We start from the raw sequence: 141,623 nt of genomic DNA, 5'->3' as shown, positions 1-141,623 counted from the left end.
TAAGTTCTAGTACATTTTCACACTGTTGTCAGACTGGGTTTTGCGTAGCAACTGACAAATTTCTTTTATTTATTTTTTTTTTTATTACATCCCAATTTTTTTTATTACATCTGTCGATGGACACTTAGTAATTTTTATAGCTTAGGTGGGAGATTGGAGGATGGTTCCATGTGTAGAAGTCCACGCAAGTGGGGAAAGTTACTGATCGCCATTCACTTGGGAATGGCCAGGACGATTCTTCTGCATATGGTTCAAGCAGCTCACAACGGCTGGGATTAGCCCACGTATCCTCTGGGTAGCTTCCGAACACCCGTTCGGGAGTGAGCTAAAGTGAGAAAGCGAAACATTCCAGGATAGCTGGTTGCGCGTTGGGTTTGGGACCCGCCACTTAAAAATCCACCCCAATGAAAAGTTTAAAAAAGCCTCGGATGAGACCTCCCTATACTGATGACGACTCCTGCAAATGAACTAAGGACTATGATTTGAGGGCATGCACCTGGAATGTCCGGTCCCTTAATGGGGAAGGTGCCTCTGCCCGGCTGGTTGATGCCCTCGTGAGAGTAAAGGCTGATATCACTGCCATCCAAGAGATGCGATGGACGGGGCAAGGAAAGAAAACCATAGGACCTTGTGCCGTCTACTACAGCTGCCAGCGTAAATTCGGTGTTGGATTTGTTGTGGGAGAGAGACTTCGTCGCCAAGTATTGTCGTTCACTCCGGTGGACGAACGTCTCGCAACAATCCGCATCAAATCCCGTTTTTTTAACATATCGCTAATTTGCGCCCACGCCCCGACGGAAGAGAAGGACGATGCTACCAAAGATTCCTTCTATGAGCGCTTGGAACGTTCCTATGAGCGCTGCCCCCGCCACGACATAAAACTCGTGCTTGGCGACTTCAACGCCAGGGTGGGCAAGAAGGGAATTTTTGGTCCCACAGTCGGAAAATTCAGCCAGCACAACGAAACATCCGGTAACGGACAGCGGCTGATCGACTTCGCCGGGGCCCGAAACATGGTAGTCTGTAGCACCAGATTCCAGCATAAAAAGATACACCAAGCCACTTGGCTGTCTCCTGATCGAAAAACGCGAAATCCAATCGATCATGTTGTGATAGATGGAAGACACGCTTCTAGTGCATTAGATCCGAGGACCCAACATCGACTCGGATCACTACCTTGTTGCAGCCAAACTGCGCACACGCCTCTGTGCAGCAAAAAACGTGCATCTACCTACGCAAAGAATGTTCGACATCGAAAAGCTGCAATCACAACAGACAGCCAGAAGATTCGCCACTCGACTCTCACTCCTGCTCTCAGAGAGTACTGCCCAACAAACCGGCATCCACGAACAATCGAGCAACATTTCTCGTTCTCTACGTACCGCCGCCGAAGAAGAAATCGGATTCCGGCGAGCCCGAAAAAACAATTGGTACGACGAGGAATGTCATGCTGCCGCAGAAAGAAAGGATGCCGCCTATAGAGCCACGCTGCGATCGGGCGCAACGCTAGCCATGTGTGATCGCTACAGAGAGCTTAGAAAGGAAGAGAGACGTATTATCCGAAAGAAGAAACGAGAGGCCGAAATACGTGAGTGCGAAGAGCTTGAGATGCTGGCCAACAGGAACAACGCCCGAAAATTCTACCAGAAAGTTCGGCGGCTTACAGAAGGTTCTAAGACCGGGGCGTTTTCCTGTAAGAACAAAGACGGCGAACTGGTGACTGACGTACAGAGCAATCTTAAATTATGGAGGGAACACTTCTCGAACCTATTAAACAGTGACAGCTGCGCATGTCATAGAGAATGTGAAGATCCCGATACCCCAATCGTTGACGACGGAATTGTCGTTCCGCTACCCGACCATGACGAGGTGAGAATAGCAATATCACGGCTAAAGAACAACAAAGCCGCGGGCGCCGACGGACTGCCGGCTGAGCTATTCAAACATGGCGGCGAGGAGCTGGTAAGGTGCATGCATCAGCTCCTATGCAAAATATGGTCGGATGAAAGCATGCCTGCCGATTGGAATTTAAGTGTGCTCTGCCCAATCCATAAGAAGGGCGATCCTTCAATTTGTGCCAATTACCGCGGGATTAGTCTTCTAAATATCGCCTATAAGGTTCTAGCGAGCGTATTGTGTGAAAGGCTGAAGCCCACCGTCAACCAACTGATTGGACCTTATCAGTGTGGCTTCAGACCTGGAAAGTCTACCATCGACCAAATATTCTCAATACGCCAAATCTTGGAAAAGACCCATGAAAGGAGAATCGACACACACCATCTCTTCGTCGACTTCAAAGCTGCATTCGACAGTACGGAAAGGAGTTACCTGTATGCCGCGATGTCTGAATTTGGTATCCCCGCAAAACTAATACGGCTATGTAAGATGACGTTGCTCAACACCAGCAGCGCCGTCAGAATTGGGAAGGACCTCTCGAGCCGTTTGATACCAAACGAGGTTTCAGACAGGGTGACTCGCTGTCGTGTGACTTCTTTAACCTGATGTTGGAGAGCATCGTACGAGCCGCAGAACTTAATCGCTCAGGCACAATTTTTTATAAGAGCGTACAATTGCTGGCGTATGCCGATGATATTGACATCATCGGCCTTAACAACCGCGCTGTCAGTTCTGCCTTCTCCAAACTGGATAAAGAGGCAAAGCGAATGGGTTTGGTGGTGAACGAGGAAAAAACGAAGTACCTCCTGTCTTCAAACAAACAGTCGGCGCACTCGCGTATCGGCACCCACGTCACTGTTGACAGTTATAATTTTGAGGTTGTAAAAGACTTCGTGTATTTAGGAACCAGCATTAACACCGATAACAATGTCAGCCTTGAAATCCAACGTAGAATCTCTCTTGCCAACAAGTGCTACTTTGGACTAAGTAGGCAATTGAGTAGTAAAGTCCTCTCTCGACGAACAAAACTAACACTCTACAAGACTGTCATCATGCCCGTCCTAACGTATGGCGCAGAAGCTTGGACGATGACAACATCCGATGAAGCGACGCTTGGAGTGTTCGAGAGAAAGATTCTGCTTAAGATTTTTGGACCTTTGCACGTTGGCAACAGCGAATATCGTAGACGATGGAACGATGAGCTGTATGAGCTTTACGACGACATAGACATAGCGCAGCGAATAAAGATCCAGCGGCTTCGTTGGCTGGGTCATGTCGTCCGAATGGATACAAACGCTCCGGCTCTGAAAGTATTCGATGCGGTACCAGCTGGTGGTAGCAGAGGAAGAGGGCGGCCTCCTCTGCGTTGGAAAGATCAGGTGGAGAAGGACTTGGCTTCACTTGGTGTGTCCAACTGGCGCCGGTTAGCACGAGAAAGAAACGACTGGCGCGCTTTGTTAAACTCGGCCAAAATCGCGTAAGCGGTTATAGCGCCAATTAAGAAGAAGAAGAAGGTGGGAGATTAATTGTTACTTGAAATCAGCTTTTAAATAACATGATTCAATTAATAGTTACATAGCTTACATTTAATATATTAGTAATAGTAATATACTTAGTTTTAGTTTATCGAAATATGTAGTATCTGCTAATGCTGTTGGTGTGATTCGCTTTAGTCTTAATTTCTGCGTTAGCTCCATGTGCGGTATTTCTTGTACCTCTTTGTTCGAATGTGTTAGTTTTTGTGTGTTTCGCGCTGTATTGTGAATTACGTCTTTTATGGGATCAATTTTTAGGTCGCGGCGTAAGTCTTCATTTGTTATATACCAGGGTGCATATACGATAGTCCCTAAAATTTTTGATTGAAATCGTTGAATATTTCTATTGTTGATTTGCATGCTGTCCCTCATAGTTCTATGCCGTACCTCCAGATGGGTATTATCATTGACTTATATATTAGCAGGTTGTTGTATACTGACTGTTGTGAGTCCTTGTTGAGTAGCCAATACAGTTGTCTGAATCTGTTTTTCACTGCGTTCCTTTTTTGGATTATGTGGTCCTTCCATTCCAGTTTTGCGTCAATGATCATGCCCAGGTATTTAGCTTTTGTGTTTTGAGTGTTTGCGGTTTGAGCACATGTTTGCGGTTGGTATATATTACTTGGACCGTTTTGTCTGTGTTTACTTGGATTGCCCATTTTGCAAACCAAATCAACATTGTGTCAATTAGATTTTGTAGCTTCGATGAAGCGACATTTATATTCCTATCAGACGAAATTAATACTGTGTCGTCGGCGAAAATTGCAATCATGCTGTCGTCATTTGGATAGGGAATGTCGTATGTGTAAATTATATACAACAATGGTCCCAGTACTCTGCCTTGTGGTACTCCGGCATCCATTTTTAATGCCTCCGAGCATACGTCCTGATGTTTAACATAGAAGTACCGTTCGCCTAGGTAACTTCGCAGTAATAGTAATAGTAATGGTCAAGTGGGAATATTTGTTTAAACTTATATAGTAGTCCTTCGCTACGTCGAGATAAGTTACGACACAGTAGTTTTTCTTGTCAATTTCATTAATGATTTTGTTAGTTACTTGGTGCACTTGTTGAATGGTCGAGTGCTTATGTCGGAATTCAAACTGGTGGGAGGGAATTATGTTCTTCACTTATATGATGTGGTCAAGACGATCATGGATCGAGTTTTCAAACAGTTTTGAAAGAATAGGTAAGAGGCTTTACTGGCGTCTTTATTTGGTTTCGGCAATGTTATTATTTTTGAAACTTTCCATGGAAGGGGGAAATACTTTAGCCTAATGGATGGGCTAAAGATGTTTCTTAAGTATATTATTCCATCGACATGTAGTTCTTTTAATATTTGTCCATTGATTTTGTCATACCCAGGTTGTTTATGGTCTTGATTTTGCGTCGAATTTCGTCCGGAGTTACTCTCTTGATTCGTTTGTTGGCTATGTCAGATGTAGCAGGCAGATTATAATTTTGAGTGTCCTTTTGGTTTTTGAATGTCTTTTTGAATTGTCTGGCGAGCACACTAGTCTTTTCTAATGGCGTTTTGGCGCATGTGTTGTTTTCGTTTAAAATTGCATGTTGGTGAGGTGTTGTTTTCTTGATCTTTCGTGTTGTGGTTAACAGCGTGTCGTAGTATGTCGCGGAAAGCATTCCAGTCGGTGTTTTTATTATATGGTTTTCTGTGGTGTATTTCGATGTCAGGTGTGGTTAGAAATGGCAGGAGTTTTGGTGAGTGGTCGGATGATAGATCATAGTGTGATTCTATTGTCAAGTTGTATCGGTTTACGTTTTTATAGATATAGAAGTCAATCAGGTCTGGCTTTCATGTCAGTGGGCCAGTAGGTGGGCTCACCAGTGCTTATATGGTCGCTTTTGTTTGTTTTAATGGCGTCGAGTAATTCGTAACCTTTTTTATTTGTCAGTCTTGATCCCCATGCTATGTTTTTGCATTGTAGTCGCCTCCGGCAATAAACTGGCTACCAAGAGTTCTCAGGTAGTCAAGATATTGGGTACACGTGTTGTTGTACTTCGGCGGGCAATAGGTGCTGGATATTGATTGATCTTCAATTTGAATCGTCGTAGCTTGAATGTTGTCTCTTTTGTAGGCGTCCATTTGGATGCATTTCATGGTTTGTCGTATTATTACGGCTGTGCCACCATGCGCTTTGTTGCCTGGATGATTGGTGTGAAATAATTTATAGTCAGGAATTTTAACGTAGCTTTTACTTGTCAAGGGAGTTTCGGCCACTAGTAGGATATCTATTTCGTTGTCAAATAGAAAAGATTTGAGTTCGTGAATATGCTGGCATAGGCCGTTTACGTTCCATAGTGAAATTTTTAATTTATTTTGTCTGTTCATTTATATTAGTTTTGTAACAACGAGTGTGATTATGGATATGATGTTCGACATTTGTGCTATTAGTTGTTTCCCCATATTTTTAATTTCGTGGATTTCGTTATTTGTTGTTGTGAGTTCAGGTGGTATCTGGTGTGGTGTGGCGTTTAAAGCTGCTGCTTGGGAGAATGTTAAGTTAGGTGTCAGGGTTAATGGTTGCGCTGACTGGCCTTTTGTGGATTGTATGTATGGTTACATGTTGTCCTCTATATTGCTTGTGGTCAACGTTTTTTGTCGTAGCGCTGGAAAGCGTTGAATTCTAAGTGTTTTGTACACCATACAGTCTTTGTAGTTTGCAGTGTGATTTCCTCCACATAGGGCACATTTAATGTTTTTGATATCCATACTTAGTTTGCAGTCACTTGTTTTGTGTTCTCCCGCGCATTTAACACAGACTGGCATCTTAGTTAAAAAATTTTGTGTATGGCCATATTTTTGGCAATTTGTGCATTGTGGTATCGTCCTTTTTTGATGAAGGTGCTCAAAATTTATTTTACAATAAAGCAAAGATGTTACGGAATATATATCTTTATTATTTTGGTTTAGTTTTAGCTAAATTGTAAACAATGATAGTGGTTTTTTGGTACCTGACTGTAAAATGTTGTGTAGATGTGTCACTTCGTGGCCGAGTTCCTTAAGTTCTTGTATGATTTCGTTGGTGTTTGTTGAGTGATGCATGTTTCGTAAAATAACTTTGAATCCTCTTTGTTCCTTTGGTGTGAAGGTATAGTACTGCGTATTTTTGTCCTTTAGTAACTTTATGATTGAGGAATAGTTAGTCGGTTCTTTTGCTTGTATTTTTATTTCGTTATTGCTCAAAACTTTAAGCACATATTTGTTATTTGGGAGTGCAGTAATCAGCTGATTTATATTTTCGACGTTTTGAACATATAATGGTGGTGGTTTCGATATATTCTTTGAATTTATTTTTGATTGTGCTGCCTCCCTATTTGTCCCACTGTCGCAAACTGATACAGTTTTTTCGCTATGTTCGATATCAGCGAGTGGTGCATACCTGTTAGCATCGCTTAACCTGTATGATTTAAGTGACGTCTGCTTCGTTGTTTATGTTTTATGCTTTTTGTTTGTTTTCGCTCCTTCTTCTAATTTACTAGGAGAGTTGCGAGTGCTCTTTTTTGTGTTGTTCTCGTTTAGTGATTGTTGCTGTTGTTTGTTGGTTAATGCAGAGAACGTAAATTCATAGAGAAGGCGCCGTCCCGGCCCGTTCCTCATTTTGGGCTCTAACAAAATACGGGTAGGAAAATGAAATCAGCACAAGTTAACAGTAGGAAATTAATTAATATGGCTGCCGGAGAGAAATGAGAGGGAGAGAGTGATACGCAAGTGTGAAAAAATGTAGTTTACATTAGCTTACATTTGCTTGCGTACAGAACAGATTTGTTCATTTGATATGTCCATATGATTTGTACGCATGTTTACAGATTTGTTCTTTTTGGTTTTTTTATGAAAATTGCGCGTAATTGTATGTATGCATGTTTATATACATATATTAGCAAAGGACATATGTATATTATTAGGTTTACATACACATATGAAAATTGCGCCAAATATTGGAAAAAATGTATGATTGCATTAGATTTGATTTTGATATGCATGCATGAAATAGAAAGCAGAGAAGGGATTTATTTATTTAGAATGCGCACTTCCTCATTATTTTATTTACATATTTATAAACAACTTTTGAATTTAAAAGATCGGGTTTAGGACAATGCCGTATGGGCAATTTTAGGCCAAGTATAATGATTTATTTAATGAAACTTGGTTGAGATGTTAGGGAGTGGCTCATGAACAACTTTTATAACTTTCAATATTTACACGCATTATAATACAATACACTTATAAATTGGTACAATATAATACATACATATGTATATGTATTTTGTTCTAAATTTCACTTCAATTCATAAAATATATGGTCACAAACGTATTTTTACTGGTTTTTATACTTGTATTCAAAACAACAATATCCTTTCGCTAAACTACACAATTTTAACAATAAATTACTTGAAAACTATAAATCCCCGGAGGGTGCGGGTTCTAGTTTTATATATGTTTATGATTATACTGAATAAAATAAAAATGTAAAAATAAAAATAAAAATTTTAATTAGGCAATGATGATGTTCCACCGAACAAGTGGACCGAAAAAAAGAAAAAACAGAAGCTGCTGTATGGATAGCTGCGTGCCTAAGGATAAAGCTATACTTTTTGCGTTTCCTAGGGACGAAGAGACACGTAAGAATTGGGCCTTGGCTTGCAACGTGCAAGTGTCAAGCACTGACAGGATTTTTATTTGCCAACGCCATTTTGAACCCACATTGGTTACAAAATATAAACTTTTGAAAGGGGCTTTTCCTTGCTTCAATTTAGAGCCAGTAAATAGAAGTCGCAATGACTTAATCGATGTCAATATCGAAGTCGTGTGAGAAATTGTTATAGTATGAGAACAATTTCGTAATTCGTGCTTTCACAATTTTATATATTATATATTTTTTTTTCATTTCAGGAAATGTAAATACCTATTATTTATAGTATTGTAATATATTAATTTTATTAAATTTAATTTATTTTAATATTAAAATTAAAAAAAACTAGTATTTCATTTTCTTAAGGATAATAATATTTATTTGGTAAGAAGAACTTAAATGAACATATACCAATAATTTAAATCGACAGGATTTCCTTACAAAATCAATATATTCGTACAGCTAAATCAAATGAATATCTGCATATGAAAAATCGTTCATATGGACGTGCAAATGCAAACACGCATATACATAAATACATGCCTACAAACTTCCATAGACATACATACATATGAGGCTGCGAGCACTTGCGACAGAAAAAATATTTCGATTTGCTATTGCTGTCGAGAATTGAGAACACATATTTACATACATATATTGATGCATACATATGTACGGAGCCGCGGCCACTCGACTTGACAAAAATTCAAGATTTACCAAATATTGGCCAATAACACTGTGCAACAAATTCAGGTTAGCAAAAATTAGGTCCATTCTGAGAGTGGCGGGTGAAAATAGAGGCGAAATTAGAAGACCCGTATCACGCCGTTTTTTTATGTTAGATCGAATTTTTTTTTAATCGGCCTTCGAAGTTCGAAATCGGAGCAAAATTGTTTATATGGTTTTTTGGTTATAACTCGTCGACTAATTGATATTTTTTCAATCTGTAAAAGCCAAATTATTGCTAGAGACCTGTGCAACAATTACAATTTTTGAAAAAATTGATTTCGAAAATTTGTGTGATACTTATGATACAATATACTGAAAATCGGCATTTGACTGCAAACTTCGAAGGCCGATTAAAAAAAAATTCGAACTAACATAAAAAAACGGCGCGATACGGGTCTTCTAATTTCGCCTCTATTTTCACCCGCCACTCTCAGAATGGACCTAATTTTTGCTAACCTGAATTTGTTCCACAGTGTAATTCAACGCGAAATATTCCAATATTGACTATTTTCGAATGGTCGAGAAAATTGGCATATGGGCTGCTCGTTTTATGAATGAAAGTACTTTGCTCGTAGAAATATGAGCTCGAACTTATCAATGAATTTGTTTTTGTTGTGCTTTTTAATATTTGAAACTGTTCAGCGCCGTCGCGGGTAAATAATCATGGCCGCAACAGCTACGCATAAGAATGCATTTTGTTCTTGTAGTCGCTAGGCTTAGAATTTTAGTTTTGGAAGCATACACATGTAGAGTCATAAAGTAATTATGTGCGGTTATATGTATGTATATACGAATATTCATTGTTTTGCTTAGAAAAGAAACATTTACGTACATATGTACATTGTCCCAACATATGTATTCATATATGCATATATACATACATATGTATATGTACGCGAATATCGTTTAGATGAATTTTTTTTGCATATGTTAGGAATATGTTTGCATACGTTTGTCTATTTGCTTTTGAATTTTTTATATGTAGATACATTTGAGCTGTGTTTTGCGGCAGGTCAAGATTTTTTTCTGCCCACATGAATATGGATGGTAGATGTTATATCTATTTAGTATATGAATATACATACATATGGATATAAAAATTTAAAAAGGACACATATTGTTGAATAATAACCGTTGATGCAAATGAATGGTTTATGTGGAGACCTGGCAGCCCGGATGCGAGAAAATGATATGGCAACACGGAAAGTGACTGACAGCGCGAGGGGACTAAAAATGGCGCCTTTGCGGTTAGATAGAAGAGATTCGTTTGTGTGTATCGACTGGTTTAATAAAAATAAAATCTATTAATAAAATCCAAAATATTGTGATCTAATTTATTCGTATTTGATATTGGACACCACGGGTCATTACATTGGCGACGAGGTAAATATATGCGGAAAACAATAAAAAGAATAGGCATGCAGTCACACATGTGCATATCCATATAAATGTTCATACATACATACATGTGTGTGCATGTTTGAGTGCAAGAATGTACATATGTACATTCTGTGATCTAAAATATGATTAAAAGTGCTAATGGAGTTTCGTTTTCAGAAAACGCATTAGCAAGTCATTTGGAATCAGATGCAGATCCCTTGGAAAGGGACGAATGCGAATTTAACGAAAGTGTCGTAAGTGAAATGTAAGTTTATGTTGTTAATGGAAAAGAAACGCAAAGTGTTAGTGTTGTTTTGTTTCAGAAGCACACTGACAAGTCAATGCCAAGCATGCGTGAGAAAGACTTCCATGTAAAAACAAGAACATAAACAGGAAGAGTCAAAGGAAAAAAATCATTATATTTTGAAGCACCGAGTTGCTGTTTGCAAATACAATTTTAAATTCACTGCGGCGAGAAGATATTGATTGCAGTGTAGCTATGAGTTCAACAGGCATAGTACCATTTATATGTGAGACAATTGATAAATCTTTAATTCGAATTGAGTGGGAAAAATGGTATCGGGCTTTTAGATTATATCTTGAAGCAGAAGAAATTAAAGATTCGGTAAAGAAACGCAATAAGTTATTGCACCTAGGTGGCATACAACTCCAAGAAGTAATATATAACATTCCTGGTGCGGTGATAGAACCGACCTCAAATGAAGATGCGTTTGAAATTCTGGTTAAAAAGCTAAACGAATATTTTTCGCCCAAAAGAAACTCAACGTTTGAGCGCCATTTATTTCGATCACTACTACCAGAAAATGATGAAAATTTAAGTCATTTTATTTTGCGGTTAAGAAATCAGATCAACAAATGTCAGTTTGGTCAAACTAAAGAAGAGGTTATAAATTATAATTTGAAAGACAAATTGATAGATGTTTGGGCCCCGAAAGATCTTAAAAAACGATTACTGGAGAAAGAATATTCACTTAATGAGGTAATAGAAATGTGCCACGTATATGAGCAAATCAACAGTCAATCTGGTGAGATGACAACGGCTCCGACTTGCTCTGGCATTTGCAAAATTTCGTCTTCTGAAACCAGTAAACAAACTGGCCAAGAGTGTAGCAGATGCGGACAACTGGGACATCTCGCTAGCAATGTAAGATGCCCAGCGAAAAGCGCGAAGTGTAATAAATGCAGTTTTGTTGGACATTTCGCTCGCATGAGTCGCACAAGAAGTAATAAACGTAAACCAGATTCCTTCAACAAAAATGCTAAAAGAGCGAAGCCCGGTACATCGAACGTAAAATATGTTTCAGTTGCAGATAATTTCGAGCAAGAAACAAAAGATAGCGATGTACAAGCTTTTGATTGTTTCAAAATTATGTTAGAGGATGGCTCAATTTCTAACATGGATGAGAAAATAGAGTGTTACATTGGGGGTCATAAAATATCGATGCTCATTGATTCTGGATCTCAGTTTAATTTACTGAGTGATGATGACTGGGAAGTTTTAAACAGGCGGCAAGCAACTATGTGGAATACGAGAACGGATTCAGAAAAGAAATTTCGTGCATACGCTGGGAACGACTTGCTAAAAGTTAAAGTTGTTTTTGAGTCAGTTATTGGAGTACAGATGACATCAGACTTGATTTCTACGTTTTACGTGATTGAAAATGGTAGACAATCTTTGTTAGGGAGGGATACTGCGATTAAACTAAATGTGTTGAAACTAGGTCTTGGGGTGAACCAGATACGTGAAATTCAGCCGTTTCCAAAAATCAAAGATATCAAAATTTGTTTAACAATTGATAACTCTATTAAGCCGGTTCAGCAACCGCTTAGAAGAATTCCAGCAGCATTGGAAGGAAAAGTTGAAGCGAAGTTAAGTGAAGCTTTAACGCAAGACATTATCGAGCCGGTAGTGGGACCGAGTGCATGGGTGTCTCCTGTGGTTATTATACATAAAGAAAATGGAGATTTGCGCATATGCATTGACATGAGGAGACCAAACAAAGCCATTTTGAGGGAAAATTACCCCCTTCCCACATTTGATTCATTTATGACCAGACTGAAAGATGCCAAATATTTTACAAGGCTAGATCTAAAAAGCGCTTATCACCAGCTGGAACTAGATGAGAACAGTCGTGAGATAACGGCTTTTATTACCCATAAAGGTATTTTTAGGTACAAACGTCTTCTGTTTGGAGTGAACTCGGCTCCTGAGATTTTTCAGAAAATCATGGAAAATTTACTCGCAGGTTGTGAGAATGCTTTGAACTATCTTGACGACATAATTGTATACGGAAAAACAGAAATAGAACACGATAAGAACTTAGCAAAAGTTTTAAAAACTTTCAAGGAATACAATGTGCAACTAAACGACGAGAAATGTTTTTGGAAGGTAAGAAAACTAAAATTCTTGGGTCATATCTTATCAAGTGGAGGTATAGATCCTGATCCTGGAAAAGTAGATACTATTTTGCAATTTCGAGCACCATCAAACAAGGAAGAAATTCCGAGTTTTTTGGGATTAGTAACTTATCTTGGCAAGTTCATTCCAGACTTAGGTAATGTCACAGAACCTCTTAGAAAGTTGACTAAAAAAGACGCGAAATTTGTGTGGGGCACACTTCAAAATGATTCATTTCACCAATTGAAACAAAGGCTTGCTATGTTGCCAACATTGTCGTATTTCAACCCGAAGAGTCGTACCCAACTCATTGCAGATGCTAGTCCAGTAGCTTTGGGAGCAGTGCTTCTGCAATTCGAGAATGAAAGCCCACAGGTAATATCGTTTGCTAGTAAAATATTATCTGAAACCGAACGGCGGTATTCACAAACCGAAAAGGAAAGTCTAGCTTTAGTATGGGCCGTCGAAAGGTTTTATTATTACTTAGCGGGAATTGAATTTGAGCTGGTTACAGACCACAAGCCGTTAGAAACGATTTTTATACCTACATCAAAGCCTCCTGCACGTATCGAGAGATGGGCCCTACGGCTCCAATCATTTAAGTTTAAAGTTGTGTACCGCTCAGGTAAAACAAATATTGCTGATTCGTTTTCCAGACTTTGTACGGGTAAGTCCGAAAGATTTGATAAGGGCAGCGAACACCATATAAGCACAATTATTGAGAAATCCATACCGCCTGCATTGACAATTTTGGAAATAGCGCGCGGAAATAATTCGGATCCGGATCTTATGGATGCAATAAGCAGAGTAAAGAACGATAGCTGGAGTATTGATCACAAAAGCAAATATTTTCCATACAGGTTCGAACTATGTACGTTAGGAAATATTCTATTGAGAGGAACCAAAATAGTGATACCATCTAATTTGAGGCCCAGGGTATTAGAATTAGCACGTGAAGGACACCCAGGAGAAACTGTAATGAAGCGACGAGTCCGATCTAAGTTATGGTGGCCCTTAGTTGATCGAGATGTCGAGAAGTTTGTGAAACGCTGTCATGAATGTTTATTAGTATCACGACCAAATCCACCTGCCCCAATGAACAGACGCGCTCTACCGGAAGGGCCTTGGCTATGCTTAGCCATGGATCTGCTGGGACCGTTGCCGAGCCATGAATATGTATTTGTTGTAATCGATTATTATTCGAGATATCATGAGTTGAGATTTGTGAAGAAAACTACATCCGCAGTAATAATTGATATTTTAGAAGAGATGTTTTCGAGACTGGGCTATCCTACATCCATTACTGCTGATAATGGACGGCAATTTGTCAGCGATGAATTTAAAAGATTCTGTGGAGATAATGCTATTGACCAGATGACGTCTTCACCTTATTGGCCACAAGCTAATGGCGAAGTGGAAAATATAAACCGTTCAATTCTTAAGCGATTACAGATTGCTCACTCAAGGGGAGTAGATTATAAAAAGGAGATACAAAAGTTCATTCTGATGTATAATGTCACTCCTCATGGTACGACTGGCAGATCACCATCGGAATTATTATTCAATAGACGGCTGCGAGATACAATAAAATACCATCAATTCACGACATTAAGGATAACATTTTAGATGAAGAAGCTAAAGACATGGACATGCTAAACAAAGAAAAGGGAAAGCAAAAAGGGGACACGAATCGAGGAGCGAAAGAAAATGAAATTCGGGTCGGCGATAAGGTTCTTCTTCGAAATGTACTATTCCCAAACAAGCTGACGACTAATTTTGATACTGTGGAATATGAGGTTATAGACCGTAGTGGAAACGATATTGTAATTCGTGGTAATGGCAAAGTCTTCCGTCGAAACATAATAGGACTATGAATAAGTTCGTGCGGTTTTTTTTCGAAATTTGAAACTTTATTGACGTAAAATGGTTACAAATTTAATATTCAAAATATTGTCCATCGCTTACTACTACTTTTTCCCATCTTTCTGGCAATTCACGGATTCCCTTTGTGAAAAATTCGGTCGGTTTTGCCGCAATCCACGAATCGATCCATTTTTTGACTTCATCGTAATTACGGAAGTGCTGGTCAGCCAGGCCATGTTGCATCGATCGGAAGAGATAGTAATCGGATGGCGCAAGGTCTGGACTATACAGCGGGTGGGGTAGGACATCCCATTTGAGCGTTTCTAAGTATGTTTTGACCACTTGTGCAACATGTGGCCGAGCATTGTCATGTTGCAAAATAACTTTGTCGTGTCTATCGGCGTATTGCGGCCGTTTTTCTCGCAGTGCTCGGCTCAAACGCATCAATTGTCGTCGGTAGACATCCCCCGTAATCGTTTCATTCGGTTTCAGTAGCTCATAATACACAACACCCAGCTGGTCCCACCAGATACACAGCATAACCTTCAGGCCATGAATATTCTGCGCCGACGTCGATGTTGAAGCATGGCCAGGGTATCCATACGTTGCCCGACGTTTTGGATTGTCGTAATGGACCCACTTTTCATCGCCAGTCACAATTCGACGCAAAAAACCCTTTCTTTTGTGCCGTTGAAGCAGTTGTTCGCATGCCATAAAACGGCGTTCAACGTCTCTTGGCTTCAATTCATACGGCACCCAATGGCCTACCTTTCGGATCATTCCCATGGCTTTTAAACGTTTGGAAATGGTTGATTGATCAACTCCCAAAGTTTTTGCAACCTCTTCTTGCGTTTGAGCCGGATCTTGATCGAGCAATTCCTCCAATTCGGTATCCATGAACTTTGGCGGCGCACCCTCGCGTTCTTCGTCTTCCAAGCCAAAATCACCACTTTTAAAGCGTGCAAACCACTTCTGGCACGTTCGCTCAGATAGAGCATGCTCACCATAAACTTCCACCAAGATACGATGACTTTCGGCTGCTTTTTTCTTCATATTAAAATAATGAAGAAGAATTCCCCGCAAAAACACATTATTTGGCACGAAATTCGACATTTTCAAGTGTGGTAAAAATATTGTTGTTTACGCTTCAAATAAAAAACTTATACTGACGTTTGTGCCTTACGACAGTAGCTCTCCAATGAATGTTTGGAAATGTGGATCGATGGAATAATAATCAAGTTACGCCATCTGTTGTAAAACCGCACGAACTTATAAATAGACCTATTAAGTCACGTGAAAAGAATACCTGTCCTTGATTCGTTAACTACAGAGCTTCCGGAACCAGGAGCCCTAGCCTCATCTTCTACAGCAACGAATGATGAACCAGGAAACAGTAATCCAAAACTGATTTTGAAATTGAAAAACAAGGGAGGGGTGTGGAGACCTGGCAGCCCGGATGCGAGAAAATGATATGGCAACACGGAAAGTGACTGACAGCGCGAGGGGACTAAAAATGGCGCCTTTGCGGTTAGATAGAAGAGATTCGTTTGTGTGTATCGACTGGTTTAATAAAAATAAAATCTATTATTGTAATAAAATCCAAAATATTGTGATCTAATTTATTCGTATTTGATATTGGACACCACGGGTCATTACAGTTTACAAAGCCAATTTTTGATGTGAATATTTTGAAATTATTTTGATAATGCACTTAATATCAATACAATTTAGTTAATTAGATACTTAAAATTTCACATTCATGCATGCATATACTTAGAATTAATTTATTCATCTCACAAGAAATAATCCATTTGCGCATGCGAAATGCCTACGAGAAAGAGAAATGTGATTTTTGCATACATACATGCATATGTATATTAGAAATATGTTTGCATACGTTTGTCTATTTGCTTTGAATTCTTTATATGTATGTATATGTATGAGAGGTGTATGAGCTGGGTTTTGAGGCAAGTCATTTTTTTTTCTGCCCACATGAATATGGATGGTAGATGTTATATTAATTCAACACTTTGCTGAATAATAAACCTTGATGTAAATGAATGGTTTACAAAGTTATTTTTTGTGTTATGATATTTGATAATAGACCTTCAATACAATTTAGTCAATTAGATACTTAAAATTTCATATTCATGCATGCATATACTTAGAATTATTATTATTATTATTTATTAGAGAAATATGAAATATAACACTAATTGATAGAGCACACTAGCTACTTAGGCCTACGGTGCTATTGCGTTACTTAGAATTAATTTATTCATCTCACAAGAAATAATCCATTTGCGCATGCAAAATGCCGACGGCAAATAAGCATGAAAGAAAAATGTACAAGTCTTCTGTTATTTTCTTTTCCCTAACACCAAATCATGGCATTTTACATTTCAATGCAAACGCTATATTTATTTCTGTTGACTACGCTCCGCTATGTTAACTCTCTTCTGTTAACTTCCTACCCTCGTTTTGATGTGTTTTGACATTTAACCTGCCCATTCGTTCCTGAGCCTTCTGTATGAATTTACGTTCTCTGGTTAATGTTTTCTGGCTAGCTAATATGCTTGTTGACATTATCGGAGCTGAAATGAAAATTGTTGAAGTTTTTGTTGTGATTGTGCTATTAATGGCAAGTGTCGTAACAGGTACGTTGGTTATGTGAGTGAGAATAGCAGAGGTTGTTTGAGTGAGAGTTTTACATTGCTTGCTCCAGCTGGCAGCGGGGATTAAAACACTTAATTCCAGGGTTTTAGTTGTTGAAGAACCTCGCACGGAAGTTTTCGCATTTAATGCCGGTGTAGTTTTTGCGCAATTTGTGTCGTTGTTGCTTTGATTTGTTTTTATAGCAGTCTGCAGTGGAGAGCAAGATCGCGCTCGCGTTTCTGCTGAGATTCGCATTGTCCGCTTCTATTGTAAAATATGCCTTATTTTTGTCAGCACTTTGGATTGATTGTCTGCGTTTGCCCTGGCGAACAACAGCCATGTTGGTTGTTTTTATTTTCTTTTTTGTGTTTAATTGGTTTTTCGTTTAAACATAAACAAAATATTGATTTTTAATTCTTTGTAAAAGTACACTGCTGGCACTATTTATCACTTAAAAAATGAGTAAACACATTGATTCGAAAGTAGGCTAAAACACGTTTTTGATATAACTTGCCTACGTTAATATAATCTGATTTGTTTTTGTTGTTTGCGAGGTAGTTAGCGTTATACTCCGTTCGCGGGGTGGAGTACGCTCTACTTGCACTCTAATTTTGTTTGTTTAGATTTTGTTTATTTGGTATTGTTTGTTTACTTTTTTGTTTTGAAAAACAATAATGCTGAGTTGGGTTCAGCACGTTTAAGCGTCTATTTCGCTAAGTAAATATATTTTTACGTTATTGATTACCACTTTATGGAGGTTGAACTCGAGAGCGAGATGTTAACACGTCCGAACGACGGTTTAAATATTTTCTCCAACTATGATGTGACAGCTGAGAGTGGCACACTGACAATCAAATTGATTTCATTTATTTTGGATCGCACGCACGGGGTTAAGATTTATCCGAACAATTCCCGTTTGCTTTTATTTACCAGAGCTCTCCTGAATGCTGGGCACCTGTAGCTCCAGGTAATATGGTTGATGTTCTCTTTTCTGTCGGTGTCGCGAAGCACAGATTTCAACAATCCTTAGCGAAATGACCGTCAACACCACATTTCCTGCACTCTTTAGATCTATCGAATGCATTAGCACAGTTACGCGATATGTGGTCGTACTCTAAATAGTTACAGCATTATCGTAAAAATTTTGATTTTGGGTAAGTGTGCTGATAAGAAGGATGATGGGTAAGTAATTCTGACTGGGGGGACGTTTGTTTGCTCCTCTCGCTGCAGGTTATCAAGTTTGAGTTACACTTACACGATTCTGTGGCAGGTTGGTCGTAGAGGGATTTTATATTGAAAGTATATAATATCCCTCATTAGCGAATGAATCGAACGACGCTTTTCTTCGTTCTCCACTAACATATTTATGAGTAACTTGATTTCCTCCTTTTTATAAAAGGATTGTTTGCTTCGCCAGATCGGTTAGCAGGCGAGTCAGTATGTTTTACGCCACGAGGCTCCCCAATTTGGGTAGTTATACCAATGGGTCTATGTCTTCCAAGGCAAACTTACTTTGTATTTCCTTATCTTCGTTTGTTTCATTTAGTGTTTTATTAATGATTTACAATGGCGTGCGTAGTTATCTATTTGATCCCATGGTTATCTATGTAAACAAGGAGGCCATGGGAGGGTTGACACAATCTCTTATGAAGAATTGTGTTCCGAGCCAGTTCGGTATTAAAATAAAAAAATATAAATAATTGGCGCGTACACTTCTGTTAGGTGCTTAGCCGAGCTCCTCCTCCTATTTGTAGTGTGTGTGTTGATGTTGTTCCACAAAATGGAGGGACCTACAGTTTCAAGCCGACTCCGAATGGCAGATATTTTTATGGGAATCTTTTTCATGGCAGAAATACACTCGGAGGTTTGCCATTGCCTGCCGAGGGGCGACTGCTATTAGAAAAATGTTTTTTATTAATTTTGCTTTCACCGAGATTCGAACCAACGATCTCTCTGTGAATTCCGAAAGGTAATCACGCACCAACCCATTCGGCTACATCGGCCGCCAGATCGGTATTAGTCAGGATTAAATCAACTTAAGCTACTTGGATAACTTAATGGCGACTGCTCAAGAGCGTTTTTTGAATCCTGCCAGGATTTTAACGGGACGGAGGCGAACTTGGCATTACCCCGCAAGCCGTTTCCTTAGAATATCACTCCTGCATACTAAGGTAACAGAATACCAGTCTCAGCAGCTTCTGTATACATATGTATACATATACATATATATATAATTGGAGCGTACACCCTTTTTGGGTGTTTGGCCGAACTCCTCCTCCTATTTGTGGTGTGCGTCTTGATGTTGTTCCACAAATGGAGGGACCTACAGTTTCAAGCCGACTCCCAACGACAATATTTTTATGAGGAGATTTTTCATGGCAGAAATACACTCGGAGGTTTGCCATTGCCTGCCGAGGGCCGACCGCTATTAGAAAAAACTGTTTCTTAATTTCACACACACAATCATAGCTGACTTAAATAATCAAGGGTTGAGTGCTTTAAATGTTGTCAACAAGCTTAAATAGAAAATTAAGGAACCTTTACATTTGTTACGATGATTAGATTCTCGCCCAAATACTTCCAAATTGAATAACCAAGAGTATTTCAACAAACATCTCTAAAAACGAATAAATGATCTTGAAAAACATATCCGGTCCAAAGGTAACAATTACAAGAACAGATACATATGCATATGTTATGGGATGCGAGCGGCATGCAAAATCACCTAAATGAATTACAGATTTTATTATATTAGAATTGGAAGATATTGACGTCTGTGTTATTTTGGAAACGCATTTAACCAAACAATCGCGCTTTTAATGCAATCACTTCCTGTCTAGCCCACTACACACCCAAGCAACTGTCCAGGGAAAATGTAGAGCAATACGAAGATTTCAATTTAAGTACAGAAATATTCTAAGCCACAACTGTAGCGAATAAAACAAAAATACCACCCACTTTCTATCACTGCTACAGGTATATATTGCCCACCAATATATAATACAACATATCTTCAGACGATTACAAGAAACTCATCAACATGTACAAATTTCAGGTCGTAATTGGTGGCGATTTTAACGCAAAAAATGTATATTGGGGGTCATGTTTAACGACAGCAAAAGGACTTAAGTTGTACAAAGCAGCGTGGTAAACCCGATGTGACTTCAGTTCAACGGCCATTCTAATATATTGGCCAACAGATGTCAATAAAACTCCAGACTTGATTGAGTTTTTCATTGTAACTTTCAACGAATTTTTTTCAAGTAGCTGAAGCTTAGCAAACCCATGGCGGAACATCAATTCTTTCATATGGTTAAGATATAGGCTACAGCACTACTCTCTTGAACCTTACTGTACCAAATTTATGCAAGAAAGTTCTTCTTCTTTTATTTAGGACATGCCTGTTTTTCTTTACATAGTTTCTTAGATACAAAATTTTATAATTTGTCATATTAATAATACTGAATTATATATGTAATATTTATATACATAACTGATATTAATTTTCTATTGAAGATGATATCCAGCTTTGCGCCCATCTTTTCGGTGGTCTTCCAGGACGTCGCCCTCCCACTGGATTTCCGTCACGTGCAATTAATCGGTTGTTGGAGGCTCTTGAAACATGCTCGTCGCATGCGCGTCTTCTTGATATAAATTTGACAATGTCATCGGTGTTCGTCTGGATTCTAATATCATGGTTTCTACCGCAATCCCACCTCGTTTTTCCTGCTATCGTCCTTAATGTGTGCATTTCTGTAGAGCGCAATAATTGTTTCGTTTTTGTGTTCTCCGCACGAGCTTCTGCACCGTATGTTAATATCGGTCTTACATTTATATATAATATTTGTTCTTTCATATAATATCTCGCAGAAAACCTGATAATTTTGCACCATTTGTACATCTTTCTCTCACTTCTGTGACGATGCTCCGATCGTTCGATACATCTATTTCCAAATATTTGAATTGCATTACTTGTTCTATAATGTTCTGGTTAATTTCTAGCTTACACCTTATTGGTTCCTTAGATATTACTATTGATTTTGTTTTTGCAGTTGAAACTTCCATATTAAATTTCAAACCAGTAGTAACGAAACGGTGCGAGAGCCTTTGAAGATTATCTTCACTATCCGCAATTAAAACTGCATCACTTGCATAGCAAATAATTTTTATGTTTTGATTGTTTAGTTTGTAGCCTTGAAGTTGGTTAACTTCAGAAATAATTTTATCTATGATTAGATTAAAAAGTTTCGGACTTAATGAATCCCCTTGTCGTATTCCTGTGGTGCACTCTATACTGTTGGTAAATTTCTCATTTACCATAACTTTTGTTGTGCAATTGGTATTGAGATTCCTAATGACTTCAACAATTTGTCGAGGAACTTTTCCCTCTTTTAAAATTTCCAAGACGTCCTTGAGCCTGACTCGGTCGAAAGCTTTTTTAAGGTCTACAAAACACATGAAGGCTGGACAATCGAACTCAATTGATTTTTCCATTATTTGTTGTGGGATAAAAATGCAATCTGTTGTTGATCGGTTCTTACGAAATCCTTGCTGTTCTTCTTGTCCGTGTAGGTATGGCATGGCTGTAATTTTGATGAGAGGAGTTTTGTGAAAAGCTTTTGGGTGGAATGCAGGAGCGGATTTTTCCCCTTCTTAAAAATTGGGATTGTTATACTTGTTTTCCATTCTGATGGAGCTTCTTCGTGATTCAAGATGATATTGAAAAGTTTTATAAGCTCTAGTTAAAGCTGTATTCCGTCATATTTCAGTATTTCATTTCTGATATTGTCATGGCCGGGTGCTTTTCTGTTCTTCAAAGTTTTTATCGCATATTCAATTTCGTTAAGGCAGTAGTCTGCTTTACAGGCTTCAAAAAATCGATTTTTTTGTTTTGTTTTAAATCTCTTCCAAAACTATCCAAGAATATGTCTTTAAAATTCCAGAGGCCAATTCGACATATTTTCGAAGCTAGAGCAGTTTTGGTGGCCGAGCGTCGAGCAGGTGCGAATGCTCAGGCAGACTTTAAAGCGCGTTTTCTCGAGTTTTCATTTTCACAAGTGTTAGAAAACGGTGCCGGCGATAGCAAAAAGAATATATGTCCGATCGAAAAAAACCAAAGTGATCTAGCTTCAGTATTAAATTATCTTCTATTTGAACTAAAAAAGTTGGACAAAAGTATTATTTAAACTACTTGTTTTGCAACTTAAAGTCAATTTTTTTTCTTAAAAAAGTGAATTTTTTTTTCAAACTTCGAAAAAATTTGGAATTTTATAACTTCTTCGGTATTTTTTTAGTTCATAAAGAAAAGAAACTTATAAAAACTAAAAAAAAATTTGGTTCGACTGTTTCAGATGCATCGCACGACCTCCATCACCGGCACCGATTTACAAGTGCAGACTCCAGGCGCTCCAGAAAAATACTTACAACTTTAAAAAATTTCAATATTTTTTAAAAATAAATATTGTTTTTTAAACCTTAAATATAGTACACTATCGTCTTAAAATTCCGTTTACCGCAATCATTTCCTTCCCTTTCAAAAAAAATTGCTAAAATTGCGCTTTTTTTCGGCTTCTAAAGCAGACTACTGCCTTAAGCGTTACCACTTCGCTTTCATATTTCATATTCATAGCAAGAATCAGATGTTGTCGTGGTATTGTTTTTGTTTTTGTATAGCTCTTTAAAATATGATTCCCATTTGTTAATATTTATTGGATGTAATTTGACAGTTTCATTTACTTCTAACCTCCTATTTCTTAGCATCTTCCACACTTTCCTTTGCGCACCATACATATCTCGTTCCATCGTTCCTACCTTCCCAGTAGGATTCCTTAATTTCTCTTATTCTTTTATTTAAAGCGTTCTTTTGGCCTTTGTAGCATCGTTCATTTTCTTCAGTTTTCAACGACCTATACTTCAAGCAAGCTTTCTTTTTCTCATTGGTTATTCGTTTAATTTCTTTCGTGTACCAAGGCGTTTTACTTTTCCCTGTTTTATTGCTTGTTATTGACCTTTTACCTAAGGCTTCTGTTGCTGCTTCCAAAATATTTGTTTTTATTTTTTCCCAAGCTGTGTTTGGACTATCTTCTTCATCCAGACTTCTTTCCTCAATTTTGTTAGTTAACCTTCTTGATAGTAAATCTTTTATACTATCGTGATCAAGTGATTCTACATTATACTTTTCTTTTTTGCTACTTTCATCGTGTTTGAGATATTTGTAGCCCATTCTCAATTTACATAAAAGAAGAGAGTGATCACTTCCTTTATTGGCTGAGTTTAGTGTTCGCACATCCAATATGTTTTGTGGCATGAAATGCCTGCTTGTAATGATATAATCGATCACTGAATTTTGTCCTTGGGAATTTTCAAATGTATATTAGTATTTTACAGCTGACCATGCTGTTATTAGTTCTTAAGTTATTTTGAGCGCAGAAGTTTATTAGTGACTCACCGTTCTCATTTATGGCATCATATGACATTATGTATTCTATTCCTTTTATACTGGGTTTCAGATTTTTGTGTAGCAGCAGTCCTACTCCTACTCCTGCCTTTTTTCTTAGTTTGTGAGAGCGCACAAATATTTATCTTCTTTTTTTTAACTCCTCTATTATTTCTTGATCTTTATTTATCCATGTCTTTATGTTCCATGAACCGATTCTTATGATGTTTTTATGTTTTAATCTCTTAGTCTTTTGACGTTGCCGGGTCGTTACCGTTGAGTTATTGTTATTGTATCCAAGGCTTTGTGTAATTCTTTGCTAACCTGGCTACTTAGGATTTTTACGGGCTTACTGCCATTGGTTCGCAAGAAGTATTATATTTGATTTTTGTTTCCCTCCTGAGAAGTGTTAACAGCCGCTTCTAACATAAAGTACAGACGCTGGCCGAATAGCCGCTCACTCTGAGACAGTCGCTACCGGGTTTAATTTTCCAGTTTTGGTCCGCGGGTGGTATTTTATTTCCCACGTATATCTACAGAGCTTTCCTCTATCCGCCACCTGAGGACGCGTCCGATTGGAGACTGGAAAAACTCCACGGAGGAAGTTCAACATTAAAAAACAAAACGCGAATTACCGAACGATACTGTGAAACACGTCATACTCGAAAACATGTCAGTCTGAAATTTGTTTTGCCGTCGTTTGATAGATGGCAGCACACGGGATCCAGAAGAACAGAACAAACAACTACATATATATGCAGAAGCGTATAAAAAAGGAAAAAGGCATCTAAAGGGGCTATGCATGGAATCATAGTTCTAACTTAGTATTAATAGTTTTGCTTATGCTCGTGGAAATATTATTCCTAAAAAAATTGGTGTTTTATTAACAAAACAAACATTATTCAACTTAAAGTTCATTAAAAAAAAATTGAAAAATATTTAAGTGCCAAAGAAGAATGAAGGATGTATACATCTAAACAGCAAAAAAAAATCGACGCACGTATCAATGCCTAACGAATGATTAAATGATCGACCTAAATGCCTACGAAAAATTATAGAGACCGAACGATGACTATTTACGGTTGTGTTAATCTCTTCGTACTACTGATGAAACTAATCAGGTGGGTAATATCATGCTTTATACGTAGGCATAAAAAAACAGTAGGAGCCAAGATGCATAATCAATCCGAGTCATGCTAAATCAAGTCTCTTAGACTAGCAGAACAGAACAGCCTGGGAAAAGGTGCTGAGGGGACTCCACCTCATTATCCCGACAGCTGCTGCAAGGATACCTGCCTGGAAATGAGATCCACAAAGGTACTGCCATCACTACGGCTTTGTTAGCCTTAGATTTCTCTCGAGCGCATATGATCCACGCGTAGCCAGAAGGATCTTACGACCTCGCTGAGTTGACGCTAGACTTTACTTTACAAGAGCAGATAGGTACTCAAAAGTACTTCGGACTCCTCATTTCTCTGGGACACTTCCTGACGGGTCACCTGTCTAGCTAGAACACAGTCCAGCAGTGTTCAGCAATATCCCTGAGACCAAGTATCCATATAATGTTAATTTGAAAGCATTTGGGTACGTTCAAAGGCAGGTCAAGCATTTCCCGACTATTTTCGAGCGCACCATCAGTCATGGTCTTAATTGCCACTTGGCTTATTTCACTGATAATGTTACGCAATTGACAAGCCAAACTACTACTTCGTTGATTACAGCAAGCTCCCCTTGGAACCCACTGCACTGGTTCCTGAATTTGAACTTGATGAACTCCTTGCAAAATACTTCTCCACCAACCTATCTGTCCAACAACGAGTAATCCATCAACAGGTTTACTAAACCCTGCCTCCAAATGCTGCAATCCACAGGCGCTTATCTTGAGGGGATATGAATGGAGAAAGTTTCACTTGGACACAGCCGCTACGAAGATGAACGTAATGAATGAGGATGAAAGTGTTTGATGGCACTAAATTGCCCGTAGATTAAGCCAATTTTGTAGTACGAGCTTCTCAATTTGATTATCTTAAGTACAGTGGCTGTTTTGCGTGCGATGTTCACCGCTACCTCATTTAGCATTGCATTAAGCACTGGAGTAGGAGTGATCCGAGTCACCGTATTGATTCCAGCCTTTGGCCTCTCTCCACCTTCTTTAAGGACGTCGTCCTCTTCAGCGAGTTCCACCAGTGGAAGTGAAGCATTTACAAGAAACGTATAATTACACAATCTAGATAGATTAATATTACTTTGGTTATTAAAAATATTGCTTACCAGCTTCTCACCGCCATACTTGAATAATTCAAACACAGTCCGCAACTGTGTTACGCCTTATCAATCCTTTCTGTTCATGACTCGTCATGTCCGGATAAAGAAGAGATGTTAGGTCCTCAGATCATGCATTCATATAAATCGCTGGAAGCTTGCCTTCCATCTAAGATGGCATAGGAGACGCCAAGCCCGATTTTTATATTTTATGAGAACAGCCATCATAAGTGAAATCCAGGTGCTCATAGAAGTCGTATTTGGTTGCGTCGTCCTTTTTTTCGTTGGGGTACGGACGCAAAAGAGCAATGTTGAAGAATCCAGATGTGGAGCTAGATAATCGTCCTGCGAAGCGAATGAAAATACTTCGTGTTGAAGTTTCTCTACCATCATAAAGTCGATACAAGGTAATTTAACAAGCTTCTTCCAAGGACATCAACCAAAATAGTAACAGCCGTAGCTCCTATATATATAGATTCTGTATAATTTATATAGATATATATGTATATCTGCAATTCGAGCATAGTAGTGCTGTTTTCCATTGCATGTGCATTTCACTTGTATAATCTTTTGTCCGGTGTGATCTGTCCAAGCATTTTTTTATTATCCATTTATTTATTCCGATCTGTTTAATAACATTCAACAATATTTATACTTAAAACTAGAGACAGGCAGGGTGTACCCATTCCGCAATCTTTGCTTTTTAGCAATTGAGATCTATTGTTGAAGGAAATGGGATTGGTGGTAGTTTTTGTAATTAGTGTACAGGGTTTGATTGAAAAGTAATGAGCCTTATTTTTTTAAACTGTTTTATTAAACCTTTTGGCTTATACCACTAATATTCTTCAAGATAGGACCCTTGAACGTCAATACACCGCTGGTAGCGGTTCTTCCACTGCAGGAAACATTTTTTAAACTCATCCGCCGGAATCGCGTTCAATTCGGCTGTCACAGTTTTTTGGATCGCCTCGATGGAGTCGAAACGCCTCCCCTTCAGGTTTCTTTTCAGGTGCGAGAACAAGAAGGAGTCCGAAGGGGACAGTAGGGAGGGTGGGGAAACACCGGAACCCTCATCTTGGCCAATGCAGAGGTGCAGAGGAAGGCGGTGTGCGCCGGCGCATTGTCGTGCTGAAGGGTCCAAGCACATTGTAGTAAGTTAAATTTAACTCTTCACTGATCTCACGTAGACTAGCACGAAAGAGATTGGTCCCCGTAAGCCTCCTTGAGTAGCCCAATGGTCTTGGTACTAGGTTTGTTTAGCTTTACGCAAAATTTGATCGAGTAAAGTTGCTCCAACGATCGCTGCATTTTCGCCACTGCAAAATCCTAACACACTTTTAAAACAGCTTTCACGCGCGGAGCGATGTTAAATGCACCGCTGTTGCCAGCGAGCTGGGACCGGTTTGTAGTGGAAGGGGAAGGGAGGCATGCTCTTTGATTTCTTCAGCTATTGTGGGAACTTTGAGATCACGGTGAATTTGGGCATTTGTGACATAGTATGGTGCATTTGGGATCATTCTGAGAGTTTTTGATTGGAATCTTTGGAGTATTTCGATGTTTGAATTAGCTACGGTGCCCCAGAGTTGTATGCCATATGTCTATACTGGTTTTAGGATAGCTGAGTACAAGGAGAGCTTATTTTCGAGGAATACATGAGAATTGCGATTTAAAAGCCAATAAAGACTTTCAAGTTTGATTGTTAGGGCCCGCATTTAGTAAAAATATGGATCTACCATGTGAGCTTGCAGTCAAGATGTATTGCGAGAAATTTTGTAATATTTCTTTGGGGTATTTTTGTGTTATTGAGTTTATCGGGTGGACGAGTATTTCCCTTGAGTGTAAAGGTAACTTGAGCAGGTTTTGTCTCATTTGATTTTATTTTCCAGTCTTTAAGCCATTGAACTATTTCATCCAGCCCTTTTTGGAGTTTAAGAGAAGCCACATAAGGGAGTCAATTGAGAGTAAGGAGGTGTCATCTGCAAAATTTCCGACGGTAGTTTCCTCAGTAACTGGTAGATCGTGAGTGTAAAAAAAGTATAAGATGGAACCCATGATATTGCTTTGGGGTACACCAGCCAAACTTTCGCTAATGAGATTGTTCTTCATTTGGTTTTCCAAAAAAATGCCGATTTTTTATGTAGGATTTGATAAAGGTAGGTAGGTAGGTAGGTTTGGCAGCCGCATCGCACATAGAGACAACGATGCCACTTAGACCACGGAATGGGTCCGTTGTGAGCCGCGGGGGCTGGGCTACATTTCCCTTTCCATATTGAACCATCCTGAGCTTTTGACAAAGCGTAAAAGGTTGTTGATACCTAAAGTGTATAGATTATCTATATTCGTTAAGAGTAGGATTTTAAAAATCGGTTTCTGCTTCTGGCTAGAGCCGGGCATGCGCAAAAAAGGTGTTGAATTGTTTCCAATTCCTCCTCATTTCTGCAGCTAGGACAGAAATCATGCGTGTATACGCCTAATCTCCTTGCATGATTTCCTATGAGACAATGTTGTGTGAGGGCCCCTACTAAGGTCCTGATTTGAAGTCTACTCAGTTTTATAATACTCTTGGACAGACGTAAATTTAGCCTTGACCATGTTTGCCTAGCAATTTCGCAGGTGTTAGCGCTAATCCATTTCTGATTTGCAGAATTGATTAGTGCGTCCTTAATGAGAAGCTTACAAGTTGCGAGAGGTATCTCCATAAAATTACTTATGTCTGGCATACAGGTACCTTCCCTTGCAAGTTGGTCTGCCCTACAGTTCCCTGGTATATCTCTGTGGCCTGGGACCCAGCATAATATTATACGATATTGTTTGGCCATCTCATTTAGAGATTGGCGACAACGTAAGACACTCCTTGATGTTGTTTGGAATGCATCCAGGGCTCGTAGGGCAGCTTGGCTGTCTGATAGAATGCAGATATCCGTTGATGATATTCTGTTTATCTTTAACCATTTTAAGGCTTCATGAATAGCGTTTATTTCCGCTTGAAAAACGCTACAGTGATCCGGTAATTTAAAGGATTCACTAATAGAAAGCTCTTCGCAAAATAACCCTCATCCTACACCGGTGCCCATTTTGGATCCGTCCGTGTAGATCTTAACGGGTGTGTTGGGTGTTGGATCTTCTTCAAGCCATTCCAGTCTAGAAGGGATTTTCATTAGGAAATTCCTTTCGAAGCAAAGAATGGGAGGGTGATAATCACAGTCACTGGGTATATCCGTGTAGGAGTCTAAAATGGTTGAATGTCCATGTGTGACAGTTCTCCATTGTGAGCTCGCTTTGAGCCTTAAAGCGGCGCAGACCGCGGAGTATTTGCAGAAGAGATCTAGGGGTGGCAGATGTAGCATGATGTCCAAAGCTATGGATGGCGTGGTTTTCATGGCGCCACATATTGCTAGTTCCGCTGATCTCTGCACCTTATTCAATAAATTAGAATAGGTTTTTTTCTGCATAGCACACCACCAGACAACATTTCCATATAGAAGAATGGGTCTGACGACAGCAGTGTAGAGCCAATGAGCAACCTTAGGTTTAATTCCCCAGGTCTTCCTTAAAGCTCTCTTACAGGCATAAAAAGCTAGGTTCGCTTTCCTGACTCTTTCTAAGGTGTTTGACTTCCAAGTCAGTTTCCTATCTATGTTTAGTCCCAAGTACTTGGTTTCTTCCGAAATCACAAGAGCTTCCCCTTTGAGCGTAATTGGACTTAGCTGAGGGATTCTGTGTTTCCTAGTGAACAATATGAGTTGTGTTTTGTCTGGGTTGACTCCTAGACCACACTTTCCTGCCCACCTAGAAAGTATATCTAGAGCATTTTGTATTAGGTCTCTTAATGTAGATACAAATTTACCAGAGACAGCAATAACAACATCGTCGGCGTAAGCTATCACCTTACAGCCACCGATTCCAGTATTAACAGAAGTTTATTTACAACTGCGTTCCATAAAAACGGTGAGAGGACTCCACCTTGCGGTGTACCTCTACTTACCAATCTCCTGAGCACCGATTCTCCTAGTTCCGCTTCAATGATTCTGCTATTTAGCATTTTGCCAATGAAGCCTACCAAGCCCGGTTCTACCCTAAGATCAGTGAGTGCTGCAGTAATTGCCCCCCCTTCAACATTGTTGAAGGCCCCTTCAATATCAAGGAAAGCGGCTAAAGTAAATTCCTGTTTGTGCAGTGAACTCTCTGTCGTGTAAATAAGGTTATGTAGAGCTGTCTCTACCGATTTCCCTTTCGTGTAGGCATGTTGTGACGTAGAGATAAGATTTCTATCTATAGTTAGGCTTAAGTGAAATTCTATCAACCTCTCCAAAGTTTTCAATAGGAAGGAGGAGAGAGATATCGATCTTAAGTCTTTTGGATGGGTATGTGAGTTTCTACCAGCTTTTGGAATGAAAACAATTTTGACTTGTCTCCACTTAAGAGGTATATGACCGTAGAGAAAGCAACCTTTGAAGATTGCTAGTAGCCCGTGTGCTAGATATCCGGCGGCCTTTTGCAGTTCCACCGGGTAAATGTCATCTGGGCCCGGTGATTTAAAAGGTTTGAAACTTCCAATCGCCCATAAGAGCCGATCCTCAGATATAGCATCTATTCTTACTTCACGACAGTGTGCTGTATCTTCCATGTCATGCCCCGTAATGTCTGAGCAGCCTGGAAAATGAGTGTCGAGTAAAAGTTCTAGAGACTCTTTACTGGTTGTAGTGAAAGTATCATCACTTTTCTGTAGCAGTTCAAAATTTTGAGGGCTTCCCGCTAAAATCTTACGAAGTCTGGTGGCCTCAGTTGCCCCCTCAACCTCTTCAAAAAAGAATTTCCAAGATTGCCTTTGGGCATTTCTGATTTCCTTCTTGTAGAATCTCAGAGCATCTTTATAGCCTTTCCAATCTTCATCGAGACGTGTTTTCTTTGCCTCATTAAAAGCGCTTCTGCTTGTTTTTGGGTTTACCCCTCAGTCTTCTTATGGGGCATGTTGTAGGTAATCTTGTCAACCAAATTTTCTAGTCCTTCTATGCTTTGTGGTACCGCTGATGGACATGTTCCTAGGGTAGCCCCGATACAATCTATATACCTTCCCCAGTCTGTTTTCCTGATATTTCTACTAGGCTTAGGTTTCGGTAGATTTTTGCTAACCTCAAACGAGATATATCTATGATCAGAAAAGGAAAGTAGCGTCTAACACTTCCTGTCTATTACTAATGACAAAAGTAGATTTATTACCTTTATTGCAAATCTGTAGTTTAGTACCTATCAGATAATCAAAGAGACACTCACCTCTAGCGTTAGTATCAGTGCTGTCCCATATCTCGTGATGCGCATTTACATCCGCACCAATAATTAGCTTTGCGCCAAGCTTCTGCGCCTGCGCTACCAGATCTTTGAATATTGATCTCGGTAGCTCCTCGTGGTCATGTGCGAGGTAACAGGAAGATAGCCACATCCGTTCATTTCCCGACTCCAGGCTAATGGTCAATTGATCGGTGTCGCTGTAATTAGAGAGCATGAAAGCATTTATCCCTTTTCTTATTAGCACGCACGCTCTAGGATTACCTTTGTTGCGAGCATACATCAGTTTATATTTTTGAGTCCTTAGTCCGCACACAAGTCCATGTGATACCCATGGTTCTTGAATCAGGACAATATGATGTCCACCTTTGGCCAGGTGGATTATGAGGTTGGCGGACGCAACCTTTGAGTGGTGAAGGTTAATCTGAAGAACCCGTAACATCATGGTTACTGGGCTTCCTCTCCACCACCGTTTTGTTGGGCTCATCTGAATCTGACGCCAGTAGCTCTTCCTCATCAGTGAGAGTAGTATCAAGTACTCTATCTAACAAAGAAGAGATACTGCCGTCAGCAGATGCCTTCCGTAGCGCTGTAGCAGTGTTAGGACCGGAGCCAGATTCCGCCGTGGGGCCTATCTCAGCTCCAACCGGGTCCTTTAAGTTAGGCGCCTTGTCCTTATTGTAGACCCTCAGAGTTATGGACGAAAACCCATAGCTTACTACACCGTCAGATCGCGCCAGTGCGTCCACCGAGTCCTTGCAGACTACGAAAGTAGCGCTTCGGTACTCGCCCTTGGGATCGTCCAGCTTTGTGACCTTCCAAGACGATGTAGGAAGCTCTGGATTGCATACCCGAAGCATTTCAAGGATTCGTTGAGGGTCTGATGGCTCCGCTGGTAACCAGGCCCTAGCTCTTGGTAAACTAGGGATGTCATCCCTTGAAATTACCTCGAGTTTAGACCCAGGCCATACTTCGCCAATCCTTGAGATGGCTATTTTGTAAAGATCAGTGGATCTCTGATCGGCACAGGCAATTAGCTTCACATGGCTCTGATGCCATCCACTATCGCGACAGAAAGGAGCTGGACCAGGATTCTCCTTCAGAATTTGGAAGAAGACGCTTGAGAGCCTGGCTTCCACTTTCTTCCAATTGTCAGGCGAAATAGTGCCGTCAGGGTTGCTTTTATCAACCACCGCCCATAGCTGTTGGCCTTTGACAGCTTCGCTGTACGTAGCTGGAGAAGTCTTGTTGATTCGGGGCTTCTTCAACGTGCTGGGGTTGCTGGGTGGGTCGTCCGACAACTGACGTTTTGGGTTCGGTTCAGAACCCCGAGGGAACTCCTCCGTTACCCTTGTCGCCCAGCTAAATGAGTGCTTCTGTTTAACAGACCACTCCCCCTCTGGAATCGTTTTCAGGCGCTCCAGTAGCCTGAAGGCAGCACGTCTCTCCTTGTAGCCATGCCGTGCAGGCTCTGCTACTGCGGAGGTATCAGTCTTTTCAGACTCAGCTTTGCCACCTTTACCAGGGCTAGTCCCGGGGCTAGCCGTGAAGGGCTTCGATGTACTGACACTTCCACTAGGTTTAGTTATCCCAGCTTCCGTCGTACTAAAAGAAATCTGGTTTGATCCAGATTTGGGGGTGGAAACTATAGCTTCCTTTGCATTTAGGGACTGATTGTCCATTGAGGTTTTTTGATTGAAAGACTCCATCTGTTTCTTACGATAAGGTATAATAATTTTTGGGTTGAGTAGCCTTTATTTTACAAAGTAAACCGTCATGCCAGACACAGTCGAAGGCCTGAGATATATCGAGAAATGCAGCCGCGCAATACTTCTTCATTTAATGCAGTACTTGTGAGTTGCTACTGCGTCATACTTTTGCCTGATGTTCATGGCTATTGTATATATTTAGAGCATGTCACCATCCGATGATCTTTCTTCCAAATCCCACATGCAACGTGTCGGTGAACATGATATTCCTGTCGGATAGTTTTGGAAATTTTGGGACATGCTATACGGTGGATGCGACTATCTCTCTTCTTGGATAATAGAAAGAGTCGCACGGGAACGTCTGTTAAGCTCGGCCAAAATCGCGTAAGCGGTTATCGCGCCAGTTAAGAAGAAGAAGAATGTCCAGGGAAATCAATTCCTGTGGCGGCAAATGGACGGGCTGGGGTTGTTTTCTCAGCTGAAAGTGCCGCCATTATTTGTGTGTGTTGTGTCTTCTTGTATAATATACAAGTTTTGAAGTTATTGATCACCGATTTTATAAGGGCCCTTAATTTTGGTATCCTAAACTTGGTTCGTATGAGTCGCAGCACCAGTTGTTTGTCGTCGTGTAGGCTTATTGAGTGGGTAAAGTCAATAGCTTTGGCATTTCGCTGCTATAGGGTAGTAAGATTGGATGTCGCTTGTTATATGATAGCGCGGTGGAATTGCTTAATCGTCGATTTAACTCGCATTATTCTGTTCAAGTCCATTAATGAGTAGAGTGTGAACTTTTCTTGGGGTTCTGGTTCTTTCGGGTCAAATCAACATATTCTTCTGGAAAATGATTTTTCTGTCGATACATTGTATGAATATTCACGTTAAATAAATCGGAAGAGCCCCCATTTTGAAATTAGAAGGACTAAGTCCTTTTGAAGAGTGGGTCCAATATGTTAAATGTCATTGAGGCTCTTCCGATTGGATGCGGGGCTTGATGCATTAAATACCACTCGAACTTTTGATGTTATGTCGGGTTTAAGGACCGCGCGGTGTGGTAAATAGTATGAGGTTACTTTATCCGCGGGTTTATATTCAAGTCTCTTCGTTTGACCAAGTTCCAGTTATCTTCGAGAATGCATTCAAAGACTTTTAAGGGTTCTTAGGCAGTTTTAAACAAGAGTCGTCTTATTGTGCCTATCCCGAGATTTGTTAGGTTTGTCAAAGAACTGTTCACCGTTCTTTGTAGTGTTTTAATGTAGTTATTTGTCTCTTGGGTTACTTAAAGCAGGTAAAAAGGGACTTTAGTTGAGTATTCACCTACATTCGTTTGTTTTCACACAGGTCAACTAAATTTTCCCATGCTTGTATGAAACCAGCGTTCGTTAGGGGTACGCTTATAATTGCGCCTGTTCTTTAGGATGTCCACATCCTTATTTATTAGCTAAACAGTTTAGATACATGTGATAGCATTTTTAATATTTATCCTTTGTTTTGTTTAAGTCGATGGGCTCGTTGGTACTATTAAGTGCTCTGCAAAAAGCATCATATGTTTTCTTCCACTTATCGTAAAGAGAATCGAGTCTTAATGTGTAAACTGACTTGTCTTCGGGTAGGATCTGGATATAATCACCTACGAATTCGATGAAATCAGAAATTGTTAATTTAAAGTATTGAAAGAGCGGTGTTTACAACCGAATGTACTGCACTGAATTTGTACTTTTATTATTTAGAAGCTTGAGTTAAGGGAACTTTCGATTTTTTTAATTTCGCAACTTTTTTCAAATATTCGCAGAAATATATTGCCTCTTTTAGGGTCAAGGGTTAAAAATTTATGGAAAATTGACTAATTTTATATTTGTATGTAGATCATGCACTAAAAGCAACTGATTATAAGTTTCGGAATTTCCTGGCAGGGTTTTTTTTTAAAGAAGTCACACGACAGCGAGTCACCCTGTCTGAAACCTCGTTTGGTATCAAACGGCTCGGAAAGGTCCTTCCCAATTCTGACGGCGCTGCTGGTGTTCTTACATAGTGTCATCTTACATATAGCCGTATTAGTTTTGCGGGGATACCAAATTCAGACATCGCGGCATACAGGTAACTCCTTTCCGTACTGTCGAATGCAGCTTTGAAGTCGACGAAAAGATGGTGTGTGTCGATTCTCCTTTCATGGGTCTTTTCCAAGATTTGGCGTATTGAGAATATTTGGTCGATGGTAGACTTTCCAGGTCTGAAGCCACACTGATAAGGTCCAATCAGTTGGTTGACGGTGGACTTCAGCCTTTCACACAATACGCTCGCTAGAACCTTATAGGCGATATTTAGAAGACTAATCCCGCGGTAATTGGCACAAATTGAAGGATCGCCCTTCTTATGGATTGGGCAGAGCACACTTAAATTCCAATCGGCAGGCATGCTTTCATCCGACCATATTTTGCATAAGAGCTGATGCATGCACCTTGCCAGCTCCTCGCCGCCATGTTTGAATAGCTCAGCCGGCAGTCCGTCGGCGCCCGCCGCTTTGTTGTTCTTTAGCCGCGTTATCGCTATTCTCACCTCGTCATGATCGGGTAGCGGAACGACAATTCCGTCGTCAACGATTGGGGTATTGGGATCTTCACTTTCTCGGTGACATGCGCAGCTGTCACTGTTTAATAGGTTCGAGAAGTGTTCCCTCCATAATTTAAGATTGTTCTGTACGTCAGTCACCAGTTCGCCGTCTTTGTTCTTACAGGAAAACGCCCCGGTCTTAGAACCTTCTGTAAGCCGCCGAACTTTCTGGTAGAATTTTCGGGCGTTGTTCCTGTTGGCCAGCATCTCAAGCTCTTCGCACTCACGTATTTCGGCCTCTCGTTTCTTCTTTCGGATAATACGTCTCTCTTCCTTTTTCAGCTCTCTGTAGCGATCCCACATGGCTCGTGTTGCGCCCGATTGCAGCGTGGCTCTATAGGCGGCATCCTTTCTTTCTGCGGCAGCATGACATTCCTCGTCGTACCAATTGGTTTTTCGGGCTCGCCGGAATCCGATTTCTTCTTCGGCGGCGGTACCTAGAGACCGAGAAATGTTGCTCTATTGATCATGCATGCCGGTTTGATGGGCAGTGCTCTCTGAGAGCAGGAGTGAGAGTCGAGTGGCGAATCTTCTGGCTGTCTGTTGTGATTGCAGCTTTTCGATGTCGAACATTCTTTGCGTAGGTAGATGCACGTTTTTTGCTGCACAGAGGCGTGTGCGCAGTTTGGCTGCAACAAGGTAGTGATCCGAGTCGATGTTGGGTCCTCGGATCGTACGTACATCTAATGCACTAGAAGCGTGTCTTCCATCTATCATAACATGATCAATCTGGTTTCGAGTTTTTCGATCAGGAGACAGCCAAGTGGCTTGGTGTATCTTTTTATGCTGGAATCTGGTGCTACAGACTGCCATGTTTCGGGCCCCGGCGAAGTCGATCAGCCGCTGTCCGTTACCGGATGTTTCGTTGTGCTGGCTGAATTTTCCGACTGTGGGACCAAAAATTCCCTTCTTGCCCACCCTGGCGTTGAAGTCGCCAAGCACGAGTTTTATGTCGTGGCGGGGGCAGCGCTCATAGGAACGTTCCAAGCGCTCATAGAAGGAATCTTTGGTAGCATCGTCCTTCTCTTCCGTCGGGGCGTGGGCGCAAATTAGCGATATGTTAAAAAAACGGGATTTGATGCGGATTGTTGCGAGACGTTCGTCCACCGGAGTGAACGACAATACTTGGCGACGAAGTCTCTCTCCCACAACAAATCCAACACCGAATTTACGCTGGCAGCTGTAGTAGACGGCACAAGGTCCTATGGTTTTCTTTCCTTGCCCCGTCCATCGCATCTCTTGGATGGCAGTGATATCAGCCTTTACTCTCACGAGGACATCAACCAGCCGGGTAGAGGTACCTTCCCCATTAAGGGACCGGACATTCCAGGTGCATGCCCTCAAATCGTAATCCTTATTTCGTTTGCAGTGGTCGTCATCAGTATAGGGAGGTCTCATCCGAGGCTTTTTTAAACTTTTCATTGGGGGGGATTTTAAAGTGGCGGGTCCCAAACCCAACGCACAACCAGCATCCTGGAATGTTTCGCCTTCTCACGTTAGCTCACTCCCGAACGGGTGTTCGGAAGCTACCCAGAGGATACGTGGGCTAATCCCGGCCGTTGTGGGCTGCTTGAACCATATGCATGACGTGTATATATCTAGTCTTGCCTTAAATTCTGTGACAAATTTTCTATGCATACGGCAAGAACAAAATCGAAGATAAAAGTTCCGTTACTTTTGCTTTTGTTCGTATGAATTGTCTACTCATAAATTATACTCAGTTTCGTGGCAAATTTCGCTTGTTAACAATGGAGTGGGAAGCTTAGAAAAATCGCATTCCAGAGATTGCATTACATACATAACTGAGCTGAAGGGTTCGAACCAGTGCAGCCATAAAAGCCGCTCGAGAAAGAACTCGGCAACATTTGAAAGAGATAATCTTAAAAAAAAAAACAAATGTCATGAATGATTTTACACACAAATAATAAATATTGCCCAATAAATTTGAATTTTTGTATGTAAGCAGAATATATGTAATAGTAACTAGCGATTCAAGCTAGCTTAATCACATTTTTTTCAATTTCTATTTGGAAAATTGTAATTTACACTTATGATAAAAATTCGAAACCATTGCGTCGTACCTATAGCTTTCCGTGTGGTTTCTAGTTAATACTGTAGATGTGGTGTTTATTGTAAGGTGCCGGCGGCTTTTGCTGCCTGTAGGCACAAATGTTTCTGCTATTGAATATTTTGTGGTTTTTTGTAATGTGTCGGGTGAATACTCCAAATGTATTTTTCACTTTCTGGGTTAAAATTTACCAATCCGGCTCGAAGGACTAAAATGACAGAGTATGTAGACGATATTAGGGCGTATAGTATACTATACATATATACATATGTGTGTGTGTGTACTATTTATATTAATTATTTATACAAATATGAATTTTCAGTTTTATTTCCGATTTATTTGTAGGTCGCGGTATTGAATTTATTGAGATGAAACCCACCCGTGTGTCTTTTTGGATTGTACATACATATGTGGTTATTAAAAACTAAAATTTGATAGAGAAATTGGGGCGGCAATTCATTCCTGCATTGTCCTTCTTTCGCTTTTCAGAATTTAAGAGGACAATACAGGGATGTGTTTGTTTTGAATAAACAGAAACAATTTTATTTATTTTTAAGCTTACTTATGTTGCCATATGAAACAAACTACAAATTATATATTAAAAAAAGGGTTTCTTTTTCGAAAACTCAATAGTTGTGATGGTATATTGTTCATTATGTTTTGTTGTTCACAGTGTAAGAATATTGTCGCAATATGGAGAGAGGTCCAGATCTCCAGTTTTTGGTAGAGTGATTAACAGAGAACCACTTATTCCACAAGGTGTAACTATTGGATATCATCAACGGCATTATGATGTCGACAGTGTTGGCAGTGTGCATGGAGCTGAAGCGAAATCAACATCGACTTACCATAGTGCAGGTGGTAGCAACAGTAGTAGTGGCTCTCGTAGACCTTCAAAATACCGCTATGTGGGTGCCAATGGCTTAGCAGTAAACGGGGCAATTGGGAGCAACACGAGCCCTGTTAATGTGCAAGGTAGCTTTCAACGTTTGAAAGAGCTTATTTGGACTGAACGCGCTAAAGAACTGACACAACAGCGACGAGCAGAGGAGTTATCCGCCCGTGCCGCCGTCCTCAAAGAGATTGCTAATGGCCAAAAGTGAGTACACTAAGTTCAGTTTGTATTTTAACTATAAAAAGAACGGCCCTATAGCTTTTAATTTACTGTTGGTACCTTAATAAGAATAAGTGCGCATTCTTTGTATTGAGGAAGTTTTAATATATACTATGAGGTTTTTACGCAACCTAAAAGAAGAGGAGGCAATCATATTACATATGTAACTCGAAACACGTGTTCTGACGGACAAAGGTGTACATGGTCTTAAAGAACTAGGAAAATAGTATTTTCGGCACTGTTTCAATCAATAAAAGCGTCGCTTTGAGTAAGTAATTTCGCTAAGTAATTGAAAAGAACAAATGTATATTAAATATTATATATAGATATTTATTGGCTGCCGCCCCATGATCCAATATTTAAAGGGAATATAAAATCATGGCTGATTATCTCAAATATAGCTTCCTTTAATTAAAAACTTGCTCAGACAAAAAACAATAGGACCCTGAGTATGAATATCGGTAACATGTATCCGCTTATAAGTACCTTTACACCGTCATTACCCTGGCATTTATTTGGAAGAAGACTTCCGTTGCCAAACACTACCAATTCATCGACTGCGAGATCTGTTTTTAGGAAATTTCCGTTTGCAACGTTTATGCATTTCCTTTAAATATTGCTGTCTCCACAGAAGTTAAAGCACTGAGAAAGTAATAACATACAGTCACAATCTGGAAGAAGAATTATTTTGTGGGGTGCCAGTACTGGAAAACAATATTTTTTATTTTTACCCGCTCAGAAAGCACTGTGCGACATGAAGCAAGTGCAGAACCGGGCGCACAGAAAAATAACACGATTCGCAAAAAATCTCAAAAGTTCTCATTCGTTTTCATAAACAAAATGTGCAAATATGTATATTATAGATACACTAAGGTGCTTTCCGTTTCAATTCAACCGGGAATTTCGGGTCAGGTTCTTCGATTTCGATGTAACTCAAATATGTTGCTCTCTGGTCAAAATAATGAGACACGTATTTTTTTGTTCGCCCAAAAAAATTTTTTTTTCAAGATTTATCGGCAATTTTGTTTTTCGGCTCAAAATCGATGTTTTTTTTTAATTATATAAGACATTTTTTTTTAAATGCTCATAACTTAGTCAAAAATGAACCGATGTTAATAATTTTGGGTTCAAAATGATTGTCATTACTTACACGAGCGATTTCATTTAGAAACAATTGCAAAAAAGTAATTGAAAATTTTTTATTTTGCAAAAAAAAAAAATGAAATGTTTTTCGAAATTCAATATTTCAAAAAGTGTATTTTTTTGTAACTTTTTCTAAATCAAGCGGACCTCTCAAACTTCAATTGAGCTGAATGACCAGTAGCTAAAATGAGTTGTTTTTGAGTAATGACTTTTTGAGTAAAAAACTTGTTTCGCACTTTTTGTTTTTTGAAAACAAAAAAATTTTCGACTACTTTTGTGCAACTGTTTCTGCATGAAATTGCTCGTGCAAGTAATGACGATCATTCTGAACCCAAAATTATTAAAATCGGTTCATTTTTGACTAAGTTATGAGCATTAAAAAAAAATTCGTATATAATTAAAAAAAATCGATTTTGAGCCGAAAAACAAAATTGCCGATAAATCTTGAAAACAATTTTTTTCGGGCGAACAAAAAAATACGTGCCTCATTATTTTGACCAGAGAGCAACATATTTGAGTTACATCGAAATCGAAGAACATGACCCGAATAGCCCGGTTGAATTGAAATGGAAAGCATCCTAACTGAAAATTAGCTGCCCTTTTGTTTGAAAGTAAATTTATAACTTCACTGCTATACTCGTATTACTTTTTCGTGCATTTTTTATTAATCCCATACGTAAATGTATTTATTATCTTATTATATTTATGCTATCAGAGAACAAAATTCGAAATTATCAATACTACACAATGTCGAAGTCGTAACCTCGTTATTAGCAACGGCGGCTGTGGGCAGCTCAGGCGCGTGAGGGAAAATGTGGTTCGTTCGTTTTATGAAGGAAATAGTGGTTGTTAATATATATTCAGTAACATTTTAGATTGCTTGGCGGCAAAGCGCCCACCGCGCTGTTCAGTGCGTAGTTTATTTTTTTAAGTACATTATTTGGAATATCGACTAGAGCAGTGGTCGCCAACCTTTTCAATGTGTTGAGCTACTTTCAAGATTTTGAAATAAACAGCGAGCTGCTTGCACAAGCCAACATAAATTAAATAATACACAGTTATATTCGACATACAATACATGTATTTATTTTACTAATATACGTTCTATATATAATAAATTTATGACTTATAGTGCTTATACTTATGCATAACTACATCCATGTTCACATCTATCAATCGTAACAAATTTTTTTGCAGTCATAATGGCAAATCACAAACGACTTAAAAAAACAACAAAACAGTAATAGTACATTATTATATAAATAAAATATGGGCAGATAAAAAGAGCATATTTAATGAGAAGGTTGACATTCTGACTCATCGATAATTTTTTTAATATTTGCAGTATAATTTGATACAGCCATTCGAATACAGTTATCCAAATGTATATCTGTAAGCCGATTGCGGTATTTATTTTTAATAAATTTCATATTGGAAAAAGAAGATTCACACAAATAAGTTGAACTGAATAACGCTTTCACTTTCAACGCAACACGACATAAAACTGAATACTTATGTTTACTTACTGAAGTCCATATACATTTTGTATTTGAACCTAAAGATTTTAAAGTCAAGTCACTTTGAGAAACAATCAGTTCCATTTCTGTCACGGCAATGTCTTGGCCAAAGTTGTTCATAACACAAGTTGCAAGCTGTTGTATATCAATGTCCATGAAGGGTGAAACAACAAATTGCGTCACTAAAGCAAATTTTGCTGAAATCCTTGAAACGATTTTTGAAGTTTTCCTTCAAGTTAGAAACTATTTCCATATGATATTTACTGTCATAGGGCTCTAATAGATTTTTGGATATCTTTTCGGAAAAAATAGGAAAATGCTTAGTATCGCGGTTTTTTAGGTTTTGTTCCCAAAATTCAAGTTTTGTAATAAATGCATTTATATCAGAAATCATTTCCGCTAATTCTTTATCCCTGCCTTGAAGCTGCAAGTTAACACGTTCCCTGTCCCAATACCAAAATGCAAAATTGACCGACAAGTTTTTTGAATAATTAGTTTTTTTGTAATCATAGCTTTAGTAATAATAGTAATTAAAAAAAAAACGGATGTAGGGTATTTCTACCTGAAACACATATGGTCCATGAGCGTAGGACATTTTTGCTTCTGCACGTTCATGAAACACATGTGGAACGTATCAGTGCTTATCAGGCGCACGTTTCCTGAACCATATGTGGCTCAGCGGACAGGGAACGTGTTAAGCTCATTTAATTTCTCTGTAATGTCCACAAGAAAACCAAAATCTCTGAGCCAAGTCGAATTTTCCAGTTCAGGAATCGGTTCATCGCGTTCTTTGAAAAATTGGAGTATAGCAGGCAGGACATCATTGAAACGTTTGAGCACTCGTCCTCTGCTTAACCATCGCACTTCAGAGTGAAGAAGAAGCTCTCCGTATTGACAGTCAATTTCATCAGCCAAGGTTTTAAATAATCTTCTTCTCTTGAGCTCTAATCTTGTTCACAATTTTCACCACCAGTTTCATAACGTTGTTCAAGTTTAGAAAATTTCCACATAATGCTTGCTGATGTATAATACAGTGGTAACTAAGAAATTGTGGAAAACTTTCATCCTTATGACATAGCGCCACGAGCCCCTTATCACAACCTACTATAGCTGGAGCACCGTCAGTTGTCAGGCCTACCATTTTTGATATTGGAATTTTCTCAGAAGAGATGAGATTTTTTAAATGAGAAAACAGCTCTAGCCCAGTAGTATGTCCCTTGAGTGGAATAAACTTCAAAAGATCTTCTTTAATTGTAAAATCACTAAAAGCCATCCTGACAAATATGGCCATCTGTGAGGTGTCAACTACATCTGTTGATTCATCCAGTTGCAGTGAAAAATAAATACAGTTATCTAAGTCACTTCTTAACTGTAAAAAAATGTCATTGCTCATTACTTCTACTCGCCTCATTACTGTATTAGCAGAAAGTTGCATAGATTTTATAGCAGACACTATTTCGTCTTTATTTCTAAAGTTGGCGAATAAAGAATCTGCAGCTTCCAAAAATGCTTGTTTTATGATTTCCCCGTCTTCATAAGGTTTTTTCTTTTGTGCAATTATCTGGAAAACACGGTATTTTGCTTCAGTTGCAGCCTTACTTTTGTCGATTGTTTTAAAAATATTGACTGTTGTCCAATTAACTGGATTTTTAAATGTTTCAGTTTTTCGTTTCTGGTGGCAGAAGTTAACGGGAATGCCTTCTCAAAATTCGAATGTACAGTTTCATGATGCCTCTCAATATTTCCTTTTTTAGTCAGGTCAGGTATTACATAACAAACAAACACTTTTGCCTTTAACTTCTGTGAAGAAGTATTGTTCTTCCCATTCCGAATGGAAATGGTATGTCTTCGCCTTCTTACTACTGGTTGCCATAATGTTTCGAACTCTAACCCAACCGCTGCACGCATAACGTTGATAATGCCGTTCAGTATTAAACTGAGCGCAATGTCGACGTGCATTGCGTATATATAAAGCTAAAAAATTCTCGAACACGCTAATCGGTTCCAGCCGATCCTAGAACGGAGACGCGACTTCGCGTCGTGTTTGTCGGCGCGAAATCGCTTACCGCAGTGTTGCCGCTGTTTATCTATTTATTATGAAAATTTCTGAAATTTGCTAATACTGGTATGATTTTCAGACTTTTGGATTTTTTGCAACGTGAGCAGCGCGAGCTACCAGAATTGCCTTTGCGAGCTACCGGTAGCTCGCGATCGACAGGTTGGCGACCACTGGACTAGAGGACGGCAAATTTCATTATTCATTTTATATACACACATATATTATACACATGTATAAGTATATAAAATCCTCTAACTCCTAGTTGGAGCATAAGGCGTCTATTGGTAATGTATGGCTATGCTCAGGCCATTGTCTTAAAGCGGCGCGCTGGGAATCGCTAGGCTCGCTGTTCGTCCTTCCAACCAATAAAAAAAAATGCGTCATGTGCGCGAAGTATAAAAGAAGTAAGCTTTGAAACAGAAGATACTCGATACCCCTTCAAATCGAGGAAAACTTCAGGGCACTCCCCGAAATCGACAACATATGTGTCAATCAAAGAACAACGATGCGAAGTAATGGACGCAAAAGCCGAAAATGCGAGGAAAACTCCTAAAGTTAGCCGAAAGCCAGTTTGGATGGTAGAGTTTCGACAGTCCAAACCTCTCTTCTGGATACACCGTTGTCAATGGGACCAGTAAGGTCACAACTAAATCCAGAACTAGAAGATTCGGCAAAGAAACGAACAGCAGCTAATACAGTTGGGCCAGCGTTCAATAAAAAAAAGACGATAAACCAGAAGAATGGCAAACTGTCCGGAGGCGAAAAGGCAAGTATCCCACTAAACCTACGGACGACTTAAGTAAGCGATCCAATGAGGAGAAGTAGGTAGCGACAAAAAAGAGGAAGTCTTAACGGTGACCGGACTCTGTACTCGTTAAGCCTGCAGACTGTTAAAAACTTACACAGTGAAATAAAACCTGAGAAATCAGATTAGGTCTGCGAGAAAAACCAAGGCCAGCAATATTCTTCTGGAAATTTCTAAGGGTGGAAACCCACAGCAGCTCTGCGATTCCAATACAGAAACATTGAAGGACGAAACAAAAGTGATGGAACTGAGGCCAAAAGTCTCTATCGAAGTATGATATCTGTATGCTCTTACAGAAGAAGCCGAAGTCGAAGAAGCTATCAGAAGAACAACTCAGAATTTGGAAGAAGACCTCGGATGCGCCTGTCAAACGCAAACAGCAAGGAGCAACGGCACGCATTCATAACAATGTCATTGCGGGAAAACATGGTGTTAAAACAGGATCGCTTAAAAGTATAAAAACTAGCTCCAGGTTCAGACAACTAACTGAAATTAAGTGAAGTGGTGCATATGTTTGGAAAAGGAACTCAAACCGCCTTGCAGGAAAGCATATTACCGATATTTGGCCGTCGTAGCTCTTTAACTTGCCTTCTTTGGGATGTCATGGAGCATTATCAATAAGAAGAAGTACTTTTTCCGGAATATTTTGTGCCCGAAGGAACTCTTTTTCCTGTTTATTTAAGCAATTTTTTTATTAAAAGAGGATTTTTCGTTTCGACAAAAAATTATCATACCTCAGCACCAAATGCTCTGTCCAACGATTCTTCAAATAAAGTTAGGATCATCCAAGCACTTTAATTTTCTTTGCAGATACATTTTTTTAATGAACGCAGGTTAGCCGATTTCCCAATAACCATTATTTTTACTCCATGATTTAATTATTTTGTTAAATTTTTCCAAAAATGTGTTAATGGAATCAATCTTACGTGAAAATTTTTTCTGCAAACTTTTTAATCATCGTATTCCATGCCTTTTTTTTAGTTTGCAACTAACCATTCCTAGCGTGGAAGCCTCTAGGCCTTTCCTTAGCTTTTTCTATTAGCTATTACTTTGATCCGCAAACTAATGGACAACGCCTTTTCTATTTTCAACATGGAAATGCTGATGTACTATATTATAGAGTGTAAGCATTGTTCCAAAGTCGAGAGGTCTGAAAGGATAGTTGATATCAGACTAATACAGTTGCAACCCGGTGATGAGTGGGAACCAAATGCAATAAGAAGGAGTCAGTTGAATAACGTTGACCTGGGAAAGATCATGGAAGCGGAAAATGCTAGAGAGAGACCATCTAAAAATGAAATGGGGAAAGAAAGTCCTGAGGCTAAGGTGTAGTAGGTACAGTGGAATGGTCTTAAAACAATTAATGGAGTACTGCATCGTGTATGGGAAAGCGAAGATGAAAACCTTTCCCGTGATCTGATTATATTATAATTCCTAAAACAAGAATTGCATCTGTGTTAGAGGAAGTAGAAGTCATCTTTGTATCACTGAAATGCTAAAGAAGATTAAGCAGCGTTTTTACTGGGTAAATCACAGTTTCAAAGTTTCGCGGAGTGTATGCAGCGAAAAACCCGAAGGAGAGAAGTCGTGCAAGATTACAGCAATAAAACGCGTGTTTACCATTTGAGCGAGTTGCCATGGATGTGGTGGACCCCTTTCCAACGAGCGACTCCGTGAACAAATATGTGTTCATTGTTAGTGGCCAGAAGTGTACGCTCTACCAATTCAAGATACCAAAACCAATCCTGAGGTTCTCGTGCACAATTGGTTCACTAGATTTAGAGTACCTATTAAATTGCATTCAGGCCAAGGAAGGAATTTCCAATCCGCAGTACTTAAACAGATGTGTTGCTTTTGGGAATTCAGGAGCCCCGTACAACACCTTTGCACTTCTAATCAGATGGAATGGTCGAAAGATTTCATCGCACTCTGAAGTAGCAAAGGTTGAGCAAAGTTGCGAAAGGTAGTTGGAAAATGCCAGCGAAATTTTGACAAACACATCTAAATGTTCCTGTTGACCTATCACTCAGCTGTACATGAAACTACTGGTTAATCGTGTATAAGGACCATCTTTGGAAGAAATTTAAGGCTTCCGGGTGATTAGCGTTCAGAAGAGGTGTCGCTTCTGCAATCGACGAAGGTAGTGATTAGGAAACACTGCAAAATGGCATGGATGAATTACACCAGTATGTGAAGCATCACACTCAGCTAATAAACCAAATGAAGGATCGATATGAACGTGCTATGAACTCCAAAGGATTCGACGAAGGTAATTTGGTACTTCTTTATAATCCGCAAAGGCATTTCTCCGAAAGGTCCATACAAAGTGATTAAAAAGTTTGCTGAAGTATCGTATCCTTGAGAAGCAAAGCGAAAGTGTCTGGCTGGCGGTGAACAAGGACAAAGAGAAGTATCTCCTATAATCAAAGAAACAGTCGGCGCACTCACGTATCGGCACCCATATCACAGTTATGGTTCCAAGGTTGTGAGAAAGTTCGTTTATTTAGGAGCCAGCATTCATGCCGATAACAATGTCAGCCTTGAAATAAACGTCGATGCGGTACCAGCTGGTGGTAGCAGAGGAAGCAAAGGACTCCTCTGCGTTGGAAAGATCAGGTGGAACTCAGAGTAAAAGAGTTGTTTGAATTGTAAGAGATTTGTTTGAATTTTAACGAAGTGAAAGTCTTAACAATCCATTACATGGGGTTGGTACATTTAGATAAGACTGCTTGTTTGGTTGAGTACTGATGCTTTGAAACATAGAAGTTTATTTGTAAAAGATTACTATTAAAGATAAAAACAAAACATGTTTATAATACAGTCACTCACGCCTTATTTGATAGAGATACCATTTTTTTGTATTACCTTTTGCGGAATATTATGGAAAAACAGAATATGCAGACATCTTATTTAGGTTGCTTTATTTCATTTCTCAACATAAAATGAAAAGGGTTTCTACTCATTAAAAAAACATACAGAGTATTCACGCTGCAGGTTAAATGATGCAGTCAAAAGTAGCGCTATTCTCGGCGCAAGTTTCAACAAACAAAATTGTATTTTTAGTATGCGAGAGTTTGTAGAGACATAACGCAATATATTTAGTTTTATGTACTCTTTTTTTTTAGCCGTGGGACCGCTTACTTCGAGTGTTAGTTAGTTTTGGAGCTTTTTAAAAAAGGAATGTCGGATCGTAAAGTGGCTAAAATTGTGCATTTAAGTTCGTCAACAGTTCAGCACATTATTGACGCTTCATGGTTGCAAATCGGGAGGGCAGGCTCAAAATAAAACTTTCACAGAGAAAGAATATCAGTGCGCCAAGTGAAGAACAAGCAACAAACGCTCTTAACTTAACTTGTCATCCAGAAACTAAGGGAAAGTGAAAATACTGAGGGAAGCAAATTTAAATGGCAGTTATAGTAATACACTTTTCGTAAGTGCAAGGAATAGAAATTAGAAATTGCAGTTTGCGCGTAACCATCTAAATAAGCCCCCATTTTGGAGGACCGCACATTTTGCAGACGAGGCAAAAATAAACTTTTTTGGGCCAGATGACAGACCTGTTATATGGCGCGAGGCCAATACTGAGCTTACACTCTCAAATTTGTGAGTTACTATACAACACGGCGGTGGTAAAGTTATGGTTTGGGCATGCATGCCATCAGAATATGAAATAAAACAAAATAAATAAAATATCTGCATATTCTGTTTTTCCATTTTTGCAAAATATAATAATATGATATATAGAACACTTTGGAAAAAATCGTATCTGTATCAAATAAGGTGAGATTAACTGTATGTAATATATATCTCAGTTTGTTGTATATTTTTCGGACCGACGAATACAGAGTCAGTGTTGTAAATTCTTCATTATTACAATTTGTTATAATCATTTTTAATATTGAATCAAAATATTGTTTTCTGTTATCGAAGCATTAAATCTTTGAGCTCGAAAAAATTTGTCAGCTTGACAAATAACACAAGGCTTTTTCGACATGTCGTTCCGACGCGATGATTCTCATGATTCATAAATGGTATTAATTCAATATTGTGATCTGAGGTGTTGTCAAGCTCTTCGGACGTGCCTACTCTTAGATCTGTTTCGGTGTTTTATTTTAAATATTAGTGCGATAGTAAAGGTTATTTTATATCTTACTTAAACACTTTAAGTATGCATTGTACATGCAAGCAAAAGTTTGACCGTGGCTAGCCTAAAATTCAGTGATTTAGGTGTAAAGAACTATTCCATTTAAAATGTGTTCATTTATCTGAAGCCGATGCTGACTTCTTCTTTACAAATCGGATAGTGTATTTTATTTACTTACGTAGTTGTGCCAGCAGTACTCGCGTCTCACGGGGAAGCTGGAGCTCTTCATCTGCAATAGGTGGTGGTTGTTCTCCGATTACGACATTGGTGAATGTCGTTTATTGACTGTCTAAATACTGTCTGGTCCAGTAAATTACGGTCAGTTTAGTCCTAGATTTCGTCGGCGTAGTTTAAGAGGTGTCACCTGACGTGCCTGGGAGGCGGCTCAGGCTCCATCAGGTGCCTGCAGGGGTGAAACCTGCAGTAACATCCTAGCAGGAACTGCTTGCTGAGCAATTTGTTATGCTCCATTACTGGGAGCATTTGTGCCTCGTTGTGAAGGTGTTGAACAGGGAACATCAGGAGGAAACCATTCGCTGTCCGAATGGCAGTATTTTGGCATGTATGTAGCTTTCTCCACTGCGTGTTAGGCGACCAGACAGGCGCAGAATAGTTCGGAACCGGCCGACCAATTGCCTTAAATGTTGATAGCAACAGTTCTTTGTCGTTGCCCCAAGTGCTGCCGGCAAGCGATTTAAGGACCTTGTTGCGGTGTTGGACTTTAGTGGCAATTGCGGTTGTGTGTGCTGAGAAGGAGAGGAAGCTGTCGAAGGTTACACCCAAAATTTCGGGGTTCTTTACCGCGGGAATTGGTGTGTCGTCGACTTTTTCCTTAAGGGAAAGCTGGACCTCCTTTGTCCATGTGGTCGCCGTAGACTTAGTGGGGAAAAATTGGAGATTCCTCGCAGTGAAAAAGGGAGAAAGTTCGGTGAGGTAGTTGTTCACTTTAGAACACCGGCCATCGATGTCATAGCCCGACGTATTATCGTACAGTCGTCAGCGTATGAGACCAGAGAGACTCCCTCTCGTGATTGGGGGAGCTTCGAGATGTAGAAGTTGAACAGCAAGGGAGAAAGGACACCACCCTGCGGTACACCTTGCCTTATCTTCCCCTGCTTTGATGTTTGATCTCGAAAAATCACGGACGAGTGACGACCGCTCAGGTAGTTTGCGGACTACCTCTTCAGCCCTGGCGCGAATGTCGACTGATAAAAATCATCTAGTAGCGTGGAATGGCTGACTGTAGTGTGGGAGTAGGAGGGCTTCAAGTGTCTTCACTACTCTGGAGGAGAGTTATCGGACGATAAGATTCCTCTTGGTTGGCGGGTTTCCCAGGTTTCAGTAGTGGGATCACTCCCCCTACTTTCGACTTATCAGGGATGATGACAGTGGCCAAGGACAGGTTGAAACCCCTTGTGAGAAATCCTACTCCCAACGGTCCTAGGTGCTTTAGCATCAACGCGTTTAGGCCGTCAGGGCCAATGGCTTTTGATGTTTTAGATTTATTGATGGCCCTCTCAGCCTCATCACCGGAGAAAGTAAGTGGCGCACTGCCGTTCGTCAGTTTGTGCAGCCTTCTGGTAGCACGACGCTTGGTTCTGTCGGCCGGAGGATGCAGTATAAAGAGTCGGCTAAAGTAGCTCGCGCATCTCTTCGGGTCCGACGGAGTGCAACCGTTGAAAGTGATAGCCACCTTGTCATTGTGCTTCGTTGGGTTCAACAGGGACCTAACGGTGGACCAGAGCTAACTCACGCCAAAGGTGAGGTTACAGGTCTTCAGGTGCTCAACCCATTTTGTCCGCTTGTGTTGATCTACCAGTTGCCGGATCTCCAAATTGAGATCTCTTATGCGTGGATCCCCGGGATCGACCTGGCGTAGACGGTCATGCTCATTTGCCAAGCTGGCTGCTTCGGCTGGGAAATGAGGACGAATGTCCTTAAACCTTCCAGCAGGGATGCAGCGAGCAGCAGCAGCTGTGAGCACCTTGCGGAATGTGCGTTCGCCTGCGCGCACATCGGTGGGGATGGGAAGAGCGGCGAAGGTGTCTTCAGTGAATTCCACGAAGCCGGCCTAATCAGCTTTTTTAAAGATAAAATAGGACCGGTTATTCGCGGAAACAAAGTCGGCAGGTCTCTCAATCGAGACGATAATGGGCAAGGGGTCTGATGCAAGCGATAGCATAGGTCGCCACGTTATGCCATTTATCAGACCGGCGCTAGCTCTTGTTATGTCAGGCGAGCTGCTGCAATTGCCCACTACCCTGGTGGGGGCGTCGTCGTTCACAGTGCTGAATGTTGAATCGTCTATCTTCTCTGCCAGTAGCTGACCCCTACGATCATTTGGCAGGCTTGAATGCCAAAGATCGTGATGCGCGTTGAAGTCACCTACAACCAATCGGTTTTCACCTCTGATGAGCGAACCTATTTCAGGGTGATATCCTGCCGGGCTGCAGGTGAGGGGGGTATGTGTACATTATAAATTTCGAGCTCGTTATCGCCTGTTCGGACAGCTATACCTTGAAATCTATCTAAGGCGCTGTCCCTGCGGTTGATGCATTCATCAATAAGACGATACTGCACTGTGTGGTGGACTAGAAACGCTAGGCCACCCCCATTGACTCGCTCGCGATCGTGTCTGTGCACGTTATAGCCTTTCCTGGTGATCAGAGAAGACCTGGCGTGCAGCTGGTTTCCTGGACCGAAGCTGTTGGGATACTGTGTCGGCTCATGAAGACAACTATTTCGTCGACCTTGATCGTGAGTCCGTTGCAGTTGAATTGAAGAAGCTTGAAGCTTCTGTGCGGGGGACCAAGAGCTGCTGGTTTGTCCCCGCACTGGGGTTGGATCAAGAGAGAAGGGGATGGGCTGTGTTGGGGGAGTTTTGTTGCTCCAATAGGCTCCTTGCCGTGGAGGTATGGCTTGTGGAGGAGGTTGGTGGTGCTGGCCTATCAGGCAGGGTAGTAGCCGTTAAGGCATCAGACGCCTGCTGGCGGGAGCAATACGACGCCACATACCGTGTGGAGCACTCCCTATGAGTCTTAAGGCCTGAACAGTTCTTAAGGTGGCTCCACCCGTTGCACTTATTGCACCTAACCGAGGTGGAGTTCGGGTGGAGCCGTTCATGGCATACGCAGCAATAGAATACCTCTGGGCCAGGGTTGGATTCAATACCAGCCCTGAGGAGAAATATTTGAAGCAAGGTTGCTGCGAGGAGTTGCTTCTGTGACATAAGGGGTAGGGTGATATATTGTTCACTAGACATAGCTAGTTTACTGGCGTGGCAGCCCTTGGTCGGGAAAAACCCGAATAATTCCGGTAACGTAGAACCGGCAGCCATGCGGATGAATCGAGTTTTCACTCTCGCTCAATCGCTAACTGTCGCGCTAGCTGGTGTTGCACAAAAGCAAAACAAATGGCTCCAGAATGGAAAAGAGTTGGAGTCTATACTTAATGTGGTTTTGAATGAGTTCGCTGGGCTCAGAGCTAAGAATGTTCGTGTGATATCTCTTCTTTGGTCTTTATACGATGATAAACAGATGTTATTTAGAAAGGTTGATAACCATGAAGCGGAGCTTCTCTCTATGCAGACTAAGCTAAAAAACTGCAATACTGCAGTAACTTCGACTGTAAATTCTCTTATTTACGCTGAGGCTAATGCTGTTGGTATCTCGCGCGCTAATACACGTAGCGGTTGCTCTGCTACTCTCACGTCGTCTACTTCTGTCGCAGATGACGCCGGTGCTTTTGTCGTCAATTCCCCTGCACAACTAACTTCGCTAGTCTCTGCTATTAAGCATTGCTCTATTGACTCAGAAAATAAGTGCAATAATCGGTTGTCAAAGGAACGCTATCATGAAGTTGCTATTGGCGCCAGCGTCAAGGCAATTTTGCGTGCTCAAATCTGAACTCCGATAGTTGTACGTATCGTTAACAGCACTCATGCAGTTGACGCACATGATAACCACCGAAGTATTGTTGTCACCACAATGAGTTCAGACATCAAAGTTGCTGCTCGTATGTAGTGACTGCATTTGTGGTCGTTTAAGCCGTCTGTCACAACTGATAACATTACCGATTATGCAGAGAACGTTAATGTATAGAGAAGTCTCAATGACAGGAACGTATGGAATTTTGAGGTGTACTCGCCCCACCACAGGCACATTTTTTACTTTAAATTAACAGCAATGTACTGAATTATGTAAATTTAGTAGCAGTCGATTAGAATTTGTTCGTGATTAGAAACAAAGAATGTTAACGCTATAGGCTCAATTTTTTCCAAATCATCCACAATTATATAAATATGTTTATACATATATTATGTCTGTCTGTTAAACTTAGTTCCCTCCCTTCAACCAAATCAAATCGTTCATAGAGAATTGATTCATTACCAAGCCCACAGGAAGATGACATATGCAAATACATATATATCCTGTGAGTATGTAATTATTATATGTATATATCCTGCGTGCACATGCCACAGCAAAAAATATTACGATAAAACTTCTCAAGAAATCCAGCGCACATTCATAGGCACAGCATTGTGACAAAAATTATGGATTATGAAGCGTCAACAAAATTGTTTCATAAATTACAATTTTTAAGGTCTTTAAACAACTCTTTAGATCTTTACTATAAATTAATGCATTATTATTCGATATGTGAATTTTAATGTTCAAGAGGAAAAGTTTGTTTCAAACTTCAGAAATAAAAGATACATATTGTAAACAGTAATTGTAGGCATGTGCTTATACTTACGTAATTAGCCCTTAAGATTTATTTAGTAAGCTTTCGTTGTAATTAGACCTTAAGACTTACTCGCTAAGCATTCGTTGTAATTAGACCTTAAGACTCGTTGATGGTAGAGTTTGGTACGATAGGCCATTTTGTAGAAATAAAGATTCATTCGGTTTATAGCGCAAGAAGAATAAGGTGCTGTTGTCATTTCTGACGGTTAATTATCATTACTATTATAATATTGACTGAAAAAATTAGTTCAACAAATTGCGGCTTTGGTCCCTGTTGTTATGAACAGCGCTGCACAGCTCAGAGAAGATTCAATATTCAATGTATGTACCTCCAAATAAGCCGCACTCTGATTTCAAAGCAAGTTTCTAATTTGCAGCATATACCTGTATATTTTTGTGCACTTTTTATCAATTGGAGAACTACATACGTTAAGTAATATACTAATTAACTATTTACCTACTATTAGGGGACATAAAATAATTGTTTAAACATTTTCTCCTAATATCGAAATGTCCGGGACGAAACTGTTTATAAGCTTCTTGTTACTGTTCTCTGCATCATTCTGTACACTCATGCGCGCACTTGACGAACAGCAGCTGCGGCTGTCGAGCATTAACAAGCTATATTTACATACATATGTATATGGGAGTAAACATATATACGGAGCCGCGAACATTCCACATGACAAAAATTCAAGATTAACCAAATATTGGCAAATATTTCTGTATTGACTATTTTGATTTGATTTCTTCAATCTTAGAAGTAAATTTTTGTAATTGTTGAGAAATATGCCAATTTTGGGCTCGTTTTATGAATGAAAGTACTTTGTTCCTAAAAATGTAAATGCATATCTTTTTTTTGTTGTGCTGTACAATATTTGGCTATTAGAACCATGGCCGCTACAGCATAGGATTTTTACTTCAGGCGGCATACGCATTTGGAGGAATAAAGTGACTGCCCTGTGAGTGCGGTTATATGTACATACATGTATATAAGTTAACACAACAGCTTACAACAGCTCAACAAGTTGACCATTAGCAACGGCCAATAACTCTGCACGAGCAACCAAAGAACTGCTGGCGCTTCATGAGCTGTTGGCAAATTCAAGTAAACAACAGTCAGGAGCAATTGCTTAAATCGAAGTCAGCAATATTCCATAAAGAGGGCACACGTAAGTTCAAGGTGACGTGTGACTAATATTAGGTAAAATTTTAAGTTAAAGAAATAATTGTAATTAATCTGAAGTTGGATTCAAAATAACAAAGACAAAAGCGGACGTAAGTCTTTAACTGGCGCCCGAGCAGAAACCGGTTTCAAGGCTCGCGATTAAATAGGTGCCTAAGTGTTGTGCAAAAAAGAGTGCAATCACAAATATTAAGCACGCGAATCGAGAGTCGGTCCAGCGTTGGATTCCTGTAGGAAAATAACGCACGCTTCTAGTAGTGCGACTTGCAGGTACCCAAGTAGCAGAGGATGGCAAAAAGGAATCACAACCGACCGCCGGGAAGTGCATATAGTATAGAGTCAGGATAGTAATATGAATATTATTATTAAATAAGTATTAAGAATTATAAAAAAATTCAGAAAATTATTCAAAAAGTGTAACTTAACAAATACAAAGTTGAATATTACTATTAAATAAGTATTAATTCAGACAATTTTTGAAATATGTATCTTAAAAAAATATAAAGTTAATTGAGTTATTGAATTATTGAAAAACAAAAATATAAAGTGAATTAAAAATAAAATTAGAAAATTAGATGATAATTTAATCCTCAACAATAGTGAAGGAAAATTGTAACCAAAAACAGAAAAAATCGGAAATAAGAAAGCCTTTTAATGTAGGAATATACATACATATTTCCATTTACAATATTAATAATATCCGGATTGTAGGTAGGTAGGTAGGCGAAATAGTTGAAGGGCCAGTCTGGCACTCCTGAAGTAGCACTATTATAAAAAAAGTTGGCAACCCTGGACTAAAGGAAAGTGAAAAGGTCAACCGTGAATTAATTATTATCGAATATTCAGTGATTATTGTGAAAATATTTTACAAATCAGTGTTAATTCGATAGAAGAAAGTTTTCCCTATCGGAAGTGTATAAAAACAAGCCAATTTTACGGCTAATAAAGCACATATTGCGTTAATAAAACATCGGCGCTCAAATTCTGAGCAGTGAATAGTGCTAATCAAACAAAACAAAGAAGAAAAAAAAAAAAAAAAAAAAAAAAAAAAAAAAAAAAGAGCAAAGTCATCTAACTGAGCTCAACTCAGCCAGCTGAAAATAAGCTCGGCCTAAAACTATGCTAACTTTTTATGCTCCAGTAGCTAATCGTTATAGAGTTGCCATCGCGTAAAATATTTCCAAATAAATACTCATTCTATATACAACTGCGTTGAGGCATCGAAAGGCAGGCTACCAAGTGCGTTGTGCCAATATTAAAACGACAACAATATAATATAACTTCAAACTAACAAAGATGATATCATATCGCGAGTGATATCCGGTGGTCGTATATGAATATATATCGGTCACTAATCTATCGCAAAACAAATAAATTCAAGTGTAACTATGTTTAATGTGAATGTGGCAAAATGAGTGTCAATAACATTATAACGAATACACCAGTCAGCAGAACCAAGCGCTGTTTCAAGAGAATTATCAGCGCAGCCAAAATGAACAACAACTATACAATCAATGGCAATATGCTACCAATGGATGGCAAATTGCAAACAATGAAATCATCCGATTGAATGCTTTCACATCGGATTTACAAAAACAAATAGATGAACTGAAGGCAAATCTATTAAAAGGGAGACCAGGTACTCCCTTTTTGATTGCTACAAGATCAGCAACCCCTGCTTCATCAAGACCAAGTACACCAACCCATGTTAATAGCGAAAATATTGAGTATCATACAGATGAGGATGAGCTGGCTAAAGAAACTGAGTGGATAAGGGTTAAGCATAAAACCTAAAAAAGGAAAATGAATACAACACCCTCTCCAGCCACTCCCAAAAATAAAAATAAAAACAAAAACAGCCAAACTAATACCAAAGAAAATAAAAAAGAACCGATGCCACCACCTATTATACTGGAGGACATCACATCATATGAAGTTCTCTACAATCAATTAATATCCACAATAAATGCAGATGCATTTCAAACAAAAATTATTAATGATACAACTGTAAAAATCAATTGCATAGATTCTGAAGCATACAGAATAGTAGTTGGAACATTAAACAGAAATGGAAACTCATTCCACTCTTATGAAAATAAACAAACTAGAGTGATTAGAGTTATGGCAAAAAATTTGCATCACACTTGCAACCCAGAAAATATAATGAAAGATCTGATATGCAAAGGATATAAAATAAAGGCAGCAGTAAATAAGCTAGCATGGAAGAAAAAAACTCCTCTTAATATGTTCATGTTGTTTTTTGAAAATAATGAAGATATTGAGAGAATATACAAAATCACAAATATACTAGGCTGTCAAGTAGAAATTGTGCCGATTAAGGGAACTAAACTTGTCCCGCAATGCAAAAATTACCAAACATATGGGCATACCAATAAATATTGCAGCAAACCAGCTAGATGCGTTAAATGTGCTGGTCGACATCATACACAAGAATGCAACAAAACAAAAGAACAAGCGCCAAAATGTGTTCACTGCGGAGGAGATCATCCGGCCAACTACAGAGGATGTATTGTAGCAAAAGAGTTGCAAAAAGTGAGAAACAGCAAGATCCAAAAACCTAAAACTAATAGTAATAATAAAGCCAATAAAATTATCCTTAAGCAAGCCCCAGTTATGCAAACTGAAAATAAAATTAAGGGCACACAAAATAAATTGTCATATGCTGCTGTCACTAAGTTGAATACAGCAGAAAAAAATGTGACTGACAATCAAAACAATAATATCAGCCAAAGTCTACAACTCATTCTGAACAAAATGACTATACTTGAAAAATCATTTTCAAACATGAATGAGAGAGTGATCAAATTGGAAAGTAGGAACAAAAAAACTACTTCCAAACCTAAAAGGAGATAATGGCCAATACAATTAAAATTATGTCATGGAATGCAAATGGACTGCTTAAACGTCAAGCTGAGTTACAAGCAATCCTAGACATAAATAAAGTAGATGTTTGCCTAATATCGGAAACACATCTAACTAATCAATCGTACATTAAATTTCGAGGTTATAAAACATATCGCACAATTCACCCAGAAAATACTGCAAAGGGTGGAAGTGCAATAACACTAGTCTACAAGGAAAAGTATCCGAAATAATTTAAACTAATATCTGCTTCTCTGTCCATGCAAAATTCGGATTGATAACTAATATTAATTTATTAGTTTAAGTTTTCGAGATATCCTAACCTAAAAGTGCAAAAAAAACCCATTTTTGCCCATATTTGAGGTTATGTAGCCTTGCAGATGTTTTCTTTCACCAAAATTAAAGGATGGCATCTTTAAATACAAGCCTTCTTTTTTCAAATGGCGTTTTGTTTGCTCAAATATCATTTTTTTTCGCAGAGATATCGCATTTTGAAATTTTCATGTTTCGAAATTTTCCTACACCTGAAAATCGATTAAGATAATATAGACATGATATAGTCGATTACTAATTTTCTTGAATTGAGTCTTATTTTTCTTAAAATTTTGTCTCACACTATAAGTGTGCTGACTCACCACACCCCTACACTATCTAACCTTTGGGTACCGAGTCACACACAGCCCTAACCCCTAGTAACCACCCCTATCATGCCGCAAGCAGGCTTACCCACAAACTCCAAATTTACATACTATTAATCCATATATTTCAGGCCCTCAAACCCAAGAAAATTAGTAATCGACTATATCATGTCTATGTTATCTTAATCGATTTTCAGGTGTAGGAAAATTTCGAAACATGAAAATTTCAAAATGCGATATCTCTGCGAAAAAAAATTATATTTGAGCAAACAAAACGCCATTTGAAAAAAGAAGGATTGTATTTAAAATTAAATTTTGGTGAAAGAAAACATCTGCAAGGCTGCATAACCTCAAATATGGGCAAAAATGGGGTTTTTTGCACTTTTAGGTTAGGATATCTCGAAAACTCAAACTAATAGAGCAATTCTGAGGCCAGATTTGGATTCAGCGCATCATAAACCTTCGGAAATATATAGTCTGGTTTCTGGGTCTGAATGTTGGTTAAATTTTGTCGGCCTGTGTAATTATAAAAGAAAATATATATCATCACGAAGAAAACAAATTTCAAGCAGAAGATATACAAGCAACTATGTTAAGTATTAAAACTAAAAATCAAAATATTACCATAGCTAGCTTATATAGCCCCCCAAAACACAATATCAAACAAGAACGTTACTTTGAACTATTCAGAGCTGTTGGAAATCGATTCATCATAGGTGGTGATTATAACGCTAAACACACACATTGGGGATCGAGACTCACAACAACAAAAGGAAAAGAATTGCTAAATGCAATACAAACATACAAGTGTGACGTAATTTCTACAGGGAAGCCCACCTACTGGCCCACTGATCCTGACAAAGTTCCAGATCTAATAGACTTTTTCGTCACCAAAAACCTAGGAAGTAATTATATGCAAATAGATGAAATCTTAGAGTTAAACTCAGACCATTCGGCAATAGTATTAACACTAAGCGAAACTATAATTTCTAAGCCAACAAATCCAACTTTAGTCAACAAAAAAACGGACTGGGAAAGCTTTAGAATAACATTGGAAAATAGAATTGAACTAGCGGTTCCACTACAAACCGAAGAACAACTGGACCTTGAGGTGGAAAAACTAGTCAACGATATACAGTATTCAGCATGGGAAAATACACCTGAAGTCAAAAGAAAACTGAAAGGCAATTGCTATCCTAAAGAAATAGTAGAGCTTATTTCAGAAAAAAGAAAAGCGAGAAAAAAATGGCATCAAACCAGAAACCCGCGGGATAAAACAATACTGAATAATTTAACATCACAATTAACAAATGAAATTAGACAGTTAAAAAATGACTCTATAAGTGACTTTCTTCGTGAGCTTACTAACGACTCCAGTACTGAATATTCGCTTTGGAAGACTACTAAAAATCTAAAGAGACCAATCATACAAACACCTCCAATTAAAAATGTGGATGGAAGCTGGGCCAGAAATAATGAGCAAAAAGCAACAATATTTGCAAATCATCTTGAAAACATATTTCAACCAAATTCAGCTAATGACATTAATCCCTTACCATACATTGCAGAACAAATGGACGGGATAATACCATTCGTCACTCCGGCTGAAGTCAAAAAAGAGATCAAGAGTAATATCAACCCTAAGAAAGCACCTGGCTTTGATCTTATCACTGGCCAAATACTAAAAGAACTTCCAAAAAAAGCGTTAATGAAAATAACCAACATAATTAATGCATCACTTCGGTTACAATATGTTCCACAACTTTGGAAAGTTGCCGAAGTTATAATGATACCAAAGCCAGGGAAGCCGCCACATGAAACAACCTCATATCGACCAATATCATTGCTGCCGATTATGTCAAAGTTGTTCGAGAAACTTCTCTTGAAAAGGTTAAAACCAATTATCGAAGAGAAACACCTCATTCCTGATCATCAGTTTGGTTTCCGAAATCAGCACTCTACAATTGATCAGGTACACCGAATCACCGACATAATTGAAAAGGCGATAGAAGAGAAAAAAGTTTGTTCGACAATATTTCTGGATGTTGCACAAGCTTTTGACAAGGTTTGGCATGAAGGATTAAATCATAAATTACAAATACTTCTTCCTGCTCAATACTCAAAAATTTTAAAATCATACATAACAGAACGTTACTTCAGAATAAAACAAGAAGACACCTATTCTGACCTGAAAAAAATTCAAGCGGGAGTACCACAAGGAAGTGTACTAGGACCAATCCTATATCTCCTATACACTAGTGATATCCCTACATTTACAAATAATACCGTTGCTACGTTTGCTGATGACATTGCAATAATGGCCACTGGTGAAAACAACATTGAATCAACAGAAAAATTACAAACAGCCATTACTGAGATACAGCGCTGGACAGTCAAATGGCGTATAAAACTCAACGAAACCAAATCTGTGCACGTCGACTTCACTAATAAAAGAATCGACCATAAACCAGTATACATCAATCAACAAATCATTCCGTACGAGAATTCAGCGAAATATCTTGGCATGACCCTTGACGCAAAACTCAGGTGGAAACCGTATGTCAAGAAAAAACAAGAAGAGTTGAAAATAAAGTACAGAAAGATGTACTGGCTATTGGGTAGACATTCTGCCTTGTCAACATACAACAAGCTGCTCTTGTATCAGCAAGTCCTTAAGCCAATCTGGACTTATGGTATTCAGCTCTGGGGATGTACCAGTCAAAGCAACAGAATGATCATTCAACGATTTCAAAATAAAGTGCTCCGTGCTATTGTTAATGCTCCGTGGTACATCAGAAATGACAACTTACATAAGGATTTGGATGTTGAAATTGTCGACAACGTTATCAAAAAGTTTGCGCAAAGTCATGAACAACGACTTCAACAACATGTCAACATTGAGGCCCTCCAGCTCCTCGAAAACGATGACTTAACCAGAAGATTAAAACGAGTGAAACCATTTGAACTTGTGTAAAAAATAGTGAACTATCTATAAACAATACATAATAAATAAACCAGTCACAAACAAAAGTAGTGACCAAAACATTTACAGAAACAAAAAGTCCATATATCATAGGATAAGTACTTTGTAATTTTAACCGTATCAAATTAAGTCAAATTCAAATAGCTTATTAGTATTTGTGCTAGATTGCTATATAATAAATACACCAATAGGTGTTTTTTAAAAAAAAAAAAAAAAAAAAAAAAATTTACAATATTAGTAATATCCGGATTGTAGGTAGGTAGGTAGGCGAAATGGTTGAAGGGCCAGTCTGGCACTCCTGAAGTAGCACTAAAGCGCCGTTTTGATACGATTATCTGATTCAACAGGCTGATATCTACAGCCAGCCAGAGCTGTTGACTTAATGGAGCAGATGGATGGGATTTAGGTTGGCGCACTGCCCCAGGCTGTCGAAGAAAGGAGCACCCAGTGATGTTAACCGTGTAGCTGCCAAACCCAGGTAACCCTAGCTCTTTCGCGTATGTGCCGATCGTCCAGTGACCGGTAAACACAACTACGAGCTTGGAAATTGAATGGCGAGGAGTCCAAAGGACTTTCTGAATCCTCCGTATGTTGTACTAATTACAAAGGGTTTTCGGAATAGCACATGAAGAAATGGGTTCCATCTGATCAGCGCATTCCTCAGAAATAATTTGTGAAGTTCCCCTTTAACTACTGTCAGGCGGATGCTGATGCCCGGGTAGGAGAACTCTGATGCCACTTCAGTCCCCTTCGTGGCAAGCTCAGCAGCAATTTCATTTCCCTCCATGTTCCTATGTCCTGGAACTCAGATTTGACAAATGTTTCCTGTACACCCAAGAGATTTGATCGTCGACAGAGCCTTGATCGTGGCTTGACTATCGGAGAAAATGGTAATATCTCTCTCGGGCCCACGTTCCCTAAGCATTTTGTATGCCTACAGGATCGCAAAGACTTCTGCCTGAAAAACACTAGCAGTATTCGGTAGTTTAAAGGAGATACAATATATAAATTGGCTGATTTAGAGAGAACCCCTGCTCCGACTCCCGATTCCGTTTTAGAGCCGTCAGTGAAGACAGAGGGGAAAGCTTCGGTGCAGATTTTCCCCTCGATCCAATCCTGCCTATTGGAAAATATTGCTCTAGCACGACCCTCAAAGTCTAGCTTGCGGATAGAGAGATTTATTCGAAGTTCGGCGAAATACGGTGTTAACTGTCCGAAAATGCTACCATGTCTCCAGAAGCCAACCTCCTTTAACCTGATTGCACTTTGAGCTGCGATGGAAATAACGGAGAAGACGATGGGAAGTACCATAAGTGCGAAACGATATTCAGGGCGGCACTGAGGCAAGTTTTACACGCTCTGGTGATGCTAATGCAGGCAGTCCTTTGCACCCTCCCCAGCTTACTGATGTTATGGTCCTTCCGAAGAGCTTCCCACCAAACCAGGCACCCATACGTTAAAATTGGCAAAACCACTGCGTTGTACATCCCCAGCACGTGCTGCGGCTTGAGTCCCCATTTCTTACCGAACATAGATTCGCAGGAGTAGAAGGTTATACTGACCTTCTTTACCCGATTTTCAATGTGTAGCTTCCAATGGAGTTTGGAGTCAAGTATCACTCGAAAATACTTAACTTCCGATGAGAGCGGGAGAACATGGTTGTTTAATTTGGCAAGTCGAAAGGGTGGAGATTTATATTTTCTGGTAAACAGCCCAAGCTCAATGATCTTTCAAAAATCTCAGCCATGACTGAGGGAAACGGTCCCGATACCATTAGAACCAAGTCATCGGCGAATGCTACTACCTTAACCCCACCCTTATTTAATATTTGCAGAACTTCGTCAATAGCAACTAGCCAAAGTAGGGGCGAAGGGACACCAACCTGCGGCATCTCCCTGTGCACGAACCTAGTGGCTTTAGCCCTTCTTTCCGCCTCTAGTCTAATCTAGTCTATCTAACACAGTGACGATTGGCTCCGCCCTGATGGTATTAAAATCAGCATCTATATCTATTAAGGCCGCCAAAGTGAATTGTTTTCCTTACAGAGATTTTCCCACAGCGCCTACGACCTCGTTAAGGCTGATTCCGTGGATTTCCTTTTCGATGTGTTCTCGGGTATGATAATCAATCAATCTTTCAAACACCTTTAAGAAAAATGAGATAAGACTTACCCTCCCTGCCTTGGGTAAGAAAATAACCCTCGTTGGCAGGGACGTGATTAAGAGCGATACACGCCAAGAGGATTTCTTGCAGAACAGGAACCACCAAGGTACTTGTTTTCTGAAGCATCACAGTCAAGATATAGTCAGAACCAGGCTTGTATTTTCAATAATATAATATAATTCGAAGCTGCGATTCACCACCTGCGGGAGACCCTCCAGCTTATAACAACAGAGACTGCGAATCACCACCCAAGGGACCCTCCAGAGAATTATAAAAAAAAATATAAATAAAACAAAAATTATTGAATTAACGAAGTTTTTTTAAATAATGCCAAATAACCTTATCCGATCCTCTGGGCTTAATGCACCCTCATGTGCCAGACGCATCCTCGCCATCTTCAGCCAACCCACCCCTCAACCAACTGATTCGAGTCCATCAAACATGGATTAACAAACGAATTTAGTTACGGGACTTGTCAAAAATACTTTGAGACAGCAAAGACCAAACTTAGTACAAGCAGCCCTTTACCGAAATGCTTACGTTAACTCTTTAATATAACTCTTGGAAAAAGAGCGTAGATCGCATTCTCCAGATATATGAGCCACTCAAAGGGACGCCTAAATATTATGGTATTCTTAATGTTATAAGGAATAAGTAGTGGGAAACGCCGACATTACCCTAGAATCCTAAAATACACCATTGAACGGGAAGGCTATTTGAAGGTGCTTTACACTCCATTACGCCGATAAGCGAGATCTAGGTACCCTATAGTACCAAATTACCCCTTTAGTGCAGAGAAACCTCACTAATAAAGAATTTTATCAACGTGCTTATTCTGCATCTCTCCCGTATTCTTAACAAGCTTGGATGCATGGAAGTTGGGCCAGAATCTATACTTTTACTTATCCAAACATACCGGGATACAGTCCACGACACTTTCATACGAGGTCTGAAAGGTGACATACCAAGACTTCTGGGTATAAGAGAGCCAGTAGATCTTCATCAAGCTCTCCACCTTTGCCTAAAATAAGAGAACCAAAACTTCCTTTCCCACTACGCGCTGGCTAGTAATAGCCAAACCACTTCTCCCACCAAAAAAACCTGTTAACGATTTTTATCCCCAGTTGGCGTTCATGCCAAGACCCAAGACATGCAATCACAAAACATTTCGAATTATCATCGCCCTCAAGTTCCCATTAATAATTACCGCAATTACCAAACTTATACATCACTAGGTCAACTTCCTACTAAACCTCAACTCCCTCGTCCAGAACCAATGGACCTCGATAGGTCCTTACATTCAAGAGCGGTTAATTAAATGAACAGAGCACATATGAATAACTTAATGAATAGATCATCAAATTTTTCACAACAAGTGCCGCTAAAACAACAGCTAGACTTTCACATAAAATCGGGTGAACACCAAAACTACCAACAAGACTATCAGCAGGACCCACAGTATAACACCGATCAATACTATGAACAATACTGGATTCCAACTCCTAAGGAGTACGAAGTCGCATTGACAGCTGAAGAAAACGGACAAGCAGCTCAGACATACGCTGAAGGAAACTCACTTCCTGAAACTCAAGGTCATATCGACATTCATTTTTTAGAATGAAGAGTTCTTCGTTGCCTTACATACAGTGCAAAACGGAGAACGGTAAAATCCTTAAAATGCTTATCGATACTGAGGCAAGCAAAAATTACATCCAACCCTGCCATGTCACAAAAAAAACTTAATGACGAATCATTTTTTCCAAATTCCATTGGAAGACAAATTCAAATTACTCATCATACAATTATAAATCTTTTTGGCAAAATCGATACAACCTTAAAATTTTTCGTACACCCCACATTGAAATCATTTGACGGTATTATAGAAAACGGCTGTCTTAAAGAGCTTCGTGCTACTATAAACATACATGACGACACCCTGACAATAGGTAATGGCATTAGAATTAAAATTAGACAGCAACTCTCCCCTACAGTTAATGAAATAGCGATCAGAACAGACCATATGACAGCCACACAAATAGAACATATACATCCTTTTTACCCAACTGGACGAAAAACTAAACATATACCACTACCGTGGTAGGAGACATCACGACTTCCTTATATACTCCAGTATATACTAAATACTACCCCTAACCTTTGGCAATGAAAGATTTTGTTACCACTGAAATAAGTAAATTATTAAAAGATGGAATAATTAGAACATCCCGTTCACCTTACAACTGCCCCGTGTGGGTTGTACTCAAAAAACTAGAACGAACCAGAAAGAAACCCTGACAAGCACTACCAGTCATATTCCAACATATGCATGTAAACTGCAATAATTTACAGTTCTACTAATGATCGAGGATGATCATACTTAAATTGGGAAGAGTTAACACAACAGCTTACAAGAGCTCAACAAGTTGACCATTAGCAACGACCAATAACCCCGCACGACCAACTAAGGAACTGCTCTGACGCTTCATGAGCTGTTGGCAAATTCAAGTAAACAACAGTCAGGAGCAATTGCTTAAATCGAAGTCAGCAATATTCCATAAAGAGGGCACACGTAAGTTCAACGTGACGTGTGACTAATATTAGGTAAAATTTTAAGTTAAGAAATAATTGTAATTAATCTTAAGTTGGATTCAAAATAATAAAGACAAAAGCGGACGCAAGTCCGCCAGTTTTTTTAAATAAAGTTTATTTCTAAAAAACTTTCTTCTGGTACCAGGGCAAATTAAAAAAACAAAAAACAGTTATACATATTCAAAATATTGTTTAGCTTGAGAAATTTGAACAAAACATCTTCGCATTATCAAATTTATAACTAATTAGAAGTTATACATATAATAATATAATTCAATAGTTTTTAGAATGATAATATATTTTAATAATTTTGGTACATGGATGAGTACTTAGTACTTTTTATTGGTATGATATTTTTGAAAACATTCTCGAATATGTAATGCTACTTTACAAGATTTACACATATAAGCACTTGGTTTTCTTATTTTATGTGCAGAACAGACGGGACAATTCCTTCTAACAAATTTGCTGGCCTTATCGCTGAAAATTTTTATCAACTCGTGTTGTTTTATGGATCTCGAAAGCCGTCCTCGTGGATCGGCCCGAGGCGTTCTTGTAAAAGAAGTACTAGGTTCACTAACTTCGATATCTTCGTCCGAGTAAGAGTTTTTCTCTGTTAGCCCAGACTCAGCACGTGTAAGCAAAAATTTTGAAAATTTCAACTTTTCGACAGGATTTAATTTAATTGTAAATTAAAAATGCGTTTAGAAGTGCACAATTCAATAAATACATTGTAACCTTTTTGGTCCATTTTTGTGATTTTTTTAAAATATGATAGTATGATAGATACTAATCGGCAAGATCTACACCACTCATAAAATTATTATAATCAATAACACTTATCGGTTTTCTTATCGAAAGGCCCGTTTTTCTATCTATCTTTACGGCATCATAATTTTCGCTTGGGGAATTGTTGAAATCTTATATATATATATTATTATATAATACTTCACCTTTTCGGCGATATATATATTCATTTATATTCAATTTTGGCTTTTATAGCATAAATGTTATAACGTTTATTCAAAAATGGTACTAATAGTTCAGTAATGGTGTTCCGCAAATTATTACTTTCACCTGAATATAATTTGAAATTACATACATAACCAGTTTTAGATACGGATAACATTCTATTTAAAATTCCATATTTGACTATTTTCATGGGATTGTATACTCTAAATTTTAGACGACCACGCCATGGAATCATACCCTCATCTAATGATAAATTTTGGTTGGTTGTGTAGATCTTCATAAATTTTCTACAAAAGTAGTCGATGATATATTGAATTTTGATTGAATGATTTGAATTTGATGGTATAATAGAATTATCTGAAAAATGAAGGAAGGTCAGAATTTGCTGGAGTCTATTACGGGTAATAGTTTTCCGGAAAATAGGCATTTCAATCAGAGGGTGAGTTGACCAGCAATCAGCTATAGAGTTTTTTCTTACCAACCCCATAATTATTACCAGGGCACACCACTTTTTCAGTTCGTTATTAGTTACGTCATACCACTTTGCAGTATGCTTCACTTTTTTATATTTGTGACGATTTTGGGAGTAATATTTATTTGTCTGTTGCAAATCAGCGCCAGTTGGAAACACCAAATGAAGACAAGTCTTTCTCTACCTGATCTTTCCAACGAAGAGGAGGCCTTCCTCTTCGTCTGCTACCATCATACAGCTCATTGTTTCATCGCTACGATACTTGCCGTCGCAGACGTGCAAAGGTCCAAAAATCTACCGCAGAATCTTTCTCTCAAACACTGCAAGGGACGACTTAGCTGATGTTTTCATCGCGCAAGCCTCTGCGTCATACGTTACCACGGGCATGATGAGAGCCTTATAGGGTGTTAGTTATGATCGTCGAGAGGACTCTACTACTCAATTACCTCCTTAGTTCAAAGTATAACTTGTTGGCAATAGAGGTTTTCCGTTGGACTTGAAGGCTGACATTATTATTGGTGCTAATACTGGTTCCAAAAAAAACGAAGTCTCCTACAATCTCAAAATCAAAACTGTCAACAGTGACGTGGGTGACGAAACGCAAGTGCGCCGACTGTTTGTTTGATGTCGAGACCACTAGAACCATTCGCTTTGCTTCTTTATCGATTTTGAAAAAGGAAAAACTAACAGCGCCGTTGTTAAGGCGGATGATGTCAATATCATCGGCATATGCCAGATTGGGTTAGGTTATGGTAGTAGTCGGTCTGTACGACCAACTCATTTAGACCTTACAGGTCCGTTATGATAACACTGTGCTGCACGGCAACCTCACTTACTTTTCTACGTAGAACCATGTTGTGGCTCTCATGAAACGCTGGATTGGTACCATCCCCACGCCAAACAGCTCTGTAGAGCTCTGCCAGAGCTGCTACACCTTCTCAGTGTGACTGGTACGTTGCCAGATCAATGGTGAGACCGCCATTCAATTTGTCAAAAAATCTTTTGGCTGCTACAAGTCGCCCGGACCAGATGGAATTTATCCCACCATGCTGAAGGAAGGCGTAGAGTACGTGACTGCTGCCCTGAAGAAAACCTTCACTGGATGCTTCGCACTGGCTTATGTACCACGTTCGTGGAGGATGGTTAGGGTCGCTTTCATCCCTAAGTTTGGGAGTGATGACTACACCAGCCCCAAAAGCTTCAGACCTATCAGCATGGCCTCTTTCATGCTGAAAAGTCTCGAACGGCTCGTGGAGTTGCATATGCGTCAGAAGTCGCTTAGGGTTCCCCCACTCTTTTGGATCTCAGCACGCCTATCAAAGCGGATAATCCTGCGAGTCGGCACTGCAAAACCTTGTTGCTAGGTTAGAGCAAGCCATCGACAGAAGGTACTACGCTATGGACATCTTTTTGGATATAGAGAGGCCCTTTGATAATGCCACTTTCGTTAGTATGTGCAGCTCCGCCAGAAGACATGTTTACACCATGTGCTGGTGAATTGGATTCGTTCAATGCTAGCCCAAAGAATCGTCACGGTGCGGGCGGAGGAGGATCTGCTGGTGTCGTTCGGGGTTAATAGAGGCTCCCCATTGCTCTGGTGCATGGTGATCGATCCTCTAGTCACCACCTTAAATTATGCTAGAGTCAACACACAACCATATGCGGATGACGTTGCCTGTTTGATAACGGGCCCTTCGCTTATGAACATATGTAGAAAAGGCAGAAAACACTGGATATGATTGACACTTGGTGCTGTGCTAATGGGCTATAGGCAAACCCCACCAAAACTGGTATTGTCCTATTTACCAGAAGGAGGAAACTTGCCGGACTCGTTGTACCTAAGCTAAAAGGAGTCACAATCCAGCTATCCAAGGAAATTAAATATATTGGATTAATCATCTATAGTAAACTTCTTTGTGTGAGTTACACGTTGAAACAAAAACATCCAAAGCACTGACAGCATTCTGGCAGTGCAAAGGTGTCTTTAGGAAAACGTGGGGTCTTTCTCCTAGCAAGGTTCTATTGATCTACACGGCCATGGTAAATAGGTCTTATCATCTATGCATCAGTGGTCTGGATGAGTAGACTCTCATTCGTGGGAGTCAGGAGCACCTTATCGAGACTACAACGCACTGTGGCCATCTGTTGCACCGGAGCTTTTCCGATTACTTCAGGCCCGGCATTAGATGCTCTGATTGGTTTCCCATCACTTGATACTTTCATCCAAGGAGAAGCCTTGAAGGCCATCTGCAGGCTGAAACACAATGAGAACTGGTACGGCCCCTGTCCGACATTGGAAAACAGAGAACGCATGGACTTCGATCCAACGATTCTCTCCATGCCCCTAGACTCCATGCCATCAAAAGTCGTACTTGAAAAGAGATAGAATATAGTGCTGCCAGAGGCTCAGTTGTGGTCAAACTCACAAAATGAGCCCAGCAAACACTGTTTTCACATTTTTACGGATGGCTTCAGCACCAAACACGGTTCCGAAACTGCACTTTGCTCTTGGAATGCATGCATCTGTGTTTCAAGAGGAGGTGTATGCAGTTCAGAAAGCGATGAACTTTGTTGTGCAAAACAGAGGGAGAGGCAGGTCTTCATGTGTCTGCAGCGACAGCCAAGCTGCGCTCATGGCCTTAGACAGCCCCCCAACCACATCAGGAGTAGTCGAGTCATGTAAATCTAGGCTGAACTATATCGGTAGACATATTAGCCTGATGCTAACATGGGTCTCGGGACACTTCTTTGGCCTCTAACCCACAAGCGAGCTTAGCAGGCTGAGAGAGGCTGCAGATGGACGAATCTGATTTTACCTGTCATGTCCGATCGACTGTCGCAAACCCTCCTGGCATTAAGCAGAAGGGACTGCAGACAGCTGGTTGGACTGATGGCGGACCACTTTCTGTGGGCGAAGCACATGGAAAGGGTGGGCATCTCAGACAGTGTACTCTGCCGAGCTTATGAAGAGGGAGACGAGACGGCAGACCACTTCCTGTGCGTCTGCCGAGTCTTCGCTCGAATCAGGTTTGATGTCCTTGGCACTGATGAGTGAAGAAGCGACCACCTTGGCTCCTTGGTACATCAAGATCTACTGAAAATTCTTCGGAGATCGGATAGATTCAAAATTAATTAGGGAACCGAAGTGTAGTAGAATGGACTTAATTAATGTCTGAGTGATGCACTTGCTAATTGTCCCGACAAAAAAAAAAAAAAAGAAGATAATTGAAAAAGTATTGTATTTACCTAGACAACTGGTTCGGGCCAAATAGCCAATGACCGGTTATAAAAGCCACAGTCTTCGAGATATCATCATATCATCTCTTGGGAGGCGATAAGCAATTCCTTTGTCGTTTTCTTGTTTATTTTCGGCCATAGTAATCTAGTTGTTACAAAAATGGAATACCCCCCTTTTTCATGGCATTGGGGTCGGTGTCTGCCTCTCCCTTCTTGACGCTTTGGTCAGCGTGTCGAAGGTGAGTCTAGGGATAGAGTATTAAAGGGTTTTGCAATAAGAGGTGTTGTATTGATATTCAAAGAAAAATGCTATTTTATAATATAAATGATTGGATGTTTATTTCATAATAAAGAGGAAGGTATCCCGTTAATAGAGGAAAATAGCATTAGGTAAATGACCACCACGATCATGCTTACAGGACAATATCCTTTTCATGAAATTTTCCATAACCGAATTGCAAAGTGGTTGCCCTATGTCCTCGACAGCCACACGAATTCCATCTATGAGGTCTTGAATCGACCGTGGGCTGTTGGCGTAGACCTTTTCCTTCACGTGGCCCCAGAGAAAAAAGTCACAAGGTGTTAAATCACAAGATCTCGGTGGCCAATCTTGTTGAAAATAAACATTGGCCAGATCAATACCATCCAGTATCGGCCATAAAAATCGCAATCCTATTCAAAATAACACCTGTTATTGGAAAAACCTTCATTTTCTTGTTTGTGACTATTCGTAGTATGTAGCATAGAAGCGTGGCCAAACTACCGGTTGTTGTTGTAGCTGCATAAACATTCCCCATACTTACCATACATACGGGGAATGCTGCTGGAGTGACAGTCCTTGGCCGGATATAAATCCGGGTCGTTTCGGTAACGTAGAACCGACTGTCGTGGAAACGAACCACCGGTCTTTCCAAAGCGCGAATTACAGAAGTATAGAGGCAAGGTATAACACGAGGTGTTAGTCCCCATTTAATACCAACCGCTTTTTTGCAAGTATGATATATAATGCAACGTTGGCCTTCTTTACTCTTTCCTCAATATTAGGTTTCCACGTGAGTTTCCTGTCTAATATGAGTGCTAGGTACTTGACATTCTCTCTGAAAAGAGTCTCCCCACCCTTTAAAATTAGCGTGGAGATTATAGAGAGCCTATGTTTCTTTGTAAAGAGAATTATTTCACTTTTTGCGGGGCTTATACCGAGTCCCCTGCTCTCAGTCCAGCTTCTAAGTGTGGCCATGTTAGAGCGCAGAATATCCATAAAGGTGTTAGGATAGTTGCTTTTAATGGCAATTCCCAGGGTCAGCAATAGGAAATTTACCGCCAAAGTCCAAAGAGGAGGGGAGAAGACTCCACTTTGCAGTGTACCTCTGCAGACCTGTCTGCTCAGAGTAGTGCTGCCTAATTTAGCCGTTACCTTTCTTGTGACGAGTATATCTTCTATCAGGGCAACAACGTGTGTTTCAACTCCAACAACTTCTAAAGAATCTACTACAGCGGTTGCATTTATGCTGTTGAAGGCGCCTTCTATATCTACGAAAGCAACCAATGCAAACTATTTGTCTAATAAACTGTTTTCCACCAACTCGACCAGCGAGTGTACGCCGGTTTCTGTAAACTTCGCCTTAGTATAGGCATGTTGCACTGAGGAGAGCCTATTTAAAGGCACAACGCCCCGTATATATTCATTTAATACTCTCTCTAGGATCTTGAGGAGGATAGACGTTAGACTAATGGGTATGAAGTAGTTTCGGCCTACCTACCCTACGACTCTTTACAGCCACCTCCTTCGAGGGAGCTAAGAGAAGTGGTCAAGTACGCAGAATCCAATAATCTGGGGCTAATAGTGGGCTGTGACGCAAATTCACAGAACATTGTGTGGGGAAGCAGCAAATGCAACCCCAGAGGTCTCAAGCTACTGGATTTTATCCTGTCATCCGATTTGGTCATTCAAAACACTGGTAACAAACCAACTTTTGTGACCAGAAGGAGACAAGAGGTGATTGATTTAACACTTACCAATAGGTCAGTTGGAAATCAAATCAACCGATGGCGAGTTTTGGAGGAGGACTCTCTTTCTGATCATCGTCTTATCGAATTCCGACTGGGAATTGACACAATATCAATACCTTCCGGTAGGAATCCTCGAAATGTGGACTGGGACAGGTATGGTGAGCTTGTAACAGAGCGATTACCAAAACTGAAAAAACTCAAATCAGCAGAAATGATTGAAGATGCGACTAAGAAATTAGAAGGTACTTTAATCAATTGCTTTGAGGAACTGTGTCCACTCAGGCAAAGCAGACAGGGGAAAGCGGTTACTTGGTGGAACCCTGAACTGTCGAAGCTTCGTGTACGGTCCAGGAAACTTCTTAATAAGGCCTTGAAGACCAAAACAGAAGAGGACTGGGCCAATCATCGACTTACACAGAGAGAATATAAGAAAAAAGTACGGCAAGCCAAACTTGAATCCTATAGAAATTTCTGCAGTAACGTCGAAGAAATGAGGGAAACAGCGAGACTTTGTAAGGTCCTTCATTTAGACCGCTCAGTAAGGCTGGATTCCATTCGAAAACCTGATGGTTCATACACCATTTCCAAATCGGAAACGTTTAATGCTCTACTCGAAACTCACTTTCCGGGTAGTAGAACTATCTCTGAAGTTGAGAGTGGCATGAACAACAACGGTGGCAACGGTGGAACCTCTAGGTACAGCTGGTATATTGCTAGTCGGATAGTGACAAGGGAATCGATAAGGTTTTCCTTATCTTCCTTTGAGAACTTTAAGTCCCCTGGACCTGACGGAATATATCCAGCAATGCTTAAAAAAGGAGGAGACAGGCTGATTGAGGCCCTGAAAAGGATCTTCACAGCCTGTCTTGCATTTGGTTATATACCATCCCAATGGCGACGCGTAAGAGTAGTATTTATTCCGAAACCAGGAAAAGATGACTATTCCCTAGCAAAAAGTTTCAGACCAATCAGTTTGACATCGTTCATGTTGAAAAGTCTGGAACGAGTGGTGGAGAAACATATTCGAGTGGGGGTATTGCCGAGAAGTCCACTTAGTAGAAATCAACACGCTTACCAGAGTGGAAAATCATGTGAATCAGCCTTACACGATCTTGTTAGCAAGATTGAAGCTGGGCTGGAAGCTGACGAATACACAATGGGCGTGTTCGTGGACATTGAGGGGGCTTTTGATAATGCCACTTTCGACTCGATATGTTCTTCTGCCGAACGACACGGAGTTAATCAAGCCATTATAAAATGGATATACTCCATGCTCTCTGAGAGGCTGTTAACCGCTGGTGGGAGCGATGACGAGCAAATCACAGTCAGGGCCAAGCAAGGATGTCCCCAAGGGGGTGTTCTTTCTCCGCTGCTGTGGTGCTTCGTCGTAGACTCCCTATTAGTGGAGATGCAGGAACTCGGCTTTCACGTCCAAGCATATGCGGACGACGTCTGTGCGCTAACATCGGATAAATCCTTAAGGAGGCTTTGCACGAAAGTGCAGAGGATTCTTGACAAAATCGATGATTGGTGCATGAGACAAGGTCTTTCCGTTAATCCGAACAAAACAACTATAGTCTTGTTTACGAGAAAACGGAAATTGGATGGACTCAGTCTTCCAACACTGAAAGGTGTGACACTTGGTCTTTCCAACGAAGTTAAATATCTAGGAGTAATCTTGGATAAGAAGCTGACTTGGGAGACACACGTTTCACTGAAGGTGAATCGTGCATTGAAGATTTTTCAGCAATGCCGTAGAGCCTTTGGCAAAACTTGGGGTCTGAAACCTGCTGTGGTCCTATGGATATACACGGCACTTATCAGACCAATCATCACTTACGCTTCTGTGGTCTGGTGGCGACGGAGCATGGTTAAGTCCACAATCCGGGAACTATACAGGCTGCAAAGAAGTGTATGTTTATGCATCACGGGTGCCATGAGTACAACCTCTGGAGATGCCCTAAATGCTATGCTTGATTTGCTCCCCCTGGATCTTAAGATACAACAGGAAGCAATAAAAGCTATGTGTAGACTCCATAAATATGGTTTCTGGCACGAAGATGGAGCTTCGGGACACAGAGAAATCTTTAAGTTGCTGTCGGAGCAGTATCCACTGTTTTTGGCACCTACAGATGACCTGATACCCACAGTTTCATTCGGAAGGAAATTTGATGTCAGATTTCCATTGCGTGAGCAATGGAGCAATCCAGGAGGCATGCAGGGAGGTTTGACGGATATTTTCTTTACCGATGGGTCCAAGACTGAAATAGGGTCTGGAGCCGGATGGTACTTAAACGATAGTAATAAGTATCACTACGCTATGGGGGGAATGGCAACTGTCTTCCAAACAGAAGTTTTTGCCATCCTAAAAGTAGCCGAATGGATAATCGAGAGGAGATGGAGCGGGAAACAGATTGGAGTCTTCAGTGACAGTCAGGCTGCATTGAAGGCCCTGGAGAACGCGAAGCAAACCTCAAAGATTGTTCAAGAATGTAAGAAGAAGCTTAATTCTGTCGCAAAACAGAACAGGCTTGTACTTATATGGGTTCCAGGACACTCCGGTGTTCAAGGAAACGAAATTGCCGACGAATTGGCCAACCGTGGATCAGCGGTGCCTCCACAGGGGCCAGAGCCAATAATCGGAATCAGTCCCGCAGGAATCAAGAACTGGATCAACGATTATGTAGGCAATCTACATAAAGAGCGATGGTCCGGTCTAGAACGCTGCAGAACTGCAAAGTGTTTTGTGACGAGTCCGAACAGAAAACTGTCAAACTTTCTACTAAAACTTAGAAGGAAAGACATTCGGTTGATGGTCGGCATCATTACAGGACACAACCCATGGGGTCAGCATATGGCCACCATTGGAATCATCGAGGACCCGGTATGCCTGTCGTGCTTGGAGGAGGCGGATAGCACTGAGCACTTTCTCTGTGAGTGTCCTGCCTTTGCTAGAGCGCGACTACGAGTATTGGGTTCCGATGTCATGAGAATGAGTATTATTCGTTCTCTAAAACTGGAGGATATTTACAAATTTGTCAAAGAATCTGGAAAATTCTCACAGGACTAACTATCTCTATCTCTGTCTCTATTCTTTCCTATCTCTTTCTATGATACTTTTCTCCCTCCCTCCTTGACTATCTACCCCCTTTCCAGAGCTTTAAATACAATGGGCTTTTTTAGCCTGAGTGTTTTAGGAGCCACCAAATCTCCTGGTGCTCCTTGGCTCGACCTTTTCAAATTCAAAAATTCAATGGGTATGAAAAAGACTTTTGTCTCTCTCCAGCCTAGCCAGAATGTGGCCCATGTTAAGACAACTTCTAATGATAATTTTGATAAACGGTGAGACAATTTCTCGTGATTTCTGCAGTTCAGTAGGGTAGATATCGTTTAGTCCTGGTGATTTATAAGCATCAAAAGTGTTAATAGCACTTTCAGTTTTTGCGTTTGTAACTAAGAGACTTCCTAGGTCAGATCGTCTTTCATTATTAGCGGAAGCATTTCGTTCCACCGGCTTGTTTCCTGAGAAGTGTGTGTCTAGGAGAAGACATGGACGTAGTCCATGTATTCCCTTGGCCTTGTAGATAGCATAGCTTGCATGGCGTCTTTGAAAGAATTTTCCTTAATCTGGCCGCTTCTGAAGTTTCTTCATTTGCTTTGCAATAATTTTGCCCAGATTCACGCTGCGCCGTTTTGATTGCTTTTTTGTAACTTTTCAATTCAGCCTTATAAGCTTGGCAATCCTCTAACCTTTTCGTGGCCTTGACCAGATTAAATAACGTTCTTTGGGATTCTCGTAGTGAGGTTAGTTTTTGGCCCACCAAGGTGGTTTAGACTGCCCTTTGAGTCGAACTATCGGACAACTAGCTGTTAAGGAACTATTCATTGCTTTAGTTACCTGATTAACCAACTTATCCAACTCCCCACATGCCTTTGGAGACTATCTTTGGCAGTAAAGCCCTTAATTAATTATTGTAAACTCCCCTCTTCCACAAGCGTACAAACTTCATCCGCCCTATCGGCGTTCCTATCGTAGGTCATATAGGCGGAGGCTAGCCAAAAACCGGTTTTCCCAAGCTCGATGCTTACCGCCACCATGTCGCCGCTTCTAAGCTGTGGAAGCAAGAAAATGTTGATATTATTTTTTGCTTGGATGCAGCTACGAATCTTACATGTGTTGTACGGCAATCATTTTGAAGCTGTTCAAGCTCCGAGTCTGTAGGTTTTATTGCCGCATATCCACGGATCTTGAATGAGGGCTATGCTAAGTCCACCGGCAGCCAAGCGGACAATCGGCGCACGCCACCAATTATAAAAAATGTTGCCTGACCGGGTAAGTTATGTGGCTCGCACGCTCTTTTCCACTATTAGGTTAGAAAAGTTACACGACAGCAAGTCACCCTGTCTGAAACCTCGGAGAGGTTCTTCCAAGTTCCGATGGCGCTGCAACGATATTTTGCATAACCGTATTAGTTTTGCGGGCGTATCAAATTCAGACATCGCGACATATTGGTAACCCCTTGTCGTACTATCGAACACAGCTTGGTAGTCGATGTAAAGCTGGTATGTATCAATTGTTATTTCATTGGTCTTCTCCAAGGCTTGGCGTAATGTGATTATGTGATCGATTATAGATTTTTCAGCCTCACTGATAAGGTCCAAGCAGTTGGTTGATGGTGGGTTTCCGTCTTTCACTCAATACGCTCATTACAGTCTTATAGGCGATATTTAGAAATCTAATCCCTCGATAATTGGCACAGGTTGCAGGATCACCCTTCTTATGGGTTGTGCTTATAGAAGCTGATGCATACAGTTAATAAAAATTGAAAAACTAGAAGGCGACGCCCTAGTTCTAAAACTCAGATCCACACATACACATAAGTATATATATATTTACCTCGTAATTACTTACAGAAAAGTCATTCGCTCTGATATCTAAAATTCATCTTATCTCTTCTCAAGCCGGAACTAACAATATGAACCCACGAAATTTCTTTGAAATCGCTTAAGCGGTTTCAGAAATAAGAAAAAAAAGTCATTTTGTTAAAAATAAACTACATATCGCCAATGACACCACCTATTGGATCCAAAAGCCTATCACCTATGTCAATTTAGATGGAAAATCTATATTTAAAAAATTTATAAAAAAATAAAAACCCGCTTCTAAAACTTTCCCATCGACAAGAAATTTTCTCATCGAAGCTTTCTTTCTTTTTCAGTTGGTTTCACATGCCGGATAAAAAAACCTTGCAGTCAAATCAGTCTGAAACTATTAATTATCTATACCCTTTCTAGCTGATTTCTCATTTTAACTCATGGCCTCATATATCCCAGATCGGTTAGATAGATTGATTTTAAGCACGCTAAATCATGTTTAATAGATATAGAAATATTTATAACTTATTTCTAAGCCGACTAATTCAAACCCTGTCTTTATATTATTTCTATTTTTTCACATTTAGCATTCAATCATCTTACAAACATCCTGTTAAATCCGATTCTCCGCTAATGGATGAGAATCGTAGCCCTGACCGAGATATATATCAGCACTTGAATGATGGTCGTATGTCTATCGCCACTGGACAATCGCGTTATATAGAGAACAACTACAGTAACAAGAAAAATAGTAACAGCAATATAAACAGCAACAATAATAACAGCAGTAATAGGCGCAAAAATTCAAGGAGTGGTTATAATAATAAGCTTAATTACAGAAGTAACGGTAAAACCACCAAAAGCAATAATAAAGCTACTAATCGTAATAACAGTGAACACAATGACTCTTACATGAAATCTAGTTTCGATGGACCAGCAAAATCTTCGCTGCACAGCTATATGATTAAAACCAAGAATCAAAACAACAAAAATTTTGGAAAACAAAAATCCTTTCCATTTTTGTCATTTGATAATGCCGAATCCTCTGCAACAACATCGCTTACTGGCAGCTCTTTCAACGATGAACACAGCTTGGGTATACTGAGGTCATATCCAATGCGTACGTCACATTTTCGCGAACGCAACCGCGCTGTACTCAAAGAGGTATGAAACGTTTAATACGCTATAAGAATTCACGGATTTTTAATATTATTGGAACGAAAAAGGACATTTACCGATGAAATCACCAACGACTGGACTTCTGGGAGCTCAGAGTATTTTCTAGAATAAGCGTCTATACGTCTTCAATACGAGTTCTTCTTTTAACCAGACCTCGTACTTGGCGTCCTTTCTCAAGTTTGATAATTTGAATGAGCAAGCGATTTCACGTTCTTACTCATATGACACTTGTTTGGTACTTCTTTTAGAAGAATGCAAAAGAAAAAACTTCCGCTACAAATCTGCAAAATTTCAATGGCATTCCCTTCTTCACTTTTCCATCTAAGTGTGTAAACTAATTACTTTTTCCCCTATCCATCCGCTCAAAAATGCTCAAAATCTTTTTATATGGTATAAATATTTAAAGCACTTTAGTTTCTAGGAGATCCGTATATTATAGGGAACATACAAATAAATCCTCGGTGCTTTGCTAAATCGATCAGTAAAAATTAACTAAATAGATAACTCGACCTCAGCAACAATATTTCTTCTTATGCAAAGCGTGTTCAAAATATCAGGTGAATTTTCATTTTTCTCAAAAAATATTTATTTATTCATCAATTTCTAATTTATCTCCTTCAAAGTAGTCCCTCTCAGATATAATACGCTGGTGTCAGCTTTTCTTCCAATCCTCGAAGCAGTTCTGATATGCAATTTTTGGTATGTCCTTGAGCCCTCTCTCTTCTCGATTCGATTTTCATCTCTCCAATCGTCGCAAAACGCCGTCCTTTCATGGGTCTCTTCAATCTTGGGAGCAGGAAAAAGTCCCAGGAGGTCAAATCTGGTGAATACGGAGGCTGAGGCATGATAACAAATAAACCCTCGCAAACCCAGATGAGTGAGCACATGCATTATCATGATGCAAAATCCATGAATTTTTTTTCGCTTCATGCTAACGGCGGATAACTTCAAAGTAATACTCCTTATTTACCGTACGACCTTGTGGTAAGAACTCCACATGCGCTACGCAATGGTAATCGAAGAAAGCAGTGAGCAAAACTTTGACATTTGATCGAACTTGGCGTGTTTTTTTTGGTCTTGGCTCTCCTGGACTCTTCCATTGGGACGATTGAGCTTTGGTTTCGATGTCATAACCATATACCATATATACATATTCGTCATGAGCTATGACCCTTTTAAGCAAATCTGGATCATTGTTGACGCCATTCAACAATTCTGGGCGATGTTCATGCGACGTCGTTTCTGGTCAAAATTCAGCAATTTTGGAACGAACTTCGCTGCCAGACGATTCAGGCCCAATTCCTGAAAAGACTGCACGACATGAGCTAACCGATATGCCGACATCCTCAGCAACATCTCTAATTGTGAATCGACGACTTCCATAACAATTTTGTTCACTTTCTCAACATTTTCATCGGTTGTTGAAGTGTGGGGCGTCCAGAGCGAGCACCGTCGTTCACATCTTCTCGACCTTCTGTGAAAAGCTTGTACCACTTGTAAAGGTTTTATTGACTCACCGTATGCCACTGTCAACATTTCAAGTGTTTTGGAGCACTTAATTCCATTTTTTACACAAAATTATATGCAACTTCTTTGATCCATTTTTTTCGATAGCAAAAATCGCCGAACACGCAAAACACATGTCTTATTTATGCCTCTCACAAACAAATGAAACAAGCTGTATTGCTAAAACTGTGAAAATATCTTCGAGCCGATTGTACTAACTTAAGGGGTAACACCACTGTACACGCGTAAAATAAACACGATTTTTAAAGAATTTTTTTGTATAGAAGGAAAAGGAAAACAATCACTCTGATTTGGGAAATTATTACTTATATACTAAAATACAAAACTACAAAGTTTGATCGAAAAATTTTACAAAATGGCGGCATTGGAGACATTTGCGTAATGTGGTTTCTCTCGAAGGAGCTCCGCGGCACGCAGCACAGAGGGTGCAAATTTTAATCTGGAACAAAGAAACATTTTTTTTCTTAATCTAGATAAGAATAGCTAGAGAAACACGTAGGGGATTTAAAAAATATTTATTTTTGTGTAATTAGCAAGCATTTGAAGGAAAAAACTCTATTTTGGACGAAAAAAGCGGCACTTAAATAATTTTAACAATCGTTTAAATTAATCTATCGAAAATCCCCTACGCTCTTCTCTTAAGAAGGTTATTATACAGACGTAGTGAAAAACCTGATTAAAAATATTTAAAATTGTTTGAGTTATGCTGCGTGCCAATTTCAGAAAACGTGTTTTGAGAAAAACGCGTTTAAAGTTTGGAAATTTGGAGAAGTCGTTAGGTAGCAGTCACTAACGCTTGGTAAAAAGCTTAAAATATTTATGAAATAAACTTCGGTAACATATAAAACTTTTTGTTCTGTATTTTAAAAGGTTCAAAGAATTTTTTAAGCTTATAAAAAAAAAATCAATTTTTTGAAATTTCTACAGTGGTGTTACCCCTTAAAAGAAATAATAATCGAGAGTCGAATGTATGTAGCCCGAAATTCAAACGTGAAAATTCACGTTATTTTGTGAACAGACATTATTACCTATGTAATCTGAATATTGAGCAAATCGGATCATAAATGCAAATTTTCTAATTCTAAAATTTCTAGATTTTTTCGATCCGCCAACAGATAGATTTTTTGTGAAAAAGTGTTTCCTCTCACTTAACGAATGTATAATCCGAATATGCACGCCACAATACGAGGAAAAGCTCGGCCAAACACTCCAAAATGATGTAAGCGTACATAAGGGTGATTTTTTAAGAGCTATAGGAAAGTTTTTCAAAAAAACTCACGTAAAATTCAGAAAAATTCAGGAAATTTTTATTTAAATCGATGGTACAGTCCATATAATTTAATGTTTGAAGATTATTTCACGCACATGTTGACCGCGACTGCACTTCAAATAGTCCATCTGCTTAGTCCAATTTTGGCATACTCTTTCCAATGTTTCGGCCGGTATCTCACATATAAATGCTTTAATGTTGTCTTCCAATGTGTTAATTGAAGCAGGCTTGTCTGAATAAGCAGGAGCTTTAACATAGCCCCACAAAAAATAATCTAAAGGCGTTATATCGCACGATCTGGGTGGCCAATTGACAGGTCCCGAACGTGAAATAAAATGTTTACCGAACTCGCCTCTCTACAAGTCCATTGTTACCCGTGCTGTGTGGCATGTGGCACCGTCTTGCTGAAACCACATGACATCCAAGTCAAGCTCTTGCATTTTGTGCAAAAAAAAAGTTGGATATCATTTCACGGTAGCGCTCACCATTCACAGTTACGTTACGATTCGCAGCATCTTTGAAGAAGTACGGTCCAATGATACCTCCAGCCCATAAACCGCACAAAACTGTGACCTTTTCTGGATACATTGGTAGCTCTTGCAATTCTTCTGGCTGATCTTTACTCCAAAATCGACAGGTCTGCTTATTTACGTTCCCATTGATCCAAAAATGAGCTTCGTCGCTGAACACAATTTTTCGATAAAAAAGTGGATCTTCGGCCAACTTTCCAAGAGCCCATTCAACGAAAATTCTGCGTTGTGGTAGGTCGTTCGGCTTCAATTCTTGCACCATCTGTATTTTGATAGGCTTCACACCCAAATCTTTTCGCAAAATTTTCCACGTTGTTGAGTAGCAGAGGGCCAATTGCTGCGAAAGGCGACGAATCGATAATTGATGATCATCATTAACACTGGCCGATACAGCTGCGATATTTTCTTCAATTCGCACTCTACGTAAGCGTGTTGGTGGTTTGATGTCCAGTAATGTAAATTTGGTTCTAAATTTAGTCACAATAGCTCGAGTAGCCGCTTCAGTGGGTCGATTAAACTGGCCATAAAATGGAGGAAGCGCACGATAGACTTTCTTGACAGAACACGCATTTTTATAATAAAATTCAATGATTTGCAAGCGTTGTTCGTTTGTTCGACGATCATGGTTAAATTAAAGACCAAACTGAAGATGTTTGATAGTGAAACAAAACACGAAACGTGCGTCAGCTGTTAAAAGCAACTGTTTAAAAAGATAATAGTTAAAAAATCACCTGTTATAAGTATGAATATTAGCTATTTCCCGGTGCGTCGCTGCCGCGGAAAAACTTATTTTATTGAAAGATTTATTTTGTTTAGTTATAACATATAATGTTGAAATTTAATGATTTATTACTAAGATTTTTTTCAAGTGCCTACGGATCTACAATATTTATTGTAACAAAAACGTATACATTTTTTGGCGATAGATATATATCTCTTTTCCTCTTATTATGCTAACGTAATTTTACGTGTGATGAAATTTGGAAAACCTAATGTTAGAATAAGGGTCAAAACTAAACATTGTAATTTTTTGTTTTTGCTTAAGTTATATAATATAATAACGAGTTATTTACACAAGTTTTAAAATTGCAGCACTAGCAACGAAGGCCATCAGCTATCTGAATACTTATGAAATACGAATTTACAAAAGTTACAATTTTATTAAGTTTTGGATAAAAGTAAGATTACAAATTAGTATATAGGGTAAACTTAAATGTATCTAGTTATATCTGTCTTAGTAAATTAATTGATTTAAGTTAGTTTTACATTATTTTTACGTTATTTGACGAGGGCTCTTTCAGTAGATCAAAAGGGGATGAACATCCAAAAGCTGTGCGGAAGGGCATTTGTATGTTTTGGCAGGATGATAATATATGCTCCAGCAATAATTGTACGTGGCAGTTGGGGCATTTATTTGGTGTAGAGCGACTCAAAAGATGAGAATGGGTGAGTATGGTGTGACCAAGCCGTAAACGAATAAAAGGTTTCAAAATTGTTAAAATCAAAACAGGTGGAAAAGTGGGTTTTATCCTCTTGTGATTAACAGAAACATAGTGGTGGGTGTAGAATTTCCGCCGTCTAGTTATCTCAGAAGTTATATCTTGTTTAGTTAGATGACGATGTAAAAAGGATGGAATATTTGCTACGCTTTTAGCAGCGGCATCAGCATTTTCGTTACCTCTGATTCCCCTGTGACCAGGAGTCCATATAGATTTAAATTTATTTAGAGAGGTTTGAAGCATGTTATGGATAGCAACGATTTCTTTTTGCGCATTAGGTGGTGACTCAATGGCATCAATACAGGATCTGCTGTCTGTACATATAACATATTTTTCTTTATTCTGTATAGTATATTTGGCAGCTTCAAATAAAGCAGCTAGTTCCGCGGTGAATACTGAGCATATGGGGTGAAGCAGGCCATGTTTAATTAATTCGCCATTTTCTTTTGTTACAGCAAAAGAAGTTGAGAAAGAGTTTTAGAGCCGTCTATAAAAAGTAAATTCCAACCTGAAATGAAATATTTTTCTGTATTCATCTCCTATGTTTTTTCTTTACAGAGTTGCATAGTCGTGATTGCAAAGGAAGAGTTTTTGATGGCCCAAGCCGGGTATGCTTCTGTTTGATGAAGTTTGGAGTTAGGAGGCATAATAAATTGTTTAAATAAAATGAGACTACGAAATATAACTGAAAGTGACCTAGGACGTGTTTTCCTATTCAAAGCGTTGTTGAAGTCACTTGCAAGAGAGTTGTTTGATGGTGATACAAGTTTTGGAAGGAGGCGATAGGTGCAGTCGTTAACTCCATCCGTTATAGTAGGGAGCCCCGTTTCCGCAAACAAGTTTCCCGACGAAGATGTTGGAAATGCTCGGAGAGATCTTCGAATGCCTATATGGCAAGGTGTAGATATCATTTTTAATGAGCGTTTATCGCATATTCCATAAAATGGTAAACTTTGATTTCAGTTACGGAGCTTAAAATGATTCCATTGTGATTAAGTTGGAATCCATTACAAGATAGCTTTCTGCAAAAATGAAGGGTATTGGTCTTAACAAGGCGAGTGACATGCGAAAGATCAGAAATTTTGGGGTAAAATACAACGTCGTCAGCATATAGTTCACATTCAATGCCTTTGTGATTTGTTGCTATATTGGCAATTTCGCTAAAAGCAAAAATAAAAAGAAAGGCTTATAATAGAGTGCCTTGAGGCGTGCCATTATCTAAGGGTTTTGTTGACGATATAAAACGATTTATTCTGACCTCACACTTTCTATTAGAGAGGAAATTCTTTAATTTTGCCCTTATTCTTGGACCTACTTCTCATATATCTAATTGGCGCATTATAATATGAATTCCGATTCGATCAAAAGCTTTCTGGAAATCAATTGAGAGCAATGAAGAGAGTGCATTTGAAATGAAGTGGTCAATGTCAATGTTACAAAGGGTGCGTGTGATTTCCGCTGAGGAAAATTCTTGGGTGGGAGGAATGTACATGGTCATGGCTACAAACTTTAGCGGAATATACACTATGACTGCTAATGTTGAAGTTCTGGACTGAATTTGAAGTAATTTGTGTGGAATATTTTTCCTAACAAGTATCGCTACTCCCTGTTTACTTGCAGTTTAATGCCACACTGATAAGGTCCAATCAGTTGGTTGACAGTGGGTTTCACCCTTTCCCACAATACGCTCGCTAAAACCTTATAGGCGATATTTAGAAGACTAATCTCGCGGTAATTGGCACAGATTGCACGATCGCCCTTCTTATGGATTGGGCAGAGCACACTTAAATTCCAATCGGCAGGCATGCTTTCATCCGACCATATAATCCATGCATAAAAACTGATGCATGCACCTTACTAGCTCCTCGCCGCCATGTTCGAATAGCTCAGCTTGCAGTCCGTCGACGCCCGCGTCTTTGCTGTTCTTTAGCCGTGTTATTGCTATTCTCACCTCGTCATGGTCGGGTAACGGAACGACAATTCCGTCGTCAACGATTGGGGTATCGGGATCTTCACATTCTCTGTGACATGCAGGTTCGAAAAGTGTTCCCTCCATAATTTAAGATTGCTCTGTATGTCAGTCACCAGTTCGCCGTCTTTGTTCTTACAGGAAAACGCCCGGTCTTAAAACCTTCTGTAAGCCGCCGAACTTTCTGGTAGAACTTTCGGGCGTTGTTCCTGTTGGCCAGCATCTCAAGCTCTTCGCACTCACGTATTTCGGCCTCTCGTTTCTTCTTTCGGATAATACGTCTCTCTTCCTTTCTAAGCTCTCTGTAGCGGTCCCACATGGCTCGCGTTGCGCCCGATCGCAGCGTGGCTCTATAGGCGGCATCCTTTCTTTCAGCGGCAGCATGACATTCCTCGTCGTACCAATTGTTTTTTCGGGCTCACCGGAATCTGATTTCTTCTTCGGCGGTGGTACGTAGGGAGCGAGATATGTTGCTCCATTGCTCGTGCATTCCGGTTTGGTGGGCAGTGCTCTCTGAGAGCACGAGTGAGAGTCGAGTGGCGAATCTTCTGGCTGTCTGTTGTGATTGTAGCTTTTCGATGTCGAACATTCTTTGCGTAGATAGATGTACTTTTTTTGCTGCACAGTGGCGTGTGCGCAGTCGATGTTGGATCCTCGGACCGTACGAACATCTAATACACTCGATGCGTGTCTTCCATCTATCACAACACGATCGATCTGGTTTAGCGTCTTTCGATCAGGAGACAGCCAGATAACTTGGTGGATTTTTTTATGCTGGAATCTGGTGCTGCAGACTACCATGTTTCGGGCCCCGGCGAAGTCGATCAGCCGCTGTCCGTTACCGGATGTTTCGTTGTGCAGGCTGAATTTTCCGACTGTGGGACCAAAAATTCCCTCCTTGCCCACCCTGGCGTTGAAGTCACCAAGCACGATTTATGTGTCGTGGCGGGGGCAGCACTCATAGGAACGTTTCAAGCGCTCATAGAAGGAATCTTTGGTCGCATCGTCATTCTCTTCCGTCGGGGCGTGGGCGCGTTAAGACATCGCGCTTCGATGCAGATTATTGCGAGACGCTCGTCCACCGGAGTGAACGACAGTACTTGGCGACGAAGTCTCTCTCCCACAACAAATCCAACACCGAATTTACGCTCCTTTACATGGCAGCTGTAGTAGACGTCGCAAGGTCCTATGGTTTTCTTGCTTTGCCCCGTCCATCGCATCTCTTGGATGGCAGTGATGTCAGCCTTTACTCTCACGAGGACATCAACCAGCCGGGCAGTGGCACCTTCCCCATTAAGGGACCTCACATTCCAGGGGCATGCCCTCAAATCATATTCCTTATTTCGTTTGCAGGGGTTGTCATCAGTTAAGGTAGTTCTCATCCGAGGCTTTGTAATTCTTTTCATTGGGGGGGATTTTTAAGTGTTGTGTCCCAAAACTAGTGCACAACCAGATATCCTGGAATGCTACGCCTTCTCACGTTAGCTCACTCCCGTACGGATGTTTGAAAGCTACCCAGAGGATACGTGGGCTAATACCGGACGTTGTGAGCTTCTTAAACCATATGCAGAAGAATCGTCCTGGCCACTTCCAAGTGAATGGTGGACAGTAACTTTCCCCTCTTGCGTGGACTTCTACACATGGAACCATCCTCCAGTTATATGGTCTAGGTTATGGAAATAGCCAACATACATTTTGGGAGTATAAGGGGATTGGCTATGAGAGAGATAAATATAATAATGAGGGGTGAAAGTGTATTAAGTAATATTTCGAGTTGAATGTAGTTGTTGTAGTATCCATTCATATTCCATTGCAAAACTGAAATCATAGGAATATTACGAAAAGATGAAAACAAAATAGAATTGGAAACATGATGGGCTGAATTAGACTGCTTCCTCGATCTGCATCGTTTTGAATCGTTGAAGGTCGAATAAATGTCATCTGAAATAACGTTAGTTAGACCTGGGGGCAGTTGCTCATCGCTGAGTTATTATGAGAACTGTTGGGGTGAGAGTAAGAAATTATTGGTGTAAAATTTGAGTTTGGTTTCGGTTTCACAAAAACTAAACAATTATTGTGCTCTACAGAAATGCACACATTAAGGACGATGGCAGGAAAAACGAGGGGGATTGCTGTAGAAACCATGATATTAGAATCCAGACGAACACCGATGACATGCATGTTTCAAGATCCTCCAACAACCGATTAATTAAGATTGCACGTGACGGAATTCCAGTGGGAAGGCGACGTCCTGGAAGACCACCGAAAAGAGTGGCCCAAAACTGGATACCATCTTCAATAGAAAATTAATATCAACTATGTATTTAAATATTACATATATAATTCTGTATTATTAATATGATAAATTATAAAATTTTGTATCTAAGAAATTGTGTAAAGAAAAACGGCCATGTCCTAAATAAAAGAAGAAGTTTCGGAGTGAGAGGAGTGGAATTGCTAATTTTTTGTGTATTTACTAAGTTTATTTCTTTGTTGTATTTTTCTATTTACGGAAGATGTTTGTGAAGTTGTTTCAGTTATATTTTTAAAGATCTTGTTGATATATTTGACGAACTGTCAATATTGCTTTTGTTAACTATTTTACTTTGTGCTATAGAGGGAGAGCTAATGATTTGGGAGTAAGTTTGAAGGAAAGAGTTTTGTAGAACTCTTGCTTTGTATCTATTTTTTTGTTGCTTCGCGAATGGTGCATTTGTGTATTACTTTGATTTTAAGAATTTCTTTGGGTTCAAGAAATTTTGGGCAGCTGTTAGTATTTGATGGATGGTCAGCTGAACAGTTTGCGCACATTATTCTGGTACATTCAGTGTTCATATGAGGAGGCAGATCACAGGTTATGCAAGTTGGATGGTTTTTATAATGCTTCATATGCCCAAGGACTTGACATTATCTACAACGCATGGCGTTGGGGAAGTAAGGTCGAACTGAGAGCTTCCACAAAGCTTCGTCGATTTTTTCTGGGAGGAAGTATGAGTCAAAAGTAAGCAATAAGGCTCCTGTTGGACATACGGTGTCGTTAATTTTCCTTTGGAATTTGTATGCGGAGATTACTCCATGTTGCTTTAAACCTTCAATATCCTTGAGAAAAGGCGCGTATATTGTACCTTTGACACAATTGAGATTGGCATGATACGAACATTCAATGTGGCAAATGCCAGGATGATTTTTCGTGTTCAAAAATTTTTCTGCAATTCTTTTGTTTTTTTTGGGAGAATTAAAATATTTCCATCGCGGCGTTCAGCAATGGAATTTATTTCTTTGCTTATGGCTAGCATGGCTTTACGCACAGAGAAACATGAGTATTTAGATAACGGTTTTTCTTTGTCGACAGATTTTATAACTATATATTTCGGATCATCGCATTGGTTAAGTTAACCTGGAGTAAATCAGGAAAAGATTCTTGGGCTTTATTAGATTGCGGACTAGAGTATAAATGGGCATACCTATTCTCCCCTAGGTGAGGAGCCCCAGAGGGCATTTTGAAAGAACTTCACACTTAGCACAGTATAAGCTATATTTTTGGATTAACGCTAGTGAAAAGAAATTGGATGTTAGCAAAAAATTAGCTCGGAGAAAATTAGCGGCCGCACTAGAAAAACTACGAATGACCGTACTCAGGAGAATTAGTCGGTGACTGTTGTGGGATTGCATTCTTCAGTACATGCTCTTTATTTGCTGTGCTCCCTTTACCAATTCAAGATCTCTTTTCGGTAATATCAAGACATTGGTATTGTATGGTTCAAAGTTATGCAATATTTAAAATTTGGTTTGTATGAGAAGTGCACGCCTTCTTTATCAATACCCCCCACTTTTCATAGATTTTTTTTTTTTTTTTTTTTTTTTACCCTTTATTATTGTTTCTATTTCAACTTAAAATATTTACAATTTTTCTTTCTTTTTGGGTTTCAACAGTATTTAGAAGCCAATACCACTATATACATTTATCTAAGAAAAAACAAAAAAATTAACTCGTTATTTAATTAATTAAATTATTTAATGAATAAATATTATATATTTATAAAATTGTGACACCATTTACATTTGCAGGTCAGTTGGTCGTTTGCGCTTAAGCCTCCTCGTCTCGGTTTCCTCTTTTAATGGAAGTTGTCGAATTTCCCTGTTAGAATGTTCTAGTAGTCGGTTTGTGTGTCTTAAGCTGTTGTTGCGTATTTCTTCATGGACTGTTTTTACTTTAAGTTCTCCATGGATATTATCATTTAGTATATACCACTCTGCTTTTGATATTATACGGAGTATCTTATTTGCGTTTGTTGTATAATTTTTATATTTGTTCTGCTCGCAGTTCCCCAAAGCTCTGAGCCATATTTCCATATTGGTGTTATAATTACTTTGTATATTAGTATCTTATTTTCTAGTGAGAGCGTTGAATTTTTTCCCAAAAGCCAATGAAGTTGTTTAAACCTAGTCTTGATTTCGCGTCGTTTTTGTCCAATGTGTAACTTCCAGTTAAGTTTATTGTCTATAATCATACCTAAGTATTGTGCCCTTGTGTCGTGGTGGATTTGTTTATTCTTTATGAATATTGGATTGTATTGTTTTTTTCTCTTGTTAGTGTATGTGACGTGGGCGGTTTTACCTTCGTTTATTTTGACTCCCCACTTCTCGAACCATTGAGTGGTGTTGTCAAGTAATTCCTGAAGTTTATAAGCAGCCTTTCTTGGATCTTTGTCTGATGCTAACAAGACAGTGTCGTCTGCAAATGTTGCTATTAGAGAATTCTTAGTTGCCGGTGTAGGGATATCAGCTGTGTAAAGAAGGTAAAGAAGCGGCCCAAGGACACTACCTTGCGGTACACCTGCTTCCATTGTTAGTATTTCAGAATACTTATCTTCGAATTTCACATAAAATTGTCTTCCAGTTATATAACTTTTCATTAGTTCGTAGTAGTCTGCTGGTAAATAAGTCAAGAGTTTTTGTAGAAGTCCTGCGTGCCATACTGTGTCAAAAGCTTTAGCTACGTCGAGATATACTGCTTCACACGTTCGTTTTTTATCGATGTCTTCAAAAATTTTGTTTGTAACTCTGTGAACTTGTTGGATGGTGGAATGTTTTTGCCTGAATCCGAACTGGTGGCAAGGTATTATTTTGTCCTTTTGTATAATGGGATCGATTCTGTCAAAAAGTAACTTTTCAAAAATTTTTGATAATACTGGTAGTAGGCTTATAGGTCTGTACGAAGTTACTTGCGTAGGATCTTTGCATGGTTTTGGTATTGCTATAAGTTGAGCAATTTTCCATACTTTTGGGAAATATTTCAAGTTCAGGATTTGATTGAACAAGTTCCTTATATAGATAAGCCCCTTCTCTGGGAGTTCTCTTAAAATTTTTCCAGTTATTAGGTCGTATCCTGGCGACTTCTTAGGATCAGTTCTCTTACATATGCATTGTTTTATTTCTTCTAATGTAACATTTTTTGGTTTGCATGGATCTTTTTTTGCGTGGGTCGGGAGAAGGTTTACATTAGGCGTATTGTTCGTAAAAGTACTTTTGTTGTGTTTTGCGAGAACTTCAGTCTTGTCAAGATTTGTTCTAGTCCAGCTGCCATCAAGTTTTCTGATAGGTGGTTTGTATAAAATTTTATTTTCGATTTTGTTTGTAGCTTTCCATAGTGAATAGTTTGTCGTTATACCGGGTCCAAGTTTTTCGATGCGTCTCTTAAGTTTCATATTTTTATGGTCGAATAGCATTTACTTGATTTCCTTTGTAGCAGCGTTTAGCTTGCTTTTGTCAAGTGGCAGCCTTGTTATTTGCCAGCGTTTACGTAAGCGGTTTTTGATTTTGATTTTTTCTTGGATGTGTGCAGGTATATTGTTGCTCGAGGAACAGATAGTTTTTTGTGGAGTTGATTTCATAGTGGCGTTCATTATTGTGTGATTAAAATAGGCTATCGCACTGTCGATTTCGTCAAAGGTCTTTAAGCTTATTTTATTGTTAAGATTACGGATGACTATTTCTCTAAATGTATCCGAGCAGGTTTTTTTGTTATATATGTTTCTATTCGAGGATTCCTTCGTATATGAGCTCTGATATATCATTATTATTGGGGAATGGTCAGACGACAATTCAATTAACGATTTAATTGACATATCTTCGTGGTTAACGTTTTTTGTTATAAAGAAGTCGATCAGATCTGGACTTTTTTTTGGATCAGCTGGCCAGTATGTTGGGTCGCCACTACTTATGAACTTGCTGTTGCTCTTTTTTATGGCGTCCAGTAAATTACGTCCTTTGGAGTTCGTCAATCTTGAACCCCAAATTGCATTTTTAGCATTATAATCCCCGCCAGCTATGTATCGTTTGCCAAGTGTTTTCAAAAAGTCGTAGTATTGTGGTATGGAATTTATGTATTTTGGGGGACAATATACAGCAGATATTGTTAGTTTGCCGCCTTCATCTTCAATTTGGATCGATGTCGCTTGTATGTTTTCTTTTTCGTATTTTTCTAATTCAATGCATTTAATGTCTTGCCTAATTATTATCGCTGTGCCTCCATGGGCTTTGTTGTCAGGGTGGTTTGTGACAAATATTTTATAGTTAGGTATCCTTGCAAAGCTTTTGTCAGTGAAGTGTGTTTCAGAAATTAGTAATACGTCTATTGAATTATGGTTTATAAACACTATCAGTTCTTTCAAGTGTTGGCTCAAGCCGTTTGCATTCCAAGCGACTATTTTCAGTCTACTTGTGCTGCCAATCTATTTTGTTTACGAGCAGTGTTATAATATTCATTATGTTTGACATTTATGCGAAGACCTGCTTCATCATTTCTTTTAACTCTTTGATGTCGTCATTTGAAGTTGCTTCATAATTTGTTTCAGAATTTGTCACACCCGATTGTGGGTTGTTAGAAATAACTTGGGCATATGACATTGTCGGTTTGACATATTGTGAATCTATTTGCCGATTTAAAGCGTTTTGCTGTTTATCAGTATTCAATTCTTTGTTACGTTGCTCTGGGTATTGTTTTATTTTGAGTGCTTTGTACACCGCGCATCCTCTGTAGCTTGCTGTGTGTTTGCCTCCGCAATGGGCGCATTTTATGTTGCTGCTATTTTCTACAACACACTCTATAGTTTTGTGATTACCCGCGCATTTTACACAAACTGGGGTTTTTGTGCAAAAGTTTTTAGTGTGTCCGTATTTTTGACAATTTGTGCATTGTGGAATTATTTTCTTTTGATGAGGCGGTTCAAAACTTATTTTGCAGTGTAATAGATTATTTATTGAATAAATATCTTTATTGTTTGCACCTTGCTTCATCTCCAATGAGAACAATGGCAGAGATTTCTTTGTGCCTTTTTGCAAAATATTTTGAATATTAATTATTTCAGGGCCTAACTCTAGTAGTTCCTGCTTAATTTCATCTTTATCAGCCGAGTAATGCATTCCCCTTAGGAATACTTTGAATCCTCTTTCTTCCTTTAGTTTAAAAGTATAATACTGGGTTTTCTTCTCCTTTAATAAATTAATGATTGCAGTATAATTGTGTGATTCGAGTGGCTGTAGTTTAACTTCATTGTTTTTCAAAGCCTTAAGTTCATATTTGCAATCAGGAATGGTACTCAGTGCCTGCATTAACTTATCAATGCGTTCTACGTTTTGTATGTAAATCGGTGGGGGCTTGCGTTTTTTAATTATTGGGTTTAAGTTTTCTGCAGCGGTTGGTCTTTTTGTTCCACTGTTATCGGTTCTGTCATTGTCTGGTTCGTCGTCTGAAAGCAATTCGAACATGTTTGAAGATGTTTGCTGGCTGAGCCAATATGACGTTAGCTTTCTTTGGTTTGTTGTTGTGTCTTTGCTTTTATGCTTTTTGTGCTATGTATATAATCATTTTGCTTACTTGGGGAGTTGCGGTACCGTTTTTGTGTAGTTTGGACTGCCGTGTTTTTGTTGGAGCTTTCACATTCGATGTTTTGTTTGTTGGACTGCTTTACTTGTGTAATTTCCTTCGTTGATTCTGTTTGCTGTTGTTGGATTGCTGGGATAGCTGTGTTTACTGTTTGCAGGGTGTTTCTCTTTGTTGTCATTATCGGCGCTGATGTGAATACCACTGATGTAGTTGTTGTGGCTGAGTAGAATGACGCGAGAGTGGTTATAGGCGTATTTGTTGTTGAGTCTTTGTAGTTTGTTTGGTAGGTCGTGCTTGTTGGGGTTTTGTTTTGTTCACTCCATGAAGTTGGTTCGCTTGGTGACAGTACATTTGGTGTTGTTGTACGAGTTAAAAGTGGTTTTATATGTACACATGTGTTCGCTGCGTTATCGCGAGGTTCGCTGAAGTTTGTTTTTGGCGCAAGTTTTGACGAATTTTGTCGCTCTTGCGGTGGAGAATGCCCCACAGGCATCTCAAGTTGTTTCTGTTTTTGTTTGTTATTAAAATTATTTTTTTGTTTTGCACTTTCACTTAAGTATGTAGAATGTCGAATAAGCTGATGTATTGTATATTCAGCGTGTAAGCGTCTATATCGCAATTTGGAAATTTTTGAGTTCGGTTTTATCACTTTGATAGGCTATACTCGAGAGCTGTTAAAATCACGTCCGTTCAAAAGTAACGTCCGTACAAATGTAATGATTTTAGGGCATTGAAATATTATACATCTGTGCCAAATGCCATTTTTTTATTCCTTGATATATAAGTATTATATATATTTTTAGATGGCATTTTTAAGAGGAACTACTATGAATATCCTTTTTACTCCCAAATATCATTAGTCTATTATAAATTATGTCGAAACTTTGCGCTATTGAAAACTGATCTGTGTAGGAGGTGCCACTTCCCACTTACCATTACCATCCACTTTTTGGAGTTATTGAGGCATTGATCTCTGAGCTCTGCGAACTCATAATACATACTACTCTACAATGAATGGTATCGAAACTATACAGTAGTAAGTAATTGGTTTGTATTGTGACTGCCACACCTCCTTTACTGATGCTGCTAATTTTTCTGAATTAATGTATTCATTTTTCATATATATCCTTGTACCAAGTTTCAGCATTCAGGCACAAATGGTTTCCAAAATATGTAATATTAAAAGATTAGTTAGTATAGGATATGCCATGCCCCTAATTTTAAATTAATTTTACAATGCTTATATTCTTCAGGCAATAACAAGCAATAAGTTACGAAATTTCAATACAATCCGACGATTGGTTTGTCAGCTTTTAAACTACGTCAAGCAAACAAATATTCTATATTATATGTAAGATAAAGATATAGATATGAATATGAATCAGATCGGATTTATATATGTAACTATCTCGACATCAAAACCACCTATTGCTTTATGGCGTTTGGTTTTTTTTTCTTGGATTATTGTTAATGGCTTGTATCAATAGGAAAGAGATTGCGGAATCACGACCACTGAATCTGTATTCATATTGCGTGTGACACGGATATTCATCGAATAATGCTTATAGTTCTGCACCTGGAAACTTTTTCATCCGTGCCACATTGAAACTATTCCCATTCCGTTGTTTCAATATCATACATCACCTCAGAGATTATCATCATCAGCCATCAACTATCCTTTTGCATTTGAATTGATCAAAAGCTAACATCGTTCAGTTTTTACTTTTAGCTTTTTCCAGTCTTCATTAATGTTTTGTAGCCATGTCATCTGCCTTTGCTTGTTACGATGATTGTATTCTAGCCAAGTATTATTTTCAGTGGTTGTGATTCTTCCATGCGCATTATATGACTAGCTCAGCGTAGACGTTGAGCATTAACCCTTTGCACTCGAAGTTTTTTTTGAGTCATATTACCAGCAACTCGAAGCCATTTGAGTGAAAAGATCATATTCACATGTAAGTTCATGATATACGCATTGAAAGAAAAGTCATCGTTGTATGTTATTATTTTTTTAATTGTTTATGGATACAAATGTTAGGATATATAAAAAAAATTATAAAATTATTACATTTTGTAATCTTCCAAAGTGTGATACCTCTCGAAGCAATTGCCAATATGTAATCTTGGCTTCTCTAGACAGGTATCACAAAAATAATGGGTCTGCCGTCTTTCGCCTGGAATTTTTCTATTCGAACACACTACACAATCTTTCTTGGTTCCAGAACGTATAATATGTAGGTGGTTGTTGAGTCTGGCCTCCGTATTTGGTGTGTAACTGTATTCTCGAGATGTGCTGTTTTGTCGGAAATTCCCAATCAATTGGTCCACCAACAATTTTACAAACTTCAAGTGTGTCATTGGTTTTTCATTATTTATTTTTTTAACAGAAGTGTACAATATATATGCATTTACTGTACACATTTCCATCCCCCAAAAAAATAGTTTTCTCCACCATTTCAGGGATTTTCTCAGAAAACAATATGTTGCAGCATATTGGTCGGCCCGATCTACTCCACGCATATTTTTTGTGTAATCGATAACAATTTTAGGTTTTTGTATTCTGACCAATTCACCACCACGTACTCTTCTATCAACCGATGTCAAACCCGCTTCATTACGAGTACTTAACAAAGTGACAATCCTTTTGTCCTTCCATGCGAGAACTAGGGTTTTGCCTTTTCTGTAAGCCACTGTTTTCCTGTCTCTTACAAATTGCGGTTTTTTTATTGTCGTTGGTAAATATTTCCTATTTGTTTTGATTGTGCCGGTGAGGAAACAATTCATTTTTAGCAGTTCTTCAGCAAGGGGTATGCTTGTATAATACCTGTCGGTATACATATGATAACCTTTAGCATTAGGAACATTGTCCTTAAGCACGTATTTCTGCCTACTGGTGCATTTTTGTGTAAATGAAGCATCCAAAATATTTGCTGGAATCTATCTCGGGTAAATACGTCTGAAAAGAATGGAATTTTACTGGTGAACTTGGTACACCAATATTCCTGGAGATTTGCAACCGGCATGGTTCCCATATTCAAGATCACTCCGATGAAGGCCAGAAATTCTTTCCGATTAACATCACTCCATGTATTCCATATTGATCTCCTTGACAATTGCCTTCCACGCAGTCTTGAATTTGCGTAATCATTTGTCTCTTTTATTATGGAATCAATCAATGTATCAGTAAAATATAATTGAAAAAAATCTAACGGTTCTTTTATATCGTTGGAAATTTGTGGTCCGGCAATTCGAGGTGAAATATCGAAATCCATAGGAGATGGAATATTATCCACTTCCGAAACATCCATCCATTCGTCATTTCCAGTTGAATCTGTTGTGTCTTCTATATTTCCTTCTGTATCACTTTCAAATCCCTCAATATCACTTTAAATTCTCGGTATGTGTCGTCGTACTGCAGGAAATATATCACTATCATTAGAATCGGATTCATGGCTTAGTTCAATATTGTCTGCTTCATCACGGCCAAGAGCGTCTATGTTATTTCTGTAATGTTCACCATGAACTTCGAATTCTAATTCGTCGCTACTACTTTCAATATCACTATAATTTTCACAAATTTTTCTTTTATTTGCCATATCGGGGATATAAATATGAATTCAAAATATAAAAACAACAGATAAACTAGAATCTGATATACACTCTACTGCTGAATAACACGACTTAACTCACTTGCATCCAAGTGCGGAATGCGGAATGTTGCTCAAACCGCGATTGTGTGCTGTTATCGAGAGCATAACAATCTGCGAGCCGCGACCGTTATTTGTCACCAACAGCGAAATATCCTATAACTAATTTTTACGATTTGTTTTTGTTCTCATGTTAAAAACTGAAAATTATTTCCATTGTCTCCGTAGCGGAGCCCTCGACTTTGAAGACAAATTTTAAAGGGCTCCGCTCCGGAGCCCTCGAGTGCAAAGGGTTAATAAACATTACGAATTCCCCGCCATTGCACAAGTTAATCAGCTCGTTGTTATACCGTATCCGTTAATCACCGCAGTCATCTCGTATGAGACCAGAAATGCTTCTTAAGGGGGGAAGCTGGTCTAGAGCGCAAAAAATGGGCATATTTTATGAATTTATTTTGACTCAACAAAGGAATCAATCGAAAATCTGTGAAATAGGTTTAATAATATAGCTTTCATGGTACAAATACAAAATTTTTCGTCTGAATTAATTTCAAAATGGCCGCTGTCCAGCAGTTCTCCTAAGGCGCCTTTTTTTCTAGTGGGTCCATTGCCGAAGACGTAAACTCCTTAATTTTTGTCCTGGATCAAAAAATAAAATTTTTTTAGTTTCTATATAACAACAGAAAGAGACGTACGTAGGATTTTTTCGATATTTTGGTTTTTCGCGAAATGGTGCACGTTTGAACAAAAAGTTACAATTTTCACTATAAAGAACGACATAAAATTGTTGATTAAAAAAAAAACTATGTAATATAAATAAAAAATCCTACGTACGTCTCCGGAGAAAGGTATTTCGAATGTATTGTCAAAATTTCGTAAGAATCGGTAAAGATTTGTTCGAGTTATGTCTTCGGCCAGTTTAAAAAAAGTGATTTCGAGAAAAACGCGTTTAAAGTTGTAAGTAGCGTTCGGGGCATACCTGCGAGGCACTGCCGTCGAATGAAAAATTTGGGCATTTAGACATTTTTGCTGGCATCCCTCATTTGGTATATTATTTCTAAGACCCTAAAGCACCTTTAAGACAAAAAAAAAATTTTCGATTTTTTCAAAATTCTAGACCAGCTTCCCCCCTTAAGATAGCTCGCTCAAAAACCCTAAGTCGTTCTTCTTCTGCCAGTGCACTATGGTCTGAAATTCAAATTTTTTGGCATAAATTAGAAGTAGTGGTACTAGGCCATTGAAATTTCGCATACAGGTTAAATATGACTTAGTTAAGAAAAATTCCAAGAATGGATGAAATCGGTCATTCCCCAGGGGTACCTCCCTTGGACCTATAGTAAACATTTTTGAATTTCAGCTCCAAAAATTGCGATATCTTAACGAAAATTGGTAAATATGTTATTCTCGTAATACGCATCGACGATACCAAAAATAGTTGAAATCGGCCAGTCCCTAGGCGTACCTCCCTTGGACCTATAGTAAAAATTTGGTTTCATAAAATGAAAAATTTGCATATGATAGGCAAAAGTGGTCAAATAATTTTATTATCCAAATATTTATACATATGTTTTTCTGAAACAATTATTTTTATAATAACATTAACTGTACATCTGAAATGAGAGAGAAGTTACAGAATTATTAAATTCACTTGAATATATATTAATATAAAAAGTTATATGTACCAAGCAAATAATTCGAAATCACAGTCTTCCGTATCTAAAACTAAAGCGTTCTCCACAACGTCTGCTTCCGACATAGCGGAATCAGAATTATCCGAATCGTATTCAGATCCCCCTGGCAAGTGGTTGAAAATTTGAAGCTCACTTGAAGGTGCAAGCAAATGTATTACTTCTTCTGGTAGCTTATCTCTTTTCCGATATTTTTCTCTAGCGGATAAAGGCAAGCTGGAAAGAAGGAGGTCTGAAGACTCCATTGCTCTATTGAAAACATCAGTCATATTATTTTTTCTTGCATGTGCGATGCGATCTCTCTTGTATAATTTATTTCGAGCTTCTGACGCATTTTCACCAAAACAACCAACAGGAATTACGCAATTTTCTATAATCTGTGAGCCGTGAACTAATATTTTATGTACTGTTGCTGACATTGGAAACCATAAATATTTTTCCATGTACAAGAAGGCAGTTCTTTTACGAAAATCTTCAAACTTTGTGGTATCTATAGGATACTCGCAGGAGATCGGAATTAATATAACTCTAAAGTTATTCAAAATTTCTATATCAATATTTGTAAATAAAGAAAAGAGTTCCAAATTTTTAAATGCTTTCCTGGCAGTATTGCCGTCATTTGATGTTCGACTACCATTTGCTTTAGGCTTATCTGCATGAAGGCCCATTTCTTCCCAAAACCTCTTTTGTACTTCTTGTTTTCGAAGTTGGAATGCTTTTTTAACTGAAGCTTCCCTTATTTGCCACTTTTTTAATTCGATTCTATAAGCAATGTGTACAACGAATTCAAATACTCGAATCTATGCATGTAGTGGGCTAATACCATATTTAAGGGATGTAAGTTTGGGCTTAAAAACATCAGAATTCAAATTTTTAGTTGTTACGAATTGTTTTGGTGTAGCACCACATATTGGGCATTTTTGATTAGAATTGGTGTTTGTTATAACATTTAGTACTTTTCCATCAATCAAAGTCATATACAAATCATAATTGACAATAATTTTTTCTCCGTTATCAAGGAAATATTCAAATGGATTTAAATAAGATATTTGCATATCTAGCTGACTATATTCTCATAGAATTAGAGCTGTAGATTCTTTTGCTAATTGCATTTTTAATGGCCTGCAAAACCGCAGTGATTGCGTAGAGCGATTCCTCCAAATAATTTTGCCAGAACTGTCCAACATTTGTAAAGTTATAATGGTAGTTATAAACAGTGATTGGTCAAAAAGTTGAGGTGTACTTGTCTCAAACCTTTGTTTAAACATACTTTGTCCCGTTGTGCCGTCAAACCCATAGCTAGCAATTCGAAATTTCTCCCATAACGTGCAAAACATCTTTTTGGAATAAAAGAATGCGTTGTGCGTTTTGGTCTAAGAGATTTGTCAGTGATACTTCTGCTGAAGACTCCGACACAGATATCTCCTTAGGCCGGCAAAGTAGCTTGCATTTAATTACTTCCTCATAGCTTGGATATATATTGCAATTCCTTTCTTTATTTAACAAAATCATGTTGATATATTGTCTTTTGCTTAAATCATTTTCAAGTAAAAATGCGAGAGCTTCTTCCGGAGTTATTGGAACTGCTTTAGGTTTTTTGGAGGTAACAGATTTTCTTATTTCGCTTTGTTCTGCTTGATGCGCAGTTTTATTTAAAATAAATGCTAAATCACGTTGTTTTGATTATTTTGCCGCAACAGTAGTTGCATGAATCAAAAAAACAACGTCGTCATTGTTTTCACAAGAAAGATCACTTGCCAGCTTCCTCTTAAGCCGATCTTTTGCATCTGTGTAGCTAACCTTTGGTCGTCCTGCTTTACTTGAACAGGGTTTTTCAAAATCATTCTCAGAAATTTCAATCATAGTTGTTGCGGAAACCCACTGGGGGTTTTTCTCTTTAAATCTATTAACCATACGATTACATTTTGATAATTTTTCGCTGACATATGCTAATAAATTTTGTATTTTTTATCTTATTTCATTTTTTTTTCTTTAAACTTATCTCATTAGTATTAATGTTTTTAAAACCCCAATCCAAAACAACATTAGTTTTGCGATCGCCCTCTATCCAAACTCCAAGCATTTCTTCGTGTTGGAATTCAAAGGTTGCTGAAAATTACAAATATACTTAAATGGGGCAAATGTTACATACATGATTTTAAAGAACATACCCCAAACTTCCACCGAACATAAAAATCTGGAACAATACGGGACAATACACACAACTTTCACTCCACAGAATACAGATTAATACGAAATTTTCGGTTAAAAAAGCTATTAAACAAAACTCCACACTATACAGATATGACACAATAAACCGCATTTTTTTCATTAAGTTAAAAAAAAGATACCGTTCTTATATTCTTCTATTATAAATTTATTTCTTTTTTTTCCTTTTTAACTATTATCGAACAGCTGTTTTCTTACAATATTTTACTGAACTGTTTACAAGTTTTTTGTTGCTTCAGTAGCATCGTGTTTTACAGCTCATATTTAGAACAGAGTTGCCATATCCAAATAATTTTTTGTATATTTTAGACCACTGAAATGTCTCAATTAATACTGCGTACCTATTTTTTGGAAATAAGAAAAAAAAATTTTGGATTCATGCCAAAATATTTGAATTTCAGACCATTGTGCAGTGTCATGGACCAAGCCTCAGCACCGTACATAAGTACACCCAGGAAGTTGAAATTTGACACACTTTCGAGTTAAGAAGAACCCTTTGAGATATTGAAAAGTTTACTTCTGCCTTCATCTTTTGAGATTTTCATGTTTATTTTTTTCGTTTATTATTACACCAACGGCTTTATTGTTTGCTTTAATTCGTGTAAAAATATCCTCCGTGTGCCTACGATTTCTTGTAATAATGGCAATATTATCTGCATAAGCGATAGTCACATCAGATCGGCTGAACAGGTGGCCAGATTATACTTATACATACTCTTTGATGGCATAGTGTAACATTAGGTTAAATATTGTTGTTTACAGTGCGTCGCCTTGCTACATACTTCTTCCAATAACAAAGGAGTAGGTTTCATTATGTTGCCTTTTGTGTTGCGAATGGTTAATATTGCCAGATGAACTAACTTTGGTGGCATATTAGATTCTTCCATTGCTTTTGCTACATATGGTCTTTTTGAGCTGTCACAAATTACGTACGTAGGCATTGCATTTCAGATATATTTATATCAATATTTTGTGGCAACCTGATCTTTCGCGCATAGTATATCATCTATGGGTGTGAAAGCCAGTAAAAAGGTGTAAAAAGGTTTTTCATTATTCCGCCAATTATGCATATACAAAATATTATATCACGATAAGAACTGGCAAAGGTAGTTATAGGGATCGCTTGCCGATACGATCTTATATGTCACCATCTATTGACGAATCGCAATTTTCTATTTATGCACCCAATTTTGATTGCTCAGTTCAAAACTTGGAGCATTCAATTGCGAGCATATTAAGAGACAAGTTAGAGTTGGAAGTAGAATTCAGGAGAGGATAGTTTCAGTCAGTTTTCTAACAGCTATTAGCCACTACTAGACACCCAGGCCACTGCAGTGAAAGAAAAGAAAGAAACAGCTGATTGCGATTCAAGCGATTTATAAATCATATTTTAAATAATTTGATTTATATGTCAAAATACCTTGTATGAATGCCAGTTTTTACACAGGCTACTCTCACTTAAATTCAAGGCAAAAGGGGTTTTACATTATTTAAGTGAATTATAAAACACTGTATTGTGTATACTACATAGTTTATTAATTTGAAAAACTTAATTGAGTATTTTTTGCAATTTATGGTACGAAGTATGTCAGCAATTGGTTTTTAAAAATGGTGGGGGAGGAGTGTCGTGATCTGTAATAATTCATATGCTCGTACGTACCCATCTGTGATTTAAAAGCATTCGATGAGCCTCAACAGCAATTTTCTTCGAATGGAAGCAAACAATTTAAACTCCCCGAGAATTCGAAAATTTGGTAGCGAACAAATTTATGAAGAAATCAAAAATGCAATTCATAGAGGTCCAAGCATTTGTGTAATACTTTAGATCTGTCGTTTTTGATTTGCGCTTATCACTGCAACAATCAACCGAAAACCGGTAGAATAAAAATTATACACCTGATAACATCAGATATAGTCAGTATTCTGCATCTTATTTAAAATATCTCTTTTCTCCCGATAATTAGGACTTACCACTTGAAAAGAACCTGGAGACTGATTACTTCTCACGAGCGACTCGCTTGCAGCCACAAGTTGATGTATCAAGCAAGGAAGCATTGCTATTGGAGGGCATCATACGAGACTTAAATGGGCACACTTCCACGTCAGTCATTACCCCTGAATATATGGAACATTTTATTATGAGTAAAAGTCGCACCGAAAAAGAAGCAGCCCCTGCTATGTTCGCGGACGTGTTTGCATTGCCGTCGAGCCTCAATATAGCATTCTCTAAAAATACGGAAAAAGTGGCTGATGCTTCTGTCATTGAAGATCCAATAAAAACAAATGCTTTTATTAGTTATGCCAAGCCACAGGTACGAAATTCAGCAAAAGAGACTGGTGGTCCAGTGGAGCTGTATGAATACGGTACTCCTTACTAACTTCCGGAAATATCAAATTAAATTCAATATCAGGCAGTGACGTTCGAAAATGTACCAAACAGCATGTATAATACACCTGTAGATTTGTATATACATAATGAAGGTGGCAAGAAAGAGCTATTAGATATTCAAACCACTTAGGCATACATACGGATACATGTTAGTGATTTATGTTCAAGTATAAGACACACGTTACTTACATGGTACAAGAACTATTTTACAGGGCGCATTGATTGCAACTCGGAGTGAAAATACTAGAATGCTATAATAAAATCTCCAAAGCTGTTAACATTCCCAGGTAAAATTTTGTTTCGAATGAATAACAACGATTGTCGAAAAAGGGTTTAATGCATACCTGTGACTTTTATTTTTATAATTATTTCGCGCAAAATAATTTTGTACACTTTAACAGATTACCGAAAGGGTAGTTTTGATCCGATTTATAGGACCAGTAGAAAATTCGCCATTGTTTGTGCATATTAAGCACGCCAATCACAGAATCACGGAATCCAAGTTTTTTGAAATCTCGGAAATGTCGGGAATAACTTGTTTTAATCGAAATATTGAATTCAAAGAAATAAAAACTTACATAATTTTGAATAAAATAAAAGCTATTTTGGAAGAAACTTGGTTTACTTTACTTATTGAAGCTTTATGATCTAGAGAGATAAATAGGTATACATTCCTTAATCTCATGGTTTTTAAATAGTTACAATTAAAAAATGCATTCAAAAAAACGAAATATCCTTTAGTATTTTTATTATTTTATTATTTATGAATATGTTTTATACTTTTCGTGTATTAATTAAAAAAAAATTAAATAAAGCTGTTTCTCGAAAAACCAAAAAAACAAAAAATACTGTAAGAAAATGGCTAATCCTATTTCAAAAGTATGAGTGATTAAGAAATTAAATTAAATTTAAATAAAGATAGGCTTGATTAAATTAAGAATTATTTAATAACATAATTTTTTATAGCTATTTGAATACATTGTAAGTTTTTGGTTATATTTGCCAGTTGAGATCTTGAGATTTACAGGCATTGTTTTATTATATTATATATTTTGGCTCTTTCCGTTCGAAAGAACTCGAAAAGTTGAAAGAAAGTTATTTCAATATTGTGTTTTATTACGTTATTTTAATCTTATACACTGTTGCAGAAGTGTGCAGTAAACAGATGCTAATGTATATTCGTGGTATTTGCTTAGGTAGCAACAGTATGTTTATAACCATTTCGTTCTGTAGCTTTTGAACCTTATTACATTTTTAACAAAACATGGCTTTATTTCATGGTATGTTTAAATGTTTTCAGTTTCTGATATTTTACTCTTATTAAAAATGTTATACCACGTGTGGAATCTACTGTTATTACTTACTTTAAAAATATTTCGAAATTCCGGGATCCGCTATTTTGATCCCTAGTATATAAGTCCGAAATATGTATAATTTTTTTTAAATTTAAACTGGGAACGCAAAAAGCATTGGAGGTCTTAATACATGAGTCTAGTACTTTCATCCTGAATGGCAATCATTTCGAACCCAGATAATTACTCTGCAAATGTTGCATGGTATCATGTATGTATGTATGACTGTATAGTTCATATATACATTTAAAAGATTTTTTAGGTTTATTTCTAATTCTAAAAGATTTATGAACTACATATGTACATATATGAAAATCTAAAGTCACATACAAAATCATACACACATTATATGTATATGTTCATACATATGTATGTACAAACATTCATGCATGTACTATCACTTTCGAACTTCTATGTGTACGTGCATATGGTTATTTCTGCATGCAAAGCAGGGGTTGGTTGCTACGCGTTATTATTGTGAGAATCCACATAATTGTGCATATAAATGTGTGTACATAAATACACAGCAGTAAATTGGACTACCTCAAGCCTAACATAGAACTACCCTATATAGTAACACAATCAGTTCCTGAAATGGGTAGTTTACAATGACGCTTAAACGAGATCGCCCCAATGTAAACTGCAGAATAACTATATTTTAGCATTCTTACATTTAAGCATATATACAGATGTATTTGTATTTGATTTATTATTTTATCATAATAAAAAATTATACATACCTACATATTTACTTTATATAAGTATTATATGTATATAATTGCATTTGCGAGAATATAAGTATAATATACATACATACACATACATACATATGTATGTACATACCGTCGTTCGGGCACTCCAAAATCCACCTCATAAAACAATAGACCCCTTCTTTTCGCCAAGCGTTAGGAAGTGGCGTATAGATGAAGCAACTAGTATAAATAAACATATCTTGGCAGCACAGTAATGGAACTGCCTAAAATTACATTTGTTTGTAAAATAGTGAGTTATACAATTTTTATGAGGTATAACCACACTCGCTAGCGGCGAATCTTGCTCGATAACTTTGTTCTTGCTTTCGTGCTTGAAGTGGCGAATAAAAGAGGCCTAATATCATATTACCTACATATACATACATAAATAAATTTCCTATTATACGTACTTTAGTGTAAGGAGATCAAGATGAGCCTGCCTTAATGCAGGCAGTAAAGATTTTTTTACCAAATTAGTTATAACACATCGAAAACAAAAGAAGTAACCTGATTTTCTCAAAACAATGAGGTGATAGGCAATTTTGAGCCATGGAATCGAGTTTAGCGCACGCAAAATACATCGGGAACCAGTCTCACATAAAAAAAGATGTATACCTGTGTGATGAAATACACCCATGTACAATGCGCAAAAATCGGATGTCCTTTTCACTACCGATTATGTAAACAAAAACTTTTATAAATCTTACCTTCTGCTAAAGCTTACAATGGAGTTGTAGTTTCAATAAATTTACCGTCAACATTTCGTATGCTGGTATATATGTATGTAGTAAGCAATGTAATCAACAAAAAAAATCAACATGTTGAAAAAATAATTCCATATGTACACATATCAATTATCTATGAAATCTTATACTTTCACCACGCACACGTCTATACATTAAAGATATGTATGTATGCTTATATAAATATATGGATGTGATCATATGCCCTAAGTTAAGACCCATCGGAGTACATTTTAACAAGATGCACTAAGTTTTGCCGTTGCGCATACTAATATATCTAGGTTTGTTAAAATTGGGAAAAAGTATCACTTAAGCAGCTTTTTAAAATTTCACTTTTACTCAAAAATGCCATAAAAATTAGGAAAATATACATACAAGACAAAGCGAACAAGATATGTATATAGGAACTATTTATGGAGTCCTCTAAAACATTATCAATTGTACTTTTCTTACTAGATGTTCACTACACTTGTATATGTTTATAGGTGCTGGTGATTCTGGATCAGTGAATCATTTTAATTAATTATTCAATAACGATTTATGACTTATTTTTGTAAAAAGTATCAGTTTGTATAAAAATGTTTAACTATGAATACGAGTTGAATTTAAACAATGACAATAACAGCAATGACAATGTTAAAATCATGTATTAAAAATTGTAGAGTGCAAGTACATTAAGGTGTAGTATAACGTAAATGACATGAGACAATAATCTTAAGTATCAAACACTTAAGAGCATTCACCTGTTGATTCTTAATTAAAATTAAAATATTATGTATACATCTACTCTCAATAAATATATATTAAGGGAGATATTCGAAAAATTACAAATAATTTAAATGGTATGTGCAATAGATCAATTTTTTTAATATATGCCAATATACATGTTATTTCTATATTTACTTAAATGTACATTATCAATGTACATTATCTTCAAGAAATAAAAAAAAAAATTAAAAAATATTTGAAGTGTTGATTAATTATTATAGAGATGTTTAGATAAAAAAAAACTTACAACAAAAAATGTTGAAAGAAACTGCTAACTAGAGTGAAAACGACTGAAAATCGGGGCAGTAAAAGATATCAGTTATCTCGTAAATGAAATCATCAGTTGCAAAAGACAAATCAAGTTCCCAAGTCAGCAGTAGATCATTTAATTCCATTATAAAACGGTTGTGGAACATTTGTGCGAGAGTTGGAAAGGCGCGGTGGGCACGAATTACCAAATTGATTGAAACGTTTTTTTTTCTAATAGCTGTTGTTGCTTCTCAGCAGGCAATGACAGCCATCAGTCCTCCTTATGAAATAACCATCTGCCGCTTAGAAGCGGCATACAAATGTAGTTGCATCCATTCATGGAAAGACATTAAGACGCACATCACAAATTGGAGAAAGAGCTCGGCCAAGCACTCAACAAAGGGTGTAAGCACCAATTATAAATGTATGTATACCTATTTAGTCTTGCCTCGCAGAAAAACATTCCGCTATATTTGCTTTTTCTCGTATGCTACTCATAAATTATACTTAGTTTCGTGGAAAATTTCGCTTTTTAACAATGGAGTGGGGACCTAACGAAAATCGCTTTGCAGTGAAATCATTACATACACATACATACATAATTGGCGCTTACACCCTTTTTGGGTGTTTGGCCGAACTCCTCCTGCTTTTGTTGCGTGCTTCTTGATGTTGTTCCACAAATAGAGGGACCTACTGTTTTAAGCCGACTCCGAACGGCAGAAATTTTTCATGAGGAGTGTTTTCATGGCAGAAATACACTCGGAGGTTTGGCCATTGTCTGCCGAGGGGCGACCGCTATTAGAAAAAACGTTTTCTTCATTTTTGTGAGATTCAAACCTACATTCTCTCCGAATTCTGAACGGTAGTCACACACCAACCCATTCGGCTACGGCGGCCTCATTACATAAGTATGGTAAAACAGCAAGATTCGGCTCCAGTCCATAGGAAAAAACCACCCAGCAGTGGCTAAAAAACAATATTCATGGGTTCATTGCCGCTGAAGATTGGCCTCTGGAAGTCCAGATTTGAATCCATTGCACCACAGTTACTGGTCGGAATTGGATAACATGACCTGTTGAGGATCTCGCAGAAATTTGGAAAGTCTCAAACAATCTTTGGTTCGAGCAGCGACGTCGATACCCATGGAAATCGTGCATGCTGTAAAAGCTGAATGGCCTAATCGTTTGAAGGCTTGTGTAAAAGTAAATGGTGACCATTTCGAATGTAAATTTTAAATTTTATTGTTAAATATTTACATTACTAAATAAAACTAACTTCAATAAAAAAAGTATTAAAATTTCATATCTATAACGGATTTAACTTGTAACAGAAATTATGGCAGAACTAAGTATACTCATATACAATGTGTTTGTAATTCGCCACTTCTCTGAGAAAGAAACACATGTAATTTAAGGCAGCTTTATTCCAGCGTGGCCAACATATGTTTTTTTATGCCAGTTGCTCCATCTATTCGCCACTTGCTGACGTGTGGGAATCGAAAAGGCCTAATATAACATCGATCGGGGTTTGTGCATAACTTAAGTTGCATGGATCTGGGTTGGATATGAAGCATCAAATTCTGTAACCACTATTTTCCTATAACTCTCTGCGATGAAAGCACTTCTCATAACAACCTGTTTGTACACTGTTTTGATATTGCTATAAAAGTAACAAGATACATTTGTCAAGCAACTATCAAAAGAATTGTTAGTGGTATCTGATAAATTGTGATACATATTATACAAGTTAAAGATTTTCGCGTGGAAATCTCTTTTTAAAAAAGATTGCGGAACGACCGCTCTTTATTGAGTTCAACTTAAAACTAAAATTACAAAATTTCTTAATCTAAAACCTAAACTTAAAATGCACCGAGCTACTTGTGGTGGCGTGCGCAATTTCGAGGAATCGCTGACTTGGGTTGCGCGTGCATTACATCCGGCCTAATTCAGTTGGGGTGTTGCTGCCGTTGGCTTTTCTGCTGACGGTGCGTCTGGAATACTGTGGGAAGCGCTATGTAAGCGCTGTACATCCGCTGTACTCATGTTGCTGATAGGCGTGTGAAAAGTTAACATTTGCCATGTTAACACTTCCCCTCTTAAAAACGTTCGTCCTCGAGCGTTGTTAGAAATAGGGTAAGTTATTGAAACTTACATATCTTGATTGATCTCTTGGCAGATCTTTGAGTTGACCCAAGTTGAGGCTTGCTGGAGGCATCTGGTTGCTGTCTAAGCTTTGTGCGATGATTATTTTGTTTTGAGTTTTCCTCCAAAATTTGAAAAATATTAGTGCTATGCAAGTAATAGCTGCAATTGATCCAAGTGAAAGTGAGCCAGTTGATATTGTTACTGTCTTTAGGAGATTTATTTTTCGGGTATTATTTATATGCAGTTCTTGCAGAGATTTTAGTGAAAGCAATTCAATCCGTTCGTTTTCGATTGGTGCTGGTTGTAGGACAGCTGGGATAGCTGGAGGAGGAATTGCTTCATAGTTGATGAATATTTGATTATTAACTTTCAATGTTGAGTTATGGAAGTTGATAACATGAGTTCCCGTCAAGTTCTGGGTTGTTGCGTCAGCATCTATTTTTCCCATAAAGCCATTAAGTAGTAAAATGCCTGGTTTTATTTCTTCAATATGTGGAATATGGTGCCCGTTGCTTATGGTGCAAGTTGAATTAAAGCTATTAATTATTCTAGGTATACAATTACTATTAGTTATATTAACTATCTGCTTTTGTTTACAAATTTCAATTATCTTATAGTTATTACAATGAGTTTTTATTCCGTAAACTTGATTGTTTCCTTTTAATATTTCACTATATTCGACATTAATTATAGTGTTATTCGCCTTTATTACAGGTCTTATAATAATTTTTTGAAAATTTTCTTTAATTGTTAATGGTATTTTTACCATATAAAAAATTGTAAAATTTTTGCTAATAACATTAACTTCTGATATTTCTAATGCCTGTTCCGCATTTTTAAATGGAATTTCATCATTTTCTAATTTTTCAAGTGCAATTTCAATTTCGTTCTTGTTTAACAATAATGAGTTTAATATATCTCTCTTTGCCCATTGTACGGTATATTTAATATTTATTAATTCCTCTTTTATTAATCTAATTCTATTTTGTAAATTAATAATTATTTCATTTACTATACTCATATCTTTCCGTATATTATTAAAAAGTTTATTCACAATTTGTGTAACGTTATTAATTTTTTCATTAAAAATTTCGTTTATTAGAACTTGTTTATCATTATTGCTGTTAAGCTGGTTTAGATTATTTGATATTGCTTCTAGATCCTCATGATCGGGGGATCCGGCTATAAATTTCCAGGCAGTACCTAGAATATTTATTATCTTTTTTTGTCGTAAGTTTGCTGGTTTAAGGGTATCAGAGATTGGACTAATTCGTGCTTTAGGATAGGTAGTAAAATGCTATCCTTAGGAATGTCTGAAGAAATGTATTCGTAAATGTCCGTTAGAAATTGTTCGTATTTGTTAAGGTCGATTATATGTATTAGCCTAAAGGCTCCGTTTTGAATTTTTGCTGTCCCGTCATTGATTGTAACCAGTTGAGCAGTAGAGTAGTCATAAATGTCTATTGTTGCGGAGGTCGAAATAAAGAGAGTTCTGAAAAGAAGGTTAGACAGTTTTATTCTAGTTTTTTATATTGCTTTTGTGAATTATTTTTCCCGATTCTGTTACTATGGTTGAGTGTTTATTCTCTTTTACTATTTCTTTTTTGAATTTTGGGGTAATTTTTGTGCCTAGCCTTTTGTTTATTTTTACATAGATAGTTTCGCCTGGATGGTAAATTTTTATGGTTTCCCTTCTTTTGTTGTGAAAACAAAGGTCTTTTGCCTGTTTATTTTTTAATTCTAAGATGTTTTCCTCCCTTGCCTTTTCGAACTGGCTTGGGTCTGTGGAGACTCTTCTCCCGAAAAATATCTCTATTGGTTTCTTTTTTGTTGTTGAGTGGATGGTATAATTATATTCATAGACTGAGTTATCAAGGAGTTCAGCAAATGAAGTAAAATTCCGTTCTGCTTTTAGGCAGCGCATTATTTCTGTTAAGGTAGAATGAAATCGTTCTACTTGGCCATTAACTGAACTGGTATAAGGCGGTGTTTTAAAAATTTTGATGTTGAGAGTGTCTTCGAGCAGAAATTTTATAGTTGCAGAATTAAGGGAAGTTTCGTTGTCTATAACCACTGATTCGGGTACGCCAAATTGGAAAAGCAATTCTCATAAAGGTTCTTTTACGTGTTCTATTGCTTTCGATTTAATTATCTTTGTTTGTGCATATTTTGAGAATTTGTCTATTGCTGTCAATACTATATTTCTGTCGGTGATGTAAATATCAATATGCAAAATCTGTCCAGGGTATTGCGGTATGGGCGTTTCGCCTAGTTCTGGTTTACTGGGGTGTCGGTCGTATTTATTTTCCTTGCATGTCGAGCATTGCTGAATTACTGTTTTTATTTTTTTCGTCATTGATGGGAAGTAGTATTTTTCAAGGATTTGAGATTTATTTTCTCGGTGGTTTCTGTGTGCTCTTTTATGGGTTGTAATTACAATTTCTTCCTGTTCTTGTTCATTTGTAACGTCCTGTACTTGAATTTGAGTAAATCGAATTTTATAGTTGCTAAAATGGATTGGGTATATTTCCTGAATTTTTCCCATAATGCGTTCTTCTGTCTTAATGCAATTAACTACGGATGGATTTAGATATCTCTTAAGGAGGCTTATTAGATTTGCTGAATTGTAAACTGGTTCCTCTAAAATGTGTCTGTGATAAGTGGGAAATATTATTTTAAATTGATATGTTGAAGTTAACCCAGTGTTTAAAAATATTTGATTTTTGAAAACGTTTATCGGAGTTTCTACGTGCGGGATTAGATTATCGGATGAACTTTCGTCACTGTGTTGGGTTGTGGACAGAGCGTTTATTGGCTCGGTTATCGTTCTTGAAAGTGCATCGGCCACAACGTTTGTCGTACCTGGTTTATAATGGAGTTCATGATTGTATTCCTCCAGGATAGCTTTCCAGCGTTTCATTTTTGCATTATTGTTTTTGTTGATCAGTGCTTGTGTCAAGGGTTGGTGGTCCGTAAATATATTAACTTTGGCTGAGCCATAAAGGTAGTTTCTGAAATTGTTTAGTGCCCATATTATGGCGAGAAATTCTTTTTCGTTTGTCGCATAGGATTCTTCCGTCTTAGTAAGTGTTCTGGATATAAAAGCTATGGGTTTCTTATCTTGTGCGAGGACTGCACCGATGGCATAATTGGAAGCATTGGTTGTTAGATGAAATTCTTTACTAAAATCGGGGTATGCCAGTATAACGTCATCGGACATAAGAGAGTTCTTGACTTTGTTGAAGGCATCTTTTGCTTCGCTGTTCAATACAATATTTATCTTGGCTGATTTAGTTTTTGAAATACGTCCCTCTTCCCCTCTTAAGAGTGAAGTTAGAGGTTTAGTTAGCATAGCATAATCTTTTATGAAACGGCGATAATAGCCTGAAAGGCCTAGAAATGAACGGAGTTGTTTAATAGTTTTTGGATATGGAATCTTCGCTATTGCTTCCACCTTTGCAGGGTTTTTCGTTATCCCTTTGATGAAATTATGAATCCCAGGAACTCTACTGAATCTCTAAAGAAATGACATTTGTCCAGCTGTACTTTCATGTTAGCATCTTCAAGCGTCTTAAAAATTTGTTGTAAGTGGAGGGCATGCTCTAATTCGGATTTACTAAATACGACAATGTCGTCGATATAAACGTAACAAATTTTGCCAATGTGATGGCGAAGAATGTCATCAAGCGCGCGCTGAAAAATTGAAGGAGAGCTTTTGAGTCCAAATGGTAACCTCGTGAACTCGTATTTGCCGTTATTAATTGAGAAAGCGGTTTTCTCGATATCAGATTCTTTTAATGGGATTTGATGAAATCCGCTTTTTAAATCTAGGACTGAGAAATATTGATTTTTCCCTAATTGGGACAGTACCTCATTAATTTGGGGTATTGGATAACGATCCGCTATGGTTATCGCATTGAGTTTGCGATAGTCGATTACTATTCTGTACTGTTTATTGCCTTGAGAGTCCGGTTTTTTTGCTACAACCCAAACGGGTGAATTATATGGTGACCTTGAAGGTCGAATAATGCCGTCGTTTGCCATGTTAACATACATTATACTTGCCACTTCTCCGCTCGCTATCTCTATGCTTGATTAACTTGACGAAAAAATTTCCATGCGAAAGCAACAACAGAGTTATCGTTGTGCATCATGAGTTCTTGCCCCAGGGTAACCCGGTTAATAAGGAATATTACCTGCAAGTAATACGTAATTTGCGCTAATGAATCCGCCAGAAATGCCCGGATTTGTGAAAGAACAAAAATTGGTTCTTGCATCACGATAACGCCCTCGCTCACACATCGTTGCTTTACCGTATTCCCCAGATCTGGCCCCCTGTGACTTTTCCTAGTTCCCGAAACTGAAGAGGCTCATGAAAGGATGACGCTACGCTACGATTGACGAGATAAAATGCAAAACAAACTAAACTTCAGTTCGCAAAAAATACTGTTATTCAAACTGAAAAGAGTACTTATGAAAATTAATATAAAATCATATATTTGACCCAACAGTATAAATACATATTTAACGCCCATTATCAATGTACACACAGCCATTTAAGATATTTATAATATTAGATAAATCTAACGTTTTTTCACCAAAATGATCAAGACGAAAATTAATATAAATTGGGCAGTTGCATATGACGGGTTGGATGTTTTTTGGAACCCGACCCACGTTACAAACTGTACAGGCGGTAGAAAGTACAGCAGAGTCCTGAAGAGTCGAAGGTTTTTTATTCTTAAAATTGTCTAAAAATGAAGGTATGAACTCAGAAGTCAAAGCATTAGGAGGCTCCATTTTTAACATTATCGAGATATCCTTCCACTTTTTTGCCCAATGAGCGCCGAGGCATACAGTCTCCTTAGCAAGGATGCGCGGAGGGGTGTGACTCGGCAGAATAAAGCACCGCAAGACAAAGAACATACATATATGCTCGGAATGCATAGAGTGATTTTTTAAGAGCTCTAGGAAAGTTTTTCAAAAAAACACACGTAAAATTCAGAAAAATGCATGAAATTTTTATTTAAATCGATGGTACAGTCCATATAATTTAATGTTTCAAAATTATTTCATGCACATGTTGACCGCGACTGCACTTCAAATGGTCCATCCGCTTAGTCCAATTTTGGCATACTCTTTCCAATGTTTCGGCCGGTATCTCACATATAAATGCTTTAATGTTGTCTTCCAATGTGTTAATTGAAGCAGGCTTGTCTGAGTAGACATGAGCCCTAATATAGCCCCCAAAAAATAATCTAAAGGCGTTATATCGCTCGATCTGGGTGGCCAATTGACAGGTCCCGAACGTGAAATAAAATGTTCACCGAACTCGTATCTACAAGTCCATTGTTACCCGTGCTGTGTGGCATGTGGCATCGTCTTGCTGAAACCACATGTCATGCAAGTCAAGCTCCTGCATTTTGTGCAAAAAAAAAGTTGGATATCATTTCACGGTAGCGCTCACCATTCACAGTTACGTTACGATTCGCAGCATCTTTGAAGAAGTACGGTCCAATGATACCTCCAGCCCATAAACCGCACCAAACTGTGACCTTTTCTGGATACATTGGTAGCTCTTGCAATTCTTCTGGCTGATCTTCACTCCAAAATGGAAAATTCTGCTTATTTACGTACCCATTGATCCAAAAATGAGCTTCGTTGCTGAACACAATTTTTCGATAAAAAAGAGGATCTTCGGCCAACTTTCTAAGAGCCCATTCAACACAAATTCTGCGTTGCGGTAGGTCGTTCGGCTTCAATTCTTGCACCATCTGTATTTTGAAAGGCTTCACACCGAAATCCTTTCGCAAAATTTTCCACGTTGTGAAGTAACAGAGAGCCAATTGCTGCGAACGGCGACGAATCGATAATTGATGGTCATCGTTACCACTGGCCGATACAGCTGCGATATTTTCTTCAGTTCGCACTCTACGTAAGCGTGTTGGTGGTTTGATGTCCAATAATGTAAATTTGGTTCTAAATTTAACTGACCATAAAATGGAAGAAGCGTGCGATAAACTTTCTTAACAGAACACGCATTTTTATAATAAAATTCAATGATTTGCAAGCGTTGTTCGTTTGTTAGACGATTCATGGTTAAATTCAAGACAAAACTGAAGATGTTTGATAGTGAAACAAAACACGAAACGTGCGACAGCTGTTTAAACCAACTGTTTAAAAAGATAATAGCTAAAAAATCACCTGTTAGTTATAGCTATATTTATTTGCGCTTACTACCTTTTTGGTGTTTTGCTGAGTACCCCCTCCAAATTGTGATGTTTTCCGTAAATGGTGGGGCCTGCAGTTTTACAAATATACTACCATGTCTGCCGAGGAGCAACCGCTAATAAAAAACATTTTTTCTAGTCGCAGTTGCTCCTGGCAGTTCTACGTTGAATTTTAAAGCGATGTGTTGTAATAACATTCTGTGGACAGGATTGAAAATACAAAGAATTAAACTAAGTTGCCTGCAGAGAAGGGAACAGGCGCTGTATTCCGCGAAATTCGGGACAAATTCCAAAAAGAATTTTAATAAGACGGAGAGGAGTTATTCGGAGAAAGCCTCTGTTGACGAGTGTGCGCTACAAACTGCTAGTGAATGTGAACAAATAAAATTTTAACGATTGACCTTGAAATACAACTGAAAGAGGAATTGTTTTATACTCAATTGCGTTTATTGAAAAAAAAAGAAGTAAATTTTCGAATAAGAATGAAGTATTTAAAGGTTTTGAAAGCTACGACGCACACAAATGGCTTGGAGATTTTCGACAAGCATTTGACAGTAAATGGAGATAATTATACGAAATTTATGGGACATTTACTAAGTTGTTTAATAAGTTTTGCGGGTTTATAGGAAGGGACGCTGTCACTAGCTTAATTTTTTTCATTCTTTATTTACAAGCTATTTAGTATTGACCAAATGCCAAGCTGGTGGTCATGGGCAGGAAAGATATTCCATCCAGGCCGCGATCGAGGGTCTGGTTACCTTGAACAGTCGAAGACCCCGAAGAAATAATGAAACTAATTCGGGCCTGCAATCTAGACATCCCAAGGCAAAAGTGGAGATACGTCAAAACATTAAGCTATAAAAGCAGCCCACAAGAATCGAAAGAGCAAAAGCGCGCTACTATGCAAGCTCTCCTACTTCTGACCGAAAACTCGATTGAACCGTTGGCGAAATGCGATGGGCAATTGAAATACGGTTTTGTAAGAGTAAAACTCCATATTTACAAAACCGATACGGAGGCGATAGAGTTCTTCACCGCTAAAGAAAACAAAGAAACCATGAGCGAATCAGAGCCCATGAGTGAAACAGAACTGATGAGTGAAGATGGACATCCCACAGAAGAAGAATACGCCTCTTCAGGCTCAGAAATGGGCTTAGGGAGGATGTACTTCGAACGGGAGAGTAAGTATTCCGTAAAACAGCGTAAGTATTCCGAAAGGGAACTAACAGCTGATGCATCGTCTACAGATAAATGTATAACATTGTAAGGAAGCCTGCCTTGCCCTCCTGGATCGTCTAGCAGAAGATCAGCCATATGTAGTCCTCAACCAGGAACACTGGGTACGGAACGGCGAAATCTGCGGCTTAAGGACCTCAGGAGAAAGTTATACAAGACCAATTGCGAAGGTATTAAAAATTATAATTGCGAAAACGCAACTTAATATATTTACGATTCAAATTTTCAGTAACGCGGATACTATGACGGCTAGCTGGGAAGAGAGCGGAAGCAACATCGTAATAATCTCGTTTTACTTTGCCGGAGACGACACAGGTCCGCTACCGTGCCCGCTTATAAGAACACTTGTGGAAGACTGCAAAGCACACAATCGAGAATTAATCATAGGAGGCGACGCAAATGCTCACCATTACATATGGGGGAGCTCTGATGCCAACGAGGGTGGTGAGTCTCTCTTTAATAATATTATATGTAGTAAGCTTTTAGTGTATAACAAGGCAACGAACCCACATTTTTTATACGTAATAGACAGGAAGTTCTTGATATTACGCTAGTAAGTCACACCCTTTACGAAAAGACGACGCAATGGAGAGTTCTGAATGAACACTCATACTCCAATCATCGCTTTACACAAATAAAATTTGAGGGAAGGAGCTCACGGGCCCCTCCTGCTAGCAGGAACTTGAAAAAGACCAATTGGCACGTTTATAAACAACAACAGAAGGAAAGACTTCCTAATCTCCAAAATATCACTATTGAAAATAAAGAATCACTGAATGAACACGCACAAACCCTTACGGAACGGGGGAAGTATAAGGGGAAGAAAACCCCGCCCTGGTGGTCTGAAGACCTGAGAACATTAAGAAATAACAGCAGAAGACAGTATAATAGAGCGAAAGCGACACGAGAATGTAGAGACTGGGACTGCTATTACAGTAAACTAAGAAGTCTGGTTGGAGGACGTTTTGTGGAGAAATCGATGGGACCACAGAGGCCTCTAGACTGCGTAAAATCCTTTCAAAAAATCACTATTCCTCAGGATACCTCCAAAACCGGATAAGATTTGGACTATCTCGAGAGATGAAACTTTGAAATTGCTAGTGGACACACACTTTTCCAGTAACAAATCACACAATATTATAATCAACAATCGAACACAAAGTTCTGATTCTGACCTTCAAGACATAATCACTGAAACTAGGATAGCCTGGGCAGTGAACACCTTCAAACCATTCAAATCACCGGGTCAGATGGATTATTCCCGGCCCAAATACAACATTCATTAAACTATATTATGGATAGGTGAATGGCTATATTCAAGGCTGCTCTGAAACTTAAAAGTGTTCCATCAGTATGGAAAGAAGTAAAGTCTTATTCCCAAGGCAGGAAAGAGTTCACATACAACACCCAACGATTTTAGGCCAATTAGCCTTTCCTCCTTCTTGTTAAAAACATTAGAAAGAATAGTAGAAGACTATATTAAAGCAAACATCAACCCCAACAAGCTCAGTATCTCACAACATGCGTACTGTAAAGCGAAATCTACAGAAACAGAGCTTCAATTTATAACAAGGAATACACTAGTAGCCTTCCTTGATATCGAGGGCGCGTTCAACAACATCCTACCGAACACCATAATAAAGACACTGGCTGATTTCTGGATCTCCGGGGCTCTGGTTGAATTCATCAAAAACATGCTCATGAGCAGATTTGTTATCGCAACCTTAGGGGCCACGAAGATCAGGAAAAAAGTCAAAGCGGAACACATCAAGGCGGTGTGCTGTCTCCTTTCCTCTGGATGCTGGCAATAAACTTCTTTCTAAAGAGCCTAGAAGAGAGAGGACAACACGTCGTAGCTTATGCGGATGGTGTTGCAATCGTCGTAAGAAGGAAATTTCCCAAAACACTTTGTGAAATCATGCAAGATTTACTAAACATGGTAGAGAACTGGTTAAAATCAAATGGGCTAAGCGCCAACCCCAACAAACCTGAACTGATCTTATTTACATAGAATTCCAAGAATAACTCCTCCGACTCTAGATGAAACGGCTTTGTCATTAATACTAGACAGAAAACTAAGATGGAAATCAACTGTCGAAAATAGAGTGAAAAGATCAACTATAGCACTCTACTCTTGTAAGCAACTAATAGCACTAAGTTGGGGGTTTTTCCCATCTATCGTATATTGGCTATACACAGAAGTTGTAAGGCCAATCCTAACATACGGTATACTAGTATGGTGGTCGGCTTTAGATAAGTTATATATCAAAAAAACAATGTTCATGTACAAAGAATGGCCAGTCTTTGCATCTGCGGCGCACTGAGGACCACACACACAGAGGCACTAAACGTTATGCTTAACCTATTACCAATAGAGCATTTCGGCAAGCAAACAGCTGCCCAGGCTGCTCTCAGATATCAATTTAGGATATCTCTCAAGGATATCAATTTAGATAAATCCCTCGTCACAGCATTTCCTTCCAAACATGAATGGGATAATGGGATTATTACTAGGGAAAATGATATAAACATCTATACAGATGGCTCAAAACTAGATAACAGAGTAGGTTTACTCATTTCGCCTACCTGATCATTGCAGTGCATTTCAGGCGGAAGTCAGGGCCATAAAATAGGGGCTTACTGTAATAAAAACGAGAGTATTATCCGGAAACGAAGTCTTATACTCAGACAGTCAAGCAGCAATAAAAGCGCTAGAATCTAAAACACACTCGTCAGAAACAGTCATAGAATGTTTTAAACTTCTAAAGGTCGTATCAAAATTCTACAAAATACACCTTATTTGGGTGCCAGGCCACAGAAATATAGCAGCTAACTGCAAGGCAGATGAACTTGCTCGAATTGGTACAACGCTTTTAGCCACTTGTAAGCTACTGATAGATAGGGAACCCATCAATACGGTAAATACAAGTTGGCAAAACCTCTCAACATGCGAACTAAGCAGACAGACATGGCCGAAATAGAACAGCGGTCGATCAAAAAGCTTGGTAAGATTTAACAGAGAAACTATAGTATAAGAAACATTATAGGGATATTAACTGGTCATTGTCTGATAGGCGGCCACGCTAGAAGGTTAGGACTCCCGTACTTCGATTTCTGTAGAAGCTGTCTAAATACAGAAGAAGAGGAAACAGTCAGGCACCTTTTATGAGAGTGTGAAAGCTTAGCGACAAGGAGGCTCCGCAATCTTGACATGGCATTTTTAATTGATGTAGCGGACATAGCTCATCTAAAACTAACGAAGTTTTGCCCGTTTATTAAAGCTACCGGATGGTTTGAAAAGGAACCCATAGGGTAAGGATAAGTTCCAGTGATATAACAATGGACCTATGAAAGGTCTAAATGTGTCATTGCGACCGCTACCCCACCTACCTACCTACCTAGTATTGACCTATCGCAGTATTTTCTACTTTAGAAAAAATCAAGCATCGTGCAATGATTTAGTTTTTATTTTTGGAAAGTTTTAAAGACAGCGAAATTTATGAACGAATGTTGAAAGTGTATTCCCCACCAATTAGTACAGTAGAAATATGGGATGCTAAATTTAAACGTGGTCTCACAAGACTTGAACACGATCCACGTCGAGGACGTCCAAAACAGCAACAACACCAGCAATCGTAGAAAAAATACATAATCGAGTGATGGAAACGGGTATAGTAGAAGGCCTAGGTATCTTATTGGGCGGTCTAAGCGTCATTTCATTGGGTTTCAGAAGCTATTAGTTTTTCGGAATGCGACAGGAATTTTGTTTGTGGAATACTTGTAAACTGGTAAAATCCAGTTTGTAAAAGAAAAACATTCTTTTTCATCAGGACAATGCACCATGTCAAAAGAACATTTTGACAATGGCTAAAATCCATGAATTTAAGTTCGAATTGTTGGAGCATCCACCTTATTCACCAGATTTCATCCCTACCGACTTCCATCTGTTCTTCTTCTTAATTGGCGCTATAACCGCTTACGCGATTTTGGCCGAGTTTAACAAAGCGCGCCAGTCGTTTCTTTCTCGTGCTAACCAGCGCCAGTTGGACACAGCAACTTAAGCCAAATCCTTCTCCACCTGATCTTTCCAACGCAGAGGAGGCCGCCCTCTTCCTCTGCTACCACCAGCTGGTACCGCATCGAATACTTTCAAAGCCGGAGCGTTTGAATCCATTCGGACGACATGACCCAGCCAACGTAGCCGCTGGATCTTTATTCGCTGCGCTATGTCTATGTCGTCGTAAAGCTCATACAGCTCATCGTTCCATCGTCTACGATATTCGCTGTTGCCAACGTGCAAAGGTCCAAAAATCTTAAGCAGAATCTTTCTCTCGAACACTCCAAGCGTCGCTTCATCGGATGTTGTCATCGTCCACGCTTCTGCGCCATACGTTAGGACGGGCATGATGACAGTCTTGTAGAGTGTTAGTTTTGTTCGTCGAGAGAGGACTTTACTACTCAATTGCCTACTTAGTCCAAAGTAGCACTTGTTGGCAAGAGAGATTCTACGTTGGATTTCAAGGCTGACATTGTTATCGGTGTTAATGCTGGTTCCTAAATAGACGAAGTCTTTTACAACCTCGAAACTATAACTGTCAACAGTGACGTGGGTGCCGATACGCGAGTGCGCCGACTGTTTGTTTGAAGACAGGAGGTGCTTCGTTTTGTCCTCGTTCACCACCAGACCCATTCGCTTTGCCTCTTTATCCAGTTTGGAGAAGGCAGAACTAACAGTGCGGTTGTTAAGGCCGATGATGTCAATATCATCGGCATACGCCAGCAATTGTACGCTCTTATAAAAAATTGTGCCTGAGCGATTCAGTTCTGCGGATCGTACGATGCTCTCCAACATCAGGTTAAAGAAGTCACACGACAGGGAGTCACCCTGTCTGAAACCTCGTTTGGTATCAAACGGCTCGGAGAGGTCCTTTCCAATTCTGATGGCGCTGCTGGTGTTGAGCAACGTCATCTTACATAGCCGTATTAGTTTTGCGGAGATACCAAATTCAGACATCGCGGCATACAGGTAACTCCTTTCCATGCTGTCGAATGCAGCTTTGAAGTCGACGAAAAGATGGTGTGTGTCGATTCTCCTTTCATGGGTCCTTTCCAAGATTTGGCGTATTGAGAATATTTGGTCGATGGTAGACTTTCCAGGTCTGAAGCCACACTGATAAGGTCCAATCAGTTGGTTGACGGTGGGCTTCAGCCTTTCACACAATACGCTCGCTAGAACCTTATAGGCGATATTTAGAAGACTAATCCCGCGGTAATTGGCACAAATTGCAGGATCGCCCTTCTTATGGATTGGGCAGAGCACACTTAAATTCCAATCGGCAGGCATGCTTTCATCCGACCGTCCATCTGTTGCCAGACTTAAAAAAATTCATGAGGTCATAACAGCAGTGGAAACGTATTCTCACTTCAGGGATGGAATTCATAAATTGGAATCTCGTTGGAACATGTGTATTGATGTTTGGGGAGACTATACTGTATTTCAAACCATAAAATTGTGTTTTTATTGTCGGACCGCAAACTTATTGAATAAACTAGTATTCAGTTAGTGATGTTATTAACAAATTCAATAAACCTTATTCCAATCAGCAGAACAAGTGAAATGGGATATATAATTAAAATGAAAGAAATCGCTAAAAGTCGAAATCAATTACGTCAGCCCCAGTTAGTTTTCCAGTTGTTGCCGATTCTACAATAACATTTAATGCTAGAATTGCTAAAGGCTGTGGGCACCGTTTCGCATCCTGCTTAGCGAAAAAGCGAGGGAAAGGATCCTGCTTTCGATGCCGATTAACTGAGCACCAACCTGAAATTTGCCCAAAATCAAAACCCCAACCGACAAGCAATCAAGTTTCTTTAATTGGAAATGTCGGCGAATTGGATATAACTCTTGAGGAAATTAGTAGAGTGAGTGTTACTTTTCTAGCTGACTGTTCGGAGCACTGTAAATAAGAGTTTGGTTTCTCTTCGAGATACGTGAAGTCCGATCAGCATTCGGCGGTACCAGCTCACCTCATATTTATGATTTAAGCTTTTCTTATACAGAAATATTTGGGTTAGAATTTAGTTTAAAAATATTATTAACCCTAGACGTACGAGGTATGTTCAAATTTTGTGTAAAAAATGGTATCAAGTGATCAAAAACAATGCTTTAGGCGCAGAAAGTCTCCAGCCATCAAAAACACTTGAAATGTTGACAGTGGCATTCGGTGAGTCAATAAAACCTTTACAAGTGGTACAAGCTTTTCACAGAAGGTCGAGGAGATGTGAACGACGACGCTCGCTCTGGATGCCCCATTACATCAAGAACCGATGAAAATGTTGAGAAAGTGAAAAAAATTTTTATGGGGGATAGGCGATTCACAATTAGAGAGCTTGCTGAGAAAAAGCACGCCAAATTCGATCAAATGTCAAAATTTTGCTCACTGTTTTCTTGGATTACAATGGCGTAGTGCGTAGGGCGTAGGAGTTTATACCACAAAGTCGTACGGTACATAAGGAGTATTACCTTGAAGTTATGTGCCATTTGCGTGCAGTAATACGAAAAAAACGCCCGGAATTTTTGAAAAAGTGCATGGCTTTTGCATCATGTTAATGCACCTGCTCACTCATCTTTGCTTCTGAGAGATTATTTGGCCAAAAACAAAACCGTTGTTATTCCTCAACCACCGTATTCACCAGATTTGACGCCATGCGACTTTTTCCTGTTCCCAAGATTGAATACTCCAATGAAAGGACGGCGTTTTGCGACGACTGAGGAGATAAAAACCGAATCGAGAAGATTCGACGACGTTCGATAGCAGTTTTCATTTTATTATTGCCTCCTCATTGTTTTACTTTAATTTTTCGTACAGCTTTAGTCCTTGGTGAGCTTGAGTTGTGTACTCACGTTTAGATGTGCTAGTCGTTTTAAACGAAACGATAAACAATGCCTTTTGTGTGACTTTTGCTAACAAAGCTATATATTTTTAAGATTTATTTTTATGTGTCTTATATATGGGACGTTCCACGTCAACCGGTACACTAGCCGGTCCAAAATTCTATGGGACCGATTTTGAAGTCCAAGGTCTCAAAATGATCGTCTGAATGTCCACTATTGAAAGCCGTCTGGCCCATTGAGAAATTCAATATGGCGTCCAAATTATGGCGTCTAAGCTGACTAAAAATTAGGGTTTATTTAAAATCTTGTGTGCTCCTAAGAAAACCAGGAGCAATGAAAAAAAAGTAATACTGATTCTTTATGTTCTTAGGGTCGCAGATTACGATTTTGGAAGCAGATTTCCAAAATTCAAAATGGCGGATCCAATATGGCGGCCGAAAATATTAATTTATTTCGATTTGTTTAAAATCTATTTCTAAGGGGTTTTTGGGGTCGCTGATTACGAATCTGAAGTCAGATTTTTTAAGTTCAAAATGGCGGATCCAATATGGCAGTCAAAAATAAAAAAATTATTTAAATTTTTTTGAAACCTGTTTTAAAAGGGTTTTTGGGGTCGCTGATTGCGATTCTGGAGTCATATTTCAAGAATTCAAAATAGCGGATCCAATATGGCGGCCAAAAATAAATAACGTTATAAAATAAAATAAAAAAATAAAAAAAATAATAAAATAAAACTGGTGGTCCCAAAATTTGTTTTTATTTCATTGCTGTAATTGTAATTGTCAATCTAAAGAAGGAAGGTCGTTTTCTTCTTATTGACTTAGCAGATAAAATTGGTGGTTATTTTATTTTATTTTATTTTTTTTTAACGTTATTTATTTTTGGCCGCCATATTGGATCCGCTATTTTGAATTCTTGAAATATGACTCCAGAATCGCAATCAGCGACCCCAAAAACCCTTTCAAAACAGGTTTCAAAAAAATTTAAATAATTTGTTTATTTTTGACTGCCATATTGGATCCGCCATTTTGAACTTAAAAAATCTGACTTCAGATTCGTAATCAGCGACCCCAAAAACCCCTTAGAAATAGATTTTAAACAAATCGAAATAAATTAATATTTTCGGCCGCCATATTGGATCCGCCATTTTGAATTTTGGAAATCTGCTTCCAAAATCGTAATCTGCGACCCTAAGAACATAAAGAATCAGTATTACTTTTTTTTCATTGCTCCTGGTTTTCTTAGGAGCACACAAGATTTTAAATAAACCCTAATTTTTAGTCAGCTTAGACGCCATAATTTGGACGCCATATTGAATTTCTCAATGGGCCAGACGGCTTTCAATAGTGGACATTCAGACGATCATTTTGTGACCTTGGACTTCAAAATCGGTCCTATAGAATTTTGGACCGGCTAGTGTACCGGTTGACGTGGAACGTCCCATATATATGTAATTATGTACATTATTAATATTCATATTTAATTAGTATGGCAAACCAATATTCATTAAATGACGAGGAAATTGAAAAATGTCTGGCTGAAGTCGATTGTATTATTGGATCGGATGTGAATGATGGTACGACTGACGAACTTGAGTCCGACTTGGGTGAGCTAAGTGAAGAAGAAAATTTTTCTGAAAAAATTTCTCCAGTCGAAGCCGATATCCGGTCTAATATTTTGCGTTAAAGGTCTAATATAATCACATTTTCAAAAATTATATTGATTACGCTGAAAAAACTATCATAAATGGTCGATGCAAAAATCTAAGTCTCATAGATATCAACAAAATATTGTGCATCAATCAAGTGTGTGGGACTACTCGCTTGTTCAAATACCTACTTTTACAAGTTTTCTACAATGATACAAATCAATCAGATTCAAATTTATAAAAGTAGTACCCATACAGCTTATAGCATATAGATTTGTTCCAACAAGGTAAGCCCGGAGCGATACTGTTCGGGCCAGGTGATAAGGCGCGGATATTGATTTCAGTACGTTTTCGTCAAAGATTCTCTTATGATGTTAATTTTTATACTATTCATTATGATGTATCGCTGGGGTGGCAGATCCCGGAAGGACGCCTGAAATACCAGGAAAGGAAGTACCTAATAGGAGATCCAGAGATTCTCTAGAACTGGGCCACGAACCGTCCAGCCCTTTTACAAAATATGGTAACATAGGCGCGGAGGCCAATACTTTCCTAAGTATAGAAGTTTCCGTACACGCAACAACTGAGCTACACAAATTTCGCTATGAAGTACGCTGTGCTCTTTCGTGAGCAGATAGATTTCGATACTATCGTATACCAAATCAGTTTTTTAAGCCCGGTTAAACAATCTGTTAACGTCTTTCCAAAGTGTATTTAATTACTGATACCACCAAGTTGGTTTCGATTTCCTTCTTCTTCTTGATTAATGGTCAGGTCGCGATAAATGCTTTGTTGTAGCTAATTATGAGATTTTCTACTTCTGGTTCTGTTTTTTGCAAGAAGCTTAAGCACCTTGCGGACTTCAATCCAGGCTTGACGACATATGTATTTTGTTTGCGTTCTTGCGAAAAGTGTGTCCAACCCACCTCCACCTGATTTATCAAATTTGAATTTTGTATCTGTCGTACAGATCGGCGTTACTTATAGTGTTGGGCCACCAAATCTTTAACAAACAACTGTTGACACAGCTTTCAATTTTGTTTACAATGCAACTGCTTGTGAACCAGGTTTGTGATCCATACAAAAGCACCGATAGAACATTAAAAAAAAAATAAATAATTGGCGCGTACACTTCTGTTAGGTGTTTGGCCGAGCTCCTCCTCCTATTTGTGGTGTGCGTTTTGATGTTGTTCCACAAATGGAGGGACCTACAGTTTCAAGCCGACTCCGAACGGCAAATATTTTTATGAGGAGCTTTTTCATGGCAGGAATACACTCGGAGGTTTGCCATTGCCTGCCGAGGGGCGGCCGCTATTAGAAAAATGTTTTTATAAATTTTGCTTTCACCGAGATTCGAACCAACGACCTCTCTGTGAATTCCGAATGGTAATCACGCACCAACCCATTCAGCTACGGCGGCCGGGATAGAACATTAGACTTGAAAATTCGAACTTTTGTATGCACGCAGAAAATACTCAACGACCAACGACGGTCGGAGTTGTGTGTACGCGCCGTTCGCTTTGTTTATTCTGGCAATAGGGTCTAACTCCCCACTATCGCGGTAATGATAATATCCAGGTAAAAAAAGTGTCTACGTTCTAATTTGATAACCATTTGAAAGGAGCTGGCAGCTGTTCGTAGACCGAATTTGTCATAGCTTTCGTTTTCTCGCGGTTTACTTTTAAATCTGTACTCAATGATGTTGAGAATAAATCGCCAATTTTGAGCTTGCTATGGAGGTTTTCATGCGATTTAACAGAACACTGGATAGGTTCTTAAACGCTATTGACAGCACCATTATCCCTCTGATGGTTTTTGCAGAGTGATAAGTTAGAATGACTAAAATATCTTGTAAGCAGGAGCCTTTTTGTCGTCACAAATTGCACTGAAAATGGGCTGAAGAAGATTTACAGTCTGATCTGGGCAAGCCTTAAAAGTTTCAGCTGGTAGACCGTCACAACTGGCGGCTTTATTGTATTTGAGAGCTTCTATTGCAGCGAATAACTCCTGTTTCGTCGACGAGGAGCAGTTATGGCATAAGGATTCCAGCAAACCCAATTGGCCTTTCTAATATTTCGTCGAAATATCGCCGCTGGTAGGGAGTCTAAAAGATTGAACCAAATACTAGGTTGTTTAATAAGTTTTCCAGTTCGATAAGAGAGGGCGTTGCTACCAGCCTAATTTTGTTATGATGGTACACTCTTCATAAGAACGTATGTAAAGTTTCATTTCAATCTGTCTATTCATTCTTTGTTTACAAGGTATTTAGTATTGACCTGTCACAGTATTTTTTAGTATAAAAAAATCAAGTATCGTGCAATGTAACTGTGGAGTGGTACTCACTTTTTGGCTCACCTTCCACAAGTAGTAGTTGGTGAGATGTGTTGGGTCCAACCCCATACAATCTAGCTCATTTCTTTATCCTGTTGCTCCTTCAATAATATTTTTATTTCTTTTAATAATTTTTTAAAACGGCTTTTATTTTTAGGAGACCTTGGTTCTTGTCATATTTTTCTTGCTTGGCGTTTCTCTTCGAGTTTTCTTCTAAGGAAGGTACTGATGTTTGAGCTTTTTTGTACGCTCAGGCATTATCTTCTTCCTTAGTGCAGGAAAATAGGTTGGTTGCAGCTTTTTGTATTCGGTGCATACTTTGTAGTTCGTTGTGCGATTACCCTCATACAGTACACATTGGACGCCTTTGGATCTCGACTTTTGTTCACATTCGGATGTTGACTGCTCATTTGGCTTGTCTTCGACGTCTTCGACAACCATATTTTGTGTGGCCATATATTTGGCATCGCGAACACTGTGGTAGGTCGCGTTTTTGCAGAGTGTTACCCCTGAAACACAACTGTGCGGTAAGTTTCTAATATCATAGATAGATTTATTGTTAGAATATTGCGCCATTTCTACTACAAACATTGGGAGTGCTCTTTAGTTTTTAGAGTGTTTCGTATTCCAAACCTTTGTGACAGAATGGCCATATTCCTTTAATGCTGATTCGAGTTCTTCATGTTCAACTGACAAATGCATATTTCCCAGAATTTCTTTAAAAATTCTTTCATTTTTCGGTTTGAATGTACTTGTATGTGTAAAACTCCGTCTCCTTATTGGAGGAGGTTTAAGAGGTTTTTCGTTTTCACTGATTATCATTATGTAGGATTGTTATTCTGGCAGGTGTGACAATGGGAAAATTTTTTTGAAAAATAACAAAATGGCGTACTTTTCAAAAAAGGTATGTATTTTTCCATTGTCACAATTGCCAGAATGACGAGCCTATTTTTCTTTTAAGATGCTTACTGCCACCCTACTACAAAAAAAAATTTGTAAAAAAAATTGTTTTTGTATACTATTGGATTTCAATAATAACATGCTATAAAATCAAAACGATCGCATTTAATTTTCTTAAAAAAAAAATCCTAAAAAAATCTATAAGAAATGAGTATTTGATTAGACTACGTCCTTAACGAGTATGTTATCAATGAAAATGGGGAGCTACTAACAAATTTTCATATTCAAAATAGTTTAAGAATAAACAATTCATTTTTATGCCACAGTTTCAAATACAAGTATACTTTTAGTAACGCACTTGGACAACAATCTATGGCTGACTGCGTTATATGCCATCCTAAATTCTGGACATAAGGACCCTTAACTCCGCTAATATAAACACCGATCGGAAGCTTGTTTTGGCCAAAATTTGTTTAAAACACAAACTCCCTCCGAAAGCAAATCCTTCGCGAATAGAGAAATACCACACGGAATCTTTTGAAAATGAAACCACGCGATTCCTTTATGAAGCAAGAAGACGAATCAAACTTCTCATAGATCCAATAAAAGGCTGCTGCAGATGAGGCATTGGGAAAACGGTCAATACTGAATACCCATACTAAGAAATCTCCGTGATTTACAGATGACGTGAAAACCCTAGTTTGAGCACTCATCGTCGTATGTATTATGAAGAAGTGTCTATCAGATATGTAGCTTTTGGTGGTAAGTGGTACGAAGGTCTTTAGCTTATAAAGAAGTCCTTTTTGCCATACTCTGTCAAATGCTTTCGCGGTGTCCAAATACAAGGCAATACAATATTTCTTCTTATCGAAGTAGTGTGTGATTTTGTTTACTACTCCGTGAATCTGCTGCACAGTCTAATGCTGTTTTCGGAATCTGAACAGGTGAGAGGCGATAGCATCTTTTTGTTTTAGAATCGGGTTAATTCTGTCAAATAATATTTTCTCGAACAATTTGTAGAGGATAGGCAGCAAGCTAATTGGTCTGTACGAGCTTGCAAGAATGGCGTTCTTGTTGGCTTGGCAATAGCTATGACTTATGCAACTTTCCATGCTTTTGGAAAGTATTGTAGCCTAATTATTCCGTTAGTACCATTAGTGTTTTCTCGTTTATTTGGTCATATCTTGATGTCCTTTTGTCTTTAAGTTTCTGTATATAATATTTCATTTCTTCTTTTGTCGAGTTTTGTATTCCGTGATCTGCATTTTCAATTGAGTTTATTGTTTTAAAGAGGTCAGCTAGTGTTTCAGCCTTCTCTTAGTTCTAGTTGTTCTTGCCCATGTGTGGGAGCTTGTTTTTTATTGGAGGCTTGTGTATGATTGTTTTAGTAAGGTTTCTAGTTGCCATAGGGAATAGTTTGTTGCTGTAGTTGTTTCGAGGCTGCTAAGGTACTTCTTCAGTTGATTGTCTTTATGTTCTTGGAGAATTTTTTTGACTTCATTTGATGATTTCTTTAGTTTAGTTTTATCGGGTAGGTGTTTGGAGCGTTGCCAGTATTTTCTAAGTTTGCGTTTTTGTTTGATTTGGTCTAAAATAAAAGCAGGGATTTTCTTTGTTGTTAAATTGTCTAATATTGGTGTCGATTGTGTTACTGCTTTTATTATATTATCGTTTAAGTATACACCAGTTCGGTGGTGTATTTCAAAAAGACACTAGTTTCCATGTTTTCTTTTATAACATCACGAAATATATTCCAGTTCGTCTTATGGTTATATAGCGAGGTGATGATTTTTTTCAATTTTTTCCAACAGGTCTATCGTGGGGCGTTATTATAATTGGTGAGTGGTCTGATGATAAGTAAAGGCATGATTTTATTGAAATGTTTTCATGAAGCTTTTCGTAATACAGAAGTCGATTAAGTCAGGAAGCTTTTTAGTTTCAGTTGGTCAATACGTCGGTTCTTGTGCGCTAAATATGCAGTTGTTATTTGCCTTAATGGCCTTATATAGGTGTCTTCTTTCAGTGGTGGTTATACTAGATCCCCATGTTACATGCTTTGCATTGTAGTCTCCTTCTGCTAGGCTTCCGGTTTCCAATTGATTTAAGATAATCTATAAGCAGCTCATATACTTATTGAGCCAGTCAAAGTATTGATGCAGACTGTAATCGTCTGTATATGTTCTGCTTTATAACCATCCGTTTCTACGCATTTTATTGTTATTTTTATTATAATAGCTTTGCCTCCTGTCAGGGTGATTTGTATAATAAATATCGAAGTTTGGTATATTAAGGGTGGTTAAATTTCAAGGGCCGATGTTGAATGGGAACCACACTTAAACGTCAAGTTTTTTTCTGCATTCCATTTGACATTTTTCAATTTCAGACTAACTCAATTTGAATTATGGAAAGATACAAAATCGAGCAACGCGTTAAAGTTATGCAGGCTTATTATGAAAGCGGGCGTTCAAATCAAAATGCATATCGTGCACTTCGTGACCTCACATTTTCACCTCAGTGGATTCGTCAATAAGCAGAATTTCCGCATATGGGCGAATGCTAATCCAAGAGTGATTGCCGAAAAACCAATGCACCCACAAAGAGTGACTGTTTGGTGCGGTTTATGGGCCGGCGGCATCATTGGGCCGTATTTTTTCCAAAATGAGGCCGGCCAAGCAGTTACTGTGAATAGTGTTCGCTATCGTGAGATGATAACGAACTTTTTATGGCCCAAATTGGATGTGGACGATATGTGGTTTCAACAGAGCGGGGCCACTTGTCACACAGCTAACGAAAAAATGTCTGTTTTGCGCGAAAAATTTGATGGCCGAATAATCCCACGTCGCGGCGATGTCAATTGGGCGCCAAGATCATGTGATTTGACACCGTTGGACTTCTTTCTTTGGGGTTATTTGAAATAACAACAACAACAATTCAAGAGCTAAAGGATGAGATAATTCGGCACATTAACGGCATAGAACCTCAATTATGCCCTCAGCGTCATCGAAAATTTGGACCATCGGATGGAGGTGTGCCGCCGAGGCCGCGGCGGTCATTTCGCCGATATTTTGTTCCATACGGAATTGAGCCATACCGATATTGTAATTGAGCCATACCGATATCATAATAAAGAAAAATGACAATAATTTCCAAAAAAAATTGTATTTTATTCAAAATCAAAACCGGCCCTTGAAACTTAACCACCCTTTATATAATATGGATTTTCTCAGTGGCATTGGTTTCGGAAATAAGCATGATATCAATTGCAGTGTCAGTTAAAAAATGTTCAATGTTAGTAAGTGGCGGTATAGTCGGTTAGTTCCAAATATTCATCAAGTTGGTCATTTGAGGAACTTGTTGTTTCATCATTTGTTTCAACTCTTGTGTCGGGTAGGTATTAGTTCTGAGAGAATGCTGTTTATGGCTCGTTGATGAAGACAAATATTTGGTAAGTGCTTCTGCGTACGATATTTCTGGGCTTATTATTTTATTTGCACCAGTGTTGTAATACCGGTCTGCGGGTGGCGTTTGCGTTGTTGATAGTTCTTTTTTACAGAGCGAGGGGAATTTTTCTATTTGTAGGGCTTTGTACACCATGCATCCTTTATAATTTGCAGTGTGATTTTCGCCGCATAGGGCACATTTAATTCCATTTTTGTTGGAGGAGTGATGGATTTTGCAGTAAAGTGTGTTATGCTTACCAACACATTTTACACATACTGAATCTTTTGTGCAATTATTCTTCGTGTGCGTATATTTTTGGCAGTTTGTGCATTGAGGGATTGTCCGCTTTTGGTGAGGTGGCTCAGACGTGATTTTGCAGTGTAGAAGGCTTACTATTTGTAAACTTATTTGTTTTTGTCTTGTTGTTTTAGTTCTACAGCAAAGAGCTGGAGAAATTGTTTTGTGTTACTACGTTGAATGTTGTGTATGTTTAGCACTTCGTGACCAAGTTCTGATACTTCCATTATAATTCCTTTTTTATCTGTTGCATGATGAACGTTGCGAAGTATTTCTTTGAAGCCTCGCTGGTGTTTAGGTTTAAATGTGTACGATTTTGTTTCTTTATCTTTTAATAGTTTTAAAATGATGGTGTAGTGAATGCTTTCTTGTGGTTGGATTTTAACTTCATTTGTTGGGAGGGCTTTCAGTTCGTATTTTGTATCAGCGAGTGATTTACGGGCTGTTGTTAATGATATACATTTTCTACATTTTGCACATAAATGGGTGGTGTTTAAGTTTGCGTTGTTCGAGACGCGAGGAACGATATCTTTGCTCGTATACACAAAAAGAAATCGACACGAAGTATATGCGAATGCGTCGATCTGTCTTTACCTAAGCACTGGGTAAGCGTACGGTAAACGTATGTACATATATATATTCATGAATACATCTGTATGTACGCACTAATGTATCATATTGTTTGATATGAAAAAAATTTAATTACCTATTTTTGATTTTTGTAGGATTTTTATATGAAATATTTTAATTAAACCACCAACGTTAATATTCTATCAAACTTTGTATCTCTATGTGAAAAAGGCATGTAACCAAATGTCCCTACATCAGTTATAATTACATGTATTAATACATCTTTCTCTACTAACGATTAAATACTAAATTTAAAAATCTTCCTAACTAATTGTTAAAAAATGTACTTGTTGTCAGTCGGACAGATCTATGATTAATGTCTATTTTCAAATAGTGTATATTCCAAATAGTGTACTTATATTACAAAAAAAAAAAAAAATACCTTCACAGGCGCAGAAGCAGCTTTCTAAAATGTTCTTACAACAAAACATACTTAATTCACAAACGCAAGCGCATTTTTCTCAAAGCGGAGCTCGATCATTAATAAAACGAGCCCATAGTGTGCTCACGCGAGTTAATACCCTAACCGTAAACAAGATAACACCATCTCTATCTCTGGCTCAATAACAGTACAACATACTTTTGTAGCATGACATCAATCTACAACTATTGTAGCTTAATTTTGTCTTCAACTAAGCATTAGAACAAAGTTCACTTTCTGTGTAACTCCACCTTATATGTATGTATGTAGCTTCACTTTATTTGTAGCTTATCATTAGTGTAATATAAATAACCAAGCCAACCTAACATACAACGTCGATGAGAATAATAAATAAAAGAACGTTCTGATCCAACATACAGACAGAACTAAAAATATAGGTATATTTTTTCTATTTATATTTTAATACGAAGAGTATTAATTGGCGCCCATCGTGGGGCGATTCATCCACCGATCAACAACCACTGTACGTAATGATGAAAATGAGACCAGAAAACCTACCACTTCATGCATACTACGACAAGTGAACCAGTCATTAAATTTGCGTCTAAATGACGCACAAAAATGAGTACGTAGCCAACGCCCCAAGTAAAGAAGTACAGTCGAAGGCAGTGCGAACATTCATAACTGGATTGAGGAGTATTACCACAAAAAACGCTCTTCACTCTCGCAGTTGTACTAGCCTAACAGAAGCATACGCAATTGCACGAACAAGAGGTACAGTCGCTATACAATGAACCAGCCAGCGATTCTGAAGAAGAACAACATACACTTTTTTTATAGAATCACGGACAGCATACTCCAAAGGAGAGCACCAGATGGTAAGCCCGTGAATATATCGCCATTTCCACAGAAATGTCAACCGAAGCCTAAAAATTCAAAGTCTATAAAATTATGTTGTTTTAACATATTTTTATAGGGAATCTATCAAATGTAACTAATATAAACAAATTTTACATTTGTACATACCACATTTTGAAATATTCGAATGCAAAGTCGAACCAGTGCAAAAGTTCCGTTTTAAACATTTCTGTTGCATGTTTTGTTTTGATTAATGATCTTGATGAGATATATTATGCCGTGACATTTGCTTTTGTAAATCCCCGTTTATATGTAAAGAATGTAAGAAAAATTTAAAAGGAACGATGCGAATGCCAATTACGGTAAATTTTTTCTTTGATTTGCCGTATAACTCGATGTCGCGTGAGTTACATATTCAATTCCAAAGACAAATTCACATTTTAAAACAGACGAAATTGACGAATTTGTAACTAAAATAATAAACAATAAGTAAAAGTAATTGGAAACGCATTTCCTGTTTTGCAACAGTCTGACTTACTTGAAAAAGTGTGGGAAAGGAAATGCTGAATAAGATATTGACAATAATTTTGTAAAATAAAATATTAAATGCTAAATAAGCAAATACATATGTACATTAGTTTAAGTATGCTAAATAAGCAAATACATATGTACATTAGTTTAAGTCTGAATGTAATAATTAAACAAATAATAAATTAGTTGTTGAGAAGCCCTTCAAGGCAAAAGTAATCTCTGTTCTTTCTTTTTTAAAAATTCCCCTGCTTGAGTAAAATATAAAATTCGTGCGACATTGAAAAAGAACATTTGTTATCAGTGAGTCGAAGGTATTTGTGCAATTTGCATCAAATATTAGTAACAAATAGATATTTTTATTGCTAATTAAATAAACAAAACTTTGCGGGAAAATAATCAGCGCTTTGCTCTTTTTACTTATTTAAAGCTTGTAGCGTGCGACATCGTAAGTGTAAAATGTACAGATTCAAAATAAATTTTCGTTCGAAAATATCTTTATTAGAATATGTACCTAAATACAAAATATAAAACTTTTGAATGTAGATGAGTAAAAACGGCGGCGCGAAAAATAAGGCGAACTGTAAACGGTGGAGAGAAAGGTTAAAGGATGATGAAACAAAATTACAAAACTATAAATTAAGAAAGCTAGACAGACGTGGAGAGCGCGGGCTGAAGGCAAAGAAGATATAATTCAAGAAAAACGGAAATATAATCGCATACGACAACGAGAGAGGCGCCAAAATCTCTTAGAAAATGGAATGTCATATGCACGTCAAAGCCAAAACGCATCTTACGAATGTAGACAAACCTTAGCGAAAGCTGTTAAAAAAGTGGAGAAAGCGATGCCAAAAGACATGCACAGAAGGCTAAAAGTTCTTGAAGTCCTGGTAAAAAAATATAAGCAGTTTGAAGAAAAATAATTCAAGGTATTAGTAGCTAAGCGCTTTATGATAATGACGGTGTCTGAATCATATGAGTTGTTTAAAAAAGATTTTCCCAGTGAAGAGGTAGGCAAATCAACTTTTTTTTAAATGCGACCTCGCCATGTCCAGTTAGTGAATAAAATGCCGCACAATACCTATGTGTGTTTGCATGTATCATGCGATTTTCGGCTTTCTTTTGGAAAGCTGCTCGAAAAGTATTCCATCTTTTCCCAGAGATTTTGAAACATTTCTTAAAGCAGTTTGCTGCGATATTCAGAATGAAACGGAAACTAAATTACCATCATTTAAAACCCATTTTTTTGTAAAAAGAGCTCAGCAAAAATATTTTCAGGAAACAAAAATTAACTTAAAGCCTTCCCAGCTCGTTCTTCAAATTGATTTTGCCGAGAATTATAGGTTGACGCACCAAAACGAAATACAGAGGGCTCATTTCAGCTACCGCCAGGTAACAATTTTTACTTGCGTAGCTTGGTTCACTGGTGCTTCTCAGTCATTTGCAGTTATAAGCGATAAACTTACGCATAATAAGCACGACGTATTTCTTTTTGTTTTAAACCTTTTAATCGAAATTAAAAAAAATTATGGGCATTTTTCAAAGATTTTAATATTTTCTGATGGAAGCTGCGCTCAATTTAAAAATAAATACATTTTGACAAGCTTGAATGACATTATTAAACAAATTAGATGTATATATATGGAATGGAATTTTTTCGCTAGTTCTCACGGAAAGGGAGCCGTTGATGGAGTTGGAGCCGTCATTAAAAGAAAAGTGTGGCAAATAACAAAATCTAAAAACGTTGTTTTACCAGATGCACTATCGTTTTATCAATGTGCACAAAACAACACAAATGGAATTAAAATGTATTTTATGCCATCTGCTCAAATTGAAAATTTGTCTCTTCATTATAAGTTGGACGAAAAATGAAAGGAAGTGAAAAATATTCCAAGTATATCCCAGTTGCATTCGTTTTGTTGCGATGGCCAACAGTTAGAAGAAGCTAGGACTGCATATTCCATTAAAAGAACTTTATTTGACATTAGTAATACTATTCTCAGTTAAGTTAGTTTCCGTTCTTTGTTTTTACATAGTATATAAGATTAATATACTTATTTTTGTTTTTCTTTATTTGACATTAGTAATACTATTCTCAGTTAAGTTAGTTTCCGTTCTTTGTTTTTACATAGTATATAAGATTAATATACTTATTTTTCTTTTTCTTTGTTGAAGATATTTTGTTAAGTTTATAATTTTGGTTGTGAAAATAAATATATTGAATATATTAAAAATCATTTATAATCATTTTTTGCATGTCTAATTGCGTAAAGTAAAAAAATAAACATAAAAAGTATGATGGAACAAAATGTTGCATGCGACATGTCGCGTGCGACAGTGATTAAAATTAAAAAAAAAATAAACTACTTAATATTTTTGAATAAAATAAAAAGCATTATTAAGATACATCAATGCATAACATTTAAAAATTAGTCGCATTAATATATTTCTTCAGGTTTCGCTGAAAAAAGTGTTTGATTTGTTTGCTTTGAAAGCGACTTCTGTTTTTGTCGCATGCGAATGGCTTGATTTTTTGTAATTATCTTGAAAACGAACAATTTTCCAAAATCAACCTTAGCAGCCATCATAGTGCTAATCAAGTGCTATAGCTTTCGCCTTTTGTCAAAATAAAATAATGTTTTGGTATATGTGTTTTTTCACTTTGAATGCGTACGAATGTGGCATCCGACATTGGAGAAATGCCCATATGATATTAATAGATAGATACAGGTGCCACAAGTAGTTATGTGAAAAAAATGTTATAAATATGCTAAAAGCATTTTACTGAGCAAACCTATAAAATCAAATACCTTGCATGGTAGCTCAGTAATAACACGCAAAAGAAAAATTATCCTCATAGGACATGAAATTGAAGTATTCGAAATAGAGAAACTTAAAGATTTCGATATGATATTAGGAGAAGATAACTTAAAATGAAGGCTGAAGTGAATATACTTAACTATTCCATAAGTTTTGCGAAAGTGTCTAGCCACTTGAAAAGTGAAAAGCTAAACTATACGATAGGAGAAAAAAGATTTTAGCAAGAAATAAAAAAATGAATGAAAAAAAACTATTAAACTGAAATACTACGCTTCACTACTAAAATTCAAGTAGAAATACGAACAGCAACAAACGAACAAGTATGGGTCAGACAGTATCCTTATCCTTACTCAGATCATGAATTTGTGAAACAAAATACAGAAACTTTTAGAAAACAATATCGCACAACCGAGCAAAAGTACATACAACTCACCTATTTGGACACTCTCAAAGAAAGGGACGACAGAAACGGACAACCTAAACGAAGAATGGTGATAGATTTCCAAAAATTAAAAAAAAAAACTATAGCTGATAGATATCCTCTTCCAGACATAACTATGACACTTCAGCATTTAGGGAAAGGAAGTTATTTCACCCGTTTAGACTTAGAGTCAGGATTTCAAATTATGATAAAACCAAAAGGCAGAGAAAAAACAGCATTTTAGGTAGACGGTGCTATATATAATTTTTACGACTACCATTCAGATTGTTATATGTGCACAAGTATATATAGATAATGTTCTGATATACTCAGCCACACCTGAACAACACGTGCAAGACATCACCAATATAGTACAAACACTACACAGAGCCAACATGAAAATCTCAGAAGAAAAATCAATTTTTTTTTCAAAAGCAAACGGAATTTCTAAGACATAATAAAAAATGGAAGAATAAGAGTAGACCTCAAAAAAATAGAGATAATCGACAGATACAAAGAGCGAACGAACTTGAAAGAACACAGATCATTCTTGGGCTTAGCTGTTATAGTGACACCTAATCTATATAATATAACTAGCAAACCCGGCCCGCTTCGCTGGGCACACTAAAATAGAATAGATATGGTTTAGAACAGAAAATATATGGTTTTCATATTATTTATTTCTTTATTCTTCATTCAAGCGCTTTGGCATAAACAATATTTTTTGTTTTTCTATTTGTTTTTGAGTAAATATAAAATATAAATTGAAAATCAGTCAAGTTATCCCGTATTAAAGCACTTATCAACAGCTTTCATTTGATACCCATATTGTACATACACATCCGAAGGTTACCCGGGTCCACGTTTTGACCTATATCTCGAGACCCCAGTCACGGAGCGGCATGAAAAATACTCTGTACTAAAGCAATCACCAACAGCTTTAATTTGATATCCATATTGTACAAGCACATTCTAGGCTCCACGTTTTGGTCTCTATCTCTAGACCCTAGTCACGGAGCGGCATGAAAAATGCTCTGAACTAAAGCATTCACCAACAGCTTCCATTTGATACCCATATTGTACATACACATCCGAAGGTTACCCGGGTCCAAGTTTTGACCTATATCTCGATCCCTATCCACCAATAGGCATCCAAACTATACGTAAACCATCTTCAATACCTACTTAACAATGTGTGTAAGTTTGGTTTAATTCGGTGCAAAGACAAAGGGTGTTTTTTTAGAGGTTAGGTTTTCAAGTTGGCACTACTTTTTTCGTAGATGGTCTTTTTGACAGCTGTCACTTGATTTATGCTCAGTTTGGTTTGCCATTTCATAATGAATAGACTTACACCTGAACAACGTTTGCAAATCGTGCAAATTTATTACGAAAATAATGGTTCGGTTCGCGCGACGTATCGCGCACTGCGTCCAATATTCGGTCGACATAATCGTCCATCAGAGTCACTTATTCGATTAACCATGGATCGGTTTCGCACCACGTTTGCTCTAGTGGATAATACGCATCCTCAGAGACGTCGTACAGTGTGCACCGAAGACGCTATTGCTGCTGTGGAGCAGAGTATCGAAGAAGACCCGAATGAATCCATCCGCCATCGCGCGTAGCAATTGGAGATGTGCCCATCCACTTTATGGAAGATTTTGCGGAAGGATCTTGGTTTGCGGGCTTACAAAATCCAACTCGTGCAAGAATTGAAGCCGAACGACCATCAAGCGCGTCGCACGTTCGGTGAATGGGCCCAAAACGAGATGGCCACCGATCCCGATTTTCACAAGAAAATTTTGTTCAGCGATGAAGCTCACCTTTGGTTGAATGGGTATGTCAATAAGCAAAATTGTCGCATTTGGAGTGAACATAATCCACAAGCCATTGCTGAGACGCCGTTACATCCTCAAAAAGTCACTGTTTGGTGTGCTCTATGGGCAGAGGGAATCATTGGTCCATATTTCTTTAAAAATGAAGCCGGATATAATGTTACAGTCAATGGAGAGTGCTATAGAGCCATGATTAATGACTTTTTCGTGCCTGAATTGGACGATGTTGATGTGGACGACCTTTGGTTCCAACAAGACGGCGCTACATGCCATACAGCCAACGCAACAATCGATTTATTGAAGGAAATTTTTGGTGAGCGCATTATCTCGCGCCGTGGACCTGTGGCGTGGCCTCCAAGATCGTACGATATAACACTGCTGGACTATTTCTTGTGGGGCTATGTGAAGTCGCTTGTCTACGCAGATAAGCCCGAGACGATTGACGTCTTGGAAGAGAATATTCGGCGCGTTATTGCTGACATACGGCCCCAATTGCTGCAAAAAGTGGTCGAAAATTGGGCCTCTCGGCTGGAATTTATTCGAGCCAGCCGCGGCGGCCACTTGCCCGAAATCATTTTTAAAACATAATGGCAAACCCTTATCTTTATAATAAAGCTAAATTCTTGGCCATAACATTAAATTATATACGTTTTATTTCATCTTGAAAACCTAACCTCAAAAAAAACACCCTTTAGTACCACCCTATTTTCTTTGTATAAATAAACCCCTAACTTTCCGTACACGCGCAAACATATTTTTTTTTTAGTTCACACGCAAAATTCATTACGCTGCACTTTTATAATTTTATTTAATTGGTAAACAGTTCTGTGGAATTGTGCAAGTGCATTAACAATTCGCTGGAATTGTTTACCAAAATGGCTAATTACGAAAATGCTAAGATGACATATTTTCTCAATAAAAGACTTGATAACAATTCGAGTCAGCCTTTTTACAGTCTTCTTGTAAAATAGTAGTTAGTAGTTAGTTATTAAGTCGTTTGTTGTTTTGAATAAATATATATATTTTTTATAAATTAAAATATATATACTTTTATTCTCAGCCTCTTATATACTATAGAAAACTTGTAAAAAATTTTGCACAAATATGCAAACCTTTAACCATTTAATTAAAGTTACTAAACGGTGAAAATGGCAACAAAGAACAAAAGTTCATCAGTAAAGATAGAACGAGGTGAGGAAGCACTTAAAGCGGTAGAAACATTAAAAAATAAACTAAAAGAAAAAAAATAAAACAGGTTTTTACCGGATTGATTTATAAAAAACACTTGGGTTTTAGTTTGGTTGAGTTCATAACTGATAACTAAACTTCATTTCTCTAAACTTTCTTATTTATACTTAACTAGCAAGCCCGGCCCGCTTCGCTGGGCACACTAAAATAGAATAGATATGGTATAGAACAAAAAAGATATTGTTTTCTTATTATTTATTTCTTTATTCTTCATTCAAGCGCTTTGGCATAAACAATCTTTTTTGTTTTTCTATTTGTTTTTGAGTAAATATAAAATATAAATTGGAAATCAGGAAAAAAGAAGATTGTTTTTAAATTTCAAATCAACGCAAATGAATAACTAAGAAACAATCGTCTTTTTTCCTGATCATCCATGAATTTTTCGTTTCAATTTATATGTTTTATTAAGCATTGGAGCTTTTTTAACCATTATCCATTTATATTTTTCAAAAAAAAAAAACGAACAAATAATTTCATTTTAACATTCGGATTTCACATTAAATTCTGAAATTTCGTAAGAAATTATTCAAGTTCCAAAATCCACTCCAAAAAAATTCACAAACAATTTTTACACTTTGCCCTTACGTCTTCTCCTTATGGCATCCAAATCAGAAAGAAATATTGACACATTGTAACACACACTGTCAATTTGACAGTTCAGTTCCGCCCCAAGCGTTATAAAAGTAAACGACATTATGGCTGGCTCAAAAGACCGCTGCACAGTGCGGCCGATTCCCGAAAAGCTGGCCAAAACTCAAAAAATTAAGTAATTGATTCAAAATTTCTTACTCGGGGGTTGTCGGGGTCGCTGATTACGAATTTGATCTTAAAATTTTGAAAATCCACCCCCTTCCACCCCTATTGACCACCCCCTCACGTGAAATAGCGTATATTCTAGAACATAATCAAGATGCATGTTAATTTATATGTTTTCGGGGTCGCTGATTACGAATTTGATCTTAAAATTTTGAAAATCCACCCCCTTCCACCCCTATTGGCCACCCCCTCACGTGAAATACCGTAAATTCAAGAACATAATCAAGATGCATGTAAATTTATATGTTTTCG

At 38.3% G+C, this 141,623-nt stretch overlaps 1 protein-coding gene across 1 annotated transcript; it reads left to right on the top strand.

Moving 5' to 3' along the window:
• The first annotated feature begins 38,121 nt into the window (after positions 1–38,121).
• LOC128869530 (probable cyclin-dependent serine/threonine-protein kinase DDB_G0292550) lies at positions 38,122–103,481 on the top strand. The gene is made up of 3 exons (XM_054112094.1): positions 38,122–38,596; positions 77,620–78,196; positions 102,423–103,481. Exons 1-3 carry the CDS (start codon positions 38,136–38,138, stop codon positions 102,834–102,836), a joined length of 1,452 nt encoding a protein of 483 aa, XP_053968069.1. The 5' UTR covers positions 38,122–38,135; the 3' UTR covers positions 102,837–103,481.
• Positions 103,482–141,623: the final 38,142 nt, after the last annotated feature.

This window comes from Anastrepha ludens, chromosome X (genome assembly GCF_028408465.1).
Source record: "Anastrepha ludens isolate Willacy chromosome X, idAnaLude1.1, whole genome shotgun sequence".
In the NCBI taxonomy this organism is placed as follows: Eukaryota; Metazoa; Arthropoda; class Insecta; order Diptera; family Tephritidae; genus Anastrepha; species Anastrepha ludens.
The sequence above is the reverse complement of the archived record's forward strand: the minus strand, read 5'-3'. Positions and strand labels throughout refer to the sequence as shown.

Excerpts from the sequence above, each read along its gene's own strand:
- LOC128869530 (XM_054112094.1), top strand. The coding sequence starts at position 38,136 with ATGGTATATTGTTCATTATGTTTTGTTGTTCACAGTGTAAGAATATTG. Across the intron at positions 38,597-77,619 it reads GAGATTGCTAATGGCCAAAA|CATTCAATCATCTTACAAAC; the intron begins GTGAGTACACTA and ends TTTCACATTTAG. Across the intron at positions 78,197-102,422 it reads ACCGCGCTGTACTCAAAGAG|GACTTACCACTTGAAAAGAA; the intron begins GTATGAAACGTT and ends CCCGATAATTAG.